This window comes from Pelodiscus sinensis, chromosome 2, assembly GCF_049634645.1.
Source record: "Pelodiscus sinensis isolate JC-2024 chromosome 2, ASM4963464v1, whole genome shotgun sequence".
In the NCBI taxonomy this organism is placed as follows: domain Eukaryota; kingdom Metazoa; phylum Chordata; order Testudines; family Trionychidae; genus Pelodiscus; species Pelodiscus sinensis.
In genome coordinates, this window is record NC_134712.1 from 1 (window position 1) to 137849 (window position 137849).

At 61.1% G+C, this 137849-nt stretch overlaps 3 protein-coding genes across 53 annotated transcripts in view; all 3 read left to right on the plus strand.

Moving 5' to 3' along the window:
• The first annotated feature begins 6 nt into the window (after positions 1-6).
• Positions 7-68233, plus strand: NRBP2 (nuclear receptor binding protein 2). 2 transcript variants are annotated; one of them, XM_075919842.1, is made up of 16 exons: positions 7-63; positions 274-363; positions 1007-1047; positions 1131-1225; positions 2383-2406; positions 19802-19924; positions 22445-22500; positions 23070-23165; positions 41698-41830; positions 45865-45967; positions 46145-46195; positions 46686-46821; positions 63102-63155; positions 64666-64729; positions 66052-66107; positions 66936-68233. In XM_075919842.1, the coding sequence occupies exons 2-16, from the start codon at positions 352-354 to the stop codon at positions 67002-67004; spliced, it is 1113 nt and encodes a 370-aa protein (XP_075775957.1). In that variant the 5' UTR covers positions 7-63; positions 274-351; the 3' UTR covers positions 67005-68233. The 2 variants fall into 2 exon arrangements, with proteins under 2 accessions (XP_075775957.1, XP_075775958.1); XM_075919843.1 differs by having other exon boundaries at positions 19802-19885.
• A 13554-nt stretch (positions 68234-81787) lies between these two features.
• On the plus strand, positions 81788-118207 carry PUF60 (poly(U) binding splicing factor 60). Of its 3 annotated transcripts, none has more exons than XM_075919844.1 (11): positions 81788-81949; positions 101501-101596; positions 103312-103401; positions 104418-104468; positions 110010-110171; positions 110754-110846; positions 111832-112045; positions 113081-113271; positions 113940-114075; positions 115014-115249; positions 117773-118207. In XM_075919844.1, the coding sequence occupies exons 1-11, from the start codon at positions 81923-81925 to the stop codon at positions 118070-118072; spliced, it is 1596 nt and encodes a 531-aa protein (XP_075775959.1). In that variant the 5' UTR covers positions 81788-81922; the 3' UTR covers positions 118073-118207. The 3 variants fall into 3 exon arrangements, with proteins under 3 accessions (XP_075775959.1, XP_006128788.1, XP_006128787.1); XM_006128725.4 differs by lacking the exon at positions 81788-81949 and adding an exon at positions 92038-93414; XM_006128726.4 differs by lacking the exons at positions 81788-81949; positions 104418-104468 and adding an exon at positions 92032-93414.
• A 15327-nt stretch (positions 118208-133534) lies between these two features.
• Positions 133535-137849, plus strand: part of SCRIB (scribble planar cell polarity protein) — a 264687-nt gene continuing 260372 nt past the window's right edge. For 32 of the 48 annotated variants that reach the window (XM_075919845.1, XM_075919854.1, XM_075919863.1 and 29 more), the window contains exon 1: positions 133538-133766. In XM_075919845.1, coding sequence (XP_075775960.1) covers positions 133605-133766 — 162 coding nt within the window. In that variant the 5' untranslated portion in view covers positions 133538-133604. Of the gene's footprint in view, positions 133767-137849 lie in introns of all 48 variants that reach the window. The other 16 variants (XM_075919859.1, XM_075919864.1, XM_075919865.1 and 13 more) reach the window with 3 other exon arrangements.

A 137849-nucleotide genomic window follows, 5' to 3' on the forward strand; every position in this document is an offset into this window, starting at 1 on the left:
GACCATCCCAATATCGTGAAGTTGCACAAGTACTGGCTGGATGTGAAGGATGCCAAGGCCCGGGTAAGGGGGCAGGGCGGGCCCCAGATGGGGGCCATGTCTGCAGACGGGGATCCTGTGCAGGTGCTGCTGCTCCTTGGCCTTTGCAGAGGTGCCTGAGAACCCTGCGCAGGCTCTTGCTCTCTTCCCCATCCGGCGGGGGGGCAGGCAAAGGGCCTGGCGGGGGGATACTGGGCTGCAGAGGGCAAACGTCTCACTCCCCTCCCCCACCAGGTGATCTTCATCACCGAATACGTGTCCTCGGGGAGCCTGAAGCAGTTCCTGAAGAAAACCAAGAAGAACCACAAGGCCATGAATGCTCGGGTAGGTCCCGGGAATGGGTGGGCAGGGGAGTGGACACCCCATGCCAGGCAGGGAGCCTAGGCCCCATTCCCCTGAGGCGAAGACCCTCCCCTTCCAACCTGAGCTGACCTAGCCTTAGAAACCAGGACTCTGCCCCCGCCCACTGCCGGCTGGCACCTCCTAGGGCACAACCCGGAGGGGACTCCCTGGGGCCGTCCCGCCGAGGCGCCGTGCCGGGTTCTGTTCCCCTCCGTGACCAGGAGCCTGGGCGCGTCCCTGTGACATGGGGCAGCACCTCCCTCGCCGTGCGGCTGGCCCCCTGGGGCGCATGATGCTCCAGCAAGGGCCATTGGAGACCCAAGACAGGTGCATTTTAAGCCATGTGTTTTCTCCGAGCGCTGCCCAGGCCCCGGCTCCTCTGGGAGAGACTCGTGGGCTGCCGGGCACTCAGCCTCGCTAGCATCTGTCGGGGACACTAACCTGGCCCCTTTGCTTGACTCTGGGGCCTGCTGCCGGGGGTGGCCCTGCGGGTTGGCCTGGGAGGAGTAAAGGTGAGGGGGCCTGGGACCGGGCCCTCCGGAGCAGGTTGGAGGGGTGATCTTGTTCTGCTCTCTGGGGACCGGACGGGCTTTACTGAGCTGGGGCGCTGTGCTCTCTCCCCCAGGCCTGGAAGCGCTGGTGCACACAGATCCTCTCTGCTCTCAGGTGAGCCCCTGTGCAGTTGCCTGGCTTGCGGCTTCATGCCCCGGGGGCCAGAAACATTTCAGGGGGCTCTGATCTTTCCACAGCTTCCTGCACTCCTGCGACCCACCCATCATCCACGGCAACCTGACCAGTGACACCGTCTTCATCCAGCACAACGGCCTCATCAAGATCGGCTCAGGTACCCGCAGCGGTTCCCCAGCTAGGGTGGGTGGGTGCTTGGTTGGGTGGCAGAAGGGGTGACCTGCAGGCAGCTGGGGGGGGCTCTGGCCCGGATGGGAGAGGGGGCGACCTGCAGGCAGCTGGGAGGGGCTCTGGCCCGGGTGGGGGAGGGGGCGACCTGCAGGCAGCTGGGGGGGGGCGGCTCTGGCCCGGGTGGGGGAGGGGGCAACCTGCAGGCAGCTGGGGGGGGGGGCGGCTCTGGCCCGGGTGGGAGAGGGGGTGACCTGCAGGCAGCTGGGGGGGGGGGCTCTGGCCCGGGTGGGAGAGGGGGTGACCTGCAGGCAGCTGGGGGGGGGGCGGCTCTGGCCCGGGTGGGAGAGGGGGCAACCTGCAGGCAGCTGGGGGGGGGGGCTCTGGCCCGGGTGGGAGAGGGGGCAACCTGCAGGCAGCTGGGGGGGGGGGCTCTGGCCCGGGTGGGAGAGGGGGTGACCTGCAGGCAGCTGGGGGGGGGGGGGGCGGCTCTGGCCCGGGTGGGAGAGGGGGCAACCTGCAGGCAGCTGGGGGGGGGGGGCGGCTCTGGCCCGGGTGGGAGAGGGGGCAACCTGCAGGCAGCTGGGGGGGGGGGCTCTGGCCCGGGTGGGAGAGGGGGTGACCTGCAGGCAGCTGGGGGGGGGGCGGCTCTGGCCCGGGTGGGAGAGGGGGCAACCTGCAGGCAGCTGGGGGGGGGGGCTCTGGCCCAGGTGGGGGAGGGGGCGACCTGCAGGCAGCTGGGGGGGGCGGCTCTGGCCCAGGTGGGGGAGGGGGCGACCTGCAGGCAGCTGGGGGGAGGCAGCGCTTGCCTGGGTGGGGGAGGAGGCGACCTGCAGGCAGCTGGGGGGGGTGGCTCTGGCCCAGGTGGGGGAGGGGGCGACCTGCAGGCAGCTGGGGGGGGTGGCTCTGGCCCAGGTGGGGGAGGGGGCGACCTGCAGGCAGCTGGGGGGGCAGCTCTTGCCTGGGTGGGGGAGGGGGCGACCTGCAGGCAGCTGGGGGGGCAGCTCTTGCCTGGGTGGGGGGGGCGACCTGCAGACAGTGGGGTGCATCACTGGGCACTGTGGTTTAGAGTTACCGTCTCCCGTCTCCCCTCCCCCCCCCGCCATATCTCTGCTGTGCTGCTCCGGACCGGCTCCCACCCTGCAGTGTGGCACAGGGTATTTGCGAATGGTGAGTCTCTCCTGCCGTCTCCGGAGGCCTGTCCATCCCTTCAGCCCCGCCCCTCCGGCACGCTGTGGTCCCAGAGGTCCCAGAGGTGATGCCAGGGGTCCCAGAGCCGCGCCCCGCCCCGCCCCGCCCCTCGGGCACGCTGTGGTACTGCCAGGGGTCCCAGAGCTGAGCCCCGCCCCACCCCGCCCCTCGGGCACGCTGTGTTAATGCCAGGGGTCCCAGAGCTGCGCTCCGCCCCGCCCCGCCCCTCGGGCACGCTGTGGTAATGCCAGGGGTCCCAGAGCCGCGCCCCGCCCCGCCCCGCCCCTCGGGCACGCTGTGGTAATGCCAGGGGTCCCAGAGCCGCGCCCCGCCCCGCCCCGCCCCTCGGGCACGCTGTGTTAATGCCAGGGGTCCCAGAGCCGCGCTCCGCCCCGCCCCGCCCCTCGGGCACGCTGTGGTAATGCCAGGGGTCGCAGAGCCGCGCCCCGCCCCGCCCCTCGGGCACGCTGTGGTAATGCCAGGGGTCCCAGAGCTGAGCCCCGCCCCGCCCCGCTCCTCGGGCACGCTGTGGTAATGCCAGGGGTCCCAGAGCTGAGCCCCGCCCCGCCCCGCCCCTCGGGCACGCTGTGGTAATGCCAGGGGTCCCAGAGCTGAGCCCCGCCCCGCCCCGCCCCTCGGGCACGCTGTGGTAATGCCAGGGGTCCCAGAGCCGCGCCCCGCCCCGCCCCTCGGGCACGCTGTGTTAATGCCAGGGGTCCCAGAGCCGCGCCCCGCCCCGCCCCTCGGGCACGCTGTGGTAATGCCAGGGGTCCCAGAGCCGCGCCCCGCCCCGCCCCTCGGGCACGCTGTGTTAATGCCAGGGGTCCCAGAGCTGAGCCCCGCCCCGCCCCTCGGGCACGCTGTGGTAATGCCAGGGGTCCCAGAGCCGCGCCCCGCCCCGCCCCTCGGGCACGCTGTGGTAATGCCAGGGGTCCCAGAGCCGCGCTCCGCCCCGCCCCGCCCCTCGGGCACGCTGTGGTAATGCCAGGGGTCCCAGAGCCGCGCCCCACCCCGCCCCTCGGGCACGCTGTGGTAATGCCAGGGGTCCCAGAGCCGCGCCCCGCCCCGCCCCTCGGGCACGCTGTGGTAATGCCAGGGGTCCTAGAGCTGAGCCCCGCCCCGCCCCGCCCCTCGGGCACGCTGTGGTAATGCCAGGGGTCCCAGAGCCGCGCCCCACCCCGCCCCTCGGGCACGCTGTGGTAATGCCAGGGGTCCCAGAGCCGCGCCCCGCCCCGCCCCTCGGGCACGCTGTGGTAATGCCAGGGGTCCCAGAGCTGAGCCCCGCCCCGCCCCTCGGGCACGCTGTGGTAATGCCAGGGGTTCCAGAGCCGCGCCCCGCCCCGCCCCGCCCCTCGGGCACGCTGTGTTAATGCCAGGGGTCCCAGAGCCACGCCCCGCCCCGCCCCTCGGGCACGCTGTGGTAATGCCAGGGGTCCCAGAGCCGCGCTCCGCCCCGCCCCGCTCCTCGGGCACGCTGTGGTAATGCCAGGGGTTCCAGAGCCGCGCCCCGCCCCGCCCCTCGGGCACGCTGTGTTAATGCCAGGGGTCCCAGAGCTGAGCCCCGCCCCGCCCCTCGGGCACGCTGTGGTAATGCCAGGGGTCCCAGAGCCGCGCTCCGCCCCGCCCCGCCCCTCGGGCACGCTGTGTTAATGCCAGGGGTCCCAGAGCCGCGCCCCGCCCCGCCCCGCCCCTCGGGCACGCTGTGGTAATGCCAGGGGTCCCAGAGCTGAGCCCCGCCCCGCCCCTCGGGCACGCTGTGGTAATGCCAGGGGTCCCAGAGCCGCGCTCCGCCCCGCCCCGCCCCTCGGGCACGCTGTGTTAATGCCAGGGGTCCCAGAGCCGCGCCCCGCCCCGCCCCGCCCCTCGGGCACGCTGTGGTAATGCCAGGGGTCCCAGAGCCGCGCTCCGCCCCGCCCCGCCCCTCGGGCACGCTGTGGTAATGCCAGGGGTCCCAGAGCCGCGCCCCGCCCCGCCCCTCGGGCACGCTGTGGTAATGCCAGGGGTCCCAGAGCCGCGCCCCGCCCCGCCCCGCCCCTCGGGCACGCTGTGGTAATGCCAGGGGTCCCAGAGCTGAGCCCCGCCCCGCCCCTCGGGCACGCTGTGTTAATGCCAGGGGTCCCAGAGCTGAGCCCCGCCCCGCCCCGCCCCTCGGGCACGCTGTGTTAATGCCAGGGGTCCCAGAGCTGAGCCCCGCCCCGCCCCGCCCCTCGGGCACGCTGTGGTAATGCCAGGGGTCCCAGAGCCGCGCTCCGCCCCGCCCCTCGGGCACGCTGTGTTAATGCCAGGGGTCCCAGAGCCGCGCCCCACCCCGCCCCTCGGGCACGCTGTGGTAATGCCAGGGGTCCCAGAGCCGCGCCCCACCCCGCCCCTCGGGCACGCTGTGTTAATGCCAGGGGTCCCAGAGCCGCGCTCCGCCCCGCCCCTCGGGCACGCTGTGGTAATGCCAGGGGTCCCAGAGCTGAGCCCCGCCCCGCCCCTCGGGCACGCTGTGTTAATGCCAGGGGTCCCAGAGCTGAGCCCCGCCCCGCCCCTCGGGCACGCTGTGTTAATGCCAGGGGTCCCAGAGCTGAGCCCCGCCCCGCCCCGCCCCGCCCCTCGGGCACGCTGTGTTAATGCCAGGGGTCCCAGAGCTGAGCCCCGCCCCGCCCCGCCCCTCGGGCACGCTGTGTTAATGCCAGGGGTCCCAGAGCCGCGCCCCGCCCCGCCCCTCGGGCACGCTGTGTTAATGCCAGGGGTCCCAGAGCCGCGCCCCGCCCCGCCCCTCGGGCACGCTGTGTTAATGCCAGGGGTCCCAGAGCCGCGCCCCGCCCTGCCCCGCCCCTCGGGCACGCTGTGTTAATGCCAGGGGTCCCAGAGCTGAGCCCCGCCCCGCCCCTCGGGCACGCTGTGTTAATGCCAGGGGTCCCAGAGCCGCGCCCCGCCCCGCCCCGCTCCGCCCCTCGGGCACGCTGTGTTAATGCCAGGGGTCCCAGAGCCGCGCTCCGCCCCGCCCCACCCCGCCCCGCCCCTCGGGCACGCTGTGTTAATGCCAGGGGTCCCAGAGCCGCGCTCCGCCCCGCCCCACCCCGCCCCGCCCCTCGGGCACGCTGTGTTAATGCCAGGGGTCCCAGAGCTGAGCCCCGCCCCGCCCCTCGGGCACGCTGTGTTAATGCCAGGGGTCCCAGAGCCGCGCCCCGCCCCGCCCCGCTCCGCCCCTCGGGCACGCTGTGTTAATGCCAGGGGTCCCAGAGCCGCGCTCCGCCCCGCCCCACCCCGCCCCGCCCCTCGGGCACGCTGTGTTAATGCCAGGGGTCCCAGAGCCGCGCTCCGCCCCGCCCCACCCCGCCCCGCCCCTCGGGCACGCTGTGGTAATGCCAGGGGTCCCAGAGCCGCGCCCCGCCCCGCCCCGCCCCGCCCCTCGGGCACGCTGTGTTAATGCCAGGGGTCCCAGAGCCGCGCTCCGCCCCGCCCCGCCCCGCCCCGCCCCTCGGGCACGCTGTGTTAATGCCAGGGGTCCCAGAGCCGCGCCCCGCCCCGCCCCGCCCCGCCCCTCGGGCACGCTGTGTTAATGCCAGGGGTCCCAGAGCCGCGCCCCGCCCCGCCCCGCCCCGCCCCTCGGGCACGCTGTGGTAATGCCAGGGGTCCCAGAGCCGCGCTCCGCCCCGCCCCGCCCCTCGGGCACGCTGTGTTAATGCCAGGGGTCCCAGAGCTGAGCCCCGCCCCGCCCCTCGGGCACGCTGTGTTAATGCCAGGGGTCCCAGAGCCGCGCCCCGCCCCGCCCCTCGGGCACGCTGTGTTAATGCCAGGGGTCCCAGAGCCGCGCCCCGCCCCGCCCCTCGGGCACGCTGTGTTAATGCCAGGGGTCCCAGAGCCGCGCTCCGCCCCGCCCCACCCCGCCCCGCCCCTCGGGCATGCTGTGTTAATGCCAGGGGTTCCAGAGCCGCGCTCCGCCCCACCCCGCCCCTCGGGCACGCTGTGTTAATGCCAGGGGTCCCAGAGCCGCGCCCCGCCCCGCCCCTCGGGCACGCTGTGGTAATGCCAGGGGTCCCAGAGCTGAGCCCCGCCCCGCCCCTCGGGCACGCTGTGGTAATGCCAGGGGTCCCAGAGCTGAGCCCCGCCCCGCCCCTCGGGCACGCTGTGTTAATGCCAGGGGTCCCAGAGCCGCGCCCCGCCCTGCCCCTCGGGCACGCTGTGTTAATGCCAGGGGTCCCAGAGCTGCGCTCTGCCCCGCCCCGCCCCTTGGGCACGCTGTGGTAATGCCAGGGGTCCCAGAGCTGAGCCCCGCCCCGCCCCTCGGGCACGCTGTGGTAATGCCAGGGGTCCCAGAGCCGCGCTCCGCCCCGCCCCGCCCCTCGGGCACGCTGTGGTAATGCCAGGGGTCCCAGAGCTGCGCTCCGCCCCGCCCCGCCCCTCGGGCACGCTGTGGTAATGCCAGGGGTCCCAGAGCTGCGCTCTGCCCCGCCCCGCCCCTCGGGCACGCTGTGGTAATGCCAGGGGTCCCAGAGCCGCGCTCCGCCCCGCCCCGCCCCTCGGGCACGCTGTGGTAATGCCAGGGGTCCCAGAGCCGCGCTCCGCCCCGCCCCGCCCCTCGGGCACGCTGTGGTAATGCCAGGGGTCCCAGAGCCGCGCTCTGCCCCGCCCCGTCCCGCCCCGCCCCGCCCCTCGGGCACGCTGTGGTAATGCCAGGGGTCCCAGAGCCGCGCTCCGCCCCGCCCCGCCCCTCGGGCACGCTGTGGTAATGCCAGGGGTCCCAGAGCCGCGCCCCGCCCCGCCCCGCCCCTCGGGCACGCTGTGGTAATGCCAGGGGTCCCAGAGCCGCGCTCCGCCCCGCCCCGCCCCTCGGGCACGCTGTGGTAATGCCAGGGGTCCCAAAGCCGCGCTCTGTCCCGCCCCGCCCCGCCCCACCCCTCGGGCACGCTGTGGTAATGCCAGGGGTCCCAGAGCCGCGCTCCGCCCCGCCCCGCCCCTCGGGCACGCTGTGGTAATGCCAGGGGTCCCAAAGCCGCGCTCCGCCCCGCCCCGCCCCTCGGGCACGCTGTGGTAATGCCAGGGGTCCCAGAGCTGAGCCCCGCCCCGCCCCTCGGGCACGCTGTGGTAATGCCAGGGGTCCCAGAGCCGCGCCCCGCCCCGCCCCTCGGGCACGCTGTGGTAATGCCAGGGGTCCCAGAGCTGAGCCCCGCCCCGCCCCTCGGGCACGCTGTGGTAATGCCAGGGGTCCCAGAGCTGAGCCCCGCCCCGCCCCTCGGGCACGCTGTGTTAATGCCAGGGGTCCCAGAGCCGCGCCCCGCCCTGCCCCTCGGGCACGCTGTGTTAATGCCAGGGGTCCCAGAGCTGCGCTCTGCCCCGCCCCGCCCCTCGGGCACGCTGTGGTAATGCCAGGGGTCCCAGAGCTGCGCTCTGCCCCGCCCCGCCCCTTGGGCACGCTGTGGTAATGCCAGGGGTCCCAGAGCTGAGCCCCGCCCCGCCCCTCGGGCACGCTGTGGTAATGCCAGGGGTCCCAGAGCTGCGCTCCGCCCCGCCCCGCCCCTCGGGCACGCTGTGGTAATGCCAGGGGTCCCAGAGCTGCGCTCTGCCCCGCCCCGCCCCTCGGGCACGCTGTGGTAATGCCAGGGGTCCCAGAGCCGCGCTCCGCCCCGCCCCGCCCCTCGGGCACGCTGTGGTAATGCCAGGGGTCCCAGAGCCGCGCTCCGCCCCGCCCCGCCCCTCGGGCACGCTGTGGTAATGCCAGGGGTCCCAGAGCCGCGCTCTGCCCCGCCCCGTCCCGCCCCGCCCCGCCCCTCGGGCACGCTGTGGTAATGCCAGGGGTCCCAGAGCCGCGCTCCGCCCCGCCCCGCCCCTCGGGCACACTGTGGTAATGCCAGGGGTCCCAGAGCCGCGCCCCGCCCCGCCCCGCCCCTCGGGCACGCTGTGGTAATGCCAGGGGTCCCAGAGCCGCGCTCCGCCCCGCCCCGCCCCTCGGGCACGCTGTGGTAATGCCAGGGGTCCCAAAGCCGCGCTCTGTCCCGCCCCGCCCCGCCCCACCCCTCGGGCACGCTGTGGTAATGCCAGGGGTCCCAGAGCCGCGCTCCGCCCCGCCCCGCCCCTCGGGCACGCTGTGGTAATGCCAGGGGTCCCAAAGCCGCGCTCCGCCCCGCCCCGCCCCTCGGGCACGCTGTGGTAATGCCAGGGGTCCCAGAGCTGAGCCCCGCCCCGCCCCTCGGGCACGCTGTGGTAATGCCAGGGGTCCCAGAGCCGCGCTCCGCCCCGCCCCGCTCCTCGGGCACGCTGTGGTAATGCCAGGGGTCCCAGAGCCGCGCTCCGCCCCGCCCCGCCCCTCGGGCACGCTGTGGTAATGCCAGGGGTCCCAAAGCCGCGCTCCGCCCCGCCCCGCCCCTCGGGCACGCTGTGGTATTGCCAGGGGTCCCAAAGCCGCGCTCCGCCCCGCCCCGCCCCTCGGGCACGCTGTGTTAATGCCAGGGGTCCCAGAGCTGAGCCCCGCCCCGCCCCTCGGGCACGCTGTGGTAATGCCAGGGGTCCCAGAGCTGAGCCCCGCCCCGCCCCTCGGGCACGCTGTGGTAATGCCAGGGGTCCCAGAGCCGCGCTCCGTGCGGCGTGAGCCAGAGCCGGTTCGTGAGGGGAGGGCGTCTCTGTGGAGACTGGTTTTCCTGCGCTCCTTGGTGAACCGCCCTTAGCCATTCGTCTGGAAGTTGAAAGTTTCTTCAGCAACCCGAAGACGGCACCGCAATGTCGTCGAGCATTTCCTATTGACGCTGAGATTGCGCGATGATCAGAACAGTCAAAAAGTTTCCCTCCTTTGGAAGTGAAATATCAGCGTCTCCCCAGTGGAATGGACGGGGCTAGCTTTACGCTGGGGTGCAGTGGGACGGGTCCAGCACAGCCAGATCAGGGCCAGATTAGCGCTCCCGCGTGGGGCACGGAGGGGTCCACTGGGGTTGAGGCAGGAGGGGTGAGGGCTCCAACCGAGGGAACGGTCCGGGATGGTGCTTGGGGTGCAGGAGGAGGCTCCAGGCTGGGCCAAGGAGTGGGAGGGAGCTTGGTGCAGGGTCTGTGCGAGAATTAGGGTTTGGGAAGGGCCAGGAGGTGCGGCTGCAGGTGCAGGATCTGGGTGGAAGTTAGGGTGTGGGAGGGGCTCAGGACTGGGGTGTGGGGTACTTGGCTGGGGCAGGCTCCGGGGAGGGGTGGAGAGGGAAGGGAAGGGGCAGGTGCCTCTGTGCACTCCGGGCTGGGGCCTGCAGGCGAAGGAAGCACACAGGCAGAGTTTCTGGCACTTGCAGGGGCGGGGGCAGGAAAGGCAGCACTCGGAAACGCATCCCTCTCTTCCCGCCTTGCAGGCGCTTTAAGGGCAGCAGCCGAGGGCCCTGGGCTAAGGGGCCCTGCAGAAAGAGCTGCCCAGAGCCCAGGGCTCGGTCCCAGCCCTGGCCCTGATGCAGATGGGAGGAGAGGGGGTTGTGGAAGCTCCTTCTCTGGAGTTTCCAAAGGGAGGCAGGCGCCATTGTCTGGGATGGGTGTGGAGCCCGGCAATGATACAGAGTGGCGGGGTTAGACTGACCACACGTCGGGGGTCCCCGACCCCGCACCCCCATCCGCAGCCAGACAGGACTCGGCGGCCAGGAGAGTAGAAGGGTTATTGGTTCTCAGGGACACGGCGTAGCTCAGGGTCCATGTTACCACAGGAGACAGGGCAGCAGCCTTATTCCTCTGGGGAGAAAGAGGTTCACGGGCCCCCGACCCCCCATTGTCCTGGACTTAGTCTGCTCACCTCATGCTTCCCCCAGTCAAGCCTGACCCAGCTCCCAGACCCTGCCCCCCAGCCAGGTGGGCGTCTCCACCTCTTCCTTTGTCTCTCCCTCTGGAAACAGCCTTCTTATCTGCTCAGGCTGGGCCTAGGTGTCTGGGCCAATCCACACGGGTGGCCCTAGACTAGCTGCCAGCAACTGGCGCCCCAGGCGAGCCCTGCAATCGGTGTCCCCACCTCCAAACCCCTCCATGATATTCAGCCACCGTTTGGTGCCCCATTTAACTTGACACCCTAGGCGACCGCCTAGTTGTCCTATATGGACGGGCCGCCCCTGAATACACATGTGGGTGAATCAGCGGGAACCAAACAACTCAACCAGGAGAGAACACCTCCCCCCCACTGCGTCACACCTCTCCCCCCTCCGAGACCAAACCTTGCTTGTGGACTGGGGAGGTTCGGGCCCCCCATGGGACAGCGCGTCGGCGATGACGTTGGCGCTCCCCTTGACGTGGATCACTTCCCTGTCGTCGTCCTGCAGGAGCAGGCTCCACCTCGGCAGCTTGGCGTCGGTCCCCTTCGTCTGGTGCAGCCAGGTCGGGGGCAGGGGTCGGTTACACCGTGAAACGCCGGCCAGGCAGGTACGGCTGCAGCTTTTGCAGGGCCCACACCATGGCCAGGCATTCCCTCTCTACGGTCACGTAGCTCCGCTCCCGGGGCAGCAGCTTGGCGTCGGTCCCCTTCGTCTGGTGCAGCCAGGTCGGGGGCAGGGGTCGGTTACACCGTGAAACGCCGGCCAGGCAGGTCTGGCTGCAGCTTTTGCAGGGCCCACACCATGGCCAGGCATTCCCTCTCTACGGTCACGTAGCTCCGCTCCCGGGGCAGCAGCTTCCTGCTCGGGTACACGATGGGGTGACGTTCCCCTTTCTCGTCCGCCTGCATCAGCACCGCCCCCAGCCCGGTGTCCGAGGCGTCCGTAAACACGATAAAGGGCTTGTCGAAGTCTGGATTTACCAACACTGGGGCCTTGGCCAGGGCTTCCTTCAGTGCACAGGAGCCCCCCGCACTGCTCCGTCCAGACCACCCTGTCGGGCCTCCCCTTCCTGCACAGCTCTGTGATCGGGGCAGCGATGGAGCTGAAGTTGGGCACAAACCTCCGGTAGTACCCCGCCATCCCAATGAAAGCCTGGACCTGCTTCTTGGTCTGGGGCACAGGCCAGTCCCGGATGGCCTCCACCTTGGCCGGCTCTGGCTTCAAGCAGCCGCCCCCCACCCCTTGGCCATCCCGACCTTGCACTTCCCAGCCTTTACAGTCAGCCCAGCCCAGCCCCGCCCCCTGCAGTCGGTCCAGCACCTGGCTGACTTGGGACATGTGGTCCTCCCAGGTCTGGCTGAAGACACAAATATCATGGATGTGAGCCAGGGCACAGTTCTCCATCCCCCACAGCAGCTGGTCCACCAGGCGCTGGAAGGTGGCCGGCGCCCCTTTGAGGCCGAATGGCAGGACCAAGACCTCACAGAGCCCCCACCGGCGTGATAAACGCCAATTTCAGCCTGGCCTCAGGGTCCAGCGGTACCTGCCAGTAGCCCTTCGTGAGGTCCAGGGTGGTGAGGTAGCGAGCTCCCCCAGCTTGTCCAGAAGCTCGTCGGGCCTTGGCATCGGGGGGCATTGAACACGATGATGGTGTTGAGCTTCCAATAGTCCACGTAGAGCTGGATCAACCCGTCCTTCTCAGGGACCAGCACCACTGGAGAGGCCCAGGGGCTGGAGGACGGCTGGATCACCCCTCGCGTCAGCATGTCCTGGACCTCTCTCTCCAGGCCCTGGGCCGTCTCCTCTGTGACTCTGAATGGGGAGCAGCGTGCTGGGGGGTGGGTGCCCATCTCCACCCACTGGACAGCCATGTTGGTGAGACCCAGCTTGTTGGAGAACAGCTGCTGGCGGGAGCGCAGCACCTCTCGGATCTCGGCCTGCTGGGCGGGGTGAGCTGGTCCGAGAGGGGAATTGACTCCAGTGAAGAGTCTGCTCCGGTCCCAGGGAACAGCCCCACCAGGAGATCCTCCCCCCTGGTCCTCCCAGGGCCGGCACACGGCCAGCACCGAGTGCTCCCGGCCCCAGTACGGCTTCATCGTGTTCACGTGATTCACCTGCTGGCCGCGCGTCCGGCCCGTCAGCTCCACCAGGTAGTCACCTTGTTTAGCTGCTTAACCACCTTGAAGGGGCCGCCCCAGGTGTGACAGACCTGTTCCCTCCCCTGCCTGGGTCCGGGGTCCCAGCTGTGCTGGGCCCCATGTCTGCTGCAATGGGGCCCTGTGCCCAGTGCTGGGAGCCCTCCCCCGGGTCAGGATCGCCAGCCCCTCGCTGGCTCTGGCTACGGGCAGTGACCAGGGCCCGGTGGGGTCCCTTTGGTCACTTCTCTAGATCACCCCCCATCAGCACCTCTGTAGTCAAGTGCTGGTTCACCCCCACTTCCTTGGGGCCCTCCTTAGCCCCCCATTTCAGATGCACCTGGGCTGTGGGTACCTTGAATGGTGTCCCATCTCTGCACCTCAGGGTCAGCTGAGTGTTGGGTACCATGTGGTCTGGGGCCACTATATCAGGCCGGGCCAGCGTCACCTCCGTCCCCCTGTCCCAGAAACCCGTCACCTCCCTGCCACCCACCTGCAGGGGCACGAGGCTCTCGCTCCCCCGGGGCCACCCTGCCCCCACCTGGTACACGGAGACACCCGTCACCTCCCTGCCACCCACCTGCAGGGGCACGAGGCTCTCGCTCCCCAGGGGCCACCCTGCCCCCACCTGGTACACGGAGACACCCGTCACCTCCCTGCCACCCACATGCAGGGGCACGAGGCTCTCGCTCCCCCGGGGCCACCCTGCCCACCCGGTACACGGAGACACCCGTCACCTCCCTGCCACCCACCTGCAGGGGCACGAGGCTCTCGCTCCCCCGGGGCCACCCTGCCCCCATCTGGTACACGGAGACACCCATCACCTCCCTGCCACCCACCTGCAGGGGCACGAGGCTCTCGCTCCCCCGGGGCCACCCTGCCCCCATCTGGTACACGGAGACACCCGTCACCTCCCTGCCACCCACCTGCAGGGGCACGAGGCTCTCGCTCCCCCGGGGCCACCCTGCCCACCCGGTACACGGAGACACCCGTCACCTCCCTGCCACCCACCTGCAGGGGCACGAGGCTCTCGCTCCCCCGGGGCCACCCTGCCCACCCGGTACACGGAGACACCCGTCACCTCCCTGCCACCCACCTGCAGGGGCACGAGGCTCTCGCTCCCCCGGGGCCACCCTGCCCACCCGGTACACGGAGACACCCGTCACCTCCCTGCCACCACCTGCAGGGGCACGAGGCTCTTGCTCCCCCGGGGCCACCCTGCCCACCCGGTACACGGAGACACCCGTCACCTCCCTGCCACCACCTGCAGGGGCACGAGGCTCTCGCTCCCCCGGGGCCACCCTGCCCCCATCTGGTACACGGAGACACCCGTCACCTCCCTGCCACCCACCTGCAGGGGCACGAGGCTCTCGCTCCCCCGGGGCCACCCTGCCCCCACCTGGTACACGGAGACACCCGTCACCTCCCTGCCACCCACCTGCAGGGGCACGAGGCTCTCGCTCCCCCGGGGCCACCCTGCCCACCCGGTACACGGAGACACCCGTCACCTCCCTGCCACCTACCTGCAGGGGCACGAGGCTCTCGCTCCCCCGGGGCCACCCTGCCCACCCGGTACACGGAGACACCCGTCACCTCCCTGCCACCCACCTGCAGGGGCACGAGGCTCTCGCTCCCCCGGGGCCACCCTGCCCCCACCTGGTACACGGAGACACCCGTCACCTCCCTGCCACCCACCTGCAGGGGCACGAGGCTCTCGCTCCCCCGGGGCCACCCTGCCCCCATCTGGTACACGGAGACACCCGTCACCTCCCTGCCACCCACCTGCAGGGGCACGAGGCTCTCGCTCCCCCGGGGCCACCCTGCCCCCACCTGGTACACGGAGACACCCGTCACCTCCCTGCCACCCACCTGCAGGGGCACGAGGCTCTCGCTCCCCCGGGGCCACCCTGCCCACCCGGTACACGGAGACACCCGTCACCTCCCTGCCACCCACCTGCAGGGGCACGAGGCTCTCGCTCCCCCGGGGCCACCCTGCCCACCCGGTACACGGAGACACCCGTCACCTCCCTGCCACCCACCTGCAGGGGCACGAGGCTCTCGCTCCCCCGGGGCCACCCTGCCCACCCGGTACACGGAGACACCCGTCACCTCCCTGCCACCCACCTGCAGGGGCACGAGGCTCTCGCTCCCCCGGGGCCACCCTGCCCACCCGGTACACGGAGACACCCGTCACCTCCCTGCCACCCACCTGCAGGGGCACGAGGCTCTCGCTCCCCCGGGGCCACCCTGCCCACCCGGTACACGGAGACACCCGTCACCTCCCTGCCACCCACCTGCAGGGGCACGAGGCTCTCGCTCCCCCGGGGCCACCCTGCCCACCCGGTACACGGAGACACCCGTCACCTCCCTGCCACCCACCTGCAGGGGCACGAGGCTCTCGCTCCCCCGGGGCCACCCTGCCCCCACCTGGTACACGGAGACACCCGTCACCTCCCTGCCACCCACCTGCAGGGGCACGAGGCTCTCGCTCCCCCGGGGCCACCCTGCCCACCCGGTACACGGAGACACCCGTCACCTCCCTGCCACCCACCTGCAGGGGCACGAGGCTCTCGCTCCCCCGGGGCCACCCTGCGCACCCGGTACACAGAGACACCCGTCACCTCCCTGCCACCCACCTGCAGGGGCACGAGGCTCTCGCTCCCCCGGGGCCACCCTGCCCCCACCTGGTACACGGAGACACCCGTCACCTCCCTGCCACCCACCTGCAGGGGCACGAGGCTCTCGCTCCCCCGGGGCCACCCTGCCCACCCGGTACACGGAGACACCCGTCACCTCCCTGCCACCCACCTGCAGGGGCACGAGGCTCTCGCTCCCCCGGGGCCACCCTGCCCACCCGGTACACGGAGACACCCGTCACCTCCCTGCCACCCACCTGCAGGGGCACGAGGCTCTCGCTCCCCCGGGGCCACCCTGCCCACCCGGTACACGGAGACACCCGTCACCTCCCTGCCACCCACCTGCAGGGGCACGAGGCTCTCGCTCCCCCGGGGCCACCCTGCCCACCCGGTACACGGAGACACCCGTCACCTCCCTGCCACCCACCTGCAGGGGCACGAGGCTCTCGCTCCCCCGGGGCCACCCTGCCCACCCGGTACACGGAGACACCCGTCACCTCCCTGCCACCCACCTGCAGGGGCACGAGGCTCTCGCTCCCCCGGGGCCACCCTGCCCACCCGGTACACGGAGACACCCGTCACCTCCCTGCCACCCACCTGCAGGGGCACGAGGCTCTCGCTCCCCCGGGGCCACCCTGCCCACCCGGTACACGGAGACACCCGTCACCTCCCTGCCACCCACCTGCAGGGGCACGAGGCTCTCGCTCCCCCGGGGCCACCCTGCCCACCCGGTACACGGAGACACCCGTCACCTCCCTGCCACCCACCTGCAGGGGCACGAGGCTCTCGCTCCCCCGGGGCCACCCTGCCCACCCGGTACACGGAGACACCCGTCACCTCCCTGCCACCCACCTGCAGGGGCACGAGGCTCTCGCTCCCCCGGGGCCACCCTGCCCACCCGGTACACGGAGACACCCGTCACCTCCCTGCCACCCACCTGCAGGGGCACGAGGCTCTCGCTCCCCCGGGGCCACCCTGCCCCCACCTGGTACACGGAGACACCCGTCACCTCCCTGCCACCCACCTGCAGGGGCACGAGGCTCTCGCTCCCCCGGGGCCACCCTGCCCACCCGGTACACGGAGACACCCGTCACCTCCCTGCCACCCACCTGCAGGGGCACGAGGCTCTCGCTCCCCCGGGGCCACCCTGCGCACCCGGTACACAGAGACACCCGTCACCTCCCTGCCACCCACCTGCAGGGGCACGAGGCTCTCGCTCCCCCGGGGCCACCCTGCCCCCACCTGGTACACGGAGACACCCGTCACCTCCCTGCCACCCACCTGCAGGGGCACGAGGCTCTCGCTCCCCCGGGGCCACCCTGCCCACCCGGTACACGGAGACACCCGTCACCTCCCTGCCACCCACCTGCAGGGGCACGAGGCTCTCGCTCCCCCGGGGCCACCCTGCCCACCCGGTACACGGAGACACCCGTCACCTCCCTGCCACCCACCTGCAGGGGCACGAGGCTCTCGCTCCCCCGGGGCCACCCTGCCCCCACCTGGTACACGGAGACACCCGTCACCTCCCTGCCACCCACCTGCAGGGGCACGAGGCTCTCGCTCCCCCGGGGCCACCCTGCCCACCCGGTACACGGAGACACCCGTCACCTCCCTGCCACCCACCTGCAGGGGCACGAGGCTCTCGCTCCCCCGGGGCCACCCTGCCCACCCGGTACACGGAGACACCCGTCACCTCCCTGCCACCCACCTGCAGGGGCACGAGGCTCTCGCTCCCCCGGGGCCACCCTGCCCCCACCTGGTACACGGAGACACCCGTCACCTCCCTGCCACCCACCTGCAGGGGCACGAGGCTCTCGCTCCCCAGGGGCCACCCTGCCCACCCGGTACATGGAGACACCCGTCACCTCCCTGCCACCCACCTGCAGGGGCACGAGGCTCTCGCTCCCCAGGGGCCACCCTGCCCACCCGGTACACGGAGACACCTGCCTCTGGAGTGTCAGGTCTCCCCGAGGAGCTGCCCTGAGAGGTCTCCCCGCCCTGAGCTGAGGGTGGCCTGCCAGCCCCTGCCCCTGGGGCAGCCTGCTCCTCCAGCCCCAGCCAGTGAACCCTGGGAAGTCTTGAGTTGTAGGGCCTGTCCTGGGGCACTGAGCCCGTTTGTGGCCCCTTTGCGCAGGTCCCCTCGGGCCTGCTGCTCCATCCGGGCCCTGGTTGGCCCTGTGGGGGGGCAGATGGCTGACCCGTTTCCTGGGCTCACAACGTAGGTGATTTCCTCAGTTGCACAATCGAGAACTGGTCTCTCCAGGATTCCCTTTCACACCCGGACCAGGTGTCTGGGAACTCATCAGCCATGCGCGTCCTCTGGCTTACTGTCCTTCAGCCACAGCCGCGGGTCGGGCGGGCACGCTCCATACAACTGTTCCAGGGGTCATCAGCTTAAGCAGGTCCCTCTGTGGTCTGGGTCCCCATCCCAAACACCCACTTGCGGCAGGATTGCACCAGGCGGGAGGCCAGGTCGACATAGGACTCCTCCGGCTCCTGCTGCGCCTCCTGGAACGTCTTCCTGTACATCTCAGGGGTCAGCCCAAACTTGTGCAGCAGGGCCTGTTTGACCCGTTCATAGTCCCCGGCTGTACCCTCCATCTGACTGAGCACCTCTGCGGCCTTCTGATCCAGCAAGGGGGTGAGCTGCTGGAGCCAGTCGGCTGGGGGGACCTGGTGCCACTCGCTCAGAGGAGCTAAGGAACCCATCCAGGTCCCCTATGCCTGTCCACTGGATAGTACGAACCTCTCAAAGTGACGGGGCCCCTCCCCACTCACTGCAGCCGGGGACTCTCGGCTTCTTAGCTCCACCGTGGCCCGCTCATGCTGCTGCTGCCTCTCTCGGTCCTGGCGCTCCTCCCTACGGTCCTCCAATTCCTTTAGCTGCAGCTCGATCTCCAGCCGTCTCAGCTCTGCCGAGGGAGACCCCACCCAGGACGAACCGCTGCTGGCAGAGCGTGTCCCGGTGGGCACCGCCTCGGTCTGGCGGACTCCAGCCCTCCCTCCTGCCTAAGATGCTCCCGGGGGGGTCTGGCTGCTCCCCGCTGGGACAGGATCCAGGCCCCTGGAATGGTCACTCTCTTCCAGCCGGGCAGTCAGCTGGGCCTTGGCTGCTTTCCCCCCGGGCAGGCCCCTCTCTCTGCACAGCCCCACAAGGTCTGCCTTCAGGAGCTGGTTGAGGTCCATCTTCCCGCTGATGCTGCAGCACCCCACGACTCCTAGGAATCGCCTAGCTCTGCCTGTAGCACGCCTGGCTCTTGCAAGCCCATCCACGGGGTGCAGTGCATCCTGTGACGGTGCATTGGGGCCCCCCCATCTGCAGCCAGACGTGACTCTCATCCAGCCAGTAGAGTAGAAGGGTTATTGGCTCTGAGACCCGGCGCAGCTTAGGGTCGATGTTACCGTCGGAGACCGGTCAGTAGCCTTATTCCTCTGGGGGGCAGGGGGATTCATGGGCCCCTGATCCCGCCCCCTCCATCCTGGACTTAGTCTGGTCTCCTCATGCTTCCCCCAGTCAAGCCTGACCCAGCTCCCAGACCCTGCCCCCCAGCCAGTGGGCGTCTCCACCTCTTCCTTTGTCTCTCCCTCTGGGAACAGCCTTCTTATCTGCTCAGGCTGGGCCCAGGTGTCTGGGTGAATCCTCAGGAATCTAACACAGCCAGGAGAGAACACTGGGTTACAAGACAGACAGCACCCCCACACCGTCACAGTATAGGTCATTGTTTCTGTGATAGAAAAGGGGGTGTCCGGCCCTTGGTGAGGTCTGCGGGGCAGCCGGGGGGACGCTCTGGCTGCAGGTCAGCCCCAGAGCCCTGGTTCCCACGGGCCAGACGCGACCTTTGGTTGGGCTGTTCTCCCCGCCAGGGAGGTGCAGGATCTGGGGGCTCATCTCGCAGGGCCGGGCTGAGGAGACGCTGAGCGAGGGAGACGGGATGTGAGGGGCGGAGGGGGCAGGAGGTAGCTGGACAGGCAGGGAACGGCGCAGGCCTCTTTGGGGTGCTGGTGGCGGGTGTCCCCCGGAGGCCAGGCGCTGGCCGGCACGGAGCCATGGCTTTCGGGCCTTGCCGGGACAAGGGCCCTAGAACTGGAGCATGGGCACCCTGGTGTCTGCCCGGCGCAAGGAGCCCTTCGGGCTGCTCTGCCCCCGGGGGGCGCTGAGCCTTGTGTTCCCTGTCCCAGTACACACAGATCCCTCCAGCACTGGCACGTACCTGCTCCAGCTCCCTCGCAGCCTCCCTGGCTGGCCATGCTCTCGCTCTGGGAGCCCTGGGGAAGATGAGCTGGGATTCAGGGTGGGTGAGAACGGGGCGAGCGCCCACAGGGAGCTGGGGGCAGCACTGCTGTCCTCAGCCTCCACGGCACCAGGTTGGGTTCATTGTCTGGCTCCACGCTGTCGTTAGCGAGCAGGAGTTCAGCAGCCCGCAGATCACGTTCGTGGGGCTTGTGGCTTGGGCTAACCCGGCTTCTGCCTGATTCTCGTGACCTCGGTCCTCACATTCGTTCGTTGAAAGGGACTTGCCCGGCTGTCCCGGAGGTGCTGGGTGGCTGGGCAGCGTTGTGAACGTGCATGGACCTTTTGCCTCTGAGCTTATTCCTGGGGTTAAATGTTTCCGTCCACTAAGCGCAACACTCCGGCAATGGGTGGAGAGGGGAGCTCTGAAGGGCTTTCCCTTCCTGCCCCTGCGAATACGGGAGAAGAACCTGGGGTGCGGGAAGGGGGGCTCTGCCCGCAAGGGCAGGCTGTGCAGTCAGGAGCAAACACAGAACCCCCGTGGTCTCCTGTTTGCTCCCTGCCTCAGCCTTTGAACACAGCCTGGGGACAAGCTGACTCCGAATGCTCTGTCCCCTCCTGCAGCCATCCCCGATGACCTCCGCAGCCCCATCAGGATCGAGAGGGAAGAGCAGCGCAACTTGCATTTCTTCCCCCCGGAGTACGGCCGTGAGTTCCGACTTGCTGGTGGAGCGGGGCAGGGGGCAGGTGTGCAGGGCAGGAGGGGCCATGGGACGGAGCCCTGGGAGGGATGTAGGGGGCAGGTGTGCAGGGCAGGAGGGGCCATGGGACGGAGCCCTGGGGGAGATGTGGAGGGATGTGTGGGGCAGGGGGCAGGTGTGCAGGGCAGGAGGGGCCATGGGACGGAGCCCTGGGGGAGATGTGGAGGGATGTGTGGGGCAGGGGGCAGGTGTGCAGGGCAGGAGGGGCCATGGGACGGAGCCCTGGGGGAGATGTGGAGGGATGTGTGGGACAGGGGACAGGTGCGCAGAGCAGGAGGGGCCATGGGATGGAGCCCTGGGGGAGATGTGGAGGGATGTGTGGGGCAGGGGGCAGGTGTGCAGGGCAGGAGAGGCCATGGGACGGAGCCCTGGGGGAGATGTGGAGGGATGTGTGGGGCAGGTGTGCAGGGCAGGAGGGGCCATGGGACGGAGCCCTGGGGGAGATGTGGAGGGATGTGTGGGGCAGGGGGCAGGTGTGCAGGGCAGGAGGGGCCATGGGACGGAGCCCTGGGGGAGATGTGGAGGGATGTGGGGGGCAGGGGGCAGGTGTGCAGGGCAGGAGGGGCCATGGGACGGAGCCCTGGGGGAGATGTGGAGGAATGTAGGGGGCAGGTGTGCAGGGCAGGAGGGGCCATGGGACGGAACCCTGGGGGAGATGTGGAGGGATGTGTGGGACAGGGGACAGGTGCGCAGAGCAGGAGGGGCCATGAGATGGAGCCCTGGGGGAGATGTGGAGGGATGTGTGGGGCAGGGGGCAGGTGTGCAGGGCAGGAGGGGCCATGGGACGGAGCCCTGGGGGAGATGTGGAGGGATGTGTGGGGCAGGGGGCAGGTGTGCAGGGCAGGAGGGGCCATGGGACGGAGCCCTGGGGGAGATGTGGAGGGATGTGTGGGGCAGGGGGCAGGTGTGCAGGGCAGGAGGGGCCATGGGACGGAGCCCTGGGGGAGATGTGGAGGGATGTGGGGGGCAGGGGGCAGGTGTGCAGGGCAGGAGGGGCCATGGGACGGAGCCCTGGGGGAGATGTGGAGGAATGTAGGGGGCAGGTGTGCAGGGCAGGAGGGGCCATGGGACGGAACCCTGGGGGAGATGTGGAGGGATGTGTGGGAGAGGGGACAGGTGCGCAGAGCAGGAGGGGCCATGAGATGGAGCCCTGGGGGAGATGTGGAGGGATGTGTGGGGCAGGGGGCAGGTGTGCAGGGCAGGAGGGGCCATGGGACGGAGCCCTGGGGGAGATGTGGAGGGATGTGTGGGGCAGGGGGCAGGTGTGCAGGGCAGGAGAGGCCATGGGATGGAGCCCTGGGGGAGATGTGGAGGGATGTGTGGGGCAGGGGGCAGGTGTGCAGGGCAGGAGAGGCCATGGGACGGAGCCCTGGGGGAGATGTGTGGGGCAGGGGGCAGGTGTGCAGGGCAGGAGGGGCCATGGGACGGAGCCCTGGGGGAGATGTGGAGGGATGTGTGGGGCAGGGGGCAGGTGTGCAGGGCAGGAGGGGCCATGGGACGGAGCCCTGGGGGAGATGTGGAGGGATGTGTGGGGCAGGGGGCAGGTGTGCAGGACAGGAGGGCCCATGGGACAGGGTCCTGGGGGAGATGTGGAGGGATGTGTGGGGTGGGGGCAGGTGGGCAGGGCAGGAGTGTCCAGGGGCCAGGGCCGTGGGGGAGGGAGGGTGAGATGTGGAGGGATGTGTGGGGTGGGGGCAGGTGGGCAGGGCAGGAGGGTCCAGGGGCCAGGGCCGTGGGGGAGGGAGGAGGAGATGTGGAGGGATGTATGGGGTGGGCCAGGAGGGGTCAGGGCCCTGAGGGAGGGAGGGGGAGATGTGGAGGGATGTGTGGGGTGGGGGCAGGTGGGCAGGGCAGGAAGGGCCAGGGGCCATGGCCGTTGCGGATGGAGGGTGAGATGTGGAGGGATGTGTGGGGTGGGGCAGGAGGAGCCAGGGGCCAGGGCCCTGGGGGAGGGAGGGGGAGATGTGGAGCGATGTGTGGGGTGGGGCAGGAGGGGCCAGGGGCCAGGGCCGTGGCGGAGGGAGGGGGAGATGTGGAGGGATGTGTGGGGTGGGGCAGGGGGGGCCAGGGGCCAGGGCCGTGGCGGAGGGAGGGGGAGATGTGGAGGGATGTGTGGGGCGGGGCAGGAGGGGCCAGGGGCCAGGGCCCTGGGGGAGGGAGGGGGAGATGTGGAGGGATGTGTGGGGCGGGGCAGGAGGGGCCAGGGGCCAGGGCCCTGGGGGAGGGAGGGGGAGATGTGGAGGGATGTGTGGGGTGGGGCAGGGGGGGCCAGGGGCCAGGGCCGTGGCGGAGGGAGGGGGAGATGTGGAGGGATGTGTGGGGCGGGGCAGGAGGGGCCAGGGGCCAGGGCCCTGGGGGAGGGAGGGGGAGATGTGGAGGGATGTGTGGGGCGGGGCAGGAGGGGCCAGGGCCCTGGGGGAGGGAGGGGAAGCTGCGGAGGCGCGTGCGGGGCGGGGGCAGGTGGGTACCGAGTGCTCGGGAACCCCCGTCTGGTTTGGTTTTGCAGATGTAGCGGACGGGACAGCCGTGGACATTTTCTCCTTTGGGATGTGTGCCCTCGAGGTAGGGAGCCGGGCGCCGCCCGAAGGGGCAGGACGCGTCGTTCCCGGGCCCTGGGGGGTCTCGGCACGGCCCAGGAGCTCCTGCCGAATGAGGTCTCTGTGCTCCCCGCTCCCCCGCGAGGGCGGCGCTGTGCCCTCTGCTCCAGGGCCGGCTCGCAGACCTGCCCCCGTTTGCAGTGACGGGGGCTCTGGTCCTGAGCGGAAGGTTTCTTGCTGCCCTCCCTGGGGAGCTGTGGGAGAGCTGGGCCCACGGCCCTGCCTTTCGCCGAGGCTCTGCCCAGCCCCAGGGCACGGCCAACACTGGCCTGACCCCTGGGGACCTGGGACAACATGGCTGGGAGGCCTCCCTTGGCCAGTGCGAGCAGCTGCTCACAAGGGGCTCTGGCCCTGCAGCCCCACACCTCCCTGGCCGGAGCCCCAGGCCAGCTTAAGGCCTGCGTGGCGCTGTGTGGAGCTAGGAGGGACCCAGACCTCCCTTCCAGAGGGGCCATCGGGGCGGGCTCTCCTAGTGAGGGGGGGCAGGACAGTCCTGGGGGAGGCTGGCCAGAGCTCAGCTCTGCTCCCCTGCAGATGGCGGTGCTGGAGATCCAGTCGAATGGGGACAGCCGGGTCTCGGAGGAGGCGATTGCTCGGGCCAGGCACTCCTTGGATGATCCCAACATGCGCGTGAGTGAGCCGGGCTGAGCCCCTCTAGGAAACACCAAGGGCATTGCAAAGGGGCCCAGCCACAGTGCCCCACCTGCTGATGGCCTCAAGGCTCCCACCAGGCTCCCGCTATGGGGCTTGCTGCCCCATTTCACACACACAGGTCTTGGGGCACCTCCACCTCAATTTCCTCCTCAGGCTCGGGAGAGGGGTCAGGGATCCTGCGTGTGCTGCAGCAGAACTACAGGACTCGGGCTCCCCATCCCCATCCACATCCAGCCTCCTTCTCAGGGTCCTTGGGGATCCAGGTCCCTCCGCTGCCCCAGTTTCTCTCCTGGCCGGCCCTGTCTAGAGGGAGATTAAACCCTGAGCCCCCAGGCTCTGAGGTGCATGTCCTAGAGGCCAGGGGAGAGGTCCTGGAGACCAGCTCTCGGCTGCTAGGTCGAAGCTCTCCAGATGCTGCAGGAAAGTTCCAGTCCCTCGCACGGGCTAGGTAGGCAGAACTGCAGGGGGTCAGTGTGTGGACGAGACATTGGGGCAGCGAGGAGGTTTTAGGGTTACTAGGAGCTGGGGAACACTTTGGAAAGGAGGAGCCCATACCGCAGGACCAAGATGGAACCGGCGTGCTGACTCATAGCATTACAGACGGTTCAGACTAAGGGAGGGAGGAAAGCTGATGAGTGCAGAGGAGCACATGGTTCAGGCAGAGATCTCGAACTCCTATGGATGATTTTATCAAGGGGGGCTCTATATCCTAGTAAGGAAAATAGAAAAGAAGTTGGTAAAGTGCAGCGAGGAGCTAGTGCGGGACAGTCAAACCTACAAGAGTCCTGTTTAAATAGAACACGAGTTTTGACAGACTGGATACATTCTAGAGAACTATGATGGCATTAAATGAGGATACTGATATAAAAGCCATCGCAGAAACTTGGTGGAATGAGCATAATCAATGGCACATGAAATCATAAGGCTGGGAGGAACTTTGAGAGGTCTAATCCCATCCACCATGCTCATGGAAGGGTTCGTTCTTATCTAAACCGTCCCTGACAGATGTTTGTCTAACCTGCTTTTGTAAACCTCCAATGACAGAGATTCCACAACCTCCCTGGGCAATTTATTCCACTGCTCAGCCACCGTGGCAGGTAGCAAAAACTTCCTTGTGTCCAGCCTAAATCTCCCTTACTGCAATTTAAGCCCATTGATTCTCGTCCTATCCTCAGAGGACAGTTTTTCTCCCGCCCACTTGTAACACTCTTTTATGTATTGACATTGTTATCATGTCCTCTCCCTCTGTCTTCTCCAGGCCAAACGAACCCAGTTTTCTCCATCTCCCCACACAGGTCTCGAAAAGATGACTTGTGATCACGTTTGTCACTCTCCACTAGACTTTCTCCAGTTTGTCCTGAAATGTGGCCCCCAGAACTGAACAGAACACTCTAGCTGAGCACGATCATACCAGGGCACAAAATACCCAGGAGTGCGCGAATAGGCGAGGGATGTCACCGTGCAGGCGACTCACTGACTAACCAATACGCAAGTGTGTCGGGATTGCTACTGACTGCACTCTGCCCCCGCCAGGACGTTTTTAGCAGGTTGGTCAGCAGCCCAGCTCAGTCCTGGTCCAGGTCCTCCCCCTGCTGTGGCTCTGCATTTAAAGTGTATTAGGAGCCAGTCGGGCAGGCAGCCTGGCTCACTTCCGGCTCGTGCTGGGGCTGCGAGCTCAGACCTCACCCCACCCCCTCGAACAGGAGTTGCTGCCACCCCACAGGCAGCCGGTCTGCGAGGCAAGCTGGTTCTTAAATTGGCTTCGCTGGCGGACCAGTCCTGCTTGGTATCCTGCACTGGCGGGCTCCACACTGGCTGCCGGCCCTGGCCCCATCCCCGCCCCCAGGGACTATAGAATAGTTGAGTAAGCGATAGAAATTCATGCGGTGACTCGACGATTCAGTTAACTGATGTTTAACAGCCCTAGAATAGGTGGTGCTGGTTGGGGTGTGGCAGTATATGGAGAGGCAAATCTGTAATGAACCAAACTGCACCATAGAATCTCTATGGGTAGAAATTCTGTGTTTGAATAATAGGAGTATAGCAGAAGGAATACACTGCCGCCTACCTGCCCAGGGTGGTGAAGGTGATTGAGAACTGCTCCAGGAGATCAGAAAGGCTACAAAGGGAGAAAATGTAACAACAACAATAATAAACTATCCTTCACATATGGGCTGCGTCTAGACTGGCAAGATTTTGCACAAAAGCGGCCACTTTTGCACAAATCTTGCTGCCTGTCTACACTGGCCGCGAGTATTTGCACAAGAACACTGACGTTGTACTGTACAAAATCAGTGCTTCTGTGATGGACCAGGCCGTGTCTGGGCACAGCTGAGGGCGTCCGCTCAGGGCGAACTGCTCGAATCCGGGGCTACTTACAGCCCCCGACTGGTGACCTCTCCACACAGGCCACAAACCAGTCCCACAGAGCGCTTCAGCTGCCTGCCTGAAGCCTCCCGAGCAAAACCCCTCCGACACCCCAGCAATATCCGTGCCCCAGATGGCCCCGGGCCTATACACAGGTGGGGGGTCCTAGCACCCAATCCCACCTACCCCGAACAAGTCCTGTCCGGTTCCAAGAAACCAGCCACAGATCCCTGATCAATTTACCCTCTGGACCTTACCCACAAATCACGCTGGGCCAATCCTTTAGAATCTATATCTAAAGGTTTATTATGACAAGAAAGAAAAGCATGAGAGTAAGGTTATTAAAGTACAGTACGTTACATGCACCGAATCTCTCAGTCCTCGATGCAGGCTCTAGCAGAGATGTTACCGCTGCTGGTTTAAAAGTTCTTATTGCACATCCTACGATCAGGATGGGTTCACAGGTCTTCCGGGCTCTTCAATCCCTGCAGTGCTGCCTCTGGGATGAAGTGCTGAGCTGAGAACAAAATGGCATCGACCACATGGCCTCTTTATACCCCCTTCCTGGCCTCTTCTGGTATGCAGCAGGTCACCTGGTCCTCAGCCTCTCTCTGCTGGCCGCTCTTCGGTGTCCGCCCTCCTGCTTTAGGTGTGTCTTTGGGCCATCAAGTGCCATTGTTCCACAGGGCTTCACTACTCAGCCTGTCCATAGCAATGCTTAACCACATTCAGAGAAATATTCAGCTTCCACACAGATTACAGATCTACACACACAGACATTATATACTCACATAAATAGTGTACACAGGATGAGAAAACAACAAGCTCCCATTCAATACCCCATATGGCTCCCTCTTGTACCAATTTCTGGGGCCAACACCCCCACCTAGGGGTGCAGCAGCGATCTGGCTGCTTCCCTCCAATTCGGTAATGTGACAGCTTCTTGCCCAAATACTCCGATGCTCCCGCTCAGGGATAAGCCCTCTTGCGCAAGAGGGCCAGTGTAGACAGCCAAGTTAATTTCTTGCGCAACAAAGCCCGATGGCTAAAATGGCCATTGGAGCTTTCTTGTGCAAGAAAGCGTCTACACTGGCACGGATGCTTTTGTGCAAAAGCAAATCTTTTGCACAAAGGCACATGCCAGTATAGACGCTCTCTTGCGGAAATACTTTTAATGGAAAAACTTTTCCATGAAAAGTATCTGCGCAAACTCATGCCAGTCTAGACACAGCCATACAGAATGGAAAGCGACTGTCTGAGAAGGAGTACGGCAGAAAGGGATCTAGGGTTTATAGTGGACCACAAGCAGAATATGAGTCAGCAGTGTGATGCTGTTGCAAAAAAAGCAAACATGATTCTGGGCTGCATTAACAGGTGTGTTGTGAGCAAGATACGAGAAGTCATTCTTCCGCTCTACTCTGTGCTGGTTAGGCCTCAGTTGCACTATTGTGTCCAGTTCTGGGCACCGCATTTCAAGAAAGATGTGGAGAAATTGGAGAGGGTCCAGAGAAGAGCAACGAGAATGATTAAAGGTCTAGAGAACATGACCTATGAGGGAAGGCTGAAAGAACTGGGTGTGTTTAGTTTAGAAAAGAAAAGATTGAGGGGGAACATGATAGCAGTTTTCAGATATCTAAAAGGGTGTCATAAGGAGGAGGGAGAAAACTTGTTCATCTTGGCCTCTGAGGATAGAACAAGAAGCAATGGGCTTAAACTGCAGCAAGGGAGGTTTAGGTTGGACATTAGGAAAAAGTTCCTAACTGTCAGGGTAGTCAGACACTGGAATAAATTGCCCAGGGAGGTTGTGGAATCCCCATCTCTGGAGATATTGAAGAGCAGGTTAGATAAATGTCTGTCAGGGATGGTCTAGACAGTATTTGGTCCTGCCATGGGGGCAGCGGACTGGACTCGATGACCTCTCAAGGTCCCTTCCAGTCCTAGTATTCTATGATTCTATCCTCAGACTGACTGGGCACATGTCACCTCAGCACGGGATGCAAAAATAAAATGTATAGACAGCATAAATGACTGCTTCTTGAAGCAGTTTGTCATGAAACCCACATGGGGGGAGAGAATTCTTGGTGTAATCCGAAACAGATCAAAGGATCTGGTCCGAGAGGTGATTATAGTTTAACAACTTGAAGCTTTAATGTAATTAAATGTAACATCTCTGGGCTGTGGAGGAATGCCCAAGAAATCCACTGCCGTAGCATTAACTTCAGAAAAGGAGAATGACACACAAAGGAGGAAGCTAGTTACATGGCAATGGAAAGGAAGAGTCCTAATGCTTAAAAACTGCATAGAGAGTATTTAAAATACGATAATAGATGCTCAAACGAAATGTGCAACCCCATATCAAACAGTAAGGGGACGTCAACACAGCAACATTATTTCAAACTAACTTCGTCCGCATCGGCACAGCAGGCAATTATTTTGAAATGTTGAAATATGTCAAGCTGGAGGGCATAAAAGGGGGGTTCCGCAGGGATCTGTTTTGGGACCGGTTCTGTTCAATATCTTCAGCAACGATTTATATCAGTGGGGTGCACCCTTTCTTTCAACTGCGAAAAAAATTGTGTCATGATCCCCAAGATAATTTGAGCAGCGTGGTGCAGCACCTAGATCCGGCCACCGGGCCTGGCCATTGGCGGCCCCGCAGTGCCGTGTGGCGCTTAGATCCGGGCGCTGGGCCTGGCCATTGGTGGCCCCGCAGTGCCGTGTGGCGCTTAGATCCGGGCGCTGGGCCTGGCCGTTGGTGGCCCCGCAGTGCCGTGTGGAACTTAGATCCGGGCGCTGGGCCTGGCCATTGGCGGCCCCGCAGTGCCATGTGGCGCTTAGATCCGGGTGCTGGGCCTGGCCATTGGCGGCCCCGCAGTGCCGTGTGGCGCTTAGATCCGGGCGCTGGGCCTGGCTGTTGGTGGCCCCGCAGTGCCGTGTGGCGCTTAGATCCGGGCGCTGGGCCTGGCCGTTGGTGGCCCCGCAGTGCCGTGTGGAACTTAGATCCGGGCGCTGGGCCTGGCCATTGGTGGCCCCGCAGTGCTGGGTGGCGCTTAGATCCGGCCGCCGGGCGCTGGGCCTGGCCATTGGTGGCCCCGCAGTGCTGGGTGGCGCTTAGATCCGGCCGCCGGGCGCTGGGCCTGGCCGTTGGTGGCCCCGCAGTGCCGTGTGGCACTTAGATCCGGCCTCCGGGTGCTGGGCCTGGCCGTTGGTGGCCCCGCAGTGCCGTGTGGCGCTTAGATCCGGCCGCCGGGCGCTGGGCCTGGCCGTTGGTGGCCCCGCAGTGCCGTGTGGCACTTAGATCCGGCCTCCGGGTGCTGGGCCTGGCCATTGGTGGCCCCGCAGTGATGGGTGGCGCTTAGATCCGGCCGCCGGGCGCTGGGCCTGGCCATTGGTGGCCCCGCAGTGCCGTGTGGCACTTAGATCCGGGCACTGGGCCTGGCCATTGGCGGCCCCGCAGTGCTGGGTGGCGCTTAGATCCGGGAGCTGGGCCTGGCCATTGGCGGCCCCGCAGTGCTGGGCGGCGCTTAGATCCGGGCACTGGGCCTGGCCGTTGGTGGCCCCGCAGTGCCGTGTGGCACTTAGATCCGGCCTCCGGGCGCTGGGCCTGGCCGTTGGTGGCCCCGCAGTGCCGTGTGGCACTTAGATCCGGCCTCCGGGTGCTGAGCCTGGCCGTTGGTGGCCCCGCAGTGCCGTGTGGCGCTTAGATCCGGCCGCCGGGCGCTGGGCCTGGCCATTGGTGGCCCCGCAGTGCCGGGTGGCACTTAGATCCGGCCTCCGGGTGCTGGGCCTGGCCGTTAGTGGCCCCGCAGTGCCGGGTGGCACTTAGATCCGGCCTCCGGGTGCTGGGCCTGGCTGTTGGTGGCCCCGCAGTGCCGTGTGGCACTTAGATCCGGCCTCCGGGTGCTGGGCCTGGCCATTGGTGGCCCCGCAGTGCTGGGTGGCGCTTAGATCCGGCCTCCGGGCGCTGGGCCTGGCCGTTGGTGGCCCCGCAGTGCCGTGTGGCGCTTAGATCCGGCCTCCGGGTGCTGGGCCTGGCCGTTGGTGGCCCCGCAGTGCCGTGTGGCGCTTAGATCCGGCCTCCGGGCGCTGGGCCTGGCCGTTGGTGGCCCCGCAGTGCTGGGTGGCACTTAGATCCGGCCTCCGGGCGCTGGGCCTGGCCGTTGGTGGCCCCGCAGTGCCGGGTGGCACTTAGATCCGGCCTCCGGGCGCTGGGCCTGGCCGTTGGTGGCCCCGCAGTGCCGTGTGGCACTTAGATCCGGCCGCCGGGCGCTGGGCCTGGCCATTGGTGGCCCCGCAGTGCCGTGTGGCGCTTAGATCTGGCCTCCGGGTGCTGGGCCTGGCCGTTAGTGGCCCCGCAGTGCTGGGTGGCACTTAGATCCGGCCTCCGGGCGCTGGGCCTGGCCGTTGGTGGCCCCGCAGTGCCGTGTGGCGCTTAGATCCGGGCACTGGGCCTGGCCATTGGTGGCCCCGCAGTGCCGTGTGGCACTTAGATCCGGCCGCCGGGCGCTGGGCCTGGCCATTGGTGGCCCCGCAGTGCCGTGTGGCGCTTAGATCTGGCCTCCGGGTGCTGGGCCTGGCCGTTAGTGGCCCCGCAGTGCCGTGTGGCACTTAGATCCGGATGCTGGGCCTGGCCGTTGGTGGCCCCGCAGTGCCGTGTGGCGCTTAGATCCGGCCTCCGGGTGCTGGGCCTGGCCATTAGTGGCCCCGCAGTGCTGGGTGGCGCTTAGATCCGGCCTCCGGGCGCTGGGCCTGGCCGTTAGTGGCCCCGCAGTGCCGTGTGGCACTTAGATCCGGCCTCCGGGTGCTGGGCCTGGCCGTTGGTGGCCCCGCAGTGCTGGGTGGCGCTTAGATCCGGCCTCCGGGCGCTGGGCCTGGCCGTTAGTGGCCCCGCAGTGCCGTGTGGCACTTAGATCCGGCCTCCGGGTGCTGGGCCTGGCCGTTGGTGGCCCCGCAGTGCCGTGTGGCGCTTAGATCCGGCCTCCGGGCGCTGGGCCTGGCCGTTAGTGGCCCCGCAGTGCCGTGTGGCACTTAGATCCGGCCTCCGGGTGCTGGGCCTGGCCGTTGGTGGCCCCGCAGTGCTGGGTGGCGCTTAGATCCGGCCTCCGGCTGCTGGGCCTGGCCGTTGGTGGCCCCGCAGTGCTGGGTGGCACTTAGATCCGGCCTCCGGGCGCTGGGCCTGGCCATTGGTGGCCCCGCAGTGCCGTGTGGCACTTAGATCCGGCCTCCGGGTGCTGGGCCTGGCCATTGGTGGCCCCGCAGTGCCGTGTGGCGCTTAGATCCGGCCTCCGGGTGCTGGGCCTGGCCATTGGTGGCCCCGCAGTGCCGGGTGGCACTTAGATCCGGCCTCCGGGTGCTGGGCCTGGCCATTGGTGGCCCCGCAGTGCCGTGTGGCGCTTAGATCCGGCCTCAGGGTGCTGTGCCTGGCCATTGGTGGCCCCGCAGTGCTGGGTGGCGCTTAGATCCGGCCTCCGGGTGCTGGGCCTGGCCATTGGTGGCCCCGCAGTGCCGTGTGGCGCTTAGATCCGGCCTCCGGGTGCTGGGCCTGGCCGTTGGTGGCCCCGCAGTGCTGGGTGGCGCTTAGATCCGGCCTCCGGGTGCTGGGCCTGGCCGTTGGTGGCCCCGCAGTGCCGTGTGGCGCTTAGATCCGGCCTCCGGGTGCTGAGCCTGGCCGTTGGTGGCCCCGCAGTGCCGTGTGGCACTTAGATCCGGCCTCCGGGTGCTGAGCCTGGCCATTGGTGGCCCCGCAGTGCTGGGTGGCGCTTAGATCCGGCCTCCGGGTGCTGGGCCTGGCCGTTAGTGGCCCCGCAGTGCTGGGTGGCGCTTAGATCCGGCCTCCGGGTGCTGGGCCTGGCCGTTAGTGGCCCCGCAGTGCCGGGTGGCACTTAGATCCGGCCTCCGGGTGCTGGGCCTGGCCGTTAGTGGCCCCGCAGTGCCGTGTGGCACTTAGATCCGGCCTCCGGGTGCTGGGCCTGGCCGTTGGTGGCCCCGCAGTGCTGGGTGGCGCTTAGATCCGGCCTCCGGCTGCTGGGCCTGGCCGTTGGTGGCCCCGCAGTGCTGGGTGGCACTTAGATCCGGCCTCCGGGCGCTGGGCCTGGCCATTGGTGGCCCCGCAGTGCCGTGTGGCACTTAGATCCGGCCTCCGGGTGCTGGGCCTGGCCATTGGTGGCCCCGCAGTGCCGTGTGGCGCTTAGATCCGGCCTCAGGGTGCTGTGCCTGGCCATTGGTGGCCCCGCAGTGCCGTGTGGCGCTTAGATCCGGCCTCCGGGTGCTGGGCCTGGCCATTGGTGGCCCCGCAGTGCCGGGTGGCACTTAGATCCGGCCTCCGGGTGCTGGGCCTGGCCATTGGTGGCCCCGCAGTGCCGTGTGGCGCTTAGATCCGGCCTCAGGGTGCTGTGCCTGGCCATTTGTGGCCCCGCAGTGCCGTGTGGCGCTTAGATCCGGCCGCCGGGCGCTGGGCCTGGCCATTGGTGGCCCCGCAGTGCCGTGTGGCACTTAGATCCGGCCTCCGGGTGCTGGGCCTGGCCATTGGTGGCCCCGCAGTGCCGTGTGGCGCTTAGATCCGGCCTCCGGGTGCTGGGCCTGGCCATTGGTGGCCCCGCAGTGCCGTGTGGCGCTTAGATCCGGCCTCCGGGTGCTGAGCCTGGCCGTTGGTGGCCCCGCAGTGCCGTGTGGCACTTAGATCCGGCCTCCGGGTGCTGGGCCTGGCCGTTGGTGGCCCCGCAGTGCCGTGTGGCGCTTAGATCCGGCCTCCGGGCGCTGGGCCTGGCCGTTGGTGGCCCCGCAGTGCTGGGTGGCACTTAGATCCGGCCTCCGGGCGCTGGGCCTGGCCGTTGGTGGCCCCGCAGTGCCGGGTGGCACTTAGATCCGGCCTCCGGGCGCTGGGCCTGGCCGTTGGTGGCCCCGCAGTGCCGTGTGGCACTTAGATCCGGCCGCCGGGCGCTGGGCCTGGCCATTGGTGGCCCCGCAGTGCCGTGTGGCGCTTAGATCTGGCCTCCGGGTGCTGGGCCTGGCCGTTAGTGGCCCCGCAGTGCTGGGTGGCACTTAGATCCGGCCTCCGGGCGCTGGGCCTGGCCGTTGGTGGCCCCGCAGTGCCGTGTGGCGCTTAGATCCGGGCACTGGGCCTGGCCATTGGTGGCCCCGCAGTGCCGTGTGGCACTTAGATCCGGCCGCCGGGCGCTGGGCCTGGCCATTGGTGGCCCCGCAGTGCCGTGTGGCGCTTAGATCTGGCCTCCGGGTGCTGGGCCTGGCCGTTAGTGGCCCCGCAGTGCCGTGTGGCACTTAGATCCGGATGCTGGGCCTGGCCGTTGGTGGCCCCGCAGTGCCGTGTGGCGCTTAGATCCGGCCTCCGGGTGCTGGGCCTGGCCATTAGTGGCCCCGCAGTGCTGGGTGGCGCTTAGATCCGGCCTCCGGGCGCTGGGCCTGGCCGTTAGTGGCCCCGCAGTGCCGTGTGGCACTTAGATCCGGCCTCCGGGTGCTGGGCCTGGCCGTTGGTGGCCCCGCAGTGCTGGGTGGCGCTTAGATCCGGCCTCCGGGCGCTGGGCCTGGCCGTTAGTGGCCCCGCAGTGCCGTGTGGCACTTAGATCCGGCCTCCGGGTGCTGGGCCTGGCCGTTGGTGGCCCCGCAGTGCCGTGTGGCGCTTAGATCCGGCCTCCGGGCGCTGGGCCTGGCCGTTAGTGGCCCCGCAGTGCCGTGTGGCACTTAGATCCGGCCTCCGGGTGCTGGGCCTGGCCGTTAGTGGCCCCGCAGTGCCGTGTGGCGCTTAGATCCGGCCTCCGGGTGCTGAGCCTGGCCATTGGTGGCCCCGCAGTGCCGTGTGGCACTTAGATCCGGCCTCCGGGTGCTGGGCCTGGCCGTTGGTGGCCCCGCAGTGCTGGGTGGCGCTTAGATCCGGCCTCCGGCTGCTGGGCCTGGCCGTTGGTGGCCCCGCAGTGCTGGGTGGCACTTAGATCCGGCCTCCGGGCGCTGGGCCTGGCCATTGGTGGCCCCGCAGTGCCGTGTGGCACTTAGATCCGGCCTCCGGGTGCTGGGCCTGGCCATTGGTGGCCCCGCAGTGCCGTGTGGCGCTTAGATCCGGCCTCCGGGTGCTGGGCCTGGCCATTGGTGGCCCCGCAGTGCCGGGTGGCACTTAGATCCGGCCTCCGGGTGCTGGGCCTGGCCATTGGTGGCCCCGCAGTGCCGTGTGGCGCTTAGATCCGGCCTCAGGGTGCTGTGCCTGGCCATTGGTGGCCCCGCAGTGCTGGGTGGCGCTTAGATCCGGCCTCCGGGTGCTGGGCCTGGCCATTGGTGGCCCCGCAGTGCCGTGTGGCGCTTAGATCCGGCCTCCGGGTGCTGGGCCTGGCCGTTGGTGGCCCCGCAGTGCTGGGTGGCGCTTAGATCCGGCCTCCGGGTGCTGGGCCTGGCCGTTGGTGGCCCCGCAGTGCCGTGTGGCGCTTAGATCCGGCCTCCGGGTGCTGAGCCTGGCCGTTGGTGGCCCCGCAGTGCCGTGTGGCACTTAGATCCGGCCTCCGGGTGCTGAGCCTGGCCATTGGTGGCCCCGCAGTGCTGGGTGGCGCTTAGATCCGGCCTCCGGGTGCTGGGCCTGGCCGTTAGTGGCCCCGCAGTGCTGGGTGGCGCTTAGATCCGGCCTCCGGGTGCTGGGCCTGGCCGTTAGTGGCCCCGCAGTGCCGGGTGGCACTTAGATCCGGCCTCCGGGTGCTGGGCCTGGCCGTTAGTGGCCCCGCAGTGCCGTGTGGCACTTAGATCCGGCCTCCGGGTGCTGGGCCTGGCCGTTGGTGGCCCCGCAGTGCTGGGTGGCGCTTAGATCCGGCCTCCGGCTGCTGGGCCTGGCCGTTGGTGGCCCCGCAGTGCTGGGTGGCACTTAGATCCGGCCTCCGGGCGCTGGGCCTGGCCATTGGTGGCCCCGCAGTGCCGTGTGGCACTTAGATCCGGCCTCCGGGTGCTGGGCCTGGCCATTGGTGGCCCCGCAGTGCCGTGTGGCGCTTAGATCCGGCCTCAGGGTGCTGTGCCTGGCCATTGGTGGCCCCGCAGTGCCGTGTGGCGCTTAGATCCGGCCTCCGGGTGCTGGGCCTGGCCATTGGTGGCCCCGCAGTGCCGGGTGGCACTTAGATCCGGCCTCCGGGTGCTGGGCCTGGCCATTGGTGGCCCCGCAGTGCCGTGTGGCGCTTAGATCCGGCCTCAGGGTGCTGTGCCTGGCCATTTGTGGCCCCGCAGTGCCGTGTGGCGCTTAGATCCGGCCGCCGGGCGCTGGGCCTGGCCATTGGTGGCCCCGCAGTGCCGTGTGGCACTTAGATCCGGCCTCCGGGTGCTGGGCCTGGCCATTGGTGGCCCCGCAGTGCCGTGTGGCGCTTAGATCCGGCCTCCGGGTGCTGGGCCTGGCCATTGGTGGCCCCGCAGTGCCGTGTGGCGCTTAGATCCGGCCTCCGGGTGCTGAGCCTGGCCGTTGGTGGCCCCGCAGTGCCGTGTGGCACTTAGATCCGGCCTCCGGGTGCTGAGCCTGGCCATTGGTGGCCCCGCAGTGCCGTGTGGCACTTAGATCCGGCCTCCGGGTGCTGGGCCTGGCCGTTAGTGGCCCCGCAGTGCTGGGTGGCGCTTAGATCCGGCCTCCGGGTGCTGGGCCTGGCCGTTAGTGGCCCCGCAGTGCCGTGTGGCACTTAGATCCGGCCGCCGGGCGCTGGGCCTGGCCATTGGTGGCCCCGCAGTGCCGTGTGGCGCTTAGATCCGGCCTCCGGGTGCTGAGCCTGGCCGTTGGTGGCCCCGCAGTGCCGTGTGGCACTTAGATCCGGCCTCCGGGTGCTGGGCCTGGCCATTGGTGGCCCCGCAGTGCCGTGTGGCGCTTAGATCCGGCCTCCGGGTGCTGGGCCTGGCCATTGGTGGCCCCGCAGTGCCGGGTGGCACTTAGATCCGGCCTCCGGGTGCTGGGCCTGGCCATTGGTGGCCCCGCAGTGCCGTGTGGCGCTTAGATCCGGCCTCAGGGTGCTGTGCCTGGCCATTGGTGGCCCCGCAGTGCTGGGTGGCGCTTAGATCCGGCCTCCGGGTGCTGGGCCTGGCCATTGGTGGCCCCGCAGTGCCGTGTGGCGCTTAGATCCGGCCTCCGGGTGCTGGGCCTGGCCGTTGGTGGCCCCGCAGTGCTGGGTGGCGCTTAGATCCGGCCTCCGGGTGCTGGGCCTGGCCGTTGGTGGCCCCGCAGTGCCGTGTGGCGCTTAGATCCGGCCTCCGGGTGCTGAGCCTGGCCGTTGGTGGCCCCGCAGTGCCGTGTGGCACTTAGATCCGGCCTCCGGGTGCTGAGCCTGGCCATTGGTGGCCCCGCAGTGCTGGGTGGCGCTTAGATCCGGCCTCCGGGTGCTGGGCCTGGCCGTTAGTGGCCCCGCAGTGCTGGGTGGCGCTTAGATCCGGCCTCCGGGTGCTGGGCCTGGCCGTTAGTGGCCCCGCAGTGCCGGGTGGCACTTAGATCCGGCCTCCGGGTGCTGGGCCTGGCCGTTAGTGGCCCCGCAGTGCCGTGTGGCACTTAGATCCGGCCTCCGGGTGCTGGGCCTGGCCGTTGGTGGCCCCGCAGTGCTGGGTGGCGCTTAGATCCGGCCTCCGGCTGCTGGGCCTGGCCGTTGGTGGCCCCGCAGTGCTGGGTGGCACTTAGATCCGGCCTCCGGGCGCTGGGCCTGGCCATTGGTGGCCCCGCAGTGCCGTGTGGCACTTAGATCCGGCCTCCGGGTGCTGGGCCTGGCCATTGGTGGCCCCGCAGTGCCGTGTGGCGCTTAGATCCGGCCTCAGGGTGCTGTGCCTGGCCATTGGTGGCCCCGCAGTGCCGTGTGGCGCTTAGATCCGGCCTCCGGGTGCTGGGCCTGGCCATTGGTGGCCCCGCAGTGCCGGGTGGCACTTAGATCCGGCCTCCGGGTGCTGGGCCTGGCCATTGGTGGCCCCGCAGTGCCGTGTGGCGCTTAGATCCGGCCTCAGGGTGCTGTGCCTGGCCATTTGTGGCCCCGCAGTGCCGTGTGGCGCTTAGATCCGGCCGCCGGGCGCTGGGCCTGGCCATTGGTGGCCCCGCAGTGCCGTGTGGCACTTAGATCCGGCCTCCGGGTGCTGGGCCTGGCCATTGGTGGCCCCGCAGTGCCGTGTGGCGCTTAGATCCGGCCTCCGGGTGCTGGGCCTGGCCATTGGTGGCCCCGCAGTGCCGTGTGGCGCTTAGATCCGGCCTCCGGGTGCTGAGCCTGGCCGTTGGTGGCCCCGCAGTGCCGTGTGGCACTTAGATCCGGCCTCCGGGTGCTGAGCCTGGCCATTGGTGGCCCCGCAGTGCCGTGTGGCACTTAGATCCGGCCTCCGGGTGCTGGGCCTGGCCGTTAGTGGCCCCGCAGTGCTGGGTGGCGCTTAGATCCGGCCTCCGGGTGCTGGGCCTGGCCGTTAGTGGCCCCGCAGTGCCGTGTGGCACTTAGATCCGGCCGCCGGGCGCTGGGCCTGGCCATTGGTGGCCCCGCAGTGCCGTGTGGCGCTTAGATCCGGCCTCCGGGTGCTGAGCCTGGCCGTTGGTGGCCCCGCAGTGCCGTGTGGCACTTAGATCCGGCCTCCGGGTGCTGAGCCTGGCCATTGGTGGCCCCGCAGTGCTGGGTGGCGCTTAGATCCGGCCTCCGGGTGCTGGGCCTGGCCGTTAGTGGCCCCGCAGTGCTGGGTGGCGCTTAGATCCGGCCTCCGGGTGCTGGGCCTGGCCGTTAGTGGCCCCGCAGTGCCGGGTGGCACTTAGATCCGGCCTCCGGGTGCTGGGCCTGGCCGTTAGTGGCCCCGCAGTGCCGTGTGGCACTTAGATCCGGCCTCCGGGTGCTGGGCCTGGCCGTTGGTGGCCCCGCAGTGCTGGGTGGCGCTTAGATCCGGCCTCCGGCTGCTGGGCCTGGCCGTTGGTGGCCCCGCAGTGCTGGGTGGCACTTAGATCCGGCCTCCGGGCGCTGGGCCTGGCCATTGGTGGCCCCGCAGTGCCGTGTGGCACTTAGATCCGGCCTCCGGGTGCTGGGCCTGGCCATTGGTGGCCCCGCAGTGCCGTGTGGCGCTTAGATCCGGCCTCAGGGTGCTGTGCCTGGCCATTGGTGGCCCCGCAGTGCCGTGTGGCGCTTAGATCCGGCCTCCGGGTGCTGGGCCTGGCCATTGGTGGCCCCGCAGTGCCGGGTGGCACTTAGATCCGGCCTCCGGGTGCTGGGCCTGGCCATTGGTGGCCCCGCAGTGCCGTGTGGCGCTTAGATCCGGCCTCAGGGTGCTGTGCCTGGCCATTTGTGGCCCCGCAGTGCCGTGTGGCGCTTAGATCCGGCCGCCGGGCGCTGGGCCTGGCCATTGGTGGCCCCGCAGTGCCGTGTGGCACTTAGATCCGGCCTCCGGGTGCTGGGCCTGGCCATTGGTGGCCCCGCAGTGCCGTGTGGCGCTTAGATCCGGCCTCCGGGTGCTGGGCCTGGCCATTGGTGGCCCCGCAGTGCCGTGTGGCGCTTAGATCCGGCCTCCGGGTGCTGAGCCTGGCCGTTGGTGGCCCCGCAGTGCCGTGTGGCACTTAGATCCGGCCTCCGGGTGCTGAGCCTGGCCATTGGTGGCCCCGCAGTGCCGTGTGGCACTTAGATCCGGCCTCCGGGTGCTGGGCCTGGCCGTTAGTGGCCCCGCAGTGCTGGGTGGCGCTTAGATCCGGCCTCCGGGTGCTGGGCCTGGCCGTTAGTGGCCCCGCAGTGCCGGGTGGCACTTAGATCCGGCCTCCGGGTGCTGGGCCTGGCCGTTAGTGGCCCCGCAGTGCCGTGTGGCACTTAGATCCGGCCTCCGGGTGCTGGGCCTGGCCGTTGGTGGCCCCGCAGTGCCGTGTGGCACTTAGATCCGGCCTCCGGGCGCTGGGCCTGGCCATTGGTGGCCCCGCAGTGCTGGGTGGCGCTTAGATCCGGCCTCCGGGTGCTGGGCCTGGCCATTGGTGGCCCCGCAGTGCCGTGTGGCACTTAGATCCGGCCTCCGGGTGCTGGGCCTGGCCATTGGTGGCCCCGCAGTGCCGTGTGGCGCTTAGATCCGGCCTCCGGGTGCTGAGCCTGGCCGTTGGTGGCCCCGCAGTGCCGTGTGGCACTTAGATCCGGCCTCCGGGTGCTGAGCCTGGCCATTGGTGGCCCCGCAGTGCCGTGTGGCACTTAGATCCGGCCTCCGGGTGCTGGGCCTGGCCGTTAGTGGCCCCGCAGTGCTGGGTGGCGCTTAGATCCGGCCTCCGGGTGCTGGGCCTGGCCGTTAGTGGCCCCGCAGTGCCGGGTGGCACTTAGATCCGGCCTCCGGGTGCTGGGCCTGGCCGTTAGTGGCCCCGCAGTGCCGTGTGGCACTTAGATCCGGCCTCCGGGTGCTGGGCCTGGCCGTTGGTGGCCCCGCAGTGCTGGGTGGCGCTTAGATCCGGCCTCCGGGTGCTGGGCCTGGCCATTGGTGGCCCCGCAGTGCCATGTGGCGCTTAGATCCGGCCTCCGGGTGCTGGGCCTGGCCATTGGTGGCCCCGCAGTGCCGTGTGGCACTTAGATCCGGCCTCCGGGCGCTGGTACTGGCCATTGGTGGCCCCGCAGTGCCGTGTGGCGCTTAGATCCGGCCTCCGGGCGCTGGGCCTGGCCATTGGTGGCCCCGCAGTGCTGGGTGGCGCTTAGATCTGGCCTCCGGGCGCTGGTACTGGCCATTGGTGGCACGGCGCTTAGATCTGTCCGCTGGGGGTTGGGTGTGGCCATTGGTGGCCCCCAGGAAGACATCTGCGACCCTCTTGGGCGGGTCACGACGTAGCGGTTGCACACCACTGATTTAGATGATGGCATAGAGAGTAAGTTTGCAGATGCTCCCAAGCTGGGAGGGGTGGCGAGTGCTCTGGAGGACAGAGTCATCCTTCAAAATGATCTGGACAAACTGGAGCAATGGTCTGAGGTCAATAGGATGAAGTTGAATAAGGACAAATGCAAAGTGCTCCACTTAGGAAGGAACAATCAGTTTCACACACACAGAACGGGAAGTGACTGGCTAGGAAGGAGCATGGCGGAAAGGGATCTAGGGGTCAGAGTGGACCACAAGCTAAATATGAGTCAACAGTGTGACGCTGTTGCAAAAATGATTCTGGGCTGCATGAACAGCAGTGCTGTGAGCAAGACACACGAAGTCATTCTTCAAGAAGGATGTGGGGAGACTGGAGAGGGTCCAGAGAAGAGCAACAAGAACGATGAAAGGTCGAGAGAACACGAGCTAGGAGGGGAGGCTGAAGGAATTGGGCTTGTTTGGTTCAGAAAGGAGAAGACTGAGAGGGGACATGAGAGCGGTTTTCAAGTAGCTAAAAGGGAGTCCCATGGAGGAGGGAGACAAATTGTTCCCCTTGGCCTCTGAGGACAGGACAAGAAGCAATGGGCTTAAATTACAGCAAGGGAGGTTCAGGCTGGACATTAGGAAAAAGTTCCTGCCTGTCAGGGGGTCAAATGCTGGGATCAATTGCCCAGGGAGGTTGTGGAATCCCCGTCACTGGAGATAGTTAAAAGCGAGTTAGCCAGACACCTGCCGGGGATAGTCCAGCTGGTGCTGGGGCCTGCCGGGGTAGGGAACCGGACTCAATGATCGTTTGCAGTCCGTTCCGGTTCTAGTGTTCTATGGTACTATGACTTCTTATTCCGACTCTTTAGCCTGGTTGTCTGAGGAGCAAGGGAAGTGGGGGGGAGAGTGCTTGATTTTGAAAGAAGCGCTGTGTGGATGCTCCTGACGTAGCTCAATTTGTGTCACTTATTTCGAGTTCAGCCCTGCTGTGTAGACGCACCCTAAGAGACCCAGCGAATGCTACCGTGGCTAAACAGCAGAGTAAGAGGCAGTTAGAGGCAAAACGGCATCCTTTAAAGTTGGAAGTCGAATGCTTGCAAGGAGAATAGAAAGGAGCCTAAACTCTGTCAAGACAAGTGTAAAAGTCAAGTCAAGTAGGCCAAGAAAGAGGCTGAAGAGGCGTGGGAGGGCTGGCTGCAGGGGCTGTGAGAGGGGGCAGAGAGCTGGCCAGGGGAGGCGGGAATGGGGCTGCTGGAGCCCACGCCCCGCAACCAGCACCTCAGGGCACTGTTTTGAGTGTCGGAAGGCTCGGCCGCGGGGGAGGAGCTGGGTGGCAGCCAGCCAGGCGGGCGTGCCGGGCAGAAGGCAAAGGGAGGAGTGGGAGGCTGATCTGTCCCCAGGGACAGCCCGGCTGCTGGTCTCACCCAGCGCAGCCCCCCACATGATGGCCTGGCTCCCTCGGACATCTGTTGGGGTTTTCTGGGCTGGAGCCCTGTGACTGCGGCTGGCTCTGCCCGGGGACTGGCATGGGGACCCCACCCCAGACGGCTGGGTATCCGCGGGGCGACAATCCAGGACAGAGCAGCACCTCTGCTGGTGTCATGCGCTCCCAGCTTTCCCCCAGGGCGTCCTCTGTCCCCCAGGTGCCTTGGACCCACCGCGCCCTGTTCTGTCGGAAGGGGGCTTGGAACAGGCCACAGAGCCGGGGCTGCAGGAGGGGCCTGTCCGCACAGTCACTTGGGGTCCCGTGCAGCGGGGCCTGTCTCACTTCAGAGCTGGGTGGGATTGGGAGCCTGAGGAGTGGGGGAAAGGGCAGCCAGGCACTTTAAGATGTTGGCTTTTATTGACACTGTTAAATGCAAACTCCTTGTGAGACTTTCCTGCTCCCAGCCGGCTGAGAGCCCGGCCCCGCCCCTGCCCCTGCCCCGGCCCTGCCCCTGCCCCGCTCCTGCCCCTGCCCCTGCCCCTGCCCCGGCCCCGCTCCTGCCCTAGAATCCTCCTGCAGAAACGGGGAGGGGGGGGCCCTGCCATGGCTGACTCCGCGCTGGTGATCAAGCAGCCACATAAAGCCTTTGGCGAGAGGAGCAGAGCGCTCCCCCACCAGCCTCTCTCGTCCCCCCGGAGCACGTCCTCTGCCTGCTGCTGCTGTGGACTGGTTGCAGCGCCCAGGCTGGCTGGGGCTCGAGTCCTCTCCCCCTCCCTGGGATGCCTCCCACCTGCTAGTGCAGGGACGGGCTCTCCCCCACCCCCGGGATATGGTACCTTGCACTGGGCCCCTCCTTCCCAGGCGACTGGGGCCCGCAGAGCACGGGCTTCACCCGGGGTGGCTGTGGGGCTGCAGCAGGGGAGAGGTCTCTGCTCATGCCCCTATTGTGCCCCTCAGGATTTCATTCTGGGGTGCCTGCTCCTCAACCCAGACAAGCGGCCGACAGCCCATAACCTGCTCTTCCACCAAGTGCTCTTCGAGGTCCACTCGCTCAAACTGCTGGCAGCCCACTGCTTCATCAACAACCAGTGTGAGTGGGGGGGGGGGGGCTGAGCCGGGCTCCCTGCCCCAGTGCAGCTCCCCACTGCTTCATCAACAACCAGTGTGAGTGGGGGGGGGGGGCTGAGCCGGGCTCCCTGCCCCAGTGCAGCTCCCCACTGCTTCATCAACAACCAGTGTGAGTGGGGGGGGGCTGAGCCGGGCTCCCTGCCCCCGTGCAGCTCCCCACTGCTTCATCAACAACCAGTGTGAGTGGGGGGGGGGGGGGGGCTGAGCCGGGCTCCCTGCCTTCGTGCAGCTCCCCACTGCTTCATCCACAACCAGTGTGAGTGGGGGGGGGGGGGGGCTGAGCCGGGCTCCCTGCCTTCGTGCAGCTCCCCACTGCTTCATCAACAACCAGTGTGAGTGGGGGGGGGGGGGCTGAGCCGGGCTCCCTGCCCCCGTGCAGCTCCCCACTGCTTCATCCACAACCAGTGTGAGTGGGGGGGGGGGGCTGAGCCGGGCTCCCTGCCCCCGTGCAGCTCCCCACTGCTTCATCCACAACCAGTGTGAGTGGGGGGGGGGGGGCTGAGCCGGGCTCCCTGCCCCCGTGCAGCTCCCCACTGCTTCATCAACAACCAGTGTGAGTGGGGGGGGGGGCTGAGCCGGGCTCCCTGCCCCCGTGCAGCTCCCCACTGCTTCATCAACAACCAGTGTGAGTGGGGGGGGACTGAGCCGGGCTCCCTGCCCCCGTGCAGCTCCCCACTGCTTCATCAACAACCAGTGTGAGTGGGGGGGGGGGGCTGAGCCGGGCTCCCTGCCTCCGTGCAGCTCCTCACTGCTTCATCAACAACCAGTGTGAGTGGGGGGGGGGGGGGGCTGAGCCGGGCTCCCTGCCCCCGTGCAGCTCCCCACTGCTTCATCAACAACCAGTGTGAGTGGGGGGGGGGGGGGCTGAGCCGGGCTCCCTGCCCCCGTGCAGCTCCCCACTGCTTCATCCACAACCAGTGTGAGTGGGGGGGGGGGGGCTGAGCCGGGCTCCCTGCCCCCGTGCAGCTCCCCACTGCTTCATCCACAACCAGTGTGAGTGGGGGGGGGGGGCTGAGCCGGGCTCCCTGCCCCCGTGCAGCTCCCCACTGCTTCATCCACAACCAGTGTGAGTGGGGGGGGGGGCTGAGCCGGGCTCCCTGCCCCCGTGCAGCTCCCCACTGCTTCATCAACAACCAGTGTGAGTGGGGGGGGGCTGAGCCGGGCTCCCTGCCTCCGTGCAGCTCCCCACTGCTTCATCAACAACCAGTGTGAGTGGGGGGGGGCTGAGCCGGGCTCCCTGCCTCCGTGCAGCTCCCCACTGCTTCATCCACAACCAGTGTGAGTGGGGGGGGGCTGAGCCGGGCTCCCTGTCCCCGTGCAGCTCCCCACTGCTTCATCAACAACCAGTGTGAGTGGGGGGGGGCTGAGCCGGGCTCCCTGCCTCCGTGCAGCTCCCCACTGCTTCATCAACAACCAGTGTGAGTGGGGGGGGGGCTGAGCCGGGCTCCCTGCCTCCGTGCAGCTCCCCACTGCTTCATCAACAACCAGTGTGAGTGGGGGGGGGCTGAGCCGGGCTCCCTGCCTCCGTGCAGCTCCCCACTGCTTCATCCACAACCAGTGTGAGTGGGGGGGGGGGCTGAGCCGGGCTCCCTGCCTCCGTGCAGCTCCCCACTGCTTCATCCACAACCAGTGTGAGTGGGGGGGGGCTGAGCCGGGCTCCCTGTCCCCGTGCAGCTCCCCACTGCTTCATCAACAACCAGTGTGAGTGGGGGGGGGGCTGAGCCGGGCTCCCTGCCTCCGTGCAGCTCCCCACTGCTTCATCAACAACCAGTGTGAGTGGGGGGGGGGCTGAGCCGGGCTCCCTGCCTCCGTGCAGCTCCCCACTGCTTCATCAACAACCAGTGTGAGTGGGGGGGGGCTGAGCCGGGCTCCCTGCCTCCGTGCAGCTCCCCACTGCTTCATCCACAACCAGTGTGAGTGGGGGGGGGGGGGGCTGAGCCGGGCTCCCTGCCTCCGTGCAGCTCCCCACTGCTTCATCCACAACCAGTGTGAGTGGGGGGGGGCTGAGCCGGGCTCCCTGTCCCCGTGCAGCTCCCCACTGCTTCATCAACAACCAGTGTGAGTGGGGGGGGGGCTGAGCCGGGCTCCCTGCCCCCGTGCAGCTCCCCACTGCTTCATCAACAACCAGTGTGAGTGGGGGGGGGGCTGAGCCGGGCTCCCTGCCCCCGTGCAGCTCCCCACTGCTTCATCAACAACCAGTGTGAGTGGGGGGGGCTGAGCCGGGCTCCCTGCCCCCGTGCAGCTCCCCACTGCTTCATCCACAACCAGTGTGAGTGGGGGGGGGCTGAGTCGGGCTCCCTGCCCCCGTGCAGCTCCCCACTGCTTCATCAACAACCAGTGTGAGTGGGGGGGGGGCTGAGCCGGGCTCCCTGCCCCCGTGCAGCTCCCCACTGCTTCATCAACAACCAGTGTGAGTGGGGGGGGGCTGAGCCGGGCTCCCTGCCCCCGTGCAGCTCCCCACTGCTTCATCAACAACCAGTGTGAGTGGGGGGGGGGGCTGAGCCGGGCTCCCTGCCCCCGTGCAGCTCCCCACTGCTTCATCAACAACCAGTGTGAGTGGGGGGGGGGGGCTGAGCCGGGCTCCCTGCCTCCGTGCAGCTCCCCACTGCTTCATCAACAACCAGTGTGGGGGGGGGGGGCTGAGCCGGGCTCCCTGCCCCCGTGCAACTCCCCACTGCTTCATCAACAACCAGTGTGGGGGGGGGGGGGCTGAGCCGGGCTCCCTGCCCCCGTGCAGCTCCCCACTGCTTCATCCACAACCAGTGTGAGTGGGGGGGGGGCTGAGCCGGGCTCCCTGCCTCCATGCAACTCCCCACTGCTTCATCAACAACCAGTGTGAGGGGGGGGGGGCTGAGCCGGGCTCCCTGCCCCCGTGCAGCTCCCCACTGCTTCATCAACAACCAGTGTGAGTGGGGGGGGGCTGAGCCAGGCTCCCTGCCCCCGTGCAGCTCCCCACTGCTTCATCCACAACCAGTGTGAGTGGGGGGGGGGCTGAGCCGGGCTCCCTGCCTCCATGCAGCTCCCCACTGCTTCATCAACAACCAGTGGGGGGGGGGGGCTGAGCCGGGCTCCCTGCCTCCGTGCAGCTCCCCACTGCTTCATCCACAACCAGTGTGAGTGGGGGGGGCTGAGCCGGGCTCCCTGCCCCCGTGCAGCTCCCCACTGCTTCATCCACAACCAGTGTGAGTGGGGGGGGGCTGAGTCGGGCTCCCTGCCCCCGTGCAGCTCCCCACTGCTTCATCCACAACTAGTGTGAGTGGGGGGGGGGGGGCTGAGCCGGGCTCCCTGCCCCTGTGCAGCTCCCCACTGCTTCATCCACAACCAGTGAGAGTGGGGGGGGGGGGCTGAGCCGGGCTCCCTGCCCCCGTGCAGCTCCCCACTGCTTCATCAACAACCAGTGTGAGTGGGGGGGGGCTGAGCCGGGCTCCCTGCCCCCGTGCAGCTCCCCACTGCTTCATCAACAACCAGTGTGAGTGGGGGGGGGCTGAGCCGGGCTCCCTGCCCCCGTGCAGCTCCCCACTGCTTCATCCACAACCGGGGGGGGGGGGGGGGCTGAGCCGGGCTCCCTGCCCCCGTGCAGCTCCCCACTGCTTCATCAACAACCAGTGTGAGTGGGGGGGGGGGCTGAGCCGGGCTCCCTGCCCCCGTGCAGCTCCCCACTGCTTCATCCACAACCGGGGGGGGGGGGGCTGAGCCGGGCTCCCTGCCCCCGTGCAGCTCCCCACTGCTTCATCAACAACCAGTGTGAGTGGGGGGGGGGCTGAGCCGGGCTCCCTGCCCCCGTGCAGCTCCCCACTGCTTCATCCACAGCCAGTGCGGGGGGGTCAGCCACAGGCCGGGCACTCGCCTGCGTTGAGCCGGAGCCCTGCCCAGTACAGCCGAGGGCGCGGCGGAGGCTCCGGGGGCCCTTTGGGAAGGGGAGTTTCCGGCCCCGCCTGTGGGGAGAGCTTGTGCCGCGCTCCCAGCTGACAGGTTCTTCTCTTGGCTGTGCACTAGACCTGATGCCGGAGAACGTGGTGGAGGAGAAGACGAAGGGGCTGGACCTGAACATGGTGATGGCGGAGATCCGGCGAGAGGGGCAGCCTGCCCAGCAGTGGAGGTGGGGCCCCTGGGTAGGGGGTTCTTGGGGCAGCCCCTCCAGGGAGTGTGGATGGGCAGGAAACCTGCAACCTCCACGCCCAGCAAAGGTGGTTTGTGCTCCTGGTGTCACCTGCCACCTCTCCCCCAGGCCTCTGTCTCGCCTTCCATAACCTCTCCCCTCTCCTTGCTCCTCCAGGTACTCCGAGGTCTGCTTCCTGGAGCTCGACAAGTTCCTGGAGGACGTCAGGTGAGCAGGGCTAGGTGCCCCAGCCACCCCTCAGCCAGGCCCATCCGGGAGCGCCTACGTGTGGCAGGGAGGCGAGGACAGACAGGGCCTTGGCCCATCAGCTCCAGAGCCCTGAGCTCCGGCGTCTAGTGCAGGCACCAATGGCTGGCTGGCTGGCTTGGTTCAGCCCTGGCTGTGGTATGCAGAAAATGCCGGGGCTGCCTGGGGTGTCACAAGCCCTGCGGGGAAGCTCTTGCAGAAGCATTTCCCTTCTGCTGAGGGGTCCGGGTCAGTCCCCCTCCCTACGTCCACCCTGAGCTGGCGGCTGCTCTGGCCACGGCCCCGATCCTCCGGGCTCCCTGTCTGCAGAGGGGAGAGCGGGGGCCCTGCTGTCCTGTCCCCCCAGCAGGGCCCCGCTTCTCTTCCTCCTGCAGAGCAAACCGCCCCGGACCACGACCCTCCCCTCGCCCCTTGCTTACTGGGCTCTGCCTCACCTCTGTCTCTGGGGCAGGAATGGGATCTACCCGCTGATGAACTTCGCTGCCACCAGGCCACAGCTGCTGCCGCGTGCACTCTCTCAGCCTCAGGAGGACCCCCAGAAAGCCAAGACCCCCACCCCAGAGCCCTTTGATGTGGAGACAAGGAAGGTGAGGGCGAGGCTGATTGCCCCTCGCTGCTGTGCTCTTGCTCCGTGGACTCCCTCCCAGCTGAGAGGTTGCCCGCGGGCGCCTGAGAGGTCGTCAGTGCCCACACTTGGGATCACGCTAACGCCCTTTGCTCCCAGTCTTGGCCATCCGAGCAGCCGGACTGGGGCAGGTCTCTGGTGCATTTCCCAGTAGTTCATGGGCAGCACTAGCACCCAGGGCATGCTGGGAGGTGGGGATTGACCGATCCCAACGTTACAGGCCCCCGATGGACCGGCGGCTGCACAGAGAGGGAGAGCTGCGCTAGCTCTGCTTAAAGGGAAGTCTTGCCAAGTGGGCAGAGCCAACAGCTCAAGGGAGCAGAGTGGGACAAGCATGACTGGCTACATGGCTAGACGGTCGCTTTGTTGCACCTGCCTCTGCACCATGGTGGCTCTGGGCCAGGACTCTGGTGCACTGGGTGCTGCAGAAACACGGAACAGGCAGTGGCGGCCGTGCAGTGCCAGTCCCAGTGCGAGACTGGAGCCAGCAGCAGCTGGTCTGCCGGCCAGAGGCGGCGCAGAGTGAGACTGTCCCAGGGAGGGTGGAAAGCCGAGGGCGCCGCACACCAGCTGCCTGGCCAGAGCTCAGCGTGTGAGGGGTGGGAGCGCTACGACGGGGTTAGGAGGAGGATGATGGGGCTTGGCAGAGTTGTGAGCAGCCTCTCCGGTGCACAGCAGGAGTGAGTCTGGTGGCGTGTGGGAAATGCTTTCAGACCAGCTCTGCAGACTGCTGGCATCGGGTCTCAAATGACCCAGGGAGCTGGCCCGTCTCTGGGCTGTGAAATAAGAGGGGGCAAGCTGGGCTGGGCTGTCAGATGCCCCAAATGAAGGCAAGTGGTGGCAGCAAAGGCGGCATTGGCGGAGGGACACCAGAGAAGGGGATTGAAACAAGAAGCCAGAGAGAGGCTTTGTGAATGAAAGCCGCTCGGCCTCCGAGCCCGTGAGCAGCACTAGGGGCCGCACAGACCCAGGCCAGGCGCTCGGCCTCCGAGCCCGTGAGCAGCACTAGGGGCCGCACAGACCCAGGCCAGCCGCTCGGCCTCCGAGCCCGTGAGCAGCACTAGGGGCCGCACAGACCCAGGCCAGGCGCTCGGCCTCCGAGCCCGTGAGCAGCGCTAGGTGCTGCACAGACCCAGGCCAGGCACTCGGCCTCTGAGCCCGTGAGCAGCGCTAGGGGCCGCACAGACCCAGGCCAGGCGCTCGGCCTCCGAGCCCGAGAGCAGCGCTAGGTGCTGCACAGACCCAGGCCAGCCGCTCGGCCTCTGAGCCCGTGAGCAGCACTAGGGGCCGCACAGACCCAGGCCAGGCGCTCGGCCTCCGAGCCCGTGAGCAGCGCTAGGTGCTGCACAGACCCAGGCCAGGCGCTCGGCCTCCGAGCCCGTGAGCAGCGCTAGGTGCTGCACAGACCCAGGCCAGGCGCTCGGCCTCCGAGCCCGTGAGCAGCGCTAGGTGCCGCACAGACCCAGGCCAGGCGCTTGGCCTCCGAGCCCGTGAGCAGCGCTAGGTGCTGCACAGACCCAGGCCAGGCGCTCGGCCTCCGAGCCCGTGAGCAGCGCTAGGTGCCGCACAGACCCAGGCCAGGCGCTTGGCCTCCGAGCCCGTGAGCAGCGCTAGGTGCCGCACAGACCCAGGCCAGGCGCTCGGCCTCCGAGCCCGTGAGCAGCGCTAGGTGCCGCACAGACCCAGGCCAGGCGCTTGGCCTCCGAGCCCGTGAGCAGCGCTAGGTGCCGCACAGACCCAGGCCAGGCGCTCGGCCTCCGAGCCCGTGAGCAGCGCTAGGTGCTGCACAGACCCAGGCCAGGCGCTCGGCCTCCGAGCCCGAGAGCAGCGCTAGGTGCTGCACAGACCCAGGCCAGGCGCTCGGCCTCCGAGCCCGTGAGCAGCGCTAGGTGCCGCACAGACCCAGGCCAGGCGCTCGGCCTCCGAGCCCGAGAGCAGCGCTAGGTGCTGCACAGACCCAGGCCAGGCGCTCGGCCTCCGAGCCCGTGAGCAGCGCTAGGTGCTGCACAGACCCAGGCCAGGCGCTTGGCCTCCGAGCCCGAGAGCAGCGCTAGGGGCCGCACAGACCCAGGCCAGCCGCTCGGCCTCCGAGCCCGAGAGCAGCGCTAGGTGCTGCACAGACCCAGGCCAGGCACTCGGCCTCCGAGCCCGAGAGCAGCGCTAGGTGCTGCACAGACCCAGGCCAGGCACTCGGCCTCCGAGCCCGAGAGCAGCGCTAGGTGCTGCACAGACCCAGGCCAGCCGCTCGGCCTCCGAGCCCGAGAGCAGCGCTAGGTGCCGCACAGACCCAGGCCAGGCGCATGGCCTCCGAGCCCGAGAGCAGCGCTAGGTGCTGCACAGACCCAGGCCAGGCGCATGGCCTCCGAGCCCGAGAGCAGCGCTAGGTGCTGCACAGACCCAGGCCAGGCACTCGGCCTCCGAGCCCGAGAGCAGCGCTAGGTGCTGCACAGACCCAGGCCAGCCGCTCGGCCTCCGAGCCCGAGAGCAGCGCTAGGTGCCGCACAGACCCAGGCCAGGCACTCGGCCTCCGAGCCCGAGAGCAGCGCTAGGTGCTGCACAGACCCAGGCCAGCCGCTCGGCCTCCGAGCCCGAGAGCAGCGCTAGGTGCTGCACAGACCCAGGCCAGCCGCTCGGCCTCCGAGCCCGTGAGCAGCGCTAGGGGCCGCACAGACCCAGGCCAGGCGCTCGGCCTCCGAGCCCGTGAGCAGCGCTAGGTGCTGCACAGACCCAGGCCAGGCGCTCGGCCTCCGAGCCCGTGAGCAGCGCTAGGTGCTGCACAGACCCAGGCCAGGCACTCGGCCTCCGAGCCCGTGAGCAGCGCTAGGTGCTGCACAGACCCAGGCCAGGCGCTCGGCCTCCGAGCCCGTGAGCAGCGCTAGGTGCTGCACAGACCCAGGCCAGGCACTCGGCCTCCGAGCCCGTGAGCAGCGCTAGGTGCTGCACAGACCCAGGCCAGGCACTCGGCCTCCGAGCCCGTGAGCAGCGCTAGGTGCTGCACAGACCCAGGCCAGCCGCTCGGCCTCCGAGCCCGTGAGCAGCACTAGGTGCTGCACAGACCCAGGCCAGGCGCTCGGCCTCCGAGCCCGTGAGCAGCGCTAGGTGCCGCACAGACCCAGGCCAGGCGCTCGGCCTCCGAGCCCGTGAGCAGCACTAGGGGCCGCACAGACCCAGGCCAGGCGCTCGGCCTCCGAGCCCGTGAGCAGCGCTAGGGGCCGCACAGACCCAGGCCAGCCGCTCGGCCTCCGAGCCCGAGAGCAGCGCTAGGTGCCGCACAGACCCAGGCCAGGCGCTCGGCCTCCGAGCCCGTGAGCAGCGCTAGGTGCCGCACAGACCCAGGCCAGGCGCTTGGCCTCCGAGCCCGTGAGCAGCGCTAGGTGCTGCACAGACCCAGGCCAGCCGCTCGGCCTCCGAGCCCGTGAGCAGCGCTAGGTGCTGCACAGACCCAGGCCAGCCGCTCGGCCTCTGAGCCCGAGAGCTGCGCTAGGTGCTGCACAGACCCAGGCCAGGCGCTCGGCCTCTGAGCTCGTGAGCAGCGCTAGGTGCTGCACAGACCCAGGCCAGGCACTCGGCCTCTGAGCCCGTGAGCAGCGCTAGGTGCTGCACAGACCCAGGCCAGCCGCTCGGCCTCTGAGCCCGAGAGCTGCGCTAGGTGCCGCACAGACCCAGGCCAGGCGCTCGGCCTCCGAGCCCGTGAGCAGCGCTAGGTGCCGCACAGACCCAGGCCAGGCGCTCGGCCTCCGAGCCCGTGAGCAGCGCTAGGTGCTGCACAGACCCAGGCCAGCCGCTCGGCCTCCGAGCCCGTGAGCAGCGCTAGGTGCCGCACAGACCCAGGCCAGGCGCTCGGCCTCTGAGCCCGTGAGCAGCGCTAGGTGCCGCACAGACCCAGGCCAGGCACTCGGCCTCCGAGCCCGTGAGCAGCGCTAGGTGCTGCACAGACCCAGGCCAGCCGCTCGGCCTCCGAGCCCGAGAGCAGCGCTAGGTGCTGCACAGACCCAGGCCAGGCGCTCGGCCTCTGAGCCCGAGAGCTGCGCTAGGTGCTGCACAGACCCAGGCCAGCCGCTCGGCCTCCGAGCCCGAGAGCAGCGCTAGGTGCCGCACAGACCCAGGCCAGGCGCATGGCCTCGGAGCCCGTGAGCAGCGCTAGGTGCCGCACAGACCCAGGCCAGGCGCTTGGCCTCGGAGCCCGTGAGCAGCGCTAGGTGCTGCACAGACCCAGGCCAGGCGCTTGGCCTCGGAGCCCGTGAGCAGCGCTAGGTGCCGCACAGACCCAGGCCAGGCGCTTGGCCTCGGAGCCCGTGAGCAGCGCTAGGTGCTGCACAGACCCAGGCCAGGCGCTTGGCCTCTGAGCTCGTGAGCAGCGCTAGGTGCTGCACAGACCCAGGCCAGCCGCTCGGCCTCCGAGCCCGAGAGCAGCGCTAGGTGCCGCACAGACCCAGGCCAGGCGCTTGGCCTCTGAGCCCGTGAGCAGCGCTAGGTGCTGCACAGACCCAGGCCAGGCGCTCGGCCTCCGAGCCCGTGAGCAGCGCTAGGTGCCGCACAGACCCAGGCCAGGCACTTGGCCTCCGAGCCCGAGAGCAGCGCTAGGTGCTGCACAGACCCAGGCCAGGCGCATGGCCTCCGAGCCCGAGAGCAGCGCTAGGTGCTGCACAGACCCAGGCCAGCCGCTCGGCCTCCGAGCCCGTGAGCAGCGCTAGGTGCCGCACAGACCCAGGCCAGGCACTCGGCCTCCGAGCCCGTGAGCAGCGCTAGGTGCTGCACAGACCCAGGCCAGCCGCTCGGCCTCCGAGCCCGAGAGCAGCGCTAGGTGCTGCACAGACCCAGGCCAGGCGCTCGGCCTCTGAGCCCGAGAGCTGCGCTAGGTGCTGCACAGACCCAGGCCAGCCGCTCGGCCTCCGAGCCCGAGAGCAGCGCTAGGTGCCGCACAGACCCAGGCCAGGCGCATGGCCTCGGAGCCCGTGAGCAGCGCTAGGTGCCGCACAGACCCAGGCCAGGCGCTTGGCCTCGGAGCCCGTGAGCAGCGCTAGGTGCTGCACAGACCCAGGCCAGGCGCTTGGCCTCGGAGCCCGTGAGCAGCGCTAGGTGCTGCACAGACCCAGGCCAGGCGCATGGCCTCGGAGCCCGTGAGCAGCGCTAGGTGCTGCACAGACCCAGGCCAGGCGCTCGGCCTCCGAGCCCGAGAGCAGCGCTAGGTGCCGCACAGACCCAGGCCAGGCGCATGGCCTCCGAGCCCGAGAGCAGCGCTAGGTGCTGCACAGACCCAGGCCAGGCGCATGGCCTCCGAGCCCGAGAGCAGCGCTAGGTGCTGCACAGACCCAGGCCAGGCGCTCGGCCTCTGAGCCCGAGAGCTGCGCTAGGTGCTGCACAGACCCAGGCCAGCCGCTCGGCCTCCGAGCCCGAGAGCAGCGCTAGGTGCCGCACAGACCCAGGCCAGGCGCATGGCCTCGGAGCCCGTGAGCAGCGCTAGGTGCTGCACAGACCCAGGCCAGGCGCTTGGCCTCCGAGCCCGAGAGCAGCGCTAGGTGCTGCACAGACCCAGGCCAGGCGCTTGGCCTCCGAGCCCGTGAGCAGCACTAGGTGCCGCACAGGCCCAGGCCAGGCGCTCGGCCTCTGAGCCCGTGAGCAGCGCTAGGTGCTGCACAGACCCAGGCCATGCACTTGGCCTCTGAGCCCGTGAGCAGCGCTAGGTGCTGCACAGACCCAGGCCAGGCGCTCGGCCTCCGAGCCCGTGAGCAGCGCTAGGTGCTGCACAGACCCAGGCCAGGCACTTGGCCTCTGAGCCCGTGAGCGGCGCTAGGTGCCGCACAGACCCAGGCCAGGCACTTGGCCTCCGAGCCCATGAGCAGCGCTAGGTGCTGCACAGACCCAGGCCAGCCGCTCGGCCTCTGAGCCCGAGAGCAGCGCTAGGTGCTGCACAGACCCAGGCCAGCCGCTCGGCCTCCGAGCCCGAGAGCAGCGCTAGGTGCTGCACAGACCCAGGCCAGCCGCTCGGCCTCCGAGCCCGTGAGCAGCACTAGGGGCCGCACAGACCCAGGCCAGGCGCATGGCCTCTGAGCCCGTGAGCAGCGCTAGGTGCTGCACAGACCCAGGCCAGGCGCTCGGCCTCCGAGCCCGTGAGCAGCGCTAGGGGCCGCACAGACCCAGGCCAGGCGCTCGGCCTCCGAGCCCGTGAGCAGCGCTAGGTGCTGCACAGACCCAGGCCAGGCGCTCGGCCTCCGAGCCCGAGAGCAGCGCTAGGTGCTGCACAGACCCAGGCCAGGCGCTCGGCCTCCGAGCCCGTGAGCAGCACTAGGGGCCGCACAGACCCAGGCCAGGCGCTCGGCCTCCGAGCCCGTGAGCAGCGCTAGGGGCCGCACAGACCCAGGCCAGGCGCTCGGCCTCCGAGCCCGTGAGCAGCGCTAGGTGCCGCACAGACCCAGGCCAGGCACTCGGCCTCCGAGCCCGAGAGCAGCGCTAGGTGCCGCACAGGCCCAGGCCAGCCGCTCGGCCTCCGAGCCCGAGAGCAGCGCTAGGTGCCGCACAGACCCAGGCCAGGCGCTCGGCCTCCGAGCCCGTGAGCAGCGCTAGGTGCCGCACAGACCCAGGCCAGGCACTCGGCCTCCGAGCCCGTGAGCAGCGCTAGGTGCCGCACAGACCCAGGCCAGGCGCTCGGCCTCCGAGCCCGTGAGCAGCGCTAGGTGCCGCACAGACCCAGGCCAGGCGCTCGGCCTCCGAGCCCGTGAGCAGCGCTAGGTGCTGCACAGACCCAGGCCAGCCGCTCGGCCTCTGAGCCCGAGAGCAGCGCTAGGTGCTGCACAGACCCAGGCCAGGCGCTCGGCCTCCGAGCCCGTGAGCAGCGCTAGGTGCTGCACAGACCCAGGCCAGCCGCTCGGCCTCCGAGCCCGTGAGCAGCGCTAGGTGCCGCACAGACCCAGGCCAGGCACTCGGCCTCCGAGCCCGTGAGCAGCGCTAGGTGCTGCACAGACCCAGGCCAGCCGCTCGGCCTCCGAGCCCGAGAGCAGCGCTAGGTGCTGCACAGACCCAGGCCAGGCGCTCGGCCTCTGAGCCCGAGAGCTGCGCTAGGTGCTGCACAGACCCAGGCCAGCCGCTCGGCCTCCGAGCCCGAGAGCAGCGCTAGGTGCCGCACAGACCCAGGCCAGGCGCATGGCCTCGGAGCCCGTGAGCAGCGCTAGGTGCTGCACAGACCCAGGCCAGGCGCTTGGCCTCCGAGCCCGAGAGCAGCGCTAGGTGCCGCACAGGCCCAGGCCAGGCGCTCGGCCTCTGAGCCCGTGAGCAGCGCTAGGTGCTGCACAGACCCAGGCCATGCACTTGGCCTCTGAGCCCGTGAGCAGCGCTAGGTGCTGCACAGACCCAGGCCAGGCACTTGGCCTCTGAGCCCGTGAGCAGCGCTAGGTGCTGCACAGACCCAGGCCATGCACTTGGCCTCTGAGCCCGTGAGCAGCGCTAGGTGCTGCACAGACCCAGGCCAGGCGCTCGGCCTCCGAGCCCGTGAGCAGCGCTAGGTGCTGCACAGACCCAGGCCAGCCGCTCGGCCTCCGAGCCCGTGAGCAGCGCTAGGTGCCGCACAGACCCAGGCCAGCCGCTCGGCCTCCGAGCCCGTGAGCAGCGCTAGGTGCCGCACAGACCCAGGCCAGGCGCTCGGCCTCCGAGCCCGTGAGCAGCGCTAGGTGCCGCACAGACCCAGGCCAGCCGCTCGGCCTCCGAGCCCGAGAGCAGCGCTAGGTGCTGCACAGACCCAGGCCAGGCGCTCGGCCTCTGAGCTCGTGAGCAGCGCTAGGTGCCGCACAGACCCAGGCCAGCCGCTCGGCCTCCGAGCCCGTGAGCAGCGCTAGGTGCTGCACAGACCCAGGCCAGCCGCTCGGCCTCCGAGCCCGTGAGCAGCGCTAGGTGCTGCACAGACCCAGGCCAGGCACTCGGCCTCCGAGCCCGTGAGCAGCGCTAGGTGCTGCACAGACCCAGGCCAGCCGCTCGGCCTCCGAGCCCGTGAGCAGCGCTAGGTGCTGCACAGACCCAGGCCAGGCGCTCGGCCTCTGAGCTCGTGAGCAGCGCTAGGTGCTGCACAGACCCAGGCCAGGCGCTCGGCCTCCGAGCCCGTGAGCAGCGCTAGGTGCTGCACAGACCCAGGCCAGGCACTCGGCCTCCGAGCCCGTGAGCAGCGCTAGGTGCTGCACAGACCCAGGCCAGCCGCTCGGCCTCTGAGCCCGTGAGCGGCGCTAGGTGCTGCACAGACCCAGGCCAGGCACTTGGCCTCTGAGCCCGTGAGCAGCGCTAGGTGCTGCACAGACCCAGGCCAGGCACATGGACTCTTAGCCCGTGAGCAGCGCTAGGTGCTGCACAGACCCAGGCCAGGCGCATGGCCTCTGAGCCCGTGAGAGGCGCTAGGTGCTGCACAGACCCAGGCCAGGTGCATGGCCTCTGAGCCCGTGAGCGGCGCTAGGTGCTGCACAGACCCAGGCCAGGCGCATGGCCTCTGAGCCCGTGAGCGGCGCTAGGTGCTGCACAGACCCAGGCCAGGCGCATGGCCTCTGAGCCCGTGAGCGGCGCTAGGTGCTGCACAGACCCAGGCCAGGCACATGGACTCTGAGCCCGTGAGCAGCGCTAGGTGCTGCACAGACCCAGGCCAGGCACATGGACTCTGAGCCCGTGAGCGGCGCTAGGTGCTGCACAGACCCAGGCCAGGCACATGGACTCTGAGCCCGTGAGCAGCGCTAGGTGCTGCACAGGCCCAGGCCAGGCGCTCGGCCTCTGAGCCCGTGAGCGGCGCTAGGTGCTGCACAGACCTAGGCCAGGTGCATGGCCTCTGAGCCCGTGAGCGGCGCTAGGTGCTGCACAGACCCAGGCCAGGCGCATGGCCTCTGAGCCCGTGAGCGGCGCTAGGTGCTGCACAGACCCAGGCCAGGCGCATGGCCTCTGAGCCCGTGAGCGGCGCTAGGTGCTGCACAGACCCAGGCCAGGCACATGGACTCTGAGCCCGTGAGCAGCGCTAGGTGCTGCACAGACCCAGGCCAGGCGCTCGGCCTCTGAGCCCGTGAGCGGCGCTAGGTGCTGCACAGACCCAGGCCAGGCACATGGACTCTGAGCCCGTGAGCGGCGCTAGGTGCTGCACAGACCCAGGCCAGGCACATGGACTCTGAGCCCGTGAGCAGCGCTAGGTGCTGCACAGGCCCAGGCCAGGCGCTCGGCCTCTGAGCCCGTGAGCGGCGCTAGGTGCTGCACAGACCCAGGCCAGGCGCATGGCCTCTGAGCCCGTGAGAGGCGCTAGGTGCCGCATAGAGCCAGGCCAGGCGCATGGCCTCCGAGCCCGTGAGAGGCGCTAGGTGCCGCACAGACCCAGGCCAGCCGCATGGCCTCAGGGCCCCTGTGACAAGCCCAGAGCAGAGAGTCGGGTCCTCTCCAAAGCGCTGCCAATCTAAGTCGGAGACGGGCGCTCATGAGCAACCCTCCTTCGCTACACTGCGCTGTGAGAGTGTCGTAACCCAGACGGTGTCCTGGGACAGGGCTGTGGTGCCTGCGTCCCCAGCCTTTGTGGGATGGACCCGTAGCAGCGCCATCCAGAGGGATCCAGAGGGAGCGCCGGTTTGCCCAGGCGATGCCTTGTGCAGTCAGCCCGCACCTCACTTCATGTGCGTGTCGCTTTAGTAATCCTGCCTGGAAAACCCCGGCACGGCCGGGAGCCAGTGGAATCACACCCCTGCGCATGGGCAGCGGGAAGCAAAATGTCTCCCAGGCCACGCACAGAACCCCAGTGGGCCACGCGTGGCCCTCGGGCTGCTGGTTGCCCAGCGTGACGCAGGTAGCTGCGTTCCACCCCGGGTTATTGTGCCCCACAGGCAGCATGGGCAGCAAACCAGGCCCGGCCTTTGGCCTGGCCAACACGGCTGGTCTTGCGGTCGCAGCAACTGTGGCCGAAGCAGAGAGCGATTCCCCGAGCCTGGTGCAGAGCCTCTGGACAAGGAGGCAGGCCCGGCAGCCATGGACTCCGGCACCGTGTGGGCCTGGCCTACGTTAGGTCAGTAGAACTGCTGCCGAGGGGTATGAAAGCTCCGCCCCCGGGAGATCCCAGCAAAGCCACCTGGTCCCCCAGCCCCAGTATTCCCGCGCCGACTCTCAGCCATGGCGCCAGGCGCATCCGAGGGTCTCCGACACCGGGAGAATGGGGGCAGGGCGCTCCCGAGGCAGGCGGAGGTGGGATGAGGGGACAGCTGAAGGGCCTTAGGCATTGTTGGAGACAGGCGGGCTACAAGCGGTGGGTGCTGGGGAGGGAGGCCTTGTCAGAGGCTGGCGTCAGAGAGCAGAAGCAATGTCGTAAACAGATGGGACCCCGCGCCCCACGTGGGGCACCCCAGCTCTGACAAGGCCAGCAGGCGCTGAGGGGGCTCAGAGCCAGGGCACGGGGATGCCTGGGTCTGAGGAGACTACTGGCAGGCCAGAGAGGGCCATGATGGAGGGGCTCAGAATACACACTGGCGTTCACCAGGCATCGGCCAGGCCAAGAGCGGGGCAGGATCCGAAAAGCGCGGACAAGGCCAGGAACAGCGGCAGGTGTCATTGAAACGTAACCCACGGCTTGGGAAGGGCTGAAACCGCCCGTGCTTCCAAATGGGGTTAGGCGGGATTTTCTTGGGGCGGGCCGAGGGCAGGTTACTCCATAGCTGTCCCCTACTCGGCGTTCCTGCATGTTCCCCTCAGTCAGCTAGCGCAGCCTCTGGCAGTGGCAGGCCCTCAGGGGTGTTGAAGTGCGGTTATTCAAGTGACCATGGTGCGCGGATTTCCTGCAGATGCACGTTTACACGGGGGTGAGAGGAGCTGGCCTTTAAGCTGCTTCCCCACAATCACTGGCTCCCATTCCCCCCGCCCTGCTGCTTCTGTACCGAGGAGAGGGGCGGGGGGGGGGTATGCGTGAGCCCTGGCTCCCATTCCCCCAGCCCTGCTGCTTCTGTACCGAGGAGAGGGGCGGGGGGGGGGGTATGCGTGAGCCCTGGCTCCCATTCCCCCCGCCCTGCTGCTTCTGTACCGAGGAGAGGGGCGGGGGGGGGGGTATGCGTGAGCCCTGGCTCCCATTCCCCCCGCCCTGCTGCTTCTGTACCGAGGAGAGGGGCGGGGGGGGGGGTATGCGTGAGCCCTGGCTCCCATTCCCCCCGCCCTGCTGCTTCTGTACCGAGGAGAGGGGCGGGGGGGGGGTATGCGTGAGCCCTGGCTCCCATTCCCCCCGCCCTGCTGCTTCTGTACCGAGGAGAGGGGCGGGGGGGGGGGGGTATGCGTGAGCCCTGGCTCCCATTCCCCCCGCCCTGCTGCTTCTGTACCGAGGAGAGGGGCGGGGGGGGGGATGCGTGAGCCCTGGCTCCCATTCCCCCCGCCCTGCTGCTTCTGTACCGAGGAGAGGGGCGGGGGGGGGGGGTATGTGTGAGCCCTGGCTCCCATTCCCCCAGCCCTGCTGCTTCTGTACCGAGGAGAGGGGCGGGGGGGGGGGTATGCGTGAGCCCTGGCTCCCATTCCCCCCGCCCTGCTGCTTCTGTACCGAGGAGAGGGGCAGGGGGGGGTATGCGTGAGCCCTGGCTCCCATTCCCCCCGCCCTGCTGCTTCTGTACTGAGGAGAGGGGCGGGGGGGGGGGTATGCGTGAGCCCTGGCTCCCATTCCCCCCGCCCTGCTGCTTCTGTACCGAGGAGAGGGGCAGGGGGGGGTATGCGTGAGCCCTGGCTCCCATTCCCCCCGCCCTGCTGCTTCTGTACTGAGGAGAGGGGCGGGGGGGGGGGAGTATGTGTGAGCCCTGGCTCCCATTCCCCCCGCCCTGCTGCTTCTGTACCGAGGAGAGGGGCGGGGGGGGGATGCGTGAGCCCTGGCTCCCATTCCCCCCGCCCTGCTGCTTCTGTACCGAGGAGAGGGGCGGGGGGGGGGGTATGCGTGAGCCCTGGCTCCCATTCCCCCCGCCCTGCTGCTTCTGTACCGAGGAGAGGGGCGGGGGGGGGGGTATGCGTGAGCCCTGGCTCTTTCCACCCTGCCCTGCTGCTTCTGTACCGAGGAGAGGGGCGGGGGGGGGGTATGCGTGAGCCCTGGCTCTTTCCACCCTGCCCTGCTGCTTCTGTACCGAGGAGAGGGGCGGGGGGGGGTATGCGTGAGCCCTGGCTCCCATTCCCCCCGCCCTGCTGCTTCTGTACCGAGGAGAGGGGTGGGGGGGTATGCGTGAGCCCTGGCTCCCATTCCCCCAGCCCTGCTGCTTCTGTACCGAGGAGAGGGGGGGGGGTATGCGTGAGCCCTGGCTCCCATTCCCCCCGCCCTGCTGCTTCTGTACCGAGGAGAGGGGCGGGGGGGGGGTATGCGTGAGCCCTGGCTCCCATTCCCCCAGCCCTGCTGCTTCTGTACCGAGGAGAGGGGGGGGGGGTATGCGTGAGCCCTGGCTCCCATTCCCCCCGCCCTGCTGCTTCTGTACCGAGGAGAGGGGCTGGGGGGGGGTATGCGTGAGCCCTGGCTCCCATTCCCCCAGCCCTGCTGCTTCTGTACCGAGGAGAGGGGCGGGGGGGTATGCGTGAGCCCTGGTTCCCATTCCCCCCGCCCTGCTGCTTCTGTACCGAGGAGAGGGGCGGGGGGGGGGGGGGAAGGGGGGGGCCCTGGCTCCCATTCCCCCCGCCCTGCTGCTTCTGTACCGAGGAGAGGGGCGGGGGGGGGGGGGGTATGTGTGAGCCCTGGCTCCCATTCCCCCCGCCCTGCTGCTTCTGTACCGAGGAGAGGGGCAGGGGGGGTATGCGTGAGCCCTGGCTCCCATTCCCCCCGCCCAGCTGCTTCTGTACGGAGGAGAGGGGCGGGGGGGTATGCGTGAGCCCTGGCTCCCATTCCCCCAGCCCTGCTGCTTCTGTACCGAGGAGAGGGGTGGGGGGGTATGCGTGAGCCCTGGCTCTTTCCACCCTGCCCTGCTGCTTCTGTACCGGGGGGGGGGAGGGGGTATGCGTGAGCCCTGGCTCCCATTCCCCCCGCCCTGCTGCTTCTGTACTGAGGAGAGGGGCGGGGGGGGGGGGAGTATGTGTGAGCCCTGGCTCCCATTCCCCCCGCCCTGCTGCTTCTGTACCGAGGAGAGGGGCGGGGGGGGGATGCGTGAGCCCTGGCTCCCATTCCCCCCGCCCTGCTGCTTCTGTACCGAGGAGAGGGGCGGGGGGGGGGGGTATGCGTGAGCCCTGGCTCCCATTCCCCCCGCCCTGCTGCTTCTGTACCGAGGAGAGGGGCGGGGGGGGGGGTATGCGTGAGCCCTGGCTCTTTCCACCCTGCCCTGCTGCTTCTGTACCGAGGAGAGGGGCGGGGGGGGGGTATGCGTGAGCCCTGGCTCTTTCCACCCTGCCCTGCTGCTTCTGTACCGAGGAGAGGGGCGGGGGGGGGGTATGCGTGAGCCCTGGCTCCCATTCCCCCCGCCCTGCTGCTTCTGTACCGAGGAGAGGGGTGGGGGGGTATGCGTGAGCCCTGGCTCCCATTCCCCCAGCCCTGCTGCTTCTGTACCGAGGAGAGGGGGGGGGGTATGCGTGAGCCCTGGCTCCCATTCCCCCCGCCCTGCTGCTTCTGTACCGAGGAGAGGGGCGGGGGGGGGGTATGCGTGAGCCCTGGCTCCCATTCCCCCAGCCCTGCTGCTTCTGTACCGAGGAGAGGGGGGGGGGGTATGCGTGAGCCCTGGCTCCCATTCCCCCCGCCCTGCTGCTTCTGTACCGAGGAGAGGGGCTGGGGGGGGGTATGCGTGAGCCCTGGCTCCCATTCCCCCAGCCCTGCTGCTTCTGTACCGAGGAGAGGGGCGGGGGGGTATGCGTGAGCCCTGGTTCCCATTCCCCCCGCCCTGCTGCTTCTGTACCGAGGAGAGGGGCGGGGGGGGGGGGGGAAGGGGGGGGCCCTGGCTCCCATTCCCCCCGCCCTGCTGCTTCTGTACCGAGGAGAGGGGCGGGGGGGGGGGGGGTATGTGTGAGCCCTGGCTCCCATTCCCCCCGCCCTGCTGCTTCTGTACCGAGGAGAGGGGCAGGGGGGGTATGCGTGAGCCCTGGCTCCCATTCCCCCCGCCCAGCTGCTTCTGTACGGAGGAGAGGGGCGGGGGGGTATGCGTGAGCCCTGGCTCCCATTCCCCCAGCCCTGCTGCTTCTGTACCGAGGAGAGGGGTGGGGGGGTATGCGTGAGCCCTGGCTCTTTCCACCCTGCCCTGCTGCTTCTGTACCGGGGGGGGGGAGGGGGTATGCGTGAGCCCTGGCTCTGTCCACTGGCTCCCGTTCCCCCCGCCCTGCTGCTTCTGTACCGGGGGTGGGGGGGGAGGGTATGCGTGAGCCCTGGCTCTTTCCACCCTGCCCTGCTGCTTCTGTACCGGGGGGGGGGGGTGGCCGGGGGGGAGTATGCGTGAGCCCTGGCTCTTTCCACCCTGCCCTGCTGCTTCTGTACCGGGGGGGGGGTGGTGGCCGGGGGGGAGTATGCGTGAGCCCTGGCTCTTTCCACCCTGCCCTGCTGCTTCTGTACCGGAGGGGGGGGCCGGGGGGGAGTATGCGTGAGCCCTGGCTCTTTCCACCCTGCCCTGCTGCTTCTGTACCGGGGGAGGGGGGGGCTGGCTCTTTCCACCCTGCCCTGCTGCTTCTGTACCGGGGGGGGGGGGGCCTGGCTCTTTCCACCCTGCCCTGCTGCTTCTGTACCGGGGGTGGGGGGCCGGGGGAGAGTATGCGTGAGCCCTGGCTCTTTCCACCCTGCCCTGCTGCTTCTGTACCGGGGGGGGGGGGGGGGCTGGCTCTTTCCACCCTGCCCTGCTGCTTCTGTACCGGGGGGTGGGGGCCGGGGGGGAGTATGCGTGAGCCCTGGCTCTTTCCACCCTGCCCTGCTGCTTCTGTACCGGGGGGGGGGGGGGGCTGGCTCTTTCCACCCTGCCCTGCTGCTTCTGTACTGGGGAGGGCCGGGGGGGGTATGCGTGAGCCCTGGCTCTTTCCACCCTGCCCTGCTGCTTCTGTACCGGGGGGGGGGGGGGGGGAGGGGGTATGCGTGAGCCCTGGCTCTGTCCACTGGCTCCCGTTCCCCCCGCCCTGCTGCTTCTGTACCTAGGAGAGGGGTGGGGGGGGTATGCGTGAGCCCTGGCTCTTTCCACCCTGCCCTGCTGCTTCTGTACCGGGGGGAGGGGGGGGGGGCTGGCTCTTTCCACCCTGCCCTGCTGCTTCTGTACCGGGGGGGGGGGGGGGCTGGCTCTTTCCACCCTGCCCTGCTGCTTCTGTACCGGGGGGGGGGGCCGGGGGGGAGTATGCGTGAGCCCTGGCTCTTTCCACCCTGCCCTGCTGCTTCTGTACCGGGGGGGGGGGGGGGGGCGGGGGAGAGTATGCGTGAGCCCTGGCTCTTTCCACCCTGCCCTGCTGCTTCTGTACCGGGGGGGGGGGGGGCTGGCTCTTTCCACCCTGCCCTGCTGCTTCTGTACCGGGGGGGGGGGGGGGCTGGCTCTTTCCACCCTGCCCTGCTGCTTCTGTACCGGGGGGGGGGCCGGGGGGGAGTATGCGTGAGCCCTGGCTCTTTCCACCCTGCCCTGCTGCTTCTGTACCGGGGGGGGGGGGGGGGCTGGCTCTTTCCACCCTGCCCTGCTGCTTCTGTACCGGGGGGGGGGGGGGGGGCGGGGGAGAGTATGCGTGAGCCCTGGCTCTTTCCACCCTGCCCTGCTGCTTCTGTACCGGGGGGGGGGGCCGGGGGGGAGTATGCGTGAGCCCTGGCTCTTTCCACCCTGCCCTGCTGCTTCTGTACCGGGGGGTGGGGGCCGGGGGAGAGTATGCGTGAGCCCTGGCTCTTTCCACCCTGCCCTGCTGCTTCTGTACCGGGGGGGGGGGGCTGGCTCTTTCCACCCTGCCCTGCTGCTTCTGTACGGGGGGGGGGGGGCTGGCTCTTTCCACCCTGCCCTGCTGCTTCTGTACTGGGGAGGGCCGGGGGGGGTATGCGTGAGCCCTGGCTCTTTCCACCCTGCCCTGCTGCTTCTGTACCGGGGCGGGGGGGGGGGGGGGTATGCGTGAGCCCTGGCTCCGTCCCCACCTCTTGGGGAGGGCAGGCTGCTCTGTCTCCCCATGCGCAGCACAGAGCCCAGACTTCTCAAGGCCACGGTCGCAGCCCTAGCTGGGTCTGGCCGTTCCTACGGGGAGGGGAGGGGAGGCGGCTTTAGGTGGCCAGCAGGCCGTGGGTGTGGGGTGCAAGTCGGAAGGGGAGGCCAGGGATCTGGGAGAGCCAACGTGCCCTGTGCTGCCCCCATGCCGATGCTGCCTGGTCTCTCCTAGGTGGTGCAGATGCAGTGTAGCATGGAGCTGAATGAAGAGAAGGCCCAGTGGCACGTAAGTGACCGGCCCAGTCCAGAGCCCTCTGCCTGCCTGTCCTGCCCTTTCCCTGACCAATGGCTGCCAGGACGCTTACTAGTGGCAGGCAGAGGCAGGATCGGGCCCTGTGCCGGGCGCCGCGCTAGCAAGGCAGGTGGGCGGCAGGGTCTGGGGAGGGGGAGGAGCCACTCTTCGAAATGTCCCACTAACAAATGGGTGCGCTTGGCTTTGTAGTTCCACAAATAAACACCCAGCCAATGTGGCCCCTGCTCCCGTACCCCCAGGGGATTCCCCAGGCTTCCCCCTCAATGAGGACGGTTGGGGTGGCCACGGCGGGGTCCCCCAAAGCGTGGGACTGGAGCACATGCCCCAAATCATCTGAAGGGGACGGCTCTGCTTGTAACTGGGCAGAGCTCTGAGCTTGGAATAACAGACCCGCCAGTGGGCCGGGGGACAGGGCGGTGCCTGGGAAGTTGGATGTGGAGAGATTGGGGGATTGGGAGAGGCACATCAGACTGAGTCTGCCATGAGGTATGGCAGCCCCAAGGCCAATGGGAGCATGCAGGAGTGGGGAGGGGAAAGCCGCTGGATCCTGCACCTGGCTCCGAGTCTGTCAGTCCAGAGGCTTCCCATGCTGGATCTGCAAGGGAGAATCCCTCTTTCCCAGGGCCCTGGGGAGGCCCCAGCTGGGATCCTGCATTTAGCTCCAGGTGTGTCAGTCCCAGACATGTTTTTCTTCACTCAGTGCAGTCAGCCTGTGGAACTCCTCGCCAGAGGATGTGGGGAAGGCCAGGACTTTAACAGGGTTCAAAAAAAGAGCTAGATAGATGCATGGAGATTGGGTCCATCAATGGCTGTTAGCCAGGCTGGGTAGGAATGGTGGCCCTGCCTCTGTTTGTCTGCAAATGGGCGACGGGAGGGATCACGTGACCATTTCCTTCTGGTCACTCCCTCTGGGGCACCTGGCATTGGCCCCTGTGGGCAGGCAGGAGACGGGACTGGATGGGCCTTTGGCCTGACCCAGGATGGCCGCTCTTATGTTCTGCCCTGGAACAAGGCGGGGCTGAGTCCCCTGCTCCGCTGGAAACCCTGGCCGTCTCTTGGGGATTCTGTGGTGCCAAAGGGACAGAGCCGTGGGCTGTGGCTCTGCTTTAGAAAGAGGGAGCCAAAAGCAGGGTCTGGCGTTAGTGGGCAAGGAGGTTCTGACCTGCGGCTCGTGTACTATTGCCAGAAGGACGACACTGGGGCTCGGTGTCCTCTGCGAGGAACTCCAGGGCTCTCACTGCAGCCTGGAGCGAGGGCGGGGAGGGGAATCCGGATGGTTGCACTGGGCGCCAGGCAAGCTGTGACGGAGGAAAGGGCACGTTCATTCCAGGCAGGCCCTTCAGAGGGCAGGTCTGACTAGCCACCCATGATCTCTTGCAGCAAGTCCACCTGCTCCTCCCAGCAGGTTCAGGTGTGAGATTCCTGTTAGCCTGCTAAGGAGCAGCTGATGCTCTTTCTAATAGGCTCTCTCTTCCTGCTGCAGCTCACGCTCTTGCTAACCCTGGAGGACAAGCTGCACCGGCAGTTAAGTTACGACCTGCTGCCAAGTAAGTTTACTGATGAGTGTCGTGCCTGCTGTTGGCCTGGTCGCTGTGCGCAGAGTCTCAGGAAGACAGGCCTTCCCCCAGAGAGCTTGCAGGCTGTGTGCAGCCTGGTTACTCTCCTCCCTCTGCTGGAAAAGGCAGACTGATCCCTGCCACTCAGATGCAGGGTCCTGCCCACCTGAGGCCCCAGAGCACTGGGTGTCTGGCGTAGGGATGTGATAGAGCAGTCGATTAACCGATAAGCATAAGCGTATAGGTTAGTGCTATCGACTGCATGCATCCCTCCCCGCCCGCCTGCCCATTTTTTAGCAGGCTGGCCAGAAGTTCTGGTTTGAAATGGGTCCGGGACCTACCCCTGCTGCGGCTCTGCATTGAAGGGGATTAGGCACTGGGCGGGCAGGCAGCCCTGCTCAGTTCCGGCTCACACCAGGTTGGGGAGCCCAGACCCACCCTAGAGAGGGGCTGCTGCCACCCTATGCTGCTGCCTCTTTATCAGAAGCAGGAGCACGGAGCGACAGGCTGGTTTTTAAACTGGTTCCCCTCATGGATCTGCTCCTGCCTGGCACCCGGCACTTCTGCCTCTTCTACAGAGGCAGCAGCACGGAGCAGCAGGGATCCTCAGGAGGCGAGGCTGGAGCGCACTGGCTGCCAGCCCCACCCCGAGGACCATCGACTAACCGATAGGAATTCAGGAGGTCACTCGACGATGTAATTAGCCGACACTGAACATCCCCAGTCCGGAGCTCGCAGCCCTTGGAAAGTGCGTGCTGCCGGGTTAGAATTTCACCCCTCACCACAGCCTGGTGCCCAGCTGCGAAGCGCCGGGGAAGCAGGAGAGTTCTCCCAAGACAGCAGCCGTCATCTGCAGCTTTCGTGAAAGGGAAGAGACCTCGGGAGGGTGACGAGCAGCCCTTGTCAGGTGTCAGTTTCCTGGCCATTCATCCTGGCTCAGCTGCAGAGCCTGGGGTGGGTCTCTTCAGAGCATGCCCGGTTCAAGCCCAACTCGTGGGGAGGACAGGAGCTCCACCCAGCCCCACGGGACCAGGGATCTCCAGGCACCAGGTTTCTGAGTCAAAAGGAGCCAAGCATCTCCAAGCAGCATCCTGCTGGGACGGCCACTTTGCCTCGTTCCACCCAGCCCTTGGGGCTCCCCTCCACACTGTCTGCCCCAGAATCACATGGGCCAGTGCTCACCGGGCATATTCCCAGAGCCAAGCGCATTGGCAGCAGCTTCCTGCTGGGCTGTGTGCCAGGAGAGGTGCTCTCTGGAGGGAACGCCGGCCTTCATGAATTTCCCATTCTCACAGTTAACCCTGTTTCTGCAGCTGACAGTTCCAAGGGCTTGGCCTCAGAGCTGGTACACTACGGATTCATCCACGAGGTGAGCTCCTCCCCTTGCCTTGCGAGGCTGCGGGTGCTTCCGGCAGGGCCCTCTCCTTCTCCACCACTCCCTAAGCCTGGGGGGCACAAGGGCCCGGAGCTGCGGCGGGTACTCATGTATATTCCTAGCTGAGCAGCTTGTTCTTATGGCTGCGGCCAGGGTCAGACAGGACCCGTTAATAGTTGCATGATGAACCCACTTTTCTTTTTGCCATGGGGCCACCTTTTGTCTACCTGCTGTGCTCCAGCCTGGCTCCAGTGACTGTAGCCATGTCATTCTGGTGAGTGGGACCAAATTTAGAAAGATTCTGGAGTACAAAACCAGAACAGCTGCCTACATTAAAGAGCCCAGATGAGACTTTGTGACCTCCAGAGGCAACCAGTTCCCACACCACCAAACAGCACGGCCCTCTTCCGACCCAGGGAGGGCCCTGCCAGGTCAGCCGTCCAGAGTCAGGAGACGGCAGACGCTTGGAGTCGCAGAGCAGCCTGCAGAAGCCATGGCTAGGGGGAAGCAGACACACTTTGGGGGGGATGGTGTTGTTTTAGCCATGAGTTGGGGATTCAGAGATTGAAAGTGAAGTCTGGGAGACTTCCTCATTCTAAATCCTGACCCTCCCCAGGCTACCTCAGGGTCCTCTGGCAAACAGCTTTATCTGCAGAGCACTTGTGAGATGGTGCATTTATACTTCGTTCCTGGACAGTCTCCTGAGCATGTGGCCCATATAGCACACAGGTCACCTGCCAAACTGAGCGTGGACAAGGACAGGGTTCTGTGGCACGTGCTCTCAGCTGCAGCAAGCCTAACCCACTTTAACCTTTCTGCTAGGATGACTGTGAAATGCTGGCCAACTTCCTAGAAAATGCCTTCCACAAGCACCGACCTCCCCCCTTGTGAGCCACCTGATGAGTTCTGGGCAGACGGGTCCACCCCATGAGGATGGGAGCTGCACCAGGCCAGAAGGAATCAGACTTCCTGCTGCAGGGGACGCTTGCCGTTCAGGCCCCGCTGTGTCTCTGCTGGCCTGCGGTTCAGGTGACAGTGGTAAGAAGAGGAAGGACCAGCAAACTTGAGACCTTTGGCACGTGTCGTGGTTACCGGAACCTACCAAGGCTGTCTTCTCTAGTCTCTGCTTATGAGGGAAGCCAGGGCAATCTGCGGTGGTTGTAGTAGTGGAAGATTGTGCAGGAAGCTTCTGGCTGGCAGGGTTTTTGAAGAAGCAAAGCTGCTGCAAGAGCCCACAATCAGTCATTTACCTCTGGGGGCAAGAAGCACTTTCCCCGAGGGCCCCAGGGGCCATCCCATCGCCCCCCAGGTGGAAGTGATCACAGCAGGGAGTGAAAAAGAGGGGGGAGTGCAGGCTTGGGAGGATTTTGAGCAGTTTCCCATTAGCTGTATTCCACCCCTTTTCCAGGTCTGATTCCTCCTGCTTTGGTGGATTTGCCCAGGCAAAGGGGCCATTGTGATGCCTTATTACAAGCACTGGGCCCCCAGTGCTAAGCTGAGGAGAAGCCATTGTGAGTTTGACTGACATGGCACGGGAAGAAACCACAGGAATCCCGAACAATCAGGTAGTTGATAAAACATGGACCAAGAGAAGAACCACTGGTGCTGAGCACAGCCTCTCGCATTCCAGAATTTCTCTTTTAGCCTTCCACAAATTCCCTGAGTCCTGGGGGCAGCCCTGAGATCTCTCCCCTCCCTGCTTCCCCTGTGACATGTGAAATTTCCATTATTCACTGGGAGAATGGGGGCAAGTAGCTCCTGACTTGTCAGCTTGGAGATTGGTGTTGTCTGCAACTGGGAATTCTTTGTGTACCAAACGCTGCTGCTTTGCCTACACCTCGCTGCTCTGAGTGCTCTGTTCACACTGTGCCACATGGCCCATGCTGCATGCGACGCTGGCTTTTTCACACCGCGCCGGATTCCCCCTCTAGTACTGGCTGCGTGTGCTTTGCCGTGCAGCATGGACAATCGCGCAGTATGCTGAGTTTGCAATGCTAAGGTGCTTTGCCAAGCTCTGCTAGCTGCTTTGCTTGTGGGTTTCCCAAGCTGTGCTGATGTGCTGACTTTGCAGATTTCAATAAATCCGTTGCCAAGAACAACCCCCATCACAGCACAGATAACTGAGCAAGTCATCAAGTCTTTGTGGATTGGCTTCTCTCTCCATTACACAGAAAAGGGGTAAGGTAGCTTCCTCCTTGTCCAATTGGCTTATCCAGAAAGTCAGGTACACTGAAAAGCTGAACAAATTAGGTGGAGAAACATTCTCCTGCTGCTCAGTTCTGCTTGTGCCAGCACAAGTCTGGGCATACGCCTATGGAAACACTGAACAGTTTCCTTGTGTAGTGTCTGCTTCCCATCCCTGCTGGAGCAATTCGCTCTAGTTCAGCCCTAAGATTTCCCCGTGCGGATTGCTTTGTGCATCTGACAAGTTACAGCTTGATTTCTCAGAGGACTTTCCTCCCAGTGACTCTGCAGTGATGTATTCGCTAGCGAACCTCTGCACACAGCACAAAGCACAGGATGCATTAGGCAAGCACCAAGGATGGCCCCAGGTTGAGGAATGAATCTCAGCTCCCTGGTACAACCCAACCAAACCCAGCAGCCAGTCTGGGCAGCACTGCAGACTGTGACGTGTCTTTCCCACCACGCCCCCCTCCTCCAAAGTATTTTGTTCTGGTGGAAGAACTCCCTACAAGTATCCAGTGCAAAAGACCCCAAAGGGCTCAGCTCCAGAGTCTGTGTCTCTAGACAAGAGCTCCCGACGTGGGAGGAGCTAGGACCACTCCCACCATGTTCGTATGCAGTTCCCTCTTATGGTAACAAGCAGCAGTTCCCGCTCACCGGTCTGCGGGGGCTCTGGGGGCCGGGCTTGGGGTACACTGCCCATGGCTGTTGGGAGAGGCGTGTCCTGCCCCCCCCTCAGCACTGGGCAGAGGCAGTGTCCTCCTAGATGTGGAAGAGCAATTCGCTGTGTAGCGGGAGGGCCGCACACAGCCTGGCACAGCAGCACAGGGCTAGGTGAGGGAGGCTCTCAAAGGCAGGGGAAAGCACTGGGGGGCTCTAGGGATGATATTGGGGGCTGGCACAGGGAGGGAATATGGGGGGTTGGGTGCAGTGTTCCCGCTAAGATTTCCCATCTGGGAGCGGAGTGAGTTTTGTCTTGTGCACCAGCATTGACATCATGTGCGTTTGTTGGGCTGTGCACCGCTCTGGCCCCCACCAGTTACTAACACACGCACACGGTTTAAATCGGTATAGAAGAACAAATACTAACCCAAGGGATAATTAACAAGGTGCATGGCAGGGGCAGGGCTGAGGCACCTAGCATTCTATTTCAAGAGTGCAATGTGATTTGCTTTTGTGAGCCTGTGGATCATGCTGCAGGTGCGGAAAGGAGCGTCCGAAAGGAAAACTTGTAATTCTATGTGAGAATAGAGGGACTGAGTCCCACTCTACTAACTCGTTAGGTCTGCCAATCTTTTGCATCTGCCATTGAACATCATGCTGGCCAACTTGCTTTCTTTCACATTCACATGACCATTATAGCAGGGGTCAAAGAAGAGCTAGATACATTCAAGGAGGACAAGCCCATCAATGGACAGGAATGGCGGCCCTAGCCTCTGTTTATCAGAAACCGGGGATATGACTACACTGCGCTTTTTTGGGAAAAGGCGGTTTTCTGAAAAAACTTCAATTACGTCCACGCTGCAATTGCGTTCATTCGAAAAACCAAAGAACAGAGGGGTTTCTCCGACACTGGTAACCCTCTTGCTACGAAGAAGCCTTTTTGCGAAAGAGCTCTTTTGGAAAAAGGCGTGTGTGGACGGGGAAGAGGGAGTTCTTCTGCAAGAAGAGGGAAGAGGAAAAAGCACAGGTGCTCTGGTGGCCATTCCGCCCATAGGAATCACAACTTACATGCGAGATAGCATCCGTTCAGTGTGGACGCTGTCTGTCGAAAAAGTAGATCACTTTTTTGATGCCCTTTGGAGCTGTGTCTACACTGGGCCACTTATTCCAGAAAATCAGCCGCTTTTCCGGAATAAGCTGCGAGCTGTCTACACTGGCCCTTGAATTTCTGGAAAAGCAACAATGCTCTACTGTACAAAATCAGCCGCTATTCCGGAAAAACTATTCTGCTCCCGCTCGGGCATAAGTCCTTATTCCAGAACACTGTTCCGGAAAAGGGCCAGTGTAGACAGCACAGTAGTTTTTTCCGGAAAAAAGCCCCGATCGCGAAAATGGCGATCGGGGCTCTTTTCCAGAAAAGTGCGTTTACATTGGCCACAGACGCTTTTCCGGAAAAAGGGCTTTTCTGGAAAAACAGCCTGCCAATGTAGACGCTCCTTTTCCGGAAAAACTGAAAACGGAATAGTATTCCATTTTAAGCAGTTCTGGAAATTCATGCCAGTGTAGACACAGCCTGGCAGAGTGGCTGCTCTCTTTTGGAAGTTTTTTTGGACGATCTCTTCCAGAAAAGCTTCTTCCAAAAGAAGCCTGCAGTCTGGACATAGCCTGGGTGTGGGTAACAGCGATGGGATTACTAGATGGTACCTGTTGCTGGTCACTCCCTCCGGGGCACCTGGCATTGGCCACTGTGGGCAGACCGGACGCTGGGCTGGATGGACCTTTGGGCTGACCCCGTCTGGCCAATCGTATGTGCATGCATGAGATGCTGAGCTGGATCTGAATTTTGATTTTACTTCTACCATTTTGCCCCAACTGTGACCCAAGCTCTTCTGAAAACCCAGTGTGAGTAGATTTGTAGGTTATAAAGTCAGAAGGGCCAACTATGAGAATGTAGTTCAGGGGTTCCCAAATTGCGAGGAGGGACCCAAAGATGGGCCATAGCACAGCCCCAGGGGGAGGGCAAGTGGCTACACCAGGCACTTTGTGCAGCCAGCTCAGTTTCTGCATGTGGGCTGGGTTGGGGAGGATGGGAGAACAGCTCATGATCCTGGAAGTGCTCAGCACATGCTTGTTGTCTCAGAGGTGGGGCTGAGCATCTACATGCGCTGCTCCTGCCTCCAGCATTGGCTAGGAACTCTGGCTAACAGGGCCTGCAGGCAGGGTCATCATGTGGAGACCCTCTGCTCCCCGCCCAGGGAGAATGTGTGCCGGCTACTTCTGAGACTGCTGCACCGTGCACTACGAGCTTCCCATGACAAGCACCACCAAGCTGGAGACCATAGCCAGCGCCCCACAGCCCCTACTTACCCCACCCAGAGCCCCCTCCCAGAGCCAGCCCCGTGCACCCCAACGCTCAGCCCCTTCCTGTCCCCAAACTGCCACCCAGAGCCTGCACCTGTATCTCCTCCTGCATCCCAACCTCCTGCACCAGGCTCATCCAGAGCCAGCCCGGTACACCCCAACCCTCAGCCCCTTCCTGTCCCCACACTGCCGCCCAGAGCCTGCACCCTGTATCTCCTCCTGCATCCCAACCTCCTGCACCAGGCTAACCCAGAGCCAGCCCCGTGCACCCCAACCCTCAGCCCCCTCCTGCCCCCACACTGCCGCCCGGAGCCTGCACCTGTATCTCCACCTGCATCCCAACCTCCTGCACCAGGCTAACCCAGAGCCAGCCCCGTGCACCCCAGCCCTCAGCCCCCTCCTGCCCCCACACTGCCGCCCGGAGCCTGCACCTGTATCTCCTCCTGCATCCCAACCTCCTGCACCAGGCTCACCCAGAGCCAGCCCGGTACACCCCAACCCTCAGCCCCTTCCTGTCCCCACACTGCCGCCCAGAGCCTGCACCCTGTATCTCCTCCTGCATCCCAACCTCCTGCACCAGGCTCACCCAGAGCCAGCCCCGTGCACCCCAACCCTCAGCCCCTTCCTGTCCCCACACTGCCGCCCAGAGCCTGCACCCTGTATCTCCTCCTGCATCCCAACCTCCTGCACCAGGCTAACCCAGAGCCAGCCCCGTGCACCCCAACCCTCAGCCCCCTCCTGCCCCCACACTGCCGCCCGGAGCCTGCACCTGTATCTCCACCTGCATCCCAACCTCCTGCACCAGGCTAACCCAGAGCCAGCCCCGTGCACCCCAGCCCTCAGCCCCCTCCTGCCCCCACACTGCCGCCCGGAGCCTGCACCTGTATCTCCTCCTGCATCCCAACCTCCTGCACCAGGCTAACCCAGAGCCAGCCCGGTACACCCCAACCCTCAGCCCCTTCCTGTCCCCACACTGCCGCCCAGAGCCTGCACCCTGTATCTCCTCCTGCATCCCAACCTCCTGCACCAGGCTAACCCAGAGCCAGCCCGGTACACCCCAACCCTCAGCCCCTTCCTATCCCCACACTGCCGCCCAGAGCCTGCACCCTGTATCTCCTCCTCCATCCCAACCTCTTGCACCAGGCTCACCCAGAGCCAGCCCCGTGAACCCCAACCCTCAGCCCCCTCCTGCCCCCACACTGCCGCCCAGAGCCTGCACCTGTATCTCCTCCTGCATCCCAACCTCCTGCACCAGGCTCACCCAGAGCCAGCCCCGTGCACCCCAACGCTCAGCTCCTTCCTGCCCCCACACTGCCGCCCGGAGCCTGCACCCTGTATCTCCTCCTGCATCCCAACCTCCTGCACCAGGCTCACCCAGAGCCAGCCCGGTACACCCCAACGCTCAGCCCCTTCCTGTCCCCAAACTGCCACCCAGAGCCTGCACCCTGTATCTCCTCCTGCATCCCAACCTCCTGCACCAGGCTAACCCAGAGCCAGCCCGGTACACCCCAACCCTCAGCCCCCTCCTGCCCCCACACTGCCGCCCAGAGCCTGCACCCTGTATCTCCTCCTGCATCCCAACCTCTTGCACCAGGCTAACCCAGAGCCAGCCCCGTGCACCCCAACGCTCAGCCCCTTCCTGTCCCCAAACTGCCACCCAGAGCCTGCACCCTGTATCTCCTCCTGCATCCCAACCTCCTGCACCAGGCTAACCCAGAGCCAGCCCGGTACACCCCAACCCTCAGCCCCTTCCTATCCCCACACTGCCGCCCAGAGCCTGCACCCTGTATCTCCTCCTGCATCCCAACCTCCTGCACCAGGCTCACCCAGAGCCAGCCCGGTACACCCCAACCCTCAGCCCCTTCCTGTCCCCACACTACCGCCCAGAGCCTGCACCCTGTATCTCCTCCTGCATCCCAACCTCTTGCACCAGGCTCACCCAGAGCCAGCCCCGTGAACCCCAACCCTCAGCCCCCTCCTGCCCCCACACTGCCGCCCAGAGCCTGCACCTGTATCTCCTCCTGCATCCCAACCTCCTGCACCAGGCTCACCCAGAGCCAGCCCCGTGCACCCCAACGCTCAGCTCCTTCCTGCCCCCACACTGCCGCCCAGAGCCTGCACCTGTATCTCCTCCTGCATCCCAACCTCCTGCACCAGGCTCACCCAGAGCCAGCCCCGTGCACCCCAACGCTCAGCTCCTTCCTGCCCCCACACTGCCGCCCGGAGCCTGCACCCTGTATCTCCTCCTGCATCCCAACCTCCTGCACCAGGCTAACCCAGAGCCAGCCCGGTACACCCCAGCCCTCAGCCCCTTCCTGCCCCCACACTGCCGCCCAGAGCCTGCACCTGTATCTCCACCTGCATCCCAACCTCCTGCACCAGGCTCACCCAGAGCCAGCCCGGTACACCCCAGCCCTCAGCCCCTTCCTGCCCCCACACTGCCGCCCAGAGCCTGCACCCTGTATCTCCTCCTGCATCCCAACCTCCTGCACCAGGCTCACCCAGAGCCAGCCCGGTACACCCCAGCCCTCAGCCCCTTCCTGTCCCCACACTGCCGCCCAGAGCCTGCACCTGTATCTCCACCTGCATCCCAACCTCCTGCACCAGGCTAACCCAGAGCCAGCCTGGTACACCCCAGCCCTCAGCCCCTTCCTGCCCCCACACTGCCGCCCGGAGCCTGCACCTGTATCTCCACCTGCATCCCAACCTCCTGCACCAGGCTAACCCAGAGCCAGCCCGGTACACCCCAACCCTCAGCCCCTTCCTGTCCCCACACTGCCGCCCAGAGCCTGCACCTGTATCTCCACCTGCATCCCAACCTCCTGCACCAGGCTCACCCAGAGCCAGCCCGGTACACCCCAGCCCTCAGCCCCTTCCTGTCCCCACACTGCCGCCCAGAGCCTGCACCTGTATCTCCACCTGCATCCCAACCTCCTGCACCAGGCTCACCCAGAGCCAGCCTGGTACACCCCAGCCCTCAGCCCCTTCCTGCCCCCACACTGCCGCCCAGACCCTGCACCTGTATCTCCTCCTGCATCCCAACCTCCTGCACCAGGCTCACCCAGACCCAGCCCCGTGCACCCCAACCCTCAGCTCCTTCCTGCCCCCACACTGCCGCCCGGAGCCTGCACCTGTATCTCCACCTGCATCCCAACCTCCTGCACCAGGCTCACCCAGAGCCAGCCTGGTACACCCCAGCCCTCAGCCCCTTCCTGCCCCCACACTGCCGCCCAGACCCTGCACCTGTATCTCCTCCTGCATCCCAACCTCCTGCACCAGGCTCACCCAGACCCAGCCCCGTGCACCCCAACCCTCAGCCCCTTCCTGCCCCCACACTGCCGCCCAGACCCTGCACCTGTATCTCCTCCTGCATCCCAACCTCCTGCACCAGGCTCACCCAGAGCCAGCCCCGTGCACCCCAACCCTCAGCCCCCTCCTGCCCCCACACTGCCGCCCAGAGCCTGCACCTGTATCTCCTCCTGCATCCCAACCTCCTGCACCAGGCTCACCCAGAGCCAGCCCCATGCACCCCAACCCTCAGCCCCCTCCTGCCCCCACACTGCCGCCCAGAGCCTGCACCTGTATCTCCTCCTGAATCCCAACCTCCTGCACCAGGCTCACCCAGAGCCAGCCCGGTACACCCCAGCCCTCAGCCCCTTCCTGCCCCCACACTGCCGCCCGGAGCCTGCACCTGTATCTCCACCTGCATCCCAACCTCCTGCACCAGGCTAACCCAGAGCCAGCCCGGTACACCCCAGCCCTCAGCCCCTTCCTGCCCCCACACTGCCGCCCAGACCCTGCACCTGTATCTCCTCCTGCATCCCAACCTCCTGCACCAGGCTCACCCAGAGCCAGCCCGGTACACCCCAGCCCTCAGCCCCTTCCTGCCCCCACACTGCCGCCCGGAGCCTGCACCTGTATCTCCACCTGCATCCCAACCTCCTGCACCAGGCTAACCCAGAGCCAGCCCGGTACACCCCAGCCCTCAGCCCCTTCCTGCCCCCACACTGCCGCCCAGAGCCTGCACCTGTATCTCCTCCTGCATCCCAACCTCCTGCACCAGGCTCACCCAGAGCCAGCCCGGTACACCCCAACCCTCAGCCCCCTCCTGCCCCCACACTGCCGCCCAGAGCCTGCACCTGTATCTCCTCCTGCATCCCAACCTCCTGCACCAGGCTCACCCAGAGCCAGCCCGGTACACCCCAGCCCTCAGCCCCCTCCTGCCCCCACACTGCTGCCCGGAGCCTGCACCTGTATCTCCACCTGCATCCCAACCTCCTGCACCAGGCTCACCCAGAGCCAGCCCGGTACACCCCAACCCTCAGCCCCCTCCTGCCCCCACACTGCCGCCCGGAGCCTGCACCTGTATCTCCTCCTGCATCCCAACCTCCTGCACCAGGCTCACCCAGAGCCAGCCCCGTGCACCCCAGCCCTCAGCCCCCTCCTGCCCCCACACTGCCGCCCAGAGCCTGCACCTGTATCTCCTCCTGCACCAGGGTCCCGCAGAGCCAGCCCCGTGCACCCCAGCCCTGAGCCCCCTCCTGCCCCCACACTGCCGCCCGGAGCCTGCACCTGTAGCTCCTCCTGCACCAGGGTCCCGCAGAGCCAGCCCCGTGCACCCCAGCCCTGAGCCCCCTCCTGCCCCCACACTGCCGCCCGGAGCCTGCACCCTGTATCTCCTCCTGCACCAGGGTCCCGCAGAGCCAGCCCCGTGCACCCCAGCCCTGAGCCCCCTCCTGCCCCCACACTGCCGCCCGGAGCCTGCACCTGTATCTCCTCCTGCACCAGGGTCCCGCAGAGCCAGCCCCGTGCACCCCAGCCCTGAGCCCCCTCCTGCCCCCACACTGCCGCCCGGAGCCTGCACCTGTATTTCCTCCTGCACCAGGGTCCCGCAGAGCCAGCCCCGTGCACCCCAGCCCTGAGCCCCCTCCTGCCCCCACACTGCCGCCCGGAGCCTGCACCTGTAGCTCCTCCTGCACCAGGGTCCCGCAGAGCCAGCCCCGTGCACCCCAGCCCTGAGCCCCCTCCTGCCCCCACACTGCCGCCCGGAGCCTGCACCTGTATCTCCTCCTGCACCAGGGTCCCGCAGAGCCAGCCCCGTGCACCCCAGCCCTGAGCCCCCTCCTGCCCCCACACTGCCGCCCAGACCCTGCACCTGTATCTCCTCCTGCATCCCAACCTCCTGCACCAGGCTCACCCAGAGCCAGCCCCGTGCACCCCAACCCTCAGCCCCCTCCTGCCCCCACACTGCCGCCCAGAGCCTGCACCTGTATCTCCTCCTGCATCCCAACCTCCTGCACCAGGCTCACCCAGAGCCAGCCCCATGCACCCCAACCCTCAGCCCCCTCCTGCCCCCACACTGCCGCCCAGAGCCTGCACCTGTATCTCCTCCTGAATCCCAACCTCCTGCACCAGGCTCACCCAGAGCCAGCCCGGTACACCCCAGCCCTCAGCCCCTTCCTGCCCCCACACTGCCGCCCGGAGCCTGCACCTGTATCTCCACCTGCATCCCAACCTCCTGCACCAGGCTAACCCAGAGCCAGCCCGGTACACCCCAGCCCTCAGCCCCTTCCTGCCCCCACACTGCCGCCCAGACCCTGCACCTGTATCTCCTCCTGCATCCCAACCTCCTGCACCAGGCTCACCCAGAGCCAGCCCGGTACACCCCAGCCCTCAGCCCCTTCCTGCCCCCACACTGCCGCCCGGAGCCTGCACCTGTATCTCCACCTGCATCCCAACCTCCTGCACCAGGCTAACCCAGAGCCAGCCCGGTACACCCCAGCCCTCAGCCCCTTCCTGCCCCCACACTGCCGCCCAGAGCCTGCACCTGTATCTCCTCCTGCATCCCAACCTCCTGCACCAGGCTCACCCAGAGCCAGCCCGGTACACCCCAACCCTCAGCCCCCTCCTGCCCCCACACTGCCGCCCAGAGCCTGCACCTGTATCTCCTCCTGCATCCCAACCTCCTGCACCAGGCTCACCCAGAGCCAGCCCGGTACACCCCAGCCCTCAGCCCCCTCCTGCCCCCACACTGCTGCCCGGAGCCTGCACCTGTATCTCCACCTGCATCCCAACCTCCTGCACCAGGCTCACCCAGAGCCAGCCCGGTACACCCCAACCCTCAGCCCCCTCCTGCCCCCACACTGCCGCCCGGAGCCTGCACCTGTATCTCCTCCTGCATCCCAACCTCCTGCACCAGGCTCACCCAGAGCCAGCCCCGTGCACCCCAGCCCTCAGCCCCCTCCTGCCCCCACACTGCCGCCCAGAGCCTGCACCTGTATCTCCTCCTGCACCAGGGTCCCGCAGAGCCAGCCCCGTGCACCCCAGCCCTGAGCCCCCTCCTGCCCCCACACTGCCGCCCGGAGCCTGCACCTGTAGCTCCTCCTGCACCAGGGTCCCGCAGAGCCAGCCCCGTGCACCCCAGCCCTGAGCCCCCTCCTGCCCCCACACTGCCGCCCGGAGCCTGCACCCTGTATCTCCTCCTGCACCAGGGTCCCGCAGAGCCAGCCCCGTGCACCCCAGCCCTGAGCCCCCTCCTGCCCCCACACTGCCGCCCGGAGCCTGCACCTGTATCTCCTCCTGCACCAGGGTCCCGCAGAGCCAGCCCCGTGCACCCCAGCCCTGAGCCCCCTCCTGCCCCCACACTGCCGCCCGGAGCCTGCACCTGTATTTCCTCCTGCACCAGGGTCCCGCAGAGCCAGCCCCGTGCACCCCAGCCCTGAGCCCCCTCCTGCCCCCACACTGCCGCCCGGAGCCTGCACCTGTAGCTCCTCCTGCACCAGGGTCCCGCAGAGCCAGCCCCGTGCACCCCAGCCCTGAGCCCCCTCCTGCCCCCACACTGCCGCCCGGAGCCTGCACCTGTATCTCCTCCTGCACCAGGGTCCCGCAGAGCCAGCCCCGTGCACCCCAGCCCTGAGCCCCCTCCTGCCCCCACACTGCCGCCCGGAGCCTGCACCTGTATTTCCTCCTGCACTAGGGTCCCGCAGAGCCAGCCCCGTGCACCCCAGCCCTGAGCCCCCTCCTACCCCCACACTGCCGCCCGGAGCCTGCACCTGTAGCTCCTCCTGCACCAGGGTCCCGCAGAGCCAGCCCCGTGCACCCCAGCCCTGAGCCCCCTCCTGCCCCCACACTGCCGCCCGGAGCCTGCACCCTGTATCTCCTCCTGCATCAGGGTCCCGCAGAGCCAGCCCCGTGCACCCCAGCCCTGAGCCCCCTCCTGCCCCCACACTGCCGCCCGGAGCCTGCACCTGTAGCTCCACCTGCATCCCAACCTCCTGCACCAGGCTCACCCAGAGCCAGCCCGGTACACCCCAGCCCTCAGCCCCCTCCTGCCCCCACACTGCCGCCCAGAGCCTGCACCTGTATCTCCTCCTGCATCCCAACCTCCCGCACCAGGCTCACCCAGAGCCAGCCTGGTACACCCCAGCCCTCAGCCCCCTCCTGCCCCCACACTGCCGCCCGGAGCCTGCACCTGTATCTCCTCCTGCACCAGGGTCCCGCAGAGCCAGCCCCGTGCACCCCAGCCCTGAGCCCCCTCCTGCCCCCACACTGCCGCCCGGAGCCTGCACCTGTATTTCCTCCTGCACCAGGGTCCCGCAGAGCCAGCCCCGTGCACCCCAGCCCTGAGCCCCCTCCTACCCCCACACTGCCGCCCGGAGCCTGCACCTGTAGCTCCTCCTGCACCAGGGTCCCGCAGAGCCAGCCCCGTGCACCCCAGCCCTGAGCCCCCTCCTGCCCCCACACTGCCGCCCGGAGCCTGCACCCTGTATCTCCTCCTGCACTAGGGTCCCGCAGAGCCAGCCCCGTGCACCCCAGCCCTCAGCCCCTTCCTGTCCCCACACTGCCGCCCGGAGCCTGCACCTGTATCTCCTCCTGCACCAGGGTCCCGCAGAGCCAGCCCCGTGCACCCCAGCCCTGAGCCCCCTCCTGCCCCCACACTGCCGCCCGGAGCCTGCACCTGTATCTCCTCCTGCACCAGGGTCCCGCAGAGCCAGCCCCGTGCACCCCAGCCCTGAGCCCCCTCCTGCCCCCACACTGCCGCCCGGAGCCTGCACCTGTATCTCCTCCTGCACCAGGGTCCCGCAGAGCCAGCCCCGTGCACCCCAGCCCTGAGCCCCCTCCTACCCCCACACTGCCGCCCGGAGCCTGCACCTGTAGCTCCACCTGCATCCCAACCTCCTGCACCAGGCTCACCCAGAGCCAGCCCGGTACACCCCAACCCTCAGCCCCCTCCTGCCCCCACACTGCCGCCCAGAGCCTGCACCTGTATCTCCTCCTGCATCCCAACCTCCTGCACCAGGCTCATCCAGAGCCAGCCCGGTACACCCCAACCCTCAGCCCCCTCCTGCCCCCACACTGCCGCCCGGAGCCTGCACCCTGTATCTCCTCCTGCATCCCAACCTCCTGCACCAGGCTCACCCAGAGCCAGCCTGGTACACCCCAGCCCTCAGCCCCCTCCTGCCCCCACACTGCCGCCCGGAGCCTGCACCTGTATCTCCTCCTGCATCCCAACCTCCTGCACCAGGCTCACCCAGAGCCAGCCCCGTGCACCCCAGCCCTCAGCCCCCTCCTGCCCCCACACTGCCGCCCAGAGCCTGCACCCTGTATCTCCTCCTGCATCCCAACCTCCTGCACCAGGCTCACCCAGAGCCAGCCTGGTACACCCCAGCCCTCAGCCCCCTCCTGCCCCCACACTGCCGCCCAGAGCCTGCACCCTGTATCTCCTCCTGCATCCCAACCTCCTGCACCAGGCTCACCCAGAGCCAGCCCCGTGCACCCCAGCCCTCAGCCCCCTCCTGCCCCCACACTGCCGCCCGGAGCCTGCAGCTGTATCTCGTCCTACACCAGGGTCCCGCAGAGCCAGCCCCGTGCACCCCAGCCCTGAGCCCCCTCCTACCCCCACACTGCCGCCCGGAGCCTGCACCTGTATCTCCTCCTGCACCAGGGTCCCGCAGAGCCAGCCCCGTGCACCCCAGCCCTGAGCCCCCTCCTGCCCCCACACTGCCGCCCGGAGCCTGCACCTGTATCTCCTCCTGCACCAGGGTCCCGCAGAGCCAGCCCCGTGCACCCCAGCCCTGAGCCCCCTCCTGCCCCCACACTGCCGCCCGGAGCCTGCACCTGTATCTCCTCCTGCACCAGGGTCCCGCAGAGCCAGCCCCGTGCACCCCAGCCCTGAGCCCCCTCCTGCCCCCACACTGCCGCCCGGAGCCTGCACCTGTATCTCCTCCTGCACCAGGGTCCCGCAGAGCCAGCCCCGTGCACCCCAGCCCTGAGCCCCCTCCTGCCCCCACACTGCCGCCCGGAGCCTGCAGCTGTATCTCGTCCTACACCAGGGTCCCGCAGAGCCAGCCCCGTGCACCCCAGCCCTGAGCCCCCTCCTGCCCCCACACTGCCGCCCGGAGCCTGCACCTGTATCTCCTCCTGCACCAGGGTCCCGCAGAGCCAGCCCCGTGCACCCCAGCCCTGAGCCCCCTCCTACCCCCACACTGCCGCCCGGAGCCTGCACCTGTATCTCCTCCTGCACCAGGGTCCCGCAGAGCCAGCCCCGTGCACCCCAGCCCTGAGCCCCCTCCTACCCCCACACTGCCGCCCGGAGCCTGCACCTGTATCTCCTCCTGCACCAGGGTCCCGCAGAGCCAGCCCCGTGCACCCCAGCCCTGAGCCCCCTCCTGCCCCCACACTGCCGCCCGGAGCCTGCACCTGTATCTCCTCCTGCACCAGGGTCCCGCAGAGCCAGCCCCGTGCACCCCAGCCCTGAGCCCCCTCCTACCCCCACACTGCCGCCCGGAGCCTGCACCTGTATCTCCTCCTGCACCAGGGTCCCGCAGAGCCAGCCCCGTGCACCCCAGCCCTGAGCCCCCTCCTACCCCCACACTGCCGCCCGGAGCCTGCACCTGTATCTCCTCCTGCACCAGGGTCCCGCAGAGCCAGCCCCGTGCACCCCAGCCCTGAGCCCCCTCCTGCCCCCACACTGCCGCCCGGAGCCTGCACCTGTATCTCCTCCTGCACCAGGGTCCCGCAGAGCCAGCCCCGTGCACCCCAGCCCTGAGCCCCCTCCTGCCCCCACACTGCCGCCCGGAGCCTGCACCCTGTATCTCCTCCTGCACCAGGGTCCCGCAGAGCCAGCCCCGTGCACCCCAGCCCTGAGCCCCCTCCTGCCCCCACACTGCCGCCCGGAGCCTGCACCCTGTATCTCCTCCTGCACCAGGGTCCCGCAGAGCCAGCCCCGTGCACCCCAGCCCTGAGCCTACAACCCACCCGGGCCCTCTGCTCCTACCCAGCCCTTAGCTGCTTGCAGGGGCTGGCACGTGCGACTCAGCCTCCGGCCCCTCTCGGCCCCCGTACTCGCTCTAGGGCGGGGCTTCTCGCTAACTCCAAGGCTGCCAGCGCCTCCTATGGCCCGAGGGGCGGGGCCTGAGCCCGACAGCCCCCCTCTGCGCGCGCCCTAGTGCTGCCTCCCCGGCCGTAGGCACATCTCGCGAGAGCTGCCGTCTGCGGCCACAGCGGGTAAGGTCCCGCGAGAGCTCCGCGCCGCGCACGCGCTGGCCTTGCGCGAGCTTCCCGCCGAGGAGGAGGCGCCGGGGCCGGGGCGGCAGGACAAGATGGCGACGACAACGACGATCACCCTGGTGAGCGGCTCTTCTCGCGCGGGGGGGCCCGTCCGCCTGGGCCCCCTCAGGCCTGCGGGGGGGGGTCTCGCCGGGCCCCTCCGCCTGGGCCCCCTCAGGCCTGCGGGGGGGGGTCTCGCCGGGCCCCTCCGCCTGGGCCCCCTCAGGCCTGCGGGGGGGGGGTCTCCCGGGCCCCTCCGCCTGGGCCCCCTCAGGCCTGCGGGGGGGGGGTCTCCCGGGCCCCTCCGCCTGGGCCCCCTCAGGCCTGCGGGGGGGGGTCTCCCCGGGCCCGTCCGCCTGGGCCCCCTCAGGCCTGCGGGGGGGGGTCTCGCCGGGCCCCTCCGCCTGGGCCCCCTCAGGCCTGTGGGGGGGTCTCCCCGGGCCCCTCCGCCTGGGCCCCCTCAGGCCTGCGGGGGGGGGGTCTCCCGGGCCCCTCCGCCTGGGCCCCCTCAGGCCTGTGGGGGGGTCTCCCCGGGCCCCTCCGCCTGGGCCCCCTCAGGCCTGCGGGGGGGGGGGGTCTCCCGGGCCCCTCCGCCTGGGCCCCCTCAGGCCTGCGGGGGGGGGGTCTCGCCGGGCCCGTCCGCCTGGGCCCCCTCAGGCCTGCGGGGGGGGGTCTCCCCGGGCCCCTCCGCCTGGGCCCCCTCAGGCCTGTGGGGGGGTCTCCCCGGGCCCCTCCGCCTGGGCCCCCTCAGGCCTGCGGGGGGGGGTCTCCCCGGGCCCCTCCGCCTGGGCCCCCTCAGGCCTGTGGGGGGGTCTCCCCGGGCCCCTCCGCCTGGGCCCCCTCAGGCCTGCGGGGGGGGGGTCTCGCCGGGCCCGTCCGCCTGGGCCCCCTCAGGCCTGTGGGGGGGGGGTCTCCCCGGGCCCCTCCGCCTGGGCCCCCTCAGGCCTGCGGGGGGGGGGGGTCTCGCCGGGCCCCTCCGCCTGGGCCCCCTCAGGCCTGCGGGGGGGGGGTCTCGCCGGGCCCCTCCGCCTGGGCCCCCTCAGGCCTGCTCGGCCTCCCGCGGCCTGGGAACGGCGAGAGGGGCCCGCGCCCTGCGGTCCTCCCTCAGGCGGCCCGAGCTTGGGGCGGGGAATGGTGCGTCCGGCCCCGGCGGGAGAGGATCGGGGCCTGCGTGTAGCGCCTGGTCCGGCACCTCCGGGGCCACCGAGTCCAGGCCCCCCCCCCCCCCGGGCCAGGGCTTCACACACCGCCCCCCCCCCCCCCGGGCCAGGGCTTCACACACCGCCCCCCCCCCCCCGGGCCAGGGCTTCACACACCGCCCCCCCCCCCCCCCCGGGCCAGGGCTTCACACACCGCCCCCCCCCCCCCCCCCGGGCCAGGGCTTCACACACCGCCCCCCCCCCCCCTCGGGCCAGGGCTTCACACACCGCCCCCCCCCCCCCCCGGGCCAGGGCTTCACACACCGCCCCCCCCCCCCCTCGGGCCAGGGCTTCACACACCGCCCCCCCCCCCCCCTCGGGCCAGGGCTTCACACACCGCCCCCCCCCCCTCGGGCCAGGGCTTCACACACCGCCCCCCCCCCCCCCCCCTCGGGCCAGGGCTTCACACACCGCCCCCCCCCCCCCCTCGGGCCAGGGCTTCACACACCGCCCCCCCCCCCCCCTCGGGCCAGGGCTTCACACACCGCCCCCCCCCCCCTCGGGCCAGGGCTTCACACACCGCCCCCCCCCCCCCTCGGGCCAGGGCTTCACACACCGCCCCCCCCCCCCCTCGGGCCAGGGCTTCACACACCGCCCCCCCCCCCCCTCGGGCCAGGGCTTCACACACCGCCCCCCCCCCCTCGGGCCAGGGCTTCACACACCGCCCCCCCCCCCTCGGGCCAGGGCTTCACACACCGCCCCCCCCCCCTCGGGCCAGGGCTTCACACACCGCCCCCCCCCCCCTCGGGCCAGGGCTTCACACACCGCCCCCCCCCCCCTCGGGCCAGGGCTTCACACACCGCCCCCCCCCCCCTCGGGCCAGGGCTTCACACACCGCCCCCCCCCCCCCTCGGGCCAGGGCTTCACACACCGGCCCCCCCCCCCCCCTCGGGCCAGGGCTTCACACACCGGCCCCCCCCCCCCCCCTCGGGCCAGGGCTTCACACACCGGCCCCCCCCCCCCCCCCTCGGGCCAGGGCTTCACACACCGCCCCCCCCCCCCCTCGGGCCAGGGCTTCACACACCGCCCCCCCCCCCCCTCGGGCCAGGGCTTCACACACCGCCCCCCCCCCCCCCTCGGGCCAGGGCTTCACACACCGGCGCCCCCCCCCCCCTCGGGCCAGGGCTTCACACACCGGCCCCCCCCCCCTCGGGCCAGGGCTTCACACACCGGCCCCCCCCCCCCTCGGGCCAGGGCTTCACACACCGCCCCCCCCCCCCCTCGGGCCAGGGCTTCACACACCGCCCCCCCCCCCCCTCGGGCCAGGGCTTCACACACCGCCCCCCCCCCCCCTCGGGCCAGGGCTTCACACACCGCCCCCCCCCCCCCTCGGGCCAGGGCTTCACACACCGCCCCCCCCCCCCTCGGGCCAGGGCTTCACACACCGCCCCGCGCGCCCCCCCCCCCCCCCGGGCCAGGGCTTCACACCCCGCCCTGCCCCCCCCCCCCCCCCCCCCCCCGGCCAGGCCAGGGCTTTACACACGGCTAGAGATGGGACCCCCCCCAACCCATCCCGGCCAGGGCTTTACACACTGCTACAGAAGGGACCCCCCCCCCGCTAATCCCCCGGCCAGGGCTTTACACACCGCTAGAGACAGGACCCCCCCCCCCCCGTCCCGGCCAGCACTTTACACACCGCTAGAGACTGGACCCTCCCCCGCTAACCTGTCCCAGCTAGGGCTTTACACGCCGCTAGAGACAGGACCCCCCTCCCCGCGAACCCGTCCCGGCCAGGGCTTTACACACTGCTAGAGATGGGAACCCCGCCCCCCTCTCCCTCCCCTCTCCAACCCATCCTGTCCCGGGCTTTACACACCGCTAGAGACTGGAACCCCCCCCCGCTAACCCGTCACAGCCAGGGCTTTACACACTGCTAGGGATGGGACCCCCCCACTGCTAGAGACGGGACCCTCCCCCCGCTAACTCGTCCTGGCCAGGGCATTACACACTGCTAGAGACGGGATACCCACGCCCCCCCCCCCCGCCTAACCCGTCCCAGCACTTCTCCGCCCTCCTAGGGAAACAGTTTTCCCAATCTCCAATCTAGACCTCTCCCGCTGCAACTTGAGACCATTGCTCCTTGTTCTGCCCCCACCGAGAACAGCCTTCCTCCCGCCTCTCTGCAACCTCCCTTCAGGAACCTGTAGGCTGCTCTCAAATCCCCCCTCACTTTTCGCTTCTGCAGACTAAATATGTCAATTACTAAATAGTACTATTTCCTTGTGGTTTCCCTTATTTGAACTTTTCCTGAATGTGTATTTGCAAAGTTTACACTGCTGCAAAAGTCTTAATTTTCTTCAAAATACATGGGGTCTGAGGCGTCAGCATTCACCCTTTTTATTACTATTTTCATAGGTCTTATATTGTCTGTCAGTATTACAGCTGTTAATGTTTAACCTGGTAGGCATCACCCCATAATGGTTGAGGCTCACTGGTTAAAGTTAACAGGTGGGGGTTGGAGCAACTCCCCACCTGCTGCAGGTAAGGACTGCTCCTGCATCTCCTTACCCCCTTTAATTGTTTAACATGCTCCCTGCAGCATGTCAAAGCTGACCCCAGGCTCTATGCGGCTCTGCCCGGCATCAGGCTCCACACACCATTTCAAAGTGGCAGTGCCACTGCTGCTTTGAAGGGGCCAGCTGGGGACCCTGGGCTGCATGTGGCATTTCAAAGCCGCAGCGCTGTGTGGAGCCCAGGGTCTGGCTCCGCGCAGCATTATGACTTTGAAGAACACCCCTTCTCTTATCCCCTCCCTCCCCGCTGCTTCTTTCTGATAGAGCAGTGATCTCCAAACTTTTTAAGCACGAGATCCCTTTTTTGAATTGAAGTGCAATCCAGGATCTACTTGACACCCAAATATCCTTGTCCCACCTCCTTTGTGCCCCTTCTCTGAGGCCCTGCCTACTCCAGTCTCTTCCTCCTCCATCCTTCCTCCTTTTTGTCAGGCAGAGGGTTAGGGTGGAGGCTCTGGTCTTGGGTTAAGGATTTGAAGTGTGAGAGGTTCTCTGAGCTGAAACTGGGACTGGAGTTTGGGGTGCAGGAGGGGGTTCAGGGTACAGGCTCTGTAAGGGAGTATCAGTCTGGGGGCGGCCCTCAGGGCTAGGGCAGGGGCCTGGGATGCAAGCGGGGATTTATGACTGGGCAGTGGTTCAGGATACAGGCTTCAGCGGGACACTGCTTACCACAGGTGGTTCCTGGGTGGTGGTGCAGTGGAGCTAAGACAGGCTCGCCCCTGCCCTGGCCCTGCACCACTCTCAAAAGCAGTCAGCAAACTCCCTCCATCCCAAACCCTGTTGTGCCCCCCTTCATTCTGTGGAGACAGAATACAGGTTGGGAGGGGGGCACCCTGATATCAGGGCACCCTCCTCTCCCTTCCCTGCTCTGCAGAATAAGTGGCAGGGGGTGGGACAGCTGAAAACCAAACCAGTCAAGATCTACCAGTGGATCTCGATCTACTGGTTGGTGACCACTGGGGCAGCAAGGTTGTGGGGGCGAGGGGGGAGTGAATAGTTCACATCCCAATGGTCCCAGAGTCGCCGTGAGCAGCGGCTGCGAGTTGCTTTCTGCTGCAGTGGCCAAACCCAGCCCAACTCCCAGAGCTGCCGCTCCTGGGTCCTACTGAGCAACCCCCCGCACTGCAGCCCCTGCCCCGAGAGCCCTCCCACCCCTAGGCTCTGTTAGCGTTCTCAGCATCAATGTAGCATAATGCAGAGAAGCCAACGCAGCGCTGGGTGCAGAGAAAAGATACAATCCTGGAGAGAGGGAAAGGGGGGTTTCTGGGCAGAATGGGCCTTGCTCCGGAATCCTACTGAGCCAGTCATCAAGGCATGGACGTGGCCTGGCAGTGTGCTATCGCCCCTCACCAGTCTGCAGACCAGTGGTTGAAAATTAAGGATGTTAAATATTGAGCAATTTAGTAGTCGATGGAATTTGCATTGACTACCTGACTAATCCATAGGCACTTCTGCATTCCTCCTTTGAAATGTACAAGAGTCCCTGCTGTACATTTCAAAAGAGGAATGCGGAACTCCGTGCAGTCCGGGGCCAGCAGGAAGTTCCGCTGACTTCGGGCAGCACGCGGCATGCCAGCTGTGAAATGTAGAAGAGTCCCCAGCAGGGGCTTATATGCATTTCAAAGTGGAAGTGCCCTCATGGAGCCTGGGGTCAGTGGGGGACTCTTTGAAATGCTCTATGGAGTCTGAGGTCCCGGGATCAGCTGGGGACTGACTCTGGGCTCTACGTGCTGCGTTGGAACCTGGGATCATTTGTGCCCCTTTGAAATGCTTCCTCGGAGCTGACCCTGGGCTCCATGCAGCACTTCAACTTTGAAGTGTAGCAACAGCAGAGGCACCCTATTGATTAATTGAATAGTCATGCCATAAACAGAAACTGGCACAAAAGAAAAGCCAGTCTCCACAGGACAATAGAGCATCTTCAGCATTTGTGCTTCTCTGGGACAGTGCAGGGTGAAGAGCAAGAGAACTTGGCATAAAGCATTCTCATTTGAAGGGACATGGCTGAGGAATGAACTTCCAGAGCCAATTAGGTGAATCCAAGAGTCTAGTTGGCTAACAAACTCTGCAAAACTTGAAAAATATGTTTCCACTATAGCAAGAATGGGTGGGTAACATCAGTCTTCAGCAGTCAAATTAACCAACCAAAACAATCTCCAACTTGTTCAGTGTAATGGTTCTTGGAGTACCCAGGACTATGAATCACCTTATTTACCCCTGCCTTCAGTGGGAGAGTGTCTTGCTTATGCTTGCTGGGTTCAGTTCCCTGAAATCACCAGCCTGTGAACAACTAAAGCACTAGGCTATGCCAGCCCTTATGGGGCCTTACAGTTTACCATAAGATACACCCCAGTCCCTGAGTGTCTTTGAAGTGCTCACCAGTGATAGCCAGCCCTTGACTATGGATACTCACAGAACTACCAGATCCTTTGCTCCCAAAGGAGTGGAACACACCACTGTGTAAGATTCAGCTTGGGAACATTGTCTTTTCTCTTGACCAGGACCAACTGCTGTGCCCTGTGTATTTTTTTTTCTTGTGCTTTTTTTCCTGCAGTGCCTCTCTTCCATGTATATTGGCCAAACTGGACAGTCTCTATGACAAAGGATTAATGGACTAAATTGTTAGCTTGTAATTGAATAGTCATGTAACCATATAAAATTTTAGTTGTTGTACAACTGTTTGATAATCCTTGGGGGCAGGGCTATCTGGTCCCACTGGTAGGGAGCACACTGCATTGCAGCCTCTCAGTGCTGGGTGGCAAATGGGAGCTGGGCCGTGAGGAGAGCCAATTTAAAAACCAGTTCCCCCGCACAGATTGGCTTGCCTTCTGCACCGCTGCCTCTTATATAGAGGTAGCAGCGTGGGTCGGCAGCAGTCCCTGTCCACGAGACTGGGGGGGGGTTCGAGCTCCCCATAGATAGAGGCTGATCCAGCATCAGCAAACAAAGGCTGCTCCGCAGCAGTAGCCCCTGTACTTGGGGGTCTTGTACTTATTAATCTCATTTGGTGACCCCTAGTTCTTGTTTTATGGGAGCAAGTAAATAGCTTTTCCTTATTTACTTTCTCCACACTGGTCATGGTTTTATAGACATCTATCATATCCCACCTTAGTCTCTTCTTTTCTAACCTCAAAAGTCCCAGTTTTATTAATCTCTCAGTGTTGGCCTTTCCAAACCCCTAATTATTTTTGTTTCCCTTTTCTGAACTTTTTCCAATGCCAAGATATCTTTTTTTAGATTAGGTGACCACATCTGCACACACTATTCAAGAGTTGGGTGTACTGTGGATTTATATAGAGGCAATAAGATATTCCGTCTTATTCTCTATCCCCTTTTTAATTATTTCTAACATTTGCTTTTTTGACTGCTGCTGCACATTGAGTGGATATTTTCAGAGAACTATCCTTAATGATTTCAAAATCTTTTCTTACATGGTAATAACTAATTAGTCTACATAGTAAATTATGGGTAATTGGGATTATATTTTCCAATATTCATCACTTTGTATTTATCAACATTAAGATTCATCTGCCATTTTGAGACAGTTCCTCATATTTATCACCTAAAGAATGGCTCAGGTTTGGGAATCTCCCTAACATCCTCAGCCTGAAGACTGATGCAGATAATTCATTTAGTTTCTTCACAATGACCTTATCGTCCTTGAGTGCTTCTTTAGCATCTCAATCATCCAGTGTCTCCACTGGTTGTTCAGCAGGCTTCCTGCTTCTGATGTAATTAAAATTGTTGCTATTAATTTTTAAATTTTTGGCTAGCTGTTTTTCAGATTCCTTTTTGGCCTTCCTAATTATATTTTTGCAGTTTGTTTGACAGAGTTTTATGCTCCCTTCTATTTTCTTCACTAGGTTTTAACTTCCACTTATTTAAATGATGCCTTTTTATCTCTGTGCTTCTTTTACTTGATTGTTAAGCCATGGTGCTCTTTTTTGGTTCTCTTACTGTGTTTTTAATTTTGGAGTATACATTTAAGATGAGCCTGTATTATGGTGTATGTGAAAAGCTTCCATGTAGCTTCAAGGGATTTTGCTTTTGGCACTGTACCTTTTAATATCTGTTTAATCTCATTTTTGTGTAATTCCCCTTTTTGAACTTAAATGCCACAGTGTTGGGCTGCTGTGGTATTTTTCCCACTTCAGGGATTTTAAATTTTATTACATTATGGTCACTATTTCTAAGCGGTCCATTTCTTAGACCAGATCCTCTCCTCCACTTAGGACTACATCAAAAATTGCCTCTCCTCTTGTGGGTTCCAGAACCAGCTGCTTCAAGAAGCAGTCATTTAGGGTGTCAGAAATTTTACCTCTGCATCCCATCCTGAGGTGACATGTACCCAGTTAATATGGGGATTGAGTTTTTTTAATTTTTATAGCTTCTGTAATCTCTGTTAGCATTTTGCAGTCAATATCACCATTCTAGTCAGGTGGTTGTCAGTATATCACTACTGCTATTTTCATATTTTGTCCATTTGAAAGTTATATTTGTGACTGGTGTACTATCGACTTTCATTTGAAACCTCACATAACGTTCTTTGGTAAAACAGAGTATGCACAGCATCCTGTTTCTGTAACTTCACAGCACTCCCTCATTAGTTGGCATTAGAGGTTTTTGGGTCACCGTCAGCACATAATCCATTTCATACGTGCCTTTTCCTTGCAGATCCAGGTGATCTATTAATTCTTGTTCCTCCAGGCAGGAGTGTGTCAAGTGCACAGAGTCAAGGGTTGGTTGGGCGAGCAGGGCAGTCATAAAAAGGCATCTCAAAAATAAGCAGGAGGTGTTTAAGGGGGAGAGGTGGCACTTTCTGGTCTCTGAGACTCTTGGGCAGAGGAGTTTACAATTGTGACCAGAGCAGTCATTGTCATAAGAAATAAGGGATTGTAGGAAGAGCTGCTGGAGTACTATTGGGGTCAACAGAAATCACAAAATGCTTATATTTGCAGTACATCAACCTCAGTCGCTTGATTATGGTTCCATGCCTTACAGTGAAAAAGGAAGTCCATCTCCCTGCGATAGGGTGCTTATGTCAGTTAGAGAAATTTGAGCATAGACATAGGTCAATGTAACATGATTTATATTGACCTAACTTTTAGTGTGGACCAGGTCTCAGTGTGTAGAATAGACCAACCACAAAAATTAGACTGGTGTTCGACATCACCTGGACATGGCGGTTGCAGTTACAAAATGAAGTTCACAGTTTGACACCGAGCCACCACCAGTCTGTCATACTTGTCGACACAGGGCAGGAGTATAGTTTAGATCTGATAAGTTGTTGGTTCTTACTAGCAGTAATCTCTTTTGGGAAGGATCGTTAAGAACTGCTTTTCCACTCAAACATGTTGGTTAAATTTAGGGAAGCACAAAAGCTTGATTAGAACTCTAGGATTAACACACTGACTCTTAAAATATATTTCTAATGACTTCACCTGGTTAGACACGGTCTTATATTTTCCTCCAACAGTGCCTTGAGCAATGCTTCTCCATCTATAAAGTTGGTGCCTATCATCATAGCATCCAAGTATTTTCAGATAACTGACTTTATAACTGTTGTCTTTGTGGGGAAGGATAGTAGCAGCTATATAATGTAGGTAATTTCTATGAGGATATACTGTCTAGTTAAAAGGAGGTTTGTGTGCAGTACACCCATTGAGAGTATAATGAATTGTCAGAATTTTTGTATAAGGTTTCTATTTCCAGGGGGCCTTTAAATTCTGAATCAAAATTCTGTGCTGAAACCAGGAACACAGATTCTGTACTGTGGGAAAGTAGTAGGTTTTATTTCATTGTATTTTAAAAAAATATGTAAATGGGAATTTTCTTTAAGTGAACAGTGGCTGACAACCTGTTAATGATTTTTGCCTGAATTCACTTGTCAAATTTCCTGAAGGATACTGAGCTGTGTGGGCAAAGCAGGAAAGACATTGCCAGACTTTGAGGGATGTGTTCTTGCAGCTGATGTTTCTCTGCTAAAATTATTACTATTTTTTTATGAACCATATAAAGTAGGGAAGTGAAAGGTTAACCTATAAGTATTACCCTTAACGTGATGCTTATCGGTTTTGATTAATGGGTGAGGACTGGAGCAGCTCCTTGCCTGTCGGGGGCAGTGGCCTGCTCCTGTTGTCCAGAGCAGCCACTGTTCGTGGCCGGCCTGGGCACGCGGACAGAGCCAGGCTGAAGCAGCCCCTTCCTGTGGCGAGGGTGGGAGGAGTTCCAGCCCAGCTGCAGAATGTAGTGGGGGGCTCCCCGCCCACCCCCCTTAATTGGTTAACCTGTTTAACTAGTTAAACATTGTTTACCAATTAAATGGGATTTTACATCCCTAATATAAAGTATAATTAAGTCACCCCATCACCTTCTCTTTAGTTTAACAGTCTGTCGCTGTGGGCATCCAAAACACTAGTTACATGTGGCTGTTTGACCCATTGAGTGTGGCTAGTTGGCCTGTTGAGTGTGACTAGTTTGCCATAGCAGTAGTGGCTGCTACTGCTTCAGAACTGGCTGGATGTCACAAGTCTATCGCTATGAGCAGGGCTTGCCAAGCGGTGGCGAGCCCCGCTCGCCAGCCATGCAGTTCTGCGCATGCGCCGGCTCTGTGCCGGCTCTTCCGGGCATCGCTCTGCGCCGGCTCTTCCGGGTTGTAATCTACTTGCCACAGGCGAGTAGATTACATTATTTGTCAAGCCCTGCCTATGAGGAATGTTTTCTAACCCTTTAATCTTTTTTTTTAATGACTCCCCTCAATCCTCTCCAATTTTTCCAGCAGCAGTTACATCAGTGCCACTTAATCTCTCTATGCTTGCTAAAGACTCCCATTTATGCATCCAGAGATTGCACAGTCCTTCTTGCCATGGCATCACACTCAGATTCAGCATGACCCCCACATTTTATGTTCCTCCATTGTTGGAGCTGGACCGGGAGGAAGAAGTAGAAGTAAAAATCTAATGTATTAAAGGGCATAACAATTATATAAGCATTTGCAGGTTCCTATTTTAGTCTTTCATCTACCACGAGTGTTGAACAGGAAATAAATCTGTATCCCAAGCTCATGATAACAGAAAAGTTCCAGTGCTTGAGTTTGGTTAACTTTGGGTTTTAATTCCCTATAAGCAAGATAAGTGGTTTCAGACAGGTGGGTTGAGGTTCCCTCTGTGGGGTATTATATAAAATGTGTGATGTCTCTTGAAGAAATCCTGTACCTTGAGGTTTCTGTTTGTTAAATTGTGGATTGTTAGGTGTTGGCAGCAGGGAATAAGACTCTTGAGGAAAACATTGGGGTACCAAACGCTATTCAGAAGGCTTAGAATGAAAAGGATAACTAAATAAGGCCAAGGAAGATCAGGAGTAACGTACCTCCAGGGAGGGTTGCTCGTATGTGGAATGGACTCTAAGACCCTGACAGAAATTGCAGCCAGCGAGTTATTCAGAAAGAGCTATCCAGGTCCTTAAAAACAAAATGAAAATGACGACACCTGCCCACAAGACATTCTGTTCATTCCACACCGGGCAGTTCTCCTTCATCATGTTGGATAGTGAGTCCCAAGCCTAGTGGCAGGAGAGAGAGTATGCCATTCAGTCCTCATCCCTCCATTTTGCTATAGCCAGTCAAAATATGTGTGTACGGGAGAGTGCTTATTTGTGTTCAGCTTCATTTTGCTCATTTCCCCAACTCTTATTTTTGTGGGCTTTTCACTCACGTCTCTCAAAATGAACTAGATTTTGTATTTTTTCTTTTTTTTCTCCCTAATTTTCCAACACATGTGCCTGAGCTCCTGGAGTTCAAACCACCGTAAAAGGCTGACCATCTTGTGGAAGCAGGTATCCAGTTTGTTTATTACTTTTACAAACACGTTTATCTTCCCTTCCCCCCCCCTTCCTGTTTTCTTCCTCCTCTTTCCATTTCTCTCCTTCTCCCCCGACCTTTTCAGATGTTAACAAGGTCAAATTCCATGTTAGTAGTAGATGTAGGAACATAAGAACGGCCGTACTGGGTCAGACCCAAGGTCCATCTAGCCTAGTATCCTGTCTACCGACAGTGACCAGCACCAGGTGCCCCAGAGAGGGTGGACCGAAGACAATGATCAAGCGATTTGTCTCCTGCCATCCCTCACCAGCCTCTGACAAACAGAGGCCAAGGACACCATTTTATCCCCTGGCTAATAGCCTTTTATGGACCTAACCTCCATGAATTTATCCAGCTCCAATTTAAACTCTATTATAGTCCTAGCCAGCTGTTAGTTATTTGATTATCTTATCACTAACAGGGTTGATTAAAATTGATGATTTAAAAAATATTTTAAAAACAATTTTTTAAAACATTTCTCATTTAAAAAGTTGCTATTAAATCTCATCACAAACATGCTACACATAGACTTAGTTTCATAAAAATGAATTAATGGCTCTCGTCTGTCCAGCTAGAATTCCAGCTCTTGCTCCTTGAAAGTTCTGGGCTTTCAATTTCTTTTTCTCAGAAGACTAAGAAGTAACATGTGCAAAGACAGACAAAAGCAGAGTAGGAGTTTTTTGTTCTGTGCTTATGTGATGGTGGAAGCATGGCAGAGAAGTTAGTTAAGACATTATCTTAAACACAGACAATACTTAGGAAAGGATATTGGCAGCATATTGGAAAGAAAAAGGGAAGACATTGCTCAGTATTGGGGATCAAAGAATCCTAGAGCACTAGAACTGGAAGGGACCTCCAGAGGTCAAGTCCAGTCCCCTGTCCTCTCAGCAGGACCAAGCATCATCTAGATTGGGGTCAGCAACTTCTGGCATGCAAGAGAACCAAATGTGGCTCTTTTTGGGAGCTGCTGGGAGTTCCTTAAGGTGCATGCCTAATCCTGCCCATCTCCTAACCCAGCAGCGCTCACCTTCCGGCTGCTTCTGGCACAGGCTACGTGATGGGCATCTGCCGAAGCTGGGCTGCAGCATAGCTGCTCTGGGGGCCCAGGCCCAGGGTATGCCCTTGTCTTTAGCCCCCCCACCCCTGCTCTGACTCCTGCATTTGTATGCAGCTTTGTTGACCACTTGTTCTGAATGTTAATGTAGTTTGGCTCTTAGGTCAGAACCTTTTCAAACCAAAGTTTCCTGCATGTGGCAGGTAAGCTGCTAGCACTGGGCTTGGTGGGAGAGGGGAGGGCCGGGGCTGCGTGGTGGCTACTCACTGTTCGGGGCAGGGCTGGGTGGTAGGCAGCTGCCTTGTGTGCTGGGCCTGTGGCTACAGTGCTGTTTTTATTACTGCAGCCTCAACCTCAGGTGCAGCTGCACCATGGCCCCGGTTCCAGCCCTGGCACCTGGGGCAGCCTCTCGCCATGCGGCCCCATCCCGAGAGCAGCTGCTCCTGGGCCAAGTGTACTATTTTTAGTGCCTCATCTCTGGCTCCAGCCCTGGCACGAAGGGCAGCTGCCCGCCTTGTGGCCCCTCCCCAGGAGCAGCTACGCAGCCACCCAGCCCGGATCCTGCTTAGTCGGTTAACTCAGGGGTCTCCAAACTTTTCAGTCCGAGGGCCGCATTAACTATCAAACAGCAGTTCGGGGGCCGACTACACACTTGAGGTCCAAATAAAAAACAATCAAAACATGGATGTTGTTTTTAATTATTTATTTAATATTATTTTATTCAGTTATTATTTAATAACACATTGATACACTACACATGAACACCTGTATTAGTGTGAATGGTGAAATTGTTTCCTGGATGCCAAAATAGCAGACATTTCTGGCTTTAGATTTGTTACGCGAAGGAAATTATCACTAAATAAAATAGTGCAACATGTTTCGAAATCAGACGCTAATTGACACCAACACCTCCTCATCGCAACAGTCAAACTGCAACTGGCAAACTGTGATCAAAATAATCAAGTCTTGAACCAGCAGCAAACCATTTAAAAACTCCGCCACTAGATGGCGTTATATCATCTCATTGACTGAACGGAAGTAGAAAAAGTAAGCAGCGAATAAGGTTTTGCAATGTAATGATCGGTTGGAAAACATAACGCACTACTGCGTGCCTCTATTTTAATTCGGTAAAAACATAACGTCCACGTAAGCGGCGGCTGATCTTGGCAGGATACACGTAAATTTCCGTAATTTTTTTTCCGTAGACAAAAAGGTCTCCACGGGCCAGATGAGAGGGCCTCGCGGGCCGCATCCGGCCCGCGGGCCGTAGTTTGGAGACCCCTGGGTTAACTGTTTAAATGTTAGGTCAACTTAATGTTTAACTGGTTAACCAGGATAGAATAATAGAACACTAGAACTGGAAGGGAACCCAAAAGGTCATTGAGTCCGGTCCTCTGCCTTCACGGCAGGACCCAGCACCATCTAGACCATCCTTGATAGATGTCTGTCCAACCTGCTCTTAAATATTTCCAGTGATGGAGATTCCACAACCTCCCTAAGCAACTTATTCCAGTGTTTACCCACCCTGACAGACAGGAAGTTTTTCCTAATGTCCCACCTAAACCTCTCTTGCTGTAATTTAAGCCCATTGCTTCTTGTCCTATCCTCAGAGGCCAAGGGGAACAATTTTCCCTCCCTCCTCCTTGTGACACCCTTTTAGATACTTGAAAACGGCTATCATGTCCCCGCTCAGTCTTCTCTTCCAAACCAAACAAGCCCAATTCTTTCAGTCTTCCCTCATAGCTCATGTTCTCTAGACCTTTCATCATTTTTGTTACTCTTCTCTGGACCTTCTCCAGTTTCTCCACGTCTTTCTTGAAATGTGGTGCCCAGAACTGGACACAATACTCCAATTGAGGCTTATTGAGCGCAGAGTAGAGCGGACGAATGACTTCTCGTGTCTTCTCGCAACACTCCTGTTAATGCATCCCAGAATCATGTTTGCTTTTTTGGCAACAGTGTCACACTGTTGATTCATATTTAACTTGTGGTCCACTATGACCACTAGATCCCTTTCTGTAATGGATCTCTAAGTCCCTGTTTTGTTTCAGACCAATTCCACAAGCCAGATACAGAGAAGGGTTGGAACTTAACTTCATTCACAAGTTTAATTCTTATGCAAATAGTATGAACCGTAGAATATCTGGATGGCTTGCACATTCTCTTCCACATCTTAATGCTTTTTTGTGATGTTATGCCCCGGGATGGCATACCAACACCTATTTTATCTGTATAACTTAAATGAATTGATTCCCTTCGGGCGTACTGGCAGCTCTTTTCCTGGGGTGGCTGGACTCCTGATGGAAGCCCGCTTGGGACATGCACTCTTAAAGGGGCCGCGACCGCATTTTGGCCCCCAGTGTGGTGGTTCCCCCCCCCCCCCAACTGCCCCTCCGTACCAGCAACTTTTTTCTTATATTAAAAAAAAAAAAGTACTATAACCAAACAAACAATAAAGGTGCTAATGGTTCTTGATGTCTGTGTAGAATCTAGTGTTGGTCATCTTCCTTTCCAAGTGCAAACTAATGGTTCTTGTTGACCCCTTGTAACTATTTAGTCTTTAAAGTGCTACTAGACAATTTGTTGTTTAAGTTTTTCCTGTTACAGAACAACTTGGCTATCCCTCTGAAGCTTATCTACTCACTGTCTTTTTTTTTTTTCTTCCTCCCCTCCATTTTTTTTCCTTCTCTCCCCTTCCTGTATTTATTCTTGAATCTGGACTTCTAATACACCTGTCATCTTCAGAAGTGGGTTGTGTCCATGAAAGCTAATGATACCATCTACATGTTTTGTTGGTCTTTATGGTGCTACTAGACCAGTGTTTCCCAATTTTATTTGGCCATGGAACCCTTTTTACTGTGACAGAATTTCAAGGAACCCCTGGGTTCTGAGCAAAAAAACAAAACCAAAAACCCACCATGATTTGTAGAGCCTCCCGCCCCCCTCACCCGCAAAAACCCCACAATGTCCCTCTCTTTAAGAGGGGGCGAGGGAGTGCTGGGTTCTCGCGGAACCCTTACTTTCGCTTCGCGGAATCCTGGGTTTCCACGGAGCACGAATTGGGAAACACTGTACTAGACTATTTGTTTTTTCAGCTTTTCCTTTCTAGGCAGTCACTTTCCATTTATATTGCTATTCAGCATACCCACAACTTTCTATATCCCTCTCTCTCACACAATTTTATCATAAAAAAACTCATGGCTTCTGGGCAAGAGAGACTCTATCTAGGAATATTTTGAAGAAATTTTTTCCCTGAGTTTAAAAAAAAAAAAAAAAAAAGGAAAATGTGTCAAGTATAAGCAGTGCAAGAATAAACATGATAAGGAGAACTGCTTATTGTGGGGAAATGATATGGATGAAGCTGTCAATATGGCTAAGTGGATCAACTGCTTATTAACTTAAATAATTTAAAAGAAAATGAGGAGTCCTATGGTACCTTAAAGACTAATAGGCTTACTTGGGCAGAAGCTTTTGTGGGTAAAAAGCCAATGCACCATTCTTCAAGACACTCTCTGTGATTTGAAAAGTGTGATTTGAAAAGTAATTTCCCAAGCTGTTGGATGTTAGGGGAAAAAAAGTTTAGTTTAGCTAATTCTTATGGCTTGTTTAATTCGTTAACTAGGTTTAGACTCTCACCTAAACATACAGTACAGAAAACTGCGGCAAGAGAAATCTAGAGTTGCCAAATTACAACTGTCGTTTTCTTATTGTACATTATATAACACATGCTCCTTATTGTGGAACATCGTGGCCACAGACCACAACAGTAATGCCACCCGTCTGATCCCTGTTTTATTCAGTTTGACTCCGCTTTCCCATGGGGAACCCCGTTCTCTAGTTTTCTCAAAAAAACAGACATGTCAGTGAGTTCAGTGGGGCTTACTCTAAGCACAGTGAGTTTTAGCTTTTTTGGTAACTTGATTTAAATTAATGTTGTTTTTGGTTGGGTGGGGTTTTTTGTGATTTAAATTGTGTAAATTGTAATTTAAATTAATCCACCCTATTTCTTGGAGGACTTGGTAAGACATACTGCTCCAGTTGTGCTCTGCCAGGGGATAGAGAAATACTAGAACGAGTGCACTTTCCACAATCTACCAGAGAAGAGGATGGGAAGAGAACATATTACTAGGCTTTTCTGAACAAATTCATTTGGTAACACAAAGCATTAACTCTCACATTGGCAGCAACTGGAGGACCCTCGATACTTTCATATAAAACAGTGTTTCCCAATTTTATTTGGCCACAGAACTCTCTTAAACTCGGAAGAATTTTGCAGAACCCCTAATAACAGTCTAATATATGGAGCTGAAAAATAAGTAAGGATAAACAAATGCTAAACAAGGTCATGAGATCAAGATTTAGTTTAATTTCACATATTTAAAAACAAAAATCATATAATATTTTTTAAATCATAAAATGTTATTTTAATGGAATTTTCTCTCATGGAACCCTTATTTTTACATCTCAGAACCCTGGAGTTCTGCAGAACACCATTTGGGAAATACTGATATAAAACAATATTCTTGTAGGTGCCTGTGTACAGAGTATTTGCATTGGCTTCAGCACTATCGTATGTTTGACATTTTTTTTTCAATATTTCTTTAGAGGAAGGTGGTACTAGTATGGGTCTGGGAACCAGGAACTCCGGAATTTGTATCTGCTTTGATGCTGATTTTCTATATGGTGTCAAACAGACCACTTTACTTGACCACCCTGGCGCATAAATACCTGGCTTCCCATGAGCACCAGCTCCTGCCTGCTCCCCCGGGCTGCTGCCTCTGTATTAGAGGCAGCAGCACAGGGCAGGGGAGAGGCAGCTCCATGGGAGGTTTCCCCCAACATGTAAATATAACTTCTGACATTGGGGGAGGGGGAGCGAGAGGCTGGAGCTGGCGCCGCTGGGGGAGAGCTGGGCTTGTTTACCTCCAAAGATGGGGGTTGGCAAGAGTAGCGAGCAAGGGCACCACCCCTAGTTTTTTTGTTTTTTAAATGTAAGTTACATTAACTACCCTATAATTATTTTGCACAAAGTCTGATTTAAGCAATAGGTTATACCAGACAGTTAATAGTTCTAAAAGTTTGTAATTGAATTCCTTCAGAACTCTTGGGTGAATACCATTTGCTCCTGGTGACTTATTGTTTATTTTATCAGTTTGTTTCAAAACCTTCTCTGACACCTTAAGCTCAGATTGGTTCCCTAAAAAGAATGGCTCAGGTGTGGGATTCTCACATTCTTTGTAGTGAAGACCAATGCAAAGAATTAATTTAACTTTTCCACAGTGGTTTTGTTTTTCTTTAGAGCTCCTTTAGCATCTGTCATCCAGTGGCTCCACCAGTTGTTTGACATATTGTTTTGTGTCTTTTGGTAGTTGCCACTCAGATTCCTTTTTCTAAGCCTGCATCTTTCTAAACTCATTTATCTCTCTGTCTCTTCCCAAATCTTATTGCCCTTTTATGAATTTTGTGAAGTTTTTCTACATCTTTTGTAAAGTTTCCTAATCTGCACATGCTGTTTTAGATGCCATCAGAAGGTACACTATCTCTTCTTAGTCCTGTTTCAGAGGGGTAGCCATGTTTGTGTCTGCAAAAACAAGATCTGTGGCACCTTAAAGACTAATAGATTCATTTGAGCATAAGCTTTTGTGGGTAAAAACCACTTCGTCAGATGCATGGAGTAGAAATCAGAGGAAGAAGGGAGTTATAAATTATGGGACCCGTGTTAACTAGGCCAGTTCAGTCCGGTGTGTGTGGCTCATTTCCAGCAGCTGATGGGGAGGTGTGAATACCAAGAGAGGGAAATCTGCTTTTGTAGTGAGAGAACATTCTAAATCTTATTCCGTCCTAATTCAATAGTGTTAAATTTGCAAATGAATTGCAGCTCTGCTATTTCTCTTTGTAGTCTGGTTTTAAAGTTGTTTTTGTAAAGGGATGGTGATTTTTAAATGTGTTACTGAGTGTCCAGTTAGGCATGTTAAAAAGCGTGTGTGTGTGTGTTTTTGTAAATGTATAACTACTGACATTTTCAGCAGTTACACGATTGTGCCTTAAGCTTGCTCCCCACAAACAACGGCTTCTGCCTGCTCCCCTCCTTTCTGCTCCCCAGTGCTACTACCTCTGATAAAGATGCAGCAGTACCTGGAAAGTGGGGTTGGACCTTGATTGTTTCCATGAAGGTTAGCCAATGAGTCCAGGCTCATCAGTTAACTGTTTAAGTGTGTAGGCTAACATATCCTTAATCCAAGTGTATACAGCAACACCACCTCCCTTTTTTCCCTGCTTAGCCTTCCTGAGCAAGCTATACCCTTCAATACCAATATTCAAATCATTTTTAGAACTTGTGACCACTAGACCTGGACAAGAGGGCATAGAGGGCTTGATAAGTTGCCCTGTTCTGGTCATTCCCTATGAAGCATCTGGCCCTGGCCAGAGTCAAAAAATGGAGTGCTGGGCTAGATGGACTATTGGTCTGAGCCAGCATGTCCATTATGTTCTCCTGGTGGGGGATGAGGGATGGGGGAAGCAGGGGTGCTAGCCTTAGATGAGAGTGCATTAACAGGACTCAACAATTAGGGCAATGTACTCGCCCGCGGCAAATAGATTTTAGCCCGGCACGGCGCCGCAGCACGATCAGCACATTTGTAGCGCGGTCTGCGCATGCGCAGCGTGCCAAACCATGCAGCTGGCGAGCGGGGCTCGCTGCCTCTTGTCAAGCCCTGCGCTTTAAGATAGGGAATTGTGAGATGAGCTGCAGAAGAACAGTTGCAGCTTGTGTATCTGGAGTGTTTAGCAGAGTGTGTGAGTGATGGGATGGACTTCTCAAAGGAGCTGGCTGGGATCTTAAAGCAAAAGGTTACATGAGATGTTAGAAAAGCCCCCCCTGCAAGGCTCAGAGCTGTGGATTGATTTCTGAACCTGACTGCTCTGGACTCTGGAGGCTCGGTGTCTCTGTAAAAGGAAACTGGACATTTTAACAGGGACAGACTTCATGGCATTTTTTTCTGTTCCAGGGTACTGAGTCCATAAAGTTGGAAAATGGACAGAGCACAGCAGCTAAGTTAGGACTTCCTCCTCTCACCCCGGAACAGCAGGAAGCACTTCAGAAGGTGAGTGGTCATAGTGTGGCCTTTCTTTAGCACTTCCTGATCGCTAGTGTCAGACTTGCTACCGCAGAGGAGAGCACACCTGGTGGGGAACCTGCCTGCCAGGAATACATTGGGAATACTGACTGCACTGTCCCTGCACCTGAGCTCTTAGAATCATGCCCAAGAAATGTTTTTTCTTTGTTGGGAGTTCCTAGTAGCTGCATAGGAACATTGTGGGATGTACTTTATTTAAAAAACTCTGAGATCAAAGTAGATAACTGATCTTCAACTTCTATTAAGAGGTTTCTCTGATCCCCGTGATGATGAGATGTTGCTGCCCCAGAGTCCCTGGGCTCCACAATGAATAGATTCCAGAAATGCCCCAGCTGAATCCTCTGTAGGATTCATGCTAGAACACATTGTAAAATCTCTCTACCTCTCCTGTGCTCTCTGGCAGCTAATTACTTGTCACTTCATTATAAGGGAACTTTTAATGTGCTGCAAAGATTATTTTTAATCCCTTTGGAGCCAAGCTATTTTAATTGTAGAACAAAATCCATCCCAACTCTGACCTCTGGTCCTTGATTCCATGTGTGCAGCTGGTGAGGACATTATTGCTGACTTCTGGCTTCCATCCCCAGTGGGAATGAGTAATGTCTAACTTGTTGAGAGGAGAGCAGAGTTGGGAATGGAGGGGAAGGTGGGAGCTGTGGGCTAGGTGTCTCCCAGATTCTGGTGAGGCAGGTATGCCATTGTACTCTGTAGGCTTGGTGTAAATGTTCCCATAATGCTGAAGCTGCTTGTGTGTCTGTGTTTGGCTCGCAGTGTGAAACGGCCTCGTTTCCTCTGGCTGCTCCATAGCTGACAGATGTAAATCCCCTTGTCCGTTTCCAGGTTTCCGAAGCACCCGTCTCAAATCCACGGTTTAGAGCCTGCCGTTCCCCGGCACCTCCCAAACACGTTCAGCAATGGAAAGCAGGTGCCTTTGGGTGGGGTTGGCTGAATCTGTCCATCCTGTCCCCTTGACATGGCACGTCCATGGGTATTAGTGTCCCGTTGATTAGGAGCCTCCATCTCAACATCATTGGATGTGCAAGGCTCAATGCTTTCCAGAGTGGTGGAAGGCTGCAGAAAGGAAACACAGATCAGCCTTGTAGCCATAGGTTAGGGGACTGGCAGAGGGAGCTGGAGTATGTAGGACCCACAGCTCCTGCTTATAAAGATAGTGTAGGCCAGCTCTGACAAGGAAAGGAAGGGATGCGCTCAGTGCAGAGTCTGGGCATGGGGAATAGGTGCCACCTCGCTCTTTGTAGAACCTTTTGTCCAGATGTTCTGTGAGTGGAGAGGACTTGAAGGAAGCTATCTGTCCTGCCCTCATCTCAGCAGGTAAGGTGCTGTGGTGGGTGCTGAGGGGCAGAGGGAGGCAGAGGGAAATGCTGAGTGTGTAGTGCATGATGCTTTCCTAACATTGCAACTGCTGACTCTTGAGTACTCTCAGTCCTTGCTCAAGCATTGTGCTGTATTTCAGGGTGAACAACTCCAAGATGCTGACCAAGACCATAGGAAGCTGTTGGCCCTTGACTAATGTAAAGTGCCTTAGTGCTTGGGGCCAGAGCACTGAGAAGCACCAGGGTAGCCAGTTGAGGGTTATGGGGAATATATGTAATTGAATGTCTTTCCCTGGCCCCTTGTGCAGTTGTAAGCCCTGTGACTATGGAGTCTGTATTTCCTTCCAGGCAAAGAAGTATGCGATGGAGCAGAGTATCAAGAGCGTGCTGGTGAAGCAAACCATCGCCCACCAGCAACAGCAGCTCACTAACCTTCAGGTGAGAGACCACTCTGGGCTGGTCCCCTTGCTTTTACTCTCCCCACAAGGTGGAGCCTTTTATGCACTTAGAAACAGAGCACAGCCCTGAGGTCTGCCGGGAGCCAGGTACTTGCACTTCTGTTTCCACAGTGAAATCGAAGTATGTCGTCTTCAGTCCTGTTAAGGAAATCTCCCTCCTGCCCTCATGCATTTCCCCCCCCCCCTCTTTTCCCCAAGAAAGTAGACTGCCTTAGGAAGGGAAGCCAATGCTTCTCTTCTGTTGGCGGGCTAGGCATTTTTTTTCAGTTGCCAGAAAATTAAAGCATCTGCTCTGAGTTCCATTGCCAACCTGAAGCTAAGGTGGTGTCCGGGGTTACTGGGAGCAGAACCCTTTCACCATCCTTCCCCCGAAGAGAAGGTGCCAGTCTCTGGCCTTGCTGGCAGTGTCACCTCTGCCATAGACTCTGTAGATTTTGCTTGGAACTCCAGCTGGTTCTCCCTGCTAGTGCAGGACTGTCTGTGTCCTGGGAGACCCCTCTGCTGCTACATCCCCCTTCCTTCTGAGATTCCTTGTCTAGAGCTCACTGCCTCCTCTGCTTGAGGTTAAAGAGCCCGGCATAAAGATTTAGGGGGGTTGTATGTTTACAAAATGTTGAAGTGGGGCTGTGCCAGCTGCATTAGGCAACTCTGGCCTTTCAGGGCTGTGTATGTTTCTGGGCAATTGCTCTAGATGAGGGTCTCCTTGTAATCACTGGGGGTGAATCAATGACAGTGGTTACAGAGGTTACTATTGCCCTCGGGAGAAGACCCTGCTTCCTGAGGCAGTGGCAGCAGCACACCCCCACCCAGAGTTGGTGGGACTGGCATCTGCAGGGTCCCAGCGCTGGACAGTCCTTGGGACCGGGCAGTGAGGGGCAAGTAAGGAGAGGCCTCTCCCACAGGTTCCCTGTGCCGTCGCTCTCTGCTTGAGTTTTTACAAACAGCCATAGTATGCTCAGCTCCAACAGACTGAACTCTGTCTTTACTGTCTTTCAGATGGCAGCAGTGACAATGGGCTTTGGAGATCCTCTCTCACCTTTACAATCGGTCAATAGACATATTCACTTCTTCTTGGGCACTTTGTCTTAGTCAGGGCCTAGAGTGGGGAAGTATTTAGTGGTAATACAATGCTCCTAACAAACCCAGCACAATTCTCCCACATACACACCTGCTATGGACAAGCACAGCAAAGAGACAAAGTAAACTCCCCAAAGGAAGACCTTGGGCTGGGTACAGTCTGCTGTGACACTGGCACCCTGGGCCTTGGAGTCAATTACAAAGAGAGCTTTAGATTTCAAGCAGTTCTGAACACCTGTGAAATTGTGGGAGCCACCTTTCTAGGGATGCTACAGACCTAAAAGTAACTGCCAAGGTAACTCACAAATGGGCAATTGGTTAAGAAACCAGCACACAGAATATCAGAGACCTGGTAGCTGTAGTGCTGGGAAAGATGGGGGCAAAGCGGACTTTCAGAGCATGTCCTAGACCAGACACGAGACTTCTGTTGCTGTGCACACTTGTAGGCTAGGGTAACTTGACATGTGTTTCAAGTAAAGCAACGAGAAGTGGAGCAAAAAGAACAATGAAGCTATTCAAAGAAAAGCAGTGCAGATCCATAGTGCTTGACGTTTCTAATCTATCCTCATGGTGTCTGATTTATCTGGGATTATCAGTCCCCATCCCTTCTAGACATGTGGGATACTGGCAGTCTCATATGTGGGACATAACCCCCCCCCCCCCCCATTTAAAAGATCACTTGTAAATGGTTCCTTGTCTAGCTGAAATGTAATTTCTCTGGTTGGTGAAAATGCAGCATGGAGGCTGTGCCCCAAGGAGAAAGATGCATTAAAACTAGAGAAGCTTGAGAACTGGGGAGCCAAAATGGCATTTGTGGAGGCAGGTGAGCTTAAGAATGGGACCGGAAGAGCCATCTTGGCTTGCAGGTAGCAGGGCTAGTTCCAAGCCAGGTTTTCCAATAACCCTCTTTTGCAGTTAATTTAGATACTTTTTCATCTCCCAGATCACTAGTTCTGCTACAGTATATTTTGCAGCCCATGTCATGCACAGTTGAGTAACAGAGATGAAAACGTATAATAATGATAGAGGATGTGTTTAACAGGCCCTTCCAGATTAGTCATTGGCATAGTATTGTAATTCCTCCTTTTAAAAAATGCCTCCTCCTCCTGGGAGCCAGCAACTGTTGCCCGAGGGGCAGAAATACTAGAAGTGAAGGCTTTGCCTGGATCAGGCATCACACTGTGTTGTGAATTCAGTGTCATTAAGATCTCCCTTTCCCCAGCAAATTCTTTATCTTAAGGCCTGTTGGGAGTGTGGAGAGCAAGTCTACCGGAAGAACAGGACAGTCTCCACTGACAGAACCCACAAGGCCCATGGGGGAGGGAAGTGCAGCTTGAACCTCCTGTTAGCATTGTGTTGGCCCTAGTCAAAGCTCCCGATCCAGCAGCCCTTTCCAGGGAGTGTTATTGTGCAGGGTTTCACCTTGTCACTTCACCAAAACAGGCAGGTTCCTTGCATAAGTGCATCAACAGTGCAAATGAAAACAGTGGTGCTTTGCACGTTGCTTCCCTCACTTTGGGCTCCACCCTGAAAGGTGCATGTGAACGTGTGCTTAACCCTCACTAACAGCACTGTCAGTACATAAGGACTTGACTGGCCACCTGAGGGTGGGGCGGAGTCCTTACTGTCAGTTTACAGATGGGGAAGGAGAAAGGTCAAGTGCCCAGCCCAGAGCTATGGAGGAGTCACTGGTAGGACCAGGATTCACGTGCAGGCATTCTTGGCACCTGGTCCTGCACTAAGTTCACAAGACTCTTAGCTCACTGCACCGCTGGTGCTGGTACTCTACATGTGCCTGTTACATCGTGCTCTGGTGCAACCCTAGCTTGCTGGCCCAGATAGCTAATATAAAGGAGTGTAAATGGGTTCCTTAGGACAGGACTCCTGCTGCTGGAATCTCCCGCTTGTATAGAAGGATTAGAATGTGGCTTTCCCACTGTGAGGATTGCTGCCTTGGGAAAAGGCTAGTGCTGTCTGTCTTGTCTCTGGGGCAGGTGCCTTTGGAGGAGAAACAAATGCTCCCTTTGGGTACACATCTAACCCTAACCCTTTGGGTACACACCTTTAAAGTCGTGGAAAAGCCCTCTGCCTGGAACACGGGTCTCAGGCTGGCTAGCATAGTTAGGAAACGGTTTAAGTTATAGTAAAATGGGAGGGTAGCAAGAGGGAAGATCTGAGCACGCAGCACAACATCGGAGATGTTGAATAAAATTAATCAAGGAACCAAAGAACGTGAAGAGAAGAAATTATCTAATTGCATGTATACCTGTGCTAGGAGCCTGGGTAACAAACGGGGAATTGGAATTGCTCATTTATGAGCATAAACTTGATCTAGTTGGTATGACTGAAACCTGGTGGGCTGGTTCACCCAACTGGAATGTTAAGATCAATGGTTCTAGCCTATTTTAGAAGGCTCCAAGGAGGGGAGGGGGGCATTTCATGTGAAAATGCATTAGTAGTTTGCCTGTTGCTGATACCTTCAGAAAAGGCAGATGAGAGCACAAGAGGGGTCCTAGTTGGTGTCCGCTACAGACTTACAAAGCCCACGAGTGAATAGGATGACTGCATGCACCCAACTACAATGTGTATGAATAAAAGCAGTCAATCATGGGGCTTCAGTTTGAGTCACGTATATTGGCAGTCTTGTGCTGCCAGTATGGAAACAACTTTGGAATTTCTAAATATTATAGATGACTATTCCCTATCTCAAAACGTACTGCAGCCAACATAGGGAATGCTATGCAAGATCTTGTCCTCATAGAAAGAGGAACTGATTAAATTGACCTAAAAATTGATTGTAGCATTATACAGGTGATTTGGACTTGATCACATTTATAATTGGCAAGCAGAACAGAGTCCAGAATAGTAATAGAGATACGTTGTGCTTTTAATAGGGCCAATAGTACAAAGCTGAAAATAGTTGAGCCAGATTAGCTGGGAGGAAGCATTTAATAAAAAAGAATGTGAATAAGGAGGTTCCCATAACACCACTACCAAGGAAGAAGGCCAGTTTTAGAGGGGAAGTGAAGACAGTGGTAAAACCCCAAAAATAAATCTATAACATCAGAGGTTTCCAGTGGTGGGCTTTCACTCCCTTGGCAGATGGCATTGCAGCGATCCCTAGTGTTCAGAGGATGCCAGTTTGCTCAGCTTAGCACAGCGTGACCTCATATGTTCGGTGCATGTATAGAATGGCATCCTCAGAACAGCATGTCCTTGCACCCACCATATGGATGAGGTCACATGATGTGGAAGATGCTGTTTTGTAGAGCAGTGTGTTCTACAGGTTGGCATCCTCCATGCTGGGAATACTGCATTAATATGGGGTTGTGTCTGCACAGGGTGGGGAACCCCGATGCAACAAGTGGAAGAAAGAGAAATCTGATAGCAATCAATGTTGGCTTCTCAAGGGTGGGAAGATTGAGACACTGGACTGGAGAGAATGTGCCTCTTTTTAACCTGGCTTGCAGGGTTTTGGAGCTACCATAAAATCTCATTTAAAGCCATAAAATACAGAGCCCCAATTGGCAAAACAAAACCTTTGGTTGAGTCTAGGTTCAATGTTAGTCTAATAGCTGAAGCCCAGCACTGTGGTGTGAGAGTCAGGGTTGATGCCCTCCTCCAGCAGTGCTAGGAATCTGTCCCAGCAGAGGCTGAATTTTCAGCTGCAAGCAGCTACTTCCCTGCTCACTCTGAGAGCCTCACATGCCCCTGGCATTTACGATGTGGTGGCTTGTCATACAGTCCCTGCTCTGTTCATAGCTTGATTGCAGAGCCCCCCCCCCCCGGCCACCCTTTTTACCATGTGAGTTGTGGCATCCCTAGACAGGGCACAGAACGCTGAGCTCAAGTGCTCACCCTTATGCCAGAGCTCGTCATTCAGTCAGGCCTTAAAGCATGGCCCTTTTGGGGGGGTTGTCTGTTCACAGAGCTCCCTACTTGGTGTGGAGCACTGTGGGATTGGCATGGGGAGGAAGGCATTGAGACTATTGCTGCCTTTGGCCTCCTGAAAAGGCCCTCACCACTTGGCTTTCATTCCAGCTGTTCCAGGCAGAATAAGAATGTAGCCGTGTGCAAGTCTCCAGTGTGCTAGAATGCAGTGCTGCTGATTATAGGGAACTGCCTCTGCAAGGCTCTCCTTTCTGCCCTGGTCCCTATGCATGCTGATAAGATCAGATTGGGCCAGTGTGGCCGAGCACGCAGCACTTTCCTAGGTGAAACTCTTAGAACTGCCATGTGGCTTGGAGAAAGCGTGCTCTGGGGATACCAACTGGGGAGCGACCAGGTTCCCCTTGCAAACACATTTTCCAACAGATGCAGGAGAACAGCCCAGAGGCGGAGTCTCTGGGCTGTACCAATATAGCTGCCAGTACCAATGGGAGATGCTAACTTTGAGCACCCCAGACTAAGGATGTTAAGTATTGGGTATTTCACTAATCAAACAGTGGATGCATTTTTGCATTGACTGTTTGATTAGTCGACAGGGCAGTGCTGCCCCTTTGAAATGCCGCCACAGTGTTTCAAAGGGGGGCAGCGCCGCACAGCTGATCCCAGGCTTAGCACCGCATGGAACCTGGGGTCAGCTGGGGACTCCAGCGGACCCTGGGCTCTGTGCAGCGCTGCCCCTTTTGTTTCAAAGGAGCAGCACCACACTGAGCTAGGGATCAGCTGTGTGGCGCTGTCCCTTGAAACGCTGCCGCGGCATTTCACAGGCACAGCACCGCGTGGAGTCCAGGCTCCTTGTGGTGCTGCCACTTTGAAGTAACCCCCACTTCCCCCCACCCCTCCGCTGCCTCCATCTGATAGAGGCAGCAAGGGGTGAGGGAAGCAACTAGTCGACTATCCTGTCGACTAGTCCTTAACATCCCTACCCCAGACTTTACCAAGAGAAGAGTTTTGTTTACTCATTGGATTTTGCTTGTGGAGCTATGTAGTGCAGGTGGTGCCCAGTGTCGGTCCCTTGAAAGCTAAGGGGGGAGAGGGGAGAAGGTGTTACCCAGTGCCAAACCCAGGGAGTGGAGGGTGGTGGTGCTCAGTGCTAGCTCCCTTGATGCCTGGGGTGGAAGAACATGAGAGCATGTGGTGCCCAGGATCTCTTGCTGTGCCAGGCAGGACAGGAGGGATGGCTGTTAGTGCCTGATGTTGGATCCCTTGCTGTCTGGAGGGGGAAGCTGTTTTAGAATGACGGTATTCCCCCTGCTGCAGGCATTGCCTGAGATGTGATCTTGTCAGGGTGGGTTGGAATTAGGGCTGCTGAGGTGGCAGAGCATATCAGAGACTTGACTGTGCCCCGGGAGTGAGCCTTACTGCCCATTCACTCCCCAACAGTCCATGCACTGAGCAGGAAAAGATTTCTGTACCACTAAGAGTGTGCCAGGCTGTGCTGAAGGCAACGAGGAGCTGCTTGCTGTTGGGTCACAGCTCCTGGGGAGGGAGGGACGGGGGAGAGAGCTGTCCTGGTATCTGTGATTACCCCCTATGCTAACCAGCCAGTTCTTCTTTCCAAAACAGATGGCAGCTCAGAGGCAACGGGCCCTGGCCATCATGTGTCGTGTCTATGTGGGCTCCATATACTACGAACTGGGAGAAGACACCATCCGCCAGGCCTTTGCTCCATTTGGACCTATCAAAAGTATTGACATGTCCTGGGATTCTGTTACAATGAAACACAAGGTTGGTTCACAGCCCCTAGCCGTGGTTTCTGTTATTCTGAAGTCCCCCCTGCATGCACCCAGGGAAGGAGGAACCTTCACACTGTTAGTCTGCAGTTTAGAGCCAGCAATGGTTCCTATTACATTCTGCTGCAGGTTATGGGTGCACATCTGGAGCTGGAGTTTTGGGGATTGAATGTAATGGCCTCCTGCCCTGCCCTGGTTTTTAGTGTCACCAGAAACCATAGTAATGACTGACCGCAGCATGTGGTGCCACTGTAGGGATGTTGGCCACGGAGCCTGGGAAATGCTGAGCAGTTAGCTGGCCTTGTATGTGTGCACTAGCCTTTTGCCCTTGCTAAAAAGCCTGTTCTATGTATGAACAGCTCAGGAAGCAAGTGGCTGCAAATCTGTTCAGGGCTTTCATGCTCTCTGTTTTAGCATGCTGCAGGGAAAGGCTTTGGGGGTGGGACTCCCTGGCTGACCAGGTGGGCCCTGGCACAGTGTGAGGGACAGGCTGCATTAGTTGGCAGAATGAGAGCACTAGGGGTGCAACAAGAAGAGACTGGTACAATTTAATAGGGGTTCCCCTCTGTCTTCCTAGGGCTTTGCTTTCGTGGAATATGAGGTGCCTGAAGCTGCGCAGTTGGCCTTGGAGCAGATGAACTCTGTCATGCTGGGCGGGAGAAACATAAAGGTGAGTGACGGCAGGCCGCGTGATGCGGGAGTGCTGCTGTTTGCGTTACAGGGATGGGGCTCTTCAGATGGCCAGGGGATTCCAGCTGCATCTGAGGGCTTACTGCTGTCAGAAAAGCTGGGTTCCTAGGAGATCTGTTCTTTTCAGTGTGCCCCCTGTCTCCACTCACTGATAACTGGCTGGCTCTTGGCACTTGCCTCTGGAGAGGGCCCATTCATTGTTAAAATACACTAGAAGGAGGGGGAAGGGTGTTGTACTCTGCACAGAATGGGAGCATTTTGTGGGTAAGATGTGGAGGTTAGCAGCCAGGTCCTGAGCAGAGAACAGACAAGTGACTGCCGACCCTGCTTGTGCCTGTTGGACTCCACCCAAAGAAGGCTCTGGGGTAACCTAAAAGGGTCAAGTACAATCTGAAAGAAACAAGGAACTTGAGCTTCATATTCCCAGCCGTGAAGCAAGAGGTTCTCTGACAGGCTGAGACACTTCGGTGGCGTTCCTTTTTCGCTGCCTCTGGAAGTCCAGGGTCTTTACATCTCTCACCAGAATCCTTTCCTCTTGCCTCGCTTTTCAGGCTGTTTCAGTGCCTGCTTGATTATGCGTTTGGGGTAGCTCCAGAGAATAGTGTGGAGGCTTTTTGCCCTGCCTGCATCATTGTTCTCGTCTCTTAGAAGCTGGTCGCTAGTTGGGGAGGGAAGGTGCAAGTATGAAGTGCGCTTGCTCAGTAGCGTAGCTAGTGTCTCAGAGAACGTCCTGTGTCTTGGTAACCCTGAGATCTCGTGGGAGCCTTGTGGAGTTGCTGGAGACTGCAGCCCAGATATGACAATTAGTTGTGGCTCTGGTGCTAGTTGCCATGCCATGGAAAATATTCTGTGGTTTTCACTAGGTTCAATGGCTCCCAACATTTGCAGTCCTGGTGTTGAAAGTGAGTCACAGTGCTGGCTCTTGGAGTGCTCAGAGGTGTTTACATTTGCTTTGCTCTCCACAGGTTGGTAGGCCTAGTAATATTGGCCAGGCACAGCCAATCATAGACCAACTAGCAGAGGAGGCACGAGCTTTCAACCGCATCTACGTGGCATCTGTTCACCAGGACCTGTCAGATGATGACATTAAGAGTGTGTTTGAGGCCTTTGGGAAGATTAAGTCCTGCACACTAGCCAGGGACCCCACAACAGGGAAGCACAAAGGCTATGGCTTCATTGGTAAATTGACAGCTGTGATACTTGTCATGGGATGGGGTGGGGGTATCATTGGGATGGGTTTTGTCTGCTTCCTCCAGTGGCAGTGAACTTCTGCTTTCAGCAAGTGGCGGACTGAGTAGCCCATGGCCAGACATCAGAGTGCTGCCTGGCTTTCAGTTGGACACTGGAATCTGACAGGTAGAACCTCCCAAATCCGGGACTCTCTGGTCTGGCTATGTCCGTGGTCCGGCAATCCCCGGAGGTAGAAGTGGGAGCCAGCCGGAGAACAAGGAGAACCCCTGGCATCAGGTGGGCCAGGCAGCCAACGAGGAGCCCCTACCCTCTCTGGGGAACTCCCTGCAGCAACAGAGCCTGGTGGCGCCCGGCCAAGAAACCGCCGGCAGGAGCAGGACTGACTCTGGTGGTGGCCAGGGAACCCCAGAAACTCCTAACAGCATCTGGCATGGGAGCCCTGGCCAGAGAACCCTCGGCAGCAGCGGGGGAGTCTTGGTCAGGGATCCCCGGGGAATCCCCAGTGGCAGTGGGGCTGGTGGCCAGGTGGTCCTGGAACAGAACCCCGGGAAGCCTGGTGGCAGTGGGGCCAGCAGCACCTAGGCGGTCCTGTCCAGAGCCTGGGGACCTCTGGTGACAGTGACCAGCAGCTGAGTGGGAGCCCCAGCCTTGGGGGCCCAGGAGTGGGACAGCAAGCAGAGGAGCATTAACATCCCCTGTCCAGCAAAGTCCGTCGTTCGCGACCGCTCTGGTCCCGAGGCTGCCAGACCTGGGGTGTGATGAGAACCGTCTCCCTTTCTGCTGCATGTTTGAGAAGCTCCTGGGTAATCGGAGGGGCTTGGAGCATGATCTGAGAAGTGAGGGAGTGGTTGGCAAGGGCAGTGATGGCTGGCACTCTCCACCATCATGTTCCTAGAAGCCAGACTGAAGCTGTTCAGGGAAAGACATCTGAGATTAGCAGGCAGCGTGTGGGGCACTGACGGCGAGAGCCCGAAAGTCCCATCTTTAAGGAGCACGCAGTTAGGAGTCAAATTACCATTTCAGAGTATGAGAAGGCACAGTCATCGCAAGATGCTGTCTCATCAATGAACCTCTTTGACTTGGGTGGCCAATATCTCCGGGTTGGCAAAGCTGTCACTCCCCCAATGCCTCTCCTAACACCTGCAACACCAGGAGGATTACCCCCTGCAGCAGCTGTGGCTGCAGCAGCTGCCACAGCAAAGATAACAGCTCAGGTAAGAAACAGAACAGCAGGACTTGCAATGAGGTGGGTGAGTGTGTGCACTGTTGTAGAGCCCAGCGATCCAGGTTCAGCTAGTGCCCTGTAGGAGCATCTGGCTAAGTGACCTTTGTTGCGCCTACAGGCTAGTTCTCCCGGCCTCTTGTGGAGACTGACCTAAGGGTAGTGGGGTGTGCAGCCCCGGTTCAGTCTTGGGTCTGTAGGAACTGGCCTTGCTCGCGTCACGAGGCTGATTGGTTTCAATGCAGTTTGATTGTTCTGAAGCAGTTGCTTGCAGTGTTGTCTCAGTAGGGCCATGCTGGAAGAAAGAGAGGTGCTGAGGAAGTGGGGAAGCTTTTTGCTTTGGAATTGACTCCATCTGCCTGAACTGTCCTGAAGACTCTGGGTTGGGGAGCCCTTGGCATATCTGTCCCTCAGGGCTCGCTAGATGAGCTGCTTGGCTTTGGGTGATAAGTATGGGCAAGTGCCTGCCCTTCTGGGGGTTGGTATATGGTGGCTGTGGTGTCTGATCAAGTTGAGCTGCATACATTGCTCTGCTCTGTCCAGTGGCTGAGCTGGGCCTGGTAGTTTGTAGAGCAGTTTGCTGGCCCCTGCGGCCCGGCTCTTTGGTAAGTCTCTCTGAATGCCCTGAGCAGAACTAACACTCTGACTTTTCTCTTGTAGGAAGCAGTGGCAGGAGCTGCAGTCCTTGGCACGCTAGCAACACCTGGGCTGGTGTCACCAGCACTGACCCTGGCCCAGCCTCTGGGGGCATTACCGCAGGCCGTAATGGCAGCGCAGGCACCTGGAGTCATTACGGGTATGGCTGCTCTTCGTTCTCTCATTTCCACTGCTATTCCAAGACCGCACTAGTCCCCACAGCTGTAGTGGCTTCTGGGGAAGTGGGGTCAGGAGCCAACTCCTTTTTCTCAAGTATCAGACCCTCATGGCTCCTGTAGAGGGCAGCGAGAGCTCAGTGGACGAGAAGATCCGTGAGATGTAGCTGGGCACCGTGGCTGGTCCTGCAGCCATGAGGATTGATGCAAGGGACAAGGTTGCAGTTCCCTTGCATCCTCTTTGATCAGGAGAATAACTTTGTTCTTTTGTGAGTCTTGTACTCGGGGAAATGAACCCATCTCTGAAGGAGGGGTGAGAGCAGACTTGTGGGCGTGTGTTGGGCAGGCAGCCCACCAGTGCCCTAAAAGGGCTTAAGTATCAGAGGGACAGCCGTGTTAGTCTGGCTCTGCAAAAGCGACAAGGAGTCCTGTGGCACCTTATAGACTCACAGATGTTTTGGAGCATAAGCTTATGCTCCAGTCCATCTGTTAGTCTGTAAGGTGCCACAGGACTCCTTGTCGCTTATAAAAGGGCCTGCAACTGAATTGTACTTTTGGGTTGCAGAGTTCTGATTTCTCCTTGCACTGCTTTATGTGGTGAGTGCGGCAAGGGCCCGGAGCCAGCAGGGACATAGTGCCCTGAGCAAAAGCATCACAGTGGTCGCTTTACCTCACACAAACCAGATGCAGCCCCGTCTCGCTGTCTGCCCATCCCCTCGGGGGTGCATTGTGACTGGCAGGAGAGTCTTTCTTCTCGCCTGTTTGCCCTGGTGGTCAGGCTCTCTGTGGCAGTTACTAAAACCCTTCCTCCTAATTCCATGAGGCCGGGTGTTCCTGGCTGGCTTTCTTCCTGGTGCGGCAGCGTGCCAGTCCTAGCGGTAAGCTCTTTTTACCTCTCTTGAATCTGTGTATTCACTTGCAGGTGTGACCCCCGCTCGACCGCCTATCCCAGTCACTATTCCCCAGGTGGGGGTAGTGAATCCTATCCTGGCAAGCCCCCCCACATTGGGTCTGTTGGAGGCCAAGAAGGAGAAGGAGGAAGAGGAGATCTTCCAAGAATCAGAGAGGCCTGAAATGCTCAGTGAGCAGGAGCACATGAGCATATCGGGCAGCAGTGCCCGTCACATGGTGATGCAGAAACTGCTTCGCAAGCAGGAGGTGAGCGTGCTCCTGAGTGACTGGATTCCCAGGGACCCAGTGCAGCCTACAGGTCACAAGGCTGGCTTGGATCTGTCTTAGTTCTGTCCAGCTTAGCAATACTGTGTATGGTGCAAAGTCACAAAGGGGGTGTTCCCTAGATGTCTTACTGAGTTATGCTTCGTGCAGTTGCCGGTATCGTAACCAGTCATCACTTGCTTTGGGTGAAGGATCTGGCTTTTCCCCCTCTGCCGTGAAAGGAGGAGCTCTGTAGCGAGGTGCTTTGCACAGACACATGCCACTGCTGTGCCCTGTTCCCCAGCAATTAGACCAAAGATGCTGATGAACTATTAGGACACTATAGTCACTGATGTCCTGGCCCCCAAATTTCTCCCTGGTCTGTAATTCCCACATGCCACCATGGTTTGTCATTAGCCAGTGGCTGCTGAATTAGGAGGAACTAAAACGCAGAGCTGTAGTGTTAGGCAATCTCTGATTGAATGCTTGTCCACCACATTGTTCTTGCTGGCTGTTTTCCTGCAGCCAGCACTGTGCTAAGTGTCTTAGTGCAGTTACCGAGGGCTCACAAGCTGCGTTTCCTCTATCGTGCATGGCTGTGCACAAAAAATCCTAACTCCCCCACCACCTTCGCTGAGCCGCGCAGAAGCACTCACCTTCCTGCTGGACATGGAAGATGAGTGGTGTGGCTACTCCCATGGCTGGGGCCGCGTTGTGGGGCAGCTGCTCCAGCTGCTGCCAGGGCCGGGGGACAGACTGGTGGGGCAGCATAAACCTCCCTTCTTGAGAGAGAACTTTTGAAAATTGAAACTTGATCCCCTCTCTTCTCTTTTATTTCAATTTTGATCCTCTTTTACATCATTGGTGAATACTTCTCTGGACTTTGGGGGTATTATGGGGTCGTTTTTCTTCCTCTTGTCCTTGCAAGATTGTAATAGACAATGCGGAGGATTCCTCCTCTGGTGACTTTCTATTCCCTTTAGGTGTGTGTTCCATTCTAATGGGTCTGTCTCATTGAAGTGCTATCCTATCCCTGCTACTAAACTCTGAGATCCCACATTTTAAAATGTCTGACAAGTTTTCAATGGCTTGTGTGTGTTTGTTTTATTGAGATTTAGTTTTGAAATCACTAATATTTTACGGCCTGTTTTTTGTTCCTGCATGAGGGCTGTATGGTGATCCTTTTATACCTCTGTGCCATTTTCCTGCTTTGCAGGTACCAGTGTAAGGTGGGGGAAGGTAGCGTGTGCTTGTCTTCCCACGAATGGGCAGCGTGTGGGCAAATCCTTAACTCTACCGTCATCTCCAGGGCACAACGATTTAGATATTGGCATAGAAAGTACGCTTATTAAGGTTGCAGATGATACCAAGCTGGGAGGGGCAGGCGCGCACGCAGGACTTCCCTGAGCGGGGGAGGGGGGGGGTCAGCCCCGGGATAGGCACACACATGCGGGTGTTCCCTGCGCGGGGGTGGGGGGTCGGGCCTGGGGCAGGCACGTGCTGGTTTCCCTCGGGGGGGGGGGGAATCCTGGGAGGAGGCAGATGTATGGGACCCCACTCCCCAGCTACAGAACTCTGTCCCTATTTCCGTCCCCACTCTCCGAACTCTGTCCCCACTGCAGTATACTATATCCACTGGATCCCCCTTTTCCACATGTTTGTTGACCCCCTCAAAGAATTCTTATCAGATTAGTAAAGCAGGATTTCCCTTTACAGAAACCGTGTTGACTTCCCCCAACAAATTATATTCATCCACGTGTCAGACAATTTTATTCTTTACTATAGTTTCAACTAATTTGCCTGGTACTGATGTTGCATTGGCTGCATTAGGGAGAGGCTGTGAGAAGGTGTGAATTGCAGAGATCAGAGTGCTGGTTTCATATGCATGCAAAGCAGTTTTTAAATCTGCTGCTGGTCTGAGCCAGAGATGTGGGATGAATGGAGAGGAACAGGCTTCCAGGAGGGGTCATGTGGAAGGCCACTATGGCTGTTGGAGTCCTGTTGCAGAAAGGAGGGATATGACAGGGATAAAGGCTTGGGAGAACTCTGGAGAGTGAATCAAATGACAGTTTACAGTGCGGGTATCCCCGGAAATGGACTTGTTGGCAAGAGGCCTACAGTTGCTAGGCTTGTCAGGCCAACTACTTACACCAGCCAGTAAGTTCCATGAAGAATGATTTCCACTCAAATGTGTCCTGTTGTTGAAGGTAGGATGAGGGAAATCAATTGGATAATTCCATCTCTAAGGTTTGAACAGAGTCTGAAAAACAGCATATTTTCAGGGTACCAAACAAGTAGCAAACAGTGATTCCTGGTTACGCTTGTGGCCTAAGCAGTTGTGTTGCTGATTCCTGTGCTGTACTGAATATGGGCAGTGTGTGTTCCTGGTGGCCTTACAAACTGGGTCCAGACACCCTGGAATGTTCACTTTTGTTGCTCAGACCTGGCACTGCAATGGCTGCTGTGGTGTGTACCTCCCTGGGACCTCCTCAGTCACCTCTCTCTCTTTTCTTCCTCTTCCTGCAGTCGACTGTGATGGTGCTACGCAACATGGTGGATCCAAAGGACATTGATGATGATCTGGAGGGAGAAGTGACAGAAGAGTGTGGGAAGTTTGGGGCAGTGAACAGGGTCATCATCTACCAGGAGAAGCAGGGCGAAGAGGAGGACGCTGAGATCATTGTCAAGATCTTTGTTGAATTCTCTATGGCCTCGGAGACTCACAAAGCCATTCAGGCCCTGAACGGGCGCTGGTTTGCTGGCCGGAAGGTGATGGCAGAGGTGTATGACCAGGAGAGATTTGATAATGGTGACCTGTCAGCATGAACTCTGCCCGAGAGAGACTTCTACCCTGACTTCTCCGGCCCATCTGGTTTTTTAGCCGTGTGTAAGGAACGCTCCTGGGTGGGCGCAGCTCTCTACTGTGATGTACATGTAGTTTGGATAAAAGTGCGAAGAAAAGCTAGTGTGCATGAGTGTGTGTGAAACAGGCCTGCACCACCTTGCTTTGATCTGGAATGGATGCAGCTGCCTCAGCCAACAGCTTGTCAAGCCTCTGAGAGCAAGGGCCAGAGGTGAGAGGTCAGAATCCCTTTCTGGGGCAGTAGCTGCTGTTTTCGTTAGAGATGGGCAACTGCTTGTTGGAATGGAGCAGGCACCATCTTCAGTGTGTGCACAGTACCCGCATGGAGCCCTTGGGCCCTGTTCTGACACTACCAGTATGGGATAGTGGCTTGGGTAGTGCTAGGTGGGACCTCCTTCCAGAGCAGGCTCCAAGCGCCTGATAAAGTGCCACTACAGCAGCTGCTTGCAGTCTGCCAATGCTCAGGCCCTTGCATGTGCACAGACGCGCTCTCTGGCTGCAGCTCTCCCTATGAAAAGTGAGCTGGGGGGCAGGGCAGCTGAGTTCAGGTTAATGGAAATACCAAACTTGTGAAGCCAGGCCAGAGACCAGAAACAAGTCTGCTGTGTTTCAGACGTACAGTCTGGATCCTTGTGACCTGGTGTGGTTCAGAGCAAGTTGGTTTGCAGGCTGCTCTCCTACTAGGGCGACAGAGCTCGTCCAGCGACATTGTGACAAGGGCACCTTATGCACACTGCTCCCGAAGGTAAGGGGTATGAGAAGCAGTACATCTCGGATGCTTCACAGACTGGCTCCATGTTCTGAGTGGTAGTGTTGTATGAAGGCCTTGTACATGCAGCCCCCAATGCACATGTGGTAAATTAGACTAGAAATCTGTTTCTCCTCTGCTCTCGGCCGGGTTCTTTTCACGGGCTCTGTAATGAGGCATCTCCCCCTAAAGTGAAAGGACACCACTTAGGAGCTGCCTGGACAGAGAGCAGAAATTTAAAAGCCAGTGCATGCATGTCTTCTAGAGTTGGCTTTGGTCTAAGTAGTTGTGTGAGGCAGGGAGTTAATCTCACGCTTCTACTGATTTAAGGGTCATCGATTCAGAGGTCAGATGGTCCTATCTGGCTGACTTGCAGAACATGAGCCGTAGCGCCTGAGGTAAACTAGAAAGATAATGGAGGATAACAGATTTAACTGAAAGAAATGAGCAAACTTTTCACATCCTAGGGGAGTTTTTCCAGTACTTAATTACTCCGACTGTTCAACATTGGCACCTCGTTTCCTGTTTGAATTTGTATTGCTTCTGCAACCAACCATTAGAGCTTGTTCTTCCTCTGCTGGATTCAGGAACCCGAGAGAGTATTTCAGAGGGTTCTCTTTTAGGGCATCTTGGAACTATCAGGAGACAAGCAGGGGGTAAAGCAGGTCTGACTTACGAATGGCTGTCTAATACCAATCAACATGACTCATGGAAAACAGGTCTTCAGATCAACCAAATAATGGTTTTATAAGATTACAAGTTTGAATGACAGACATCTGTATAGTTTTTGACTTAATTTTTAATCAGAACTATCACTGTTCTAAATCAGTGCAGCACATGATGGATAGTAACATATTAAATGGACCAAAAATTGGCTAACTGATGAATCTGAAAATGTCACTGTAAATGAGGGTGTTTCTAGTGATGCCCTTGAGGGATCTGCTTTGGCCCAGTGCTGTTTAATACGTGTCTCAGTGATGCTAGTAATGTTTAGAGAGGACACACAAATTAGTGGAGTGGTAAGTCAGCAGGCCTAAAAGCCCTGAAAGAGTTGGCTGAGGAGATTGCTGACATGCTAGGCCAATTTTAAATAAATCTTGGAACACTGGGGATAGCCCAAAAGATGGGAAGAAAGTGAATGTTGTGTTCGTGGCACAGGAGGAGGATTTTTTTTAAGTCAGTCATGCCCCATAATACTTTGCTGCTTGAATTTTTCTCCTGCTCCCGCTGTTATGGCAGCCATGTCCTGCTTCAGGGCTCGTCTCTGAGGGCAGCACAGCTGTCAGCAGCAGTGCAGGCGTCCGGTAGCAATGAGGGTCCTCCCTGCCTGGGGATGGCTGGGCATAGGAGCTTCCCGTCCTCTTTGCATGACAATTCAGGGGCTTTTCAGTTATTTGCATGGAGGATTAAAGGTTTCGAATCCCTTTCCATGGAGAAGGGGAGAGGCAGGTGCTGCTCACCCTCTGGAAAAGTGCATGAGGACTCTGATCCCTCCACATGGGCAAACTGGGCGTGCTGTTGGGGAGACATCTACTGAGAGCAGAATGTCCAGCCCTTCCGTGGGACTAGCATTCTGCAGGACCTGCTGCTGTCGTAGTGGGAGTGAGATAAATATTTAAGAAACAATGGAGGAGCAGGTGGGAGTGGGTACTGCAGGGCAGGATTAAAAAAAAAAAAAAAAAGTCCTCCTCTCTTGGCACAAATCCAAATCCCCTGGCCAGCAGTTGCTGCTGTCCAGCTGCACAGCTCTGACTCTGTTCTGCTGGTGGTGCCACTTTTAGAAGGTGAGTGGTTGGAGAATGGTGACTGTTGGCCAGGGCCTGTGGCAGCTGCTCTGTCATGACAGGGTTTTCCTAACATACCCCCCCTGTTGAGGGTTTGTCTGCCGGTAGGGGTATGCAAAAGCAGTTTGAAAACACTGCATTAAAATCTCACTCATCTCTAAAAGTAGTTGTCAGTGCGGAATCATGGAGCCAGATGTGTGTTCAGCGATTTCTGGAAGTAGACATAAAATGGTCCAATGACATAAAGCTTGGGGGACTGGTAAGTCATGCAGAGGACTGGTCACTGAGAGTGTAATCTGGATTGCTTGGTCTGCTGGGTGCAAGCAAACGATACGCAATTTAATGTGTCCAACTAAACATACCCCTCTAGGAGCAAAGAATGCAGGCCATAATTATAGGCTGACACACACTATCCTGGGAAGCAAGGACTCTGCGGGGATGGGGGAGAATCAGCTGAACACAAGCTCCCAGTGTGAAGCTGTGGCCAAAAGAACTAATGTGATTCTTGAATCCATAAAGGGAATCAGTGAGACAAAGGGGATTAGATTAGGGTTAGTACATTACTCCTTGTAAGGAGCCATGTTGACCTTTGGTTTTTAATGTTTAGGAGTGTCCCAGGTTTTTTTGGTGGCTGTGTGCAGGTTACTGATTGTGTTTGTACTGGCTGAGGTGCAGCAAGTGTTGAGAGAGGCTGTCGGACCTGTGGGTTACGAAAGGTGTGTTGTGGAGGGGTTTGGATCATCACGACAGCAGACACACAGATTCTGCATGTGATGTTCCAGCAGCATCTGGTGCCACTTGGAATTGGTATGCCCTACTCTATGGGGAGTTTGCAAATACCTCTACTGTCACGCTGATCAAAAACCACTACACGCCTTCCGGCATCCATGGATCCTGCACATTCTTAACACAATGCACGGCATACTTCATCTAGTGCATCAGATGCTCCCATGGCTACTGTCTGGCTAAAACCAGACAGTCGCTGCAGTCTGAAATGAACTCACCAAAAAGAGACAAATACCCCATTTCGCAAAGCCCTCACTCCATGTACTGACCTACAAGGCCTCATCCTCAAAAGTAACCCATGCAGCACTTCCAAAGATGAGAACTTAAGTTCATAATTTTGATAGCCACTCAAAATCACGTGCTCAGAGACGCTGGTTTTATGGCTCATGACAACAATTGGCAATCTACCAACCCTCCTTTGTCCAGTGACTGCAGACCTGTTAATTGCCCACTTCATTTTAAGTGGTTTCTTGCAACATGTGCTTCTGTGTAAAGATCTGTCCCACCCTATATGTAACTGCAACTCTCTGGTTACTTGTTCCGCCTGGGAAGAGGCTTCTTTGTAGCTTGAAAGCTTGTCACATCTATCACCAAAAAGCTATTCACTTACTAATCTTTGATAGTCAAGGACACTAGGAAACAGGAGCAGAGAGGTTATTTAACCTCTGTACTTGGAATTGGTGTAACTGCTGCTGGGACCCTGTTCTGGGGTCCATCGTTCAAGAAGGGTGCTGATTAATTAGAGGGTTAATAGATGAGCTAAAAGAATTTTGTTTATAAAAGAAGCCTTGTGGTGGTTGGCTCCAGCAGGTCAATCTACCTAGTTTAACAAGGAAACAGTTCAGGGTTGAATTGAACACAATCTGTAAGTACCTACACAGAGAACAAATACTGGCTAATGGGCTCTTCATCTAGCAAACAAAGCTATCATGAGGGTCAACGGATGGAAGCTGAGGCCAAACAAATTAATTTTAGAAATAAGGTCTAATACTGAATTATTAGTAATGGATTCTCCACCAGTGATTATTTCTAAATCAAGTTTGGCTGTTTCTCCAGGAGTGATGTTCTGGCCTTATGTGTCAGGTGAGACAGAGTGCTCCCTTCTGATTGGCAATCTGAGACAGACTTGTCAAGTGAGAAATAACGATGCAGGCAGAGCAGTCATACAGAACAGACTCGATCATGGGGTAAGCTGATCGCATTCGAACAAAATGTGGTATACAACTGAAACCAAAGTTGCCCATCTTGGAACAAAATGCTGGCCATATCTACAGAGTGAGTATCCTGAAAGGCAGTAACAGAAAAGCATGTGGCCAGAGTAAGCAACTGAACGTGAGCTCCCACGCTAAAAGGTCTAACGCAACCCTGGGAAGTACACCCAGAAATAGAACGTAAGAGTGAGGAAGAGCCACAGAAGTAATTTGAGAGCTGAAGAAAACGCTGTACAGTGAGAGGCTTAAAGAGATATTTAACTTGCCACAAAGATGAGTGAGGTTGCTTGATTCTGGTAACTAAGTAACCTTCAATCAAAGACAATAGTGGGTAATAAGGGGCATTTTAACCTCGTGGAAATAGGTGTGACAGGGATCGACAGTGCGTAATTGTTCCCATGGTTAAACTCCCACAGGAAGTGATGGATTCTTGACATCTTGTCTTCAGATCAAGACCAGGTTCCCTCTGGAAGGGATGCTCACTCAGAAGTGATTGGGCTCAGCAGAGGAGTAATTATATGAATGATGCAGGATATCGGACCAGATGATCTCCCCACCCCTCTTCAATTCATGAGTAAAACTATGGATCTCTTAATGTCTGGGACAGGTTGGACTGAGTGACCTGAGCCACGCAGCAGACTGGGCTCACTGTAACAATGTTTGCTTTAATACACCAAATGGAAGATCGTCCATCTAGTAATCAGGAATGTGTCTCATGCTTACAAGCCGGGGGACTGGTCTGGGAAGTACAGGCTGTTTCAGAAGTGGGGTTAGAAATTGAATGTGTCTTTAGTATAGCACTTCGGCTGATGGAATCCTTGGAAGGTGATATTCCGTCTGTATCCGTTATTTGTGAGACTTACTGGAATACTGGATCTCCATACTTCAGAAAGGACATTGGAAAGAAGTCAGGAAAGTGCCACAGACATGTGGCGAGAGTAAAGAAATTCCGTTATCTCCTTTGTCGGTCTGAAGAGTGATTCTACGTGAGTCGTCGATTTCTGATAGTGGTATGGCCCTGATCTCTCAAGAGCAGAATGATTTCCCGTGGGAGGAAGTTGAAACTAAATACATTCAGATGGGAAATAAGGGACAGGTTTTTAACTGTAAAGGTAATTAACCCCTGGAACAATTTGTCTAGTGACACGGTGGCTTCTCCATTTCTTGAAGTCTTTAAATCAAGATTGGTTTTTAAAAGGTCAACCAGAAGTTTTGGGCATGATGTAGGAACCACTTGATGAAATTCTCTGTACTCTCCTGTGTAGATGATCCTAGAACCTTAGAAGTATAGGGCTGAATAAGGGCTCGAGGTCATCAAGTCCACCTCTTTGTGCTGAGACAAGACCAGCTAAACCTAGACTGTCCCTGACTAGTGTTTCACCAGCTGATCTTAAACCTCCAGTGATGGGGTTTCCACATCCTACTTTGGAAATCTATTCTAGAGCTTAATGTAGCCTAGAAAGTTTTTCCTAATATCTAACCTAATTTCCTGTGTAAAGGGTTCCATGTCCGCGAGTGGGGCACTGCTGACTCCGTAGAGTGCCCACAAATCCATGGGGCATGCCTCGGCCTCGTTGTTGGGTGAGCGACAGTTTGTGAGGCCCAGGGTCGGGGGAGAGGGAGGGGGAAGCAAACAGACAAGGGATTAACACAAATAGTCAACAGTTCACAATTTAAAGCGCAGCCATAGGTCAGGGCAACAAGTTTCTAACACCAGTCAGCAGTTAAAGCTCTAGCTGGGTAGGGGGTCGGGTCTCCTCACTCTGGGAGAGCCGACAAGCACAGGGGTCTTTGCCACACAGGGAAGGGCAGCAGGGGGGAACGTGGGCCCTCCCTACTCCACTGCGTCCCATCCCAGGGCCCTGACAGTGGCGGCCTTGCAGCCACTAGGTTGGCGGGGATTCAGGCCGTTACACACTGATGAGGTCGAGGGCCAGCGGGGGTCCAGGCTGCAATGCGCTGCCCACCTGACCTCCATGTCCTCAGCCAAGGTCGGCTATCCCTGGGCTGCTTTCCCAACCCCCCCTGCGGGCCTACTCTATTCTGGCAACAGCAGGGTGGGGCAGGGCTCCAGGTGGGCCGGGCACAGTCTTTGGTGCCTGGCGAAGGTCCTGGTGGGGTCAGCGTGGGTTCAGCAGTCTAGGCCAGGGCTGCAGGCTTGGCAGGGGTCCAGGCAGCCCAACCCAGTCCTCTGGCCAAGGCCTTCGCGGCGAGAGCCGGGGTCAGGCGTCAGCTCGGCTTGGCTGCCTGGCTCTGAGCCCGTGGCTCTTATAGTCCCAGACCTGCCCTCTGGCTTCCTGTGGGTGAGGATAGGTGTGGATGGACCCACCCACCAAGGGGTCATAGAGGGTGCTTCTGAGTTAGTGGACAGCCATGTTGCTGTCCCAGGCTCATTACATCCCCTTGCTGCAAAATAAGCCCATTCTGTCAATGGACATGGAGTACAGTTAATCACAGTGCTCTTTGTAACAGCCCTCAACCTTTGGAAACTGTTGCCAAGGCCCCCATTCTTAAGATTGGACATGGCCAGGTTTTTTTAGCCGTATAGGAGATGTTTTCTAACCCTTTCATCGTTTTTGTTCTCTGGTGTGTCTTCAGTTTATCCACGTTTTTCTTAGTTCTGTACACCACACTGACCACAGTACTGCAGCCAAGGGCCAATAGAGCAGGAGAATTGCCTCTCGTCTTACAAGTGACACTCCTGTCAACTCACCTTCCGATTATGAGCCTTTTTGGCAACTGGACCACTGTGTTTACTCACATTTATTTTCTGATTCCACTATAGCCCCAGATCCTTTTCAGCAGTACTACCACCTAGCCACTACCCCTCCTCGTTTAGTAGCCCTGCATTTGGATTTTCCTTCCTAAGTATAGTACTTTACACTGGTCTGGTTTTTTGTTTGGTTGGTTTTTTCTTTTTTTTAATGTCAACTTGATTTCAGACCAGTTCTCTAATTTGTCATGGTTGTTTTGAATTCTAATCCTGTTGTCCAAAGTGTTTGCAACAACTCCCAGCTTGGTGACACCTGCATAAAAAAGCGACATTGCTATGAACGCGTGGCCACCACAAGCCAGTTATCCCTGTGGTAACTTTTCTGACACCTGCTTAAAACCTGAAAAGTCAGAAGGATCATGAGGCCCTGCTTTCCCCGTCTGTATTCATACAAAAAATCAAGATCAAACGAGCTTTTGCCCTTCTGCTCCACAGGAGGTTTTTGTCCTCCCTGAGCTCACCTTGGAACACCTGCATAATGGTTTGACAGGTGTCTATCATTCCATGTAGGGGGGATTCTGACTTCGAGGCATTGTTATAATCCCACAGATGGTAGCTTCGCCCCACTGGCTCCTCAGAAGAGCACATACACCAAATGTCTCAATCTGCAGTTCCTTTCGTATTGAGCAGGATTACTATTGCAACCACACATCAGTAAAGTAAAACTAACCTGTCTGTCTATATTTTAGAAATGTGTCTGTCTTTCCATCCATGAGTCCGTTTGTCCAAGATCTCCTAAACCGGGGTGAGGAGCCTCAGTCCCGGGGGCCAGATGCAGCCTTTGGCTTGTCTGGATCCAGCCTCTGCGGCTCAGAGCCACTCCCCCAGCACATGGGAGTCCATGCTGGTGCTCCAGCTCCCTGCTACCTCCCTGGGGACTGGAGCATACGAAATCGGCTAGGCTGGGGCCCCCCAAGCTCTGGTGTGCGAGGGGAACGTGAGGAGTGTCTTTCTCCTGAGTCAGGGTCCACAATGAGGGTTTTTTCCGCTTCTCACTTGTGTGCAGCCCCTGACTGATTTTTCGGTGGGTCAGTGGCCCCCAGCCAAAAAAGTTCCCACTCCTGCCTTAAATGATGAGAGCTAGGACCACCAAATTTGGTATTCAGCTTCCTCTTAGCCTAACTTAAAGCAAGATTGGGGTTTGGTTGTGCCAGGACAATGGGATGTGCCTGGGGTTCAGTGGTTTATCATAAAGTGGAAAGGGAGGGGACTGGTGGGAGGAACCAGTTCTACTGTGGCATGGCCACAGGGGGTCAGCAAGCTCCCCAGCTAGAAGATGCTGGCTGGCAGCACCCAACATCCCAGACTGCCCCAGGGAGTAGTTGCTGGTGGTTGCATGACCCCCTCCCCCCCACCACCCACATTCAGCCCAGAGGCTGGACCTGGGGAGTTCCATCAGGAGGCCAGAGCACCCCCCTGGTCCTTGGGTTGGCCCTGGAGTGCACCCAGCAGGAGGTCTGCACCCCTCTGAGCCAGCTCCAGGGGGTGTTGGCAGGAGGCATCTACGGGCACAATGACCAGGTGCACAAACTTCCCATCCCTGGGCCAGCCCCGCATCCACCAGGGTGCACTTCTTCCCCGGCCCTGGGGTGAAGCCGGCAGCCAGGTGTGCAGCCCTGCCCTGGGTAACACCAGGGAAGTCTTCTAGGATTTTATAAGTTTACTCTCCACTAGAGAGAGTGTCACTTGCAAATGTAACGGTAACTGCTGTTACCAGAGACTCAGCAACGTCTTTGATTACAGAGAATTTCGCCTTTTAGATCGAAGGGATGGCAAATGTCTCTGCCCCAGAAGTGAGGTTCCCGATATGCCGTATCAATCACCAGCTGAGATCTTAACCCCATAAAGACAGACTGTTATAGTTTAACAAATACATTGTAAAATTTGAAACAGCAGTGATAAGCATAACCCCACAATGCTCAGTACTGTATAACCCAACCACACCTGCTGAAAGAAAGAAGACAGGAAAGTTCTCTATCAAAGAATAGTAACTACAGTTTGATATGATGGCTGGAAGCTGCCACGCTGAGGCGCCTGGGACCTGCTACCCTTGAGCTGATGGGGAGCTCTCGGGAGGAACACTGGGCAGTCCGGCGCTGATGGTCCTTGCTGTTACTTGACGGTCAGTAGTTTTCAGTGCAGTTAACGGTCACGGTAATCAGGTGTGTTCTGAACTGGATTCCTGGATCGTCTTCACAGGGAAGGCGGCGGAGACACCTTAGTGACCACACTGGTGTTCATGCGCTGCAGGTAGCACAATCCCAGCTTTCACTGCACACTGGTGCGGTGCCTGTTGACACTTGTGCGGTGGAAGGAAGCAGTTGGCCGATCCCGAGTCTTCACTTCAGGGTTTGCGCCTGCTCTTCCTCTCGCTCCCACTACTGCTCACCGAAAGGGGTGTGCCCGGGGCAGTCCTTCTGTTTGCTTCCTGGCGGGAAAGCAGCGTGATGGGCACAGCTGGCGTTGTCAAACTTCTGAGGTAAACGCAGCCAACCTGCCCTTCTGGCGGGGAAAGCCAGTCAAAACCGGTACTTGTTTACCTCAAACTGGCCTCTTAAAGTTCAAAATGGAGGCCGTAATCCAAGATGGCGTCGGCTTCTTCCAAAATGGAGTCCTGATTACACTGTCCAATCAAACTCATTTAAAATCACTGCCAGAAATCCCAGTGGTTACCTGTGCTGCAGGCGCCGCAGTATGACACTTACACGCGGCAGAGCCGGCTCCCCAAGAGCAGGGCCGTCGGGCTGCTGGCCCCATTCCCAGGAGGTTTCGCTGCGGGCTCTTATATGCTGCAGAGCTGTCAGTGTAGCCCCCCAGAATCCCTTCCTGTGGTGCCAGCATGTAACCTGCGGGGGCTGGCCGGGCCAGGCCTGCCACCGACGGGCTGCTCCAGCCAGAGCAGCCTCTGCCCACGGTGGGACCCGTGGGGCGGGAGCAGCCCCTGCCTGGGGCAGGTGGGGAGCTGCTCCGCCCCTACCAGTTAACCGGGCTGGTGAGCCTCCCCCATAAAGACTGAGGCTTACGAGTTAACCATTTACATCCCTGCCTCCCTGCCATTGTCCAGTTATTAGCGAAGATTGTAATGCTGGACCCAGGACTGGCAGCTGCGAGACCCCACGTAGGCCTCTGGCAGGGAGCTGTTAGCTACTTGTGGACTCTGTCTCCCTGTTCGTGGTGCAGGGAGCCCAGGCGAGGGTGTTCCTGTGATTTTTTATTTTTAAGGACCCTAAATGTTAGGCACTGTGGTGCTCAGCGTTGCAAAGCCTGTGGAGGGTCAGTGGCTTGGACCAGTGTTGGTGCTTTGGGGGGGCAGCAGATTGACTGAGGGGGACACCTTTACAAGTGGAGGCCCTGGCATCATGGCACTGGTGGGGGGAGAGGGGACTTCAGGGGCAGGTCGTCTAGCACCTCAGCCCCATGTGGCTTGGGCAAGCAGGTTCGGGGCTCCTGTGGTAGGGGTGGGGTGCCCTCAGGGATTCTCCCTTGGGGGGGCAGGGCTCTGATGGGCAGGGTAGCCTCCCCAGATTGGGCGTTCACTGCCACCCATAGATGAATCACTTAAGTGTTCTGTTCATTCTCTCTGCAGCATCTGGCACTGGCCACTGTCCGAGGACAGTACGCAGGGCTAGAAGGACTTTGCCCTGACCTGGTATGGCCATTCTGACGTACTGAGAGCAGGGATTAGGGACGAGAACGGGCAGTATGGCAAGTGGAGCGAGGGAGATGAATGAACTGATTAGCAAACTCAAAGGTGTCAGATATCGATGTACGTCCAGAAGTTCCAGTGGCTGTTACTGCTCACGCTGCCATGGCCCCCAGAAGCTGTTAGGGAAAGGAGTCGTTTCTTGGCTGCACTTGGTCTCCCCTAAGCTAGTGGGAAAGGACCTCTCTGTGGTCCAGGCAATGGGAGAGATCAGGTGAGGGTTCCCTGTTCCGTTCATTTCCTCTGGGGCAAATGGCACTGACTACTGAGAGCAGACAGGACCCGGGGCTAGATGGACCTTTGGTCGGACCCAGATTGTCCTTTCATGAAGCTTTTCCCTAGCAGTGACACTTGTCCTGCTGTTGCATTGTGTGTCTGCTTGCAGCTGAGAGCATGAGCTGTGTGTGTTGAGACCTCTCGGCTACATCTACACTGGCAGCTTCTTGCACAAGAACTCTTCCAGAAGAGCGCGTCTACACTGGCATGTGCTTTTGCGCAAGAGCATCCATGCCAGTGTGGACGCTCTCTTGTGCAAGAAAGCTCCGATGGCCATTTTAACCATAGGGCTTTCTTGCACAAGAAATTCCTGTTGCCTGTCTACACTGCCCTCTTGAGCAAGAACAGTTGCACAAAAGGGCTTATTTCTGAGCGGGAGCATCATAGTTCTTGCGCAAGAAGCCCTGATTTTATACAGTAGAACGTTAGTGTTCTTGCGCAAGAACACGTGGCCAGTGTAGACAGGCAGCAAGTTTTTGCGCAAGAGCGGCCGCTTTGGTGCAAGATCGCGCCAGTGTAGACACAGCCCTAAAGTTCCTCTAAGTGCCACATGCCCTGAGTTGGAACCTCTGTTTCTTCCAGAGTGGTTTTGCCCGTTGTGTATCTAGTTCTTGTTCCAGACAGTAATTGAACTTACCACGGAGACTCAGTAAGGTATTTAGTTCTCCCCACCCCGGGACAGCCCTGCCCTAGGATTATGTACCACCCCCCAGGGTTCAAAACCTGTGTCCTGTCGCAGATACATAGAATCATAGGACTGGAAGGGACCTCTAGAGGTCATCGAGTCCAGCCTCCTGCCTCCATGGCAGGACCCAGTACTATAAACTATCCCTGACAGACATTTATCTAACCTACTCTTAAATATCTCCAGAGATGGAGAATCCACAACCTCCCTGGGCAATTTATTCCAGTGTTTGACCACCCTGACAGTTAGGAACTTTTTCCTAATGTCCAACCTAAACCTCCCTTGCTGCAGTTTAAGCCCATTGCTTCTTGTTCTATCCTCAGAGGCCAGGAGGGATGTGGGGGGCAGGACAGAGGGGGGTGTCGAGGGCAGGGGTGTCGGGGGGATGTGGGGGGCAGGGCGGGGATGTGGGGGGTAGGATGGGGGCAGGGGTGTCGGGGGAGATGTGGGGGCAGGACAGAGGGGGGTGTCGAGGGCGGGGATGTGGGGGGGTAGGACGGGGGAGGGGATGTCGGGGGCAGGGCGGGGATGTGGGGGGGTAGGACGGGGCCAGGGGTGTCGGGGGGATGTGGGGGACGGGGCGGGGGTGTTGGGGGGATGTGGGGAGCAGGGTGGGGATGTGGGGGGGTAGGACGGGGTGGGGGTGTTGGGGGGATGTGGGGAGCAGGGTGGGAGGTGTCGGGGGATGATGGGGGCAGGGTGGGGATGTGGGGGGGTAGGACGGGGCGGGGGTGTTGGGGGGATGTGGGGGGCAGGGCGGGGATGTGGGGGGTAGGATGGGGGCAGGGGTGTCGGGGGAGATGTGGGGGCAGGACAGAGGGGGGTGTCGAGGGCGGGGATGTGGGGGGGTAGGACGGGGGAGGGGATGTCGGGGGCAGGGCGGGGATGTGGGGGGGTAGGACGGGGCGGGGGTGTCGGGGGGATGTGGGGAGCAGGGTGGGAGGTGTCGGGGGATGATGGGGGCAGGGTGGGGATGTGGGGGGGTAGGACGGGGCGGGGGTGTTGGGGGGATGTGGGGGGCAGGGTGGGGATGTGGGGGGGTAGGACGGGGCGGGGGTGTCGGGGGGATGTGGGGAGCAGGGTGGGAGGTGTCGGGGATGATGGGGGCAGGGTGGGGATGTGGGGGGGTAGGACGGGGCGGGGGTGTTGGGGGGATGTGGGGGGCAGGGTGGGGATGTGGGGGGGTAGGACGGGGCGGGGGTGTCGGGGGGATGTGGGGAGCAGGGTGGGAGGTGTCGGGGGATGATGGGGGCAGGGTGGGGATGTGGGGGGGTAGGACGGGGCGGGGGTGTTGGGGGGATGTGGGGGGCAGGGTGGGGATGTGGGGGGGTAGGACGGGGCGGGGGTGTTGGGGGGATGATGGGGGCAGGGCGGGGATGTGGGGGGGTAGGACGGGGCGGGGGTGTTGGGGGGATGTGGGGAGCAGGGTGGGGGGTGTCGGGGGGATGTGGGGGACAGGACAGAGGGGGTGTCGAGGGCGGGGATGTTGGGGGGATGTGGGGGGGCAGGGTGGGGATGTGGGGGGGTAGGACGGGGCGCGGGTGTTGGGGGGATGATGGGGGCAGGGTGGGGATGTGGGGGGGTAGGACGGGGCGGGGGTGTTGGGGGGGTGTCGGGGGGATGTGGGGGACAGGACAGAGGGGGTGTCGAGGGCGGGGATGTTGGGGGGATGTGGGGGGGCAGGGTGGGGATGTGGGGGGGTAGGACGGGGCGCGGGTGTTGGGGGGATGATGGGGGCAGGGCGGGGATGTGGGGGGGTAGGACGGGGCGGGGGTGTTGGGGGATGTGGGGGGCAGGGCGGGGATGTGGGGGGGTAGGACGGGGCGGGGGTGTCGGGGGGATGTGGGGGGCAGGGCGGGGCGGGGGTGTCGGGGGGATGTGGGGGGCAGGGCGGGGATGTGGGGGGGTAGGACGGGGCGGGGGTGTTGGGGGGATGTGGGGGGCAGGGCGGGGCGGGGGTGTTGGGGGGATGTGGGGGGCAGGGCGGGGCGGGGGTGTCGGGGGGATGTGGGGGGGTAGGACGGGGCGGGGGGTGTCGGGGGGATGTGGGGGGCAGGGCGGGGCGGGGGTGTTGGGGGGATGTGGGGGGCAGGGTGGGGATGTGGGGGGGTAGGACGGGGCGGGGGTGTTGGGGGGATGTGGGGGGCAGGGCGGGGCGGGGGTGTCGGGGGGATGTGGGGAGCAGGGTGGGGGGTGTCGGGGAGATGTGGGGGACAGGACAGAGGGGGTGTCGAGGGCGGGGATGTTGGGGGGATGTGGGGGGGTAGGATGGGGCCCTGGCCCGTGGGGGCGGGGAGAACTAAGCGCGCGCGGACACCCAGGTGTGGGCCGGCCCTCTTCGCGGGGCATGCCGGGAGCCGTGGCAGGGCAGGGCCGGGCCCCGCGGGGCATGCCGGGAGCCGTGGCAGGGCAGGGCAGGGCCGGGCCGGGTCCCGCGGGGCATGCCGGAAGCCGCAGAGCACAATGGGCGCCCCGCGGGGCATGCCGGGAGCCGCAGAGCACAATGGGCGCCCCGCGGGGCATGCCGGGAGCCGTGGCAGGGCCGGGCCCCGCGGGGCATGCCGGGAGCCGCAGAGCACAATGGGCGCCCCGCGGGGCATGCCGGGAGCCGTGGCAGGGCCGGGCCCCGCGGGGCATGCCGGGAGCCGCAGAGCACAATGGGCGCCCCGCGGGGCATGCCGGGAGTCGGGGCGGGGCGGGGGCCGGGCCCCGCGGGGCATGCCGGGAGCCGCAGAGCACAATGGGCGCCCCGCGGGGCATGCCGGGAGGTGTAGTGCGCCGTGCTCGGACTCGGCTTCCCAGGGCCCATCGCGGGGGGCGGAGCGGCCTGAGGAGCCGGCGGGGCCCGAGCGCTGCAGCGACCCGGGCTGGAGTCGGAACCGCCGCGGCCTGAGTCTGAGGCAGCCGGGCCTGGGCGGAGCCCGAATCGCTCCTGACACGGGGACCCGGCGCCGCTGAGCAGCCGGAGCGTCAGGACCCCTCCCGGCCCGGCCCCCGCCCCCCCCCCCCGCCGGCCCGGCCCCCGCTCCCCCCCTCCCCTCGGCTGCCCCCCCCCGCCGGCCCGGCCCCCGCTCCCCCCCTCCCCTCGGCTGCCCCCCCCCCGCCGGCCCGGCCCCCGCTCCCCCCCTCCCCTCGGCTGCCCCCCCCCCCGGCCCGGCCCCCGCTCCCCCCCTCCCCTCGGCTGCCCCCCCCCGGCCCGGCCCCCGCTCCCCCCCTCCCCTCGGCTGCCCCCCCCCCCCGGCCCGGCCCCCGCTCCCGCTCCCCCCCTCCCCTCCCCTCTGCTGCCCCCCCTCCCCGGCCCGGCCCCCGCTCCCCCCCTCCCCTCGGCTGCCCCCCCCCGCCGGCCCGGCCCCCGCTCCCCCCCTCCTCTCGGCTGCCCCCCCCCGGCCCGGCCCCCGCCCCCCTCCGCCGGCCCGGCCCCCGCTCCCCCTCTCCCCCCGCCGGCCCCCCCCCCCCGCCGGCCCCGGCTGCGCCCCGCCCCGGCCCGCTTCCCCCCCCCGCGGCTCGGCCCCTGCCACCGGGCGGGAGGATGCTGCGCTGCATGCCGCCGCTGTGGCGCTGCAACCGGCACGTGGAGGCCTTGGACCGGCGGCACTGCTCGCTGCAGGCCGTGCCCGAGGAGATCTACCGCTACAGCCGCTCGCTCGAGGAGCTGCTGCTGGACGCCAACCAGCTGCGGGAGCTGCCCAAGGTCAGGCCCGGGGGTCCCGGCAGCGCACGGAGCCGGGGGGCTGGGGGGGCACCGGGGCGGGCGTGGTGCGAGGAGCCGTGGGGAAAGGGCCCTGCTAGCGAGGGGGAGGAAGCAGCGGGATGTCCGAGGAGGCTCCGAAGGCAGGAGAGATGGAAGAGAAGGCTGTTGGCGCATGGCCGCAGAGAATACGGAGCTGGAGGGGCAGTGGGGAATCCAGCTTTGTTTCTGTGTAGGAATGGTCTTGGAAAAGCCTCGGTCCGGTTCAAATGTCTGCCTTCTGTTAGGGCTGGGACTGCTTTCCACAGGCAAGACCCCTTGCCTGTTCAGTTTCATCAGCATTGGTTGCCTGGAGGAGAGGGGCTTGGGAGAAGTCTGGAACAATGTATCTCTTCTCCTCCCAGTACCTCTTCCATGTCACTTGCTCTTGTTACCCCGTTCTCTGGGAGAATCCTGCTGTGTGTAAAGGCAGCTTTACTCTGTGGCAGTTGGACCGGGTGCTGGCAGCTTGCAAGGATAGATTTGATCTGTGTATTATTTGGAGCACTTGTCTTTCCTGGTGGGGCTGTCCCATGCTGGGGACGCAGGACCAGAGTACTCTCTAATGGCTCTACGTCTACAGCAAGCCTCAACATAGCTGCACTTGGTCAGTGGTGCTGCTGTAGTGCGCACGGAAGACCTTACCTAAGCTGACAGGAAAGCTTCTCCTGGCTGCAGAGTTAGTTCATCTTCATGAGAGGCAATAGCTATGTTGCCTAGAGAAGCCTTTCCATTGACATAGCACTTAGGTCTATAGAACTACTTTGCTCAGCCTTGTGGGTTTTCTGTACCTGGGCAATGTCATTAAACTGACATAAGATCCTGGTTAGGAATGTAATACAGCCTCTCTCCGACTTATCAACCGGTTACGGACCAAGCAATTGGTCGTAACTCGGTTTGTTCGTAAGTCGGACCCCATAGAGTTACACGCAGCCACGGGGTCCGCCATTTACGACAGTTTTGGTCGTAACTGCGAACGGTCGTAAGTCGCAACTCGGGGACTGGCTGTAGTGTAGTTGATTAACTGATAAGCAACAGCTTATTGATTAATGCTATGGACAGCACACATTCTCCCTCCCTTCCTCCCTCCAGTACATTTTTTTAGCAGGCTTGCCAGCATCCCAGATCAGACCTGGTTTGTAACAGGATCTATCCCTGCTACTGCTCTGCATTTAAAGAGTATTAGGAGCTAGGTGGGCATGCAGCCTGGCTCACACTGGGTCTGGGAGCTCAGATTAACCTTCCCCCTCCCCCCAGCAGGGGCTGCTGCTTCTGTATCAGAGGCAGCAGTAGCATTGGCTAACAGGCATCCGGTTCACAAGGGGAGCTGATTTCAGCAACACACAGTGGTAGGGGGCTCCTCCGGAGTGGAGCTGGGGCACACTGGCTGCTGGCCTGCCTACGCAGAACTATAGACTAGTGGAGTAACTGATAGGAATTCATGAGGTTACTTGACTGTTAAATTAACTGACATTTAACATCTAGTTCTGGTGTGGACCAAGCCTTAGTTTGAAATGTTAAGTTCTGTGTGGCCCTTTAGTCCCCTGGATCTTTTTAGGGTTTTATATTTACCCTGTGTCCATTGCTGTAGTGCCTGAGTTCCAGGAAAGGTGGCACCCAGCTTTCTATTGATGCCTTCACTTTTCAGCCTGGGTAGGATGACTTCTGCAGGCTGTCAATATATACAGCAGGGGAACAAACAGCAGGTTCTTGTGTTGAAGGGTTTAATTTGCAAGCACAGCAGATCACATTCTTGCATTAGAGTTTGGAAGGGTTCTTGGATCACTTAATTCAGTCTCCGTGTTCAGTTCATGGTGGACAAATGCAATATCAAATGGCATGAGCTTAGTCTAACAAATTTTGTTATAGGGCAGGGAAGAGCTTGGCTAACAGATGCAATGGGTTAGGGCAAGTCATAAAAGAAGGCATTGAGTCTGGAGTGTGTGGGTGAAGGAGTTGTTGGGGGGAGGTCAGAAGAAACTTGGGCGGAGCAGAGCGAGTGAGACTGTGTAGGAAGGTGGAATTGGGCAGGGATTCAAAGCAATATGACTTTTTATGACTTTTAAAACAAACTTTGTACTTGTGAAGCATCTGAGCACTATATTCAGATGGACACTTTTTTCTTAATCTCTGTATGATGTACATTTTTAACATTAGCTTTAATAACATTTGTAAATATAGACGTCACTGTATGCAGGGAAGGAGTGGAGGAGGAGGCCTCTAATCTGTCTTGGAGTAGTGATGGGAGATGTGAGACTGGGGTAGCTCAGGCAGGCTAGTTAGATGGAGAGGAGGAAGGCGCTGGGGCAAGGAACCAATCTTGACACCAGATGTGTAAGGATGGTTGCAGTGCTGAATGGCTGAGAGGAGGAAGGCTGGCAGATGGAGATACAGGGCTGTTATGGGGAGGGTCTGACTTGGGAAATCATCCAAATTAAATATGGCAGCTGAAGTCCCACCAAGGGAAGTGTGGCTGGAGATGAGAAGGCTAATATTGCTTATATTCCATGCTGAAGGAATGTAACTGAGGAGTCTCATTGAGGGGTGCCAGATCTTCTGTGCACTTCCTTCCTGCCCAAACTCCTGAAGTGACTCTGACCCATGGCAGAAGGTTCCAGAATGCACCTGGTCCAAAGCGCGCCCCTTGCTGGCTCCTAGTGGGGAGGAGGGAGGTTGGGATCGTGCTTATGAGCCCCGCTCACCAGCCGCAGTTCGGCGCGCTGCGTGGCTGTGCCGGCTTGTCTGCTTGCCACGGGCGAGTAGATTACGCCGATTGTCGAGCCCTCTTATGGGTGCCCTGGCAAGCTCTGGGCTTTGCATAGGGTTGTTCCTGTTCTGGTTCCCTGCCCTTTCCTGGTAGGTGAGAGCTGCTTGGGCTGTAGCGTTCCTGCCTGCTTCACTGCAGTTGGCCTGGAGCAGGAGCTGCCTCCTTTGTCTTCAGGCTGAGTTCCTGAAGCTCTGAGCCCAGCCCAGCTGCATGAAACCAGAGAGCTGCAGTTGTCGCCTTCCGAGGCCAGGTGGAGCCTGTTCTGGGCTAATTACCACAAACTTGTATTTTACTGGGGTGGAGGCTTCTGGGTTGTTTACTTCAGAGGCAGAGTAAAGCTGCTCCTTCTATCTTCTCAGTGCTGACTCAGCCTTGGCATGGACTGGACAATCAGGAAAGATTCAGTGGCTTCATCTCTTCCCTAGCTATGCTATGTTGCACTCAGCTGTAAAATCCTGTTTTAGTTAATAGTAAGTTTCACTGATTGAACAGGGGCGGGGGGCGCTGCTTCTGACCCTGCATGAGCCGGGAGCCCCGTGGGACATGGCTGGCAGAGCTGCTCACAGGTTATGCGTAACTGTTACCTGGTAAACATCACCCGTTTAGGTGTTACCCATTCACGTTCCTAGTGGGAAGGAGGGTTGGCAGTGAGCAGGCCCCCTTGGTCTCTGTGGAACTGTCTGCATCTTGGGCCTTGTCTAAACATACAAGCTGCAGGAAATTAAGCAAATTAGCTTAGAAACTGCATTTATGTGATTAGTGTTCGAATCTGTTAGCATTACAGGGATGCCAAGTGCTGAAACTAGTTTTTATGAACAGTCCAAAAAACATTAGACAACCAGACTTTTTTTCTGGCACATTCTTGTCAAGATGGACCAAAAGAACCCTGGTCATGACCCCCTTTGCAGTCTCACCCTGCAGTTCAAGAACTGCTTTTCTAGATGAAGTGTGTATGCTGGGGCAGCTGCTGTTGTACTGGTCCGATCTGAGGAGCCGGTTTCCTCGCTCCACTCTCATCCTTCCCCCTGCCACAGCTTCCCTTTTTGTCAAACCCTGGACAGCAGTGACTGAAGATTACAGGAGTCGTAGCAGACAAGCAGCTCGACACGGGGAATACCCCGGAAGAACCTGAAAGCTAGTAAATCAACAAAACAGTGACACCGTTGGTATCGGAGTCTTGGTGGGATTATAGGCATGGCTGGAATATTGGTAGATACTGTGATGCGGTGTTATGGTGTCTCTCAGGAGGTTTAAATTGAGGCTCTGAGCAGTTGTGGCCA

What these genes read in the sequence shown, in the direction of transcription:
- PUF60 (XM_006128725.4), top strand. Translation starts at nt 93,355, where the DNA reads ATGTGCCTGAGCTCCTGGAGTTCAAACCACCGTAAAAGGCTGACCATC. An exon ending in TGACCATCTTGTGGAAGCAG is followed by an intron (nt 93,415 to 101,500) that starts GTATCCAGTTTG and finishes TTTCTGTTCCAG; the next exon opens with GGTACTGAGTCCATAAAGTT. An exon ending in CTGTTACAATGAAACACAAG is followed by an intron (nt 110,172 to 110,753) that starts GTTGGTTCACAG and finishes CTGTCTTCCTAG; the next exon opens with GGCTTTGCTTTCGTGGAATA.
- NRBP2 (XM_075919842.1), top strand. An exon ending in TTGATGTGGAGACAAGGAAG is followed by an intron (nt 46,822 to 63,101) that starts GTGAGGGCGAGG and finishes GGTCTCTCCTAG; the next exon opens with GTGGTGCAGATGCAGTGTAG. An exon ending in ACTACGGATTCATCCACGAG is followed by an intron (nt 66,108 to 66,935) that starts GTGAGCTCCTCC and finishes CCTTTCTGCTAG; the next exon opens with GATGACTGTGAAATGCTGGC.